Below are 144179 nucleotides of genomic sequence, written 5' to 3'. Positions count from 1 at the left end.
TGAAAAAAAAAAAAAAAATTTGAAAAAAAAAAAAACGCTCAAAAACGCTAACGCGGAAAAACGCTCAAAAACGCTCAAAAACGCTAAAAACGCTATTGCAAAAACGCTGAAAAACGCTGAAAAAAGTTAAAAAAAATCACTGCAAAGATACTGGCGTTTTCATAACGTTTTTTTAACAGCCTGTGTGCATGAGGGCTAAGCATTATGCAGATGTAGATCACTATTTCTGATATCCTCTACTTTCTGGTTATCCTTTATTGTTAACCTCCCCCTTCCCAATATTAATTTTTTACTTAAAGTTGTATAGGCCGATTCATAGTTTAATGTGATGACCTCCCAGACCTACAGCTTGAACCCATTAGGGGTAGGCTGGGCTAGGCCATCAAGGCTTGAACAAATTCTATTATATATGCCTTCTAAGTTGTATTGTATCACCAATGATGTGTACCATATGCAGCAATTTTAATTGTTATGTTTTTATTTGATAAAATAAAAAAAAAATTATGGTTAAAAAAAATAAAATGTCCTTTCTCTATCTGATTGCTGTCTGCAAATATGCTCTTCAAAATTTATTCTGAATGGTCTGTAAACCATATGACCTCACATTTCTGCTACTGCATTACTGCACAGCTTTTTCCTAACTTGAGTATGCAAGACACTGAAAATTATAAAAATGTAATTGTAATCAATATCTGAGTTGCCATCACTGAAGCAAATATATGCAACAGCAGTAGCGGTGTGTCCATAAGGGCGCACGGGTGCCGCCCCCTCTCTCCAGCCACCCCCTCTATGACCAATGGATAGATTCATGCATAGCTGTGGAGGAGTGCAGGGTGTAGCAAGATGGGGGCGACAGAACGTCATTTCCGTTACAAATTTTGACGGTTCGCGGCTTGCCTAATCTGATGAACTGCCTGCATCAGGGAGCAGAAATGAAGGGCACACGCAGTCATGCACCAGCATTTACTTGATCGTGTCATCTTTGAGCTGGCATCCCAGTCCAGGAAGTAGATGCTGACTCATAATGCCTGAAAAAAGATGATGCCGACCTTCAGGAGAAAATAAAAAGCAGATGAAGGCATTGGCAGAGGGAGTGCTGCAATTTATATGAGCTGTACATGTATTAGTCCCCATTCACACATGCAAATGGGACAGTTTCTGATTAGATATGGGAGACACAGCAAGGGGCCCCAGCTGCAGGTGGGAAGCCCTATTGAAAACAATAGGAGGCAGACAGCCCCCGCAGCTATTCATGACCGTTTACAAATAATTACTCATGGAGCAATTACCTGCGAATGATCAGCCCTGGAGGCGACTGTCTAAAGAGTAACTCCAATTTTGTTGAAGAAAAAAAAACATTCCCCTCTGGGTGATCAATATACAGTACATTGCAAGGATTGTAACTCTTTGTTAGTTAGTATGTTAGTTCATGGCTTGTGCAGGACTTATTCTGAATGGGAGTGACAATTAGCTGATGCACCTTCTGTGTTCTGATGAGAAAAGTTGCAGTGTCAGCATCACTTTAAAAGTGAGTAACCCTTAAAGCAACATTAAAGTGGTTGTAAAGGCAGAAGGTTTTTTTTATCTTAATGCATTCTATGCATTAAGATAAAAAGCCTTCTGTCTGCAGCAGCCCCCCTAATACTTACCTGAGCCACATCTCTATCCAGCGATCTTGCACAAGTGCCTCAGCCATCCGGGACTCTCCCCCCTGATTGGCTGAGACACAGCAGTGGCACAATTGGCTCCCACTGCTGTCAAACAAACTCAGTCAGCCAATCAGGGCAGAGAGGTGGGGGGCCAAACCGCAGCTAAGTTTCTGAATGAACACACAGAGCTGCGGCTTGGCTCGGGTGCCCCCCATAGCAAGCTGCTTGCTGTGGGGGCGCTCGACAGGAGGGAGGGGCCAGGATCACTGAAGAGGGACCCGAGAGGAGAAGGATCTGGGCTGCTCTGTGCTAAACCACTACACAGAGCAGGTAAGTATAACATTTTTGTTATTTTAAAGGAAATAATAGGAAAAAGCAAAAAATATGAGACTTTAGTATCACTTTAAAGCTCCACTTTCTTTTTTTTATTAAAAATAACAAACATGTTATACTTACCTGCTCTGTGCAGTGGTTTTGCACAAAGCAGGCCCGATCCTCTTCTTCTGGGCCCCCTGCTGGCACCCCGGGCTCTCCTCCTCTTTGGCAAGTGCCCCCATGGAAAGCCGCTTTCCATGGGGGTACCTGTGCATGCTTGTGTCTGAGTCGCCCTGTCTGCATCTATTGATACAGAGCAGGCGGCTCGGCCCTGCCCCATGCTTGGCACAGCATTTGATTGACAGCAGCGGAAGCCAATGGTTCCCACCAGCAGGGCTGGACTTACCATTGGGCTTGACTGGGCTCAAGCCCATGGGCCCCGGCCAATAGGGGGCCCCGCACGTTTCGAAAGCCACTGAGAGCTGCCGAGAGAGGGCGAAAGCCACCGAGATACACAGGACATCCGGCTCTGTATCTCGGCGGCGCCATTTTTAAACTGAAAGGCTGCAATGACAAGGCAGCAATGACACTGGAGCAAGGCTACAGTGACAAGGCTGCAGATGGACACTGATAAGGCTACATTGATGGGCATTTAAATGTAAGTTTTTTTCCTTAAACTTCCCTCCTAAAAGTTTTTTCCTTAAAATTCCCCCCTAAACTTGGGGTGCGTGTTATACGCTGATAAATACGGTAATTATCATTCTATCCATTTTTATTGCTTTTATTAATCGTGGACCCAGGACAAATACCAGTAAAGTATCCCCCACTTATACGCTTATATATCTATCTACTTTTGTGAGTAGCCATTTGGCTGTTTTGCCTTGTCCAATTAAGCAGAAGTTCTTTAATACTGCACTGAGTCTGGTGCACCTTATCCTTTTCTATTTCTGTTTTATAGAGCTGTGCATATGTATAGAAGGGTAGGGCCCGAAAGTGACTCAAGCCCAGGGGCCCCCACCACCCTAAGTCCTGCCATGCCCACCAGTACTTTTTTTCAGAAAATAGGTACAGGAACTCAACCACCCAAACACCCCCCCCCCCCCCCCACACACACACACACTACCCTCTAAACCGCATCAAATAGTAGGTGTGGTCAAATTTCACCACTAACAGTGGGAGGGTCTTAAAAGGGAATCAAATACCAGGAGTGCATTACGTACAGTGCAAGAGTGCAGAGTTCCAGGGGGCGGGGGGTTCCCACAGAGTGCAGAGTTCAGGAGTGCACTACTTGCAGAGTTTGGGGGTGCTTTACGTACAAAGTGCTGAGTTCAGGGGTGCACTTCATATAGAGTGCCGAGTTCAGAGGTGCACTACACAGAGTGCAAAGTTCAGCCTTCTTTCACAACTGCTCACCTCTGCATCTCCCATCCACATCTCACTTCCACCCCTCTTTAGCTCTAACCTCTGCATGCAACCTTCCCTCCTTCTTAAAAGCTCCACCATCTTCCACATGTCTTATTTTTGTTGCTGTATTAAAGTGAAGCACCCAGCTGGCTCTAGTACCTAGCTTGCAGATCATCTAGAGGGGATGTCAGCATCCACAATGAACCCCGGGTACTTGCATCTCCCTTGATCCCATCCTGCACTCTGCAGATCTGTTGGAGACAAGCTATCACTGGTAAACACAGAAGCCGAACTTCTGTGTTTACCAGTGATAGTGGTGAGCAGGGAGCAGAGAACCTGAGCCAAAGGTAGTGGAACTGAGTTCCACCAAGTTCCAGCTGAAAAAAAGCCCTGGCTCCCGCTGCTATCAATCTGCCCAGGGAGGAGGGAGATCGTGGCGAGAGCTGCTGCTCTTGCGCACATAGCTGGATTGGATCAGGCTCAAGTAAATATAAGGTGGAGCTGGGGGGGTAATTTGCAGCACAGAAGGTTTTTAACCTTAATGGCTTTGGAACCACTCTAAGGTCCATACCACGGCAGTTAAAAATGCAGCAGATGCCTGTTCTGCACGCATCTGTCTGTTCTGCACGCATCTGTATGCAACACCATACAAAGTAATATGGCCATTCAGACCTGTGCATTTATTCCCACTGCACTTGGATATAAAAAAAATGGAGCTTGTGTCCATGCCTGTGAAAATCCTGCATTTTTAATGAGCTTACATGTAAATGCATCTAAACTTGTCTGACAGCATGTAAGGTCCATCAGGTCCAGCTAGACACATACGAATACAATATAAATGTAAACACATTTGGACTTGTGTCTAAATGCGTCAAAATGCATCCAGGTACCTGCATCAAGGAATAAATGCCCGTGTGAACTAAGCTATAGGGCATATCATACCAAATTTTTTTTTTTGCAGAGGATGCCTAAAACCTGACTTGTATCTTAGCGGAGAGTACTTCACACAAACAGGAAATGACATTACTAGAGGCATTTTGTACTCCAACTATACAGAATGCCTCCAGGCTGCCATATTCATTTGAATTTTACAGAAAATCACAGCAGCTATTGATTGAAAAGGCAAAGATGTTTTTAATAACATTAAATTAAATATGACTTCTGTAGTAATTGTATATGCTATGTATATTTTTACCATTTAAGATTCTATCTATAGCTGAAAAAAAAACAATTTTGCATGTCCAGACACTCTAACCAAGCAAGGGATGTATAACCAAGTAGAATAACAATATGTAACCAAGTTTCTTAAAGTGATACTAAAGACTAACTTTTTTAACAATTTGATTCAATGAAGTCCACAGAGCTGTGTGTGTTCATTGACACACACAGCACCCTGCAAGCCACACCCCTCCTAACAGATAGCTGCAGGAGCCAATTGCTTGCCTGCCCTCACCTCTACCTTTGGCTACCAAGAAGTATTGGGAGCAGTGCAGCTCATGGATGACCTGGAGACTGGGAGATACAAGGTAAGTGTTTGGGGACATGGGGGTGTAGCACTAGTCCTGGGGCATTTTTTACCTTAACACTGTGAATAAAATAAAGTGACACTAAACTCTAATTTAAAAAGTAGAAAATAGTTTTCATGTATATATATTCTTAAAGTGGAGTTCCACCCACTTTTACAACTCTTCAGCATCCCTCACTAAACTGTGCACTGTAAACGAATTGGATATTTTTAAAATTTTTTTCTCAGCACTTACTGTATATCTGCTGTATTCATTTTTCACTTCCTCCTCCCTGGCCGCGGCCAATTGCATCATTTCCTGTTTGCAATGCCTTCTGGGAAGGGCGGCAACTTCCTCTGAAACTGCCGTTGCTATGGAAACCTGACCTGAAACCTATTACACTGCTTGTGCTGCACTGAGCATGTGCAAGATCTGCAAGGATGAGATCCAGGAAGAAATACAGTCTGGCTTCAGATGCCCACACTTAAGATGGCCACGGCCTGCTGTAAGTTTATAAAATAACAAACTACTGCTATAAACTAACAAAACAGACCTTAATTTACAGACTAACTTTACTAGAATACATTAAGCTTGTGTATTATAGGGGTATTTTTATTTAAAAAGTATAATTTCGGCCGGAACACCACTTTAGCTCAGGCATTGCTCTCAGCCTCCTCCAAATCCCCCCTTTTTTTAGAGGCTGTGATCCAACTTCCTGCTGGAGGGTGGCTATTTTCAATCTTGTAGGAACGTGGCCACCTTCTCCTCCTTGCTCGTTAGATGGACTATGTACTATGCGATTTCTGGTGTGCAATGTGCATAGAACTGTGCACATGACTGCAGCTAATGCACACTGCTTGTTCCAAACAATCGAAAATGAGGGGGGGGGGGGGGAGAGAGGTTCAGGTGCTATTACAGGGAGGCAGAAAAACGCAGTAAGAAAAGATTTAATGAAAAATAGAGTACAGGACTATTAACTAGTGGAAGTGTTCTGTGAACTATTTTTGGAAAAATATTTAAAAAAATAGTTTATTTTCACTTTAACCACTTCAGCCCCGGAAGATTTGGCTGCTCAATGACCAGGCCATTTTTTGCGATTCGGCACTGCATCGTTTTAACTGACAATTGCGTGGTCATTCGACGCTGCACCCAAACAAAATTGAGGTCCTTTTTTCCCCACAAATAGAGCTTTCTTTTGGTGGTATTTAATCGCCTCTGTGTTTTTTTATTTTTTGCGATATAAACAAAAAAAAGCGTAAATTTTGAAAAAAACGCAATATTTTGTACTTTTTGCTATAATAAATATCCCCATTTTTTTAAAAAAAAGCTAATTTTTTCTCAGTTTAGGCCGATATGTATTCTTCTAAATATTTTTGGTAAAAAAAAATCGCAATAAGCGTATATTGATTGGTTTGCGCAAAAGTTATAGCGGCTACAAAATAGGAGATAGATTTATAGCACTTTTATTATTATTTTTTTTACTAGAAATGGCGGTGATCTGCGATTTTTATCGGGACTGCGACATTATGGCGGACACTTTTGACACATTTTTGGGACCATTGGCATTTATGCAGCGATCAGTGCTATAAAAATGCACTGATTACTATAAAAATGTCACTGGCAAGGAAGGGGTTAACACTAGGGGGCAATCAAGGGGTTAACTGTGTTCCCTGCTACCTGTTTCTAACTGAAGGGGGAGGGGACTGACTAGAAGAAGTGACGGATCGTGGTTCCTAGCTAATAGGAACACACGATCTGTCACTCCTCTCAGAACAGGGATTTGTGTGTTTGCACACACTCCAGGGTTGCTCCTGTTTCTTCTTGCAGGAGGCCACCCGTTTGAATCCCAGAGCAGTCGATTCCTTATTGAGAACGCCCCCACTCTCCTTAGCCTCGGTTCACACTGGGACGACTTGTCAGGCGACCTAGCTGCCTGACAAGTAGCGTCCCATTCTGTACAATGGAACCGTTGCATCGCTCCGACTTAGAAAAAGGTTCCTGTACGACTTTGGGGGCAACTTGCATTGACTTCTATACAGAAGTTGTTTTGCAAGTCGCCGCTGAGTCGTGTCCTGGGTCGCCTGAGGCAGTCGCACTGCAAGTCGTGCTGCCTCAGTGTGAACCGACCCTAAGTCTCAAAAACTATATGTCACTTTCTGTAATTGAAATGTATACATTTCCAGCCTTGATTGAATGTCTTGGTTCAGCTAGAGGAAAGGCTACAGAAGCTTTACAGTGCTCAGTGTCATAGTGCTCCTGCTGCTGAGGGAGAAAGAAGAGATTAGCCGGGATAAGAGAAGAAATTACCCTTGTAAGTTTATGTCTTTTGTGTCTCCCTGTCACCTTGTCCTGTCACCGCTCCTGCTTTTCTTTTCTCTCTCCCTAATGTGTTCCCCTCCCCGCACAGTATGTGCCATTCCTGTTGCTTCCTCCTCCCCGCTCAGTAGCAGTAAATTTTTAGGCTATCAGCAGATCAACCTGTAATGACTCAATGATTATCGGCAAAAATGCTGAGAATAAGAGCAACTGAGGCTGTGCAGAGCCAGGTGAGACAGCATAGCTGTACATGAAAAAGGGGCCAGTATAAAGTGATCTACCAGGATTGAATTTTCTGAATAAAAGGTCCACTTTAAGTTACAAAATGTTTAGCCTTCAGTACTACTTTACAACAATTTCTACTGCTATTTTGAATGCAAAGTGTTAAAGAGGAAGCACATAGAAAAAGCAGGTTATTTCACAGTTTTGTTGTGGCTGTGACCAACCTCCAGTTACACTGCAAAGAGATATTAATAACGACTAGACAAGCACTTCCTCCTTAATAATAATATGTTGAGAAACAGCAAACCCTGTGCAGCCACAGTATGAGGCTGAGCATTGGTCCAGGTTGCTCAGTTTCCTTGACAACAAAGTTCAGGGTTATGATTACTGGTCTTCAGCATCATTGGTGTGTTTCCATGGTGACACATTTTAGCAGTATTAAAGGAACATTAGATGCTTGATGTGACACTGGAAAGTATTTGTCACTCTTAGAATACTTAAGAACAATTAAAGAACACATTAGCAATCTTTCTAGATATTGAAAAAAAACAAACAAAAAAAATCCTTTACCTTCAAAGTTGGTAATAATCACAAAGAAATGTATGTTATAACTTCTTAATAATAAAGCCTTGGTGTAGTACATTTAAATGATAACATGTTATTGCAGTAGTGTATATATATATATATATATATATATATATATATATATATATATATATATATATATATACATATATATATATATATATACACATATATGTATACACTGTATAAAATGGACATGCATGCTATGGTATATATATATATATATATATATATATATATATATGCATTTTACAATAGAACATGACTGACCTCTTGTTCAAGGACACTGTAGCCCAATGACCAGCTGAAACAGTTTGCCCCTAAATAACAGTTGTTATCTAGCTCATCTGGCTGACCTGTAATATGCCTTATTATTACACATTAGTACAAATGCAGGTGGCTGCCATGTTATGTGAGTATTAATCAAATAAAAGCAGGCAGGCATATTCCTGCAGGGTCATCAAGGTGGCAAGTTATCCGACCAGGACATCAAGTAGCAGGCTTCATGACAATCAGCGTAACCTCTGAAACTGAACTGCTTTGATAATCTTTTGGTGGCTGGTAAGGTAAACTTGCATAAAAATTGAGACTTTCCAATTTCACTAGAAGTCATTAAAAAAACACAAGTGGAGAACCTCTTTAATCTCTTCCCATCCTGCGTATAGTCAAATGACGGCCGCAAGGTGGCTCTTGCATCCTGGGCGGCCGCTGTGTTGCTCGGGAGCCGATGTGTGTGCCTGGCGGCCACGATGTCCACCAGGCACCCGCAATTGCCGGTCACAGAGCAGGGACGTGGATCTGTGTGTGTAAACACACAGATCCACGTCCTGTCAGGGGAGAGGAGACCGATCATGTGTTCCCAGTACAGAGGGACACAGATCGGTCACCTCCCCCAGTCAGTCCCCTCCCCCCCACAGTTAGAATCACTTCCTAGGTAACACATTTAACCCCTTGATCACCCCCTAGTGTTAACCCCTTCCCTGCCATTTTTATAGCACTGTTCGCTGTATAAATGTGAATGGTCCCAAAATAGTGTCAAAACTGTCCGATCTGTCCGCCGCAATATCACAGTCCTGACAAAAATTGCAGATTGCCACCATTACTAGTAAAAAAAATTAAAAATAAAAATGTCAAAAATCTATCCCCTGCTTTGTAGGTCCTATAACTTTTGCCCGAACCAATCAATATACGCTTATTGCGATTTTTTTTTACCAACAATATGTAGAAGAATACATATCGGTCTGGAATGTTTATTATAGCAAAATGTAGAAATATTGTGTTTTTTCAAAATTGTCAGTCTTTTTTTGTTTATAGCGCAAAAAATAAAAAACGCAGTGTTGATCAAATACCACCAAAAGAAAGCTCTATTTGTGGGGAAAAAAATTATCAAAATGTCATATGGGTACAGTGTTGTATGACCGCGCAATTGTCATTCAAAGCGTGACAGTGCTGAAAGCTGAAAACTAGCCTGGGCAGGAAGGGGGTGAAAATGTCCGGTATTGAAGTGGTTAAAAAAGTAAACCTAAGGTAGAAACAAATAAGTAAACATTTTATATGTACCATACTGTATGTGTAAAGTTTTCACATCGCTTTAGAATTTGATACTCCACACCTATTTTCTATAAAGTTAAGTGCAACATGGCTAGTTTGTAGCATAAACAAACATCCTAGTTAGTTATTTCTGCCTTAGAACCTCTTACAAACATATCTCTTTACACATGATTCTCTAGCCCCAAAGATTCAATTTCTCCTCATAGGTAGATCTTTAATGAGGGAAGGACTGAAGATCATTTCCACATGTGCAACCATACTAAAGAAATCAGTAAAAAATTACCAAATCGTATAACAAAAGTTAGTTTCTGGATCTTGCGGAATACTTGTTATATAGACTCATTGCAACATGGTTTGTGCAGTAATATGTTACACAATGCATAAGGGCTCGTTCACATGTGCAGTGTGCCCTGAAAAGGGCATTTAACTGGCAGTGAGGAGGCGTTATATTACCTTCTTGCTACCGGATTTAACCTTGTAAATTCCACGCTATTGCACCAAAAACGCATGCATTGCACATGGTTGCAAGGTGGCCCCACAGACTTGCAGGGATTGTATTTGGGGTTGCCGCCTTTTCTTCAAAAAACACTTTAGAGGCACACAGAAATTTTTTTCAAAGGGGAACACTGAGGACCTTCCAGCATTCCCCCTTAAATCAGGGTTTCTAAAGCTCCCCTTACATGAGAGTCCACAGAGCATCCCTTTCATCTGACTCCCCCTTACCTTTGTGTACTCATTCGCTCGGAGGTGGGAGGGAAAGAGAGGAGACTTCATGAGACTGGATGTGAGCTCACTCGCCCATAGATGGAGGCTCAGGCATTGGCACCTCTTATCCACAATGTATCTGCCGGGTTCTAGGCTTCAAATTTCCCACACACACATCCCTTTTTTGAGGCACATCATGCCAGGGATTGGTGTGTGAGTGGGCAGACAGAGGGGTAGGGGCGGGAGGGGGGAACTGTGCTGACTCTGGGCAATGTGAGAGCGAGTGTCACAGACACTTGGCTTAGACAACTGCAGGCAGCCTACTAACGGTTGGCAACCCTGGTGATTAGGTTGTGTGTTCAGGCACACCCGGCCAGTGCGCATGCCTGTGCACTCAGCAGTTTTGGTACTCGGTTACTTGGGGAACGTAGGTGTGCGCAGCCTATTAAATTAGGGTGTATATACAGTGGAACCTCGGATTGCGAGTAATGCGGTTAATAAGCGTTTTGCAATATGAGCTATTATTTTTTTTTAATCCTGACTCGGTTTGCAAGTGTCTCGCAAAACAAGCAGGATTCAAGCCTCTGCGGTGTGCAGTACCGCATTTGGGCGCCAGTGATGCTCGGAAATACTCAGAAACACTCGGAAATACTCAGTTCCCGAGTGTTTCCGAGCCTTCCCAAGGGTTTCTGAGTGCATCCGAGTGGTCTCCGAGTATTTCCGAGTCTCTCCGGTCCCCCCCACCCAATGTGGGACAAGTCAATGTGGAACAAATTGTCCTAATTTCCATTGACTTCTATGGGGAAACTCACTTTGGATTACAAGCATTCTCCTGGAACGGATTATGCTCATAATCCATGGTTCCACTGTATCTATATCTATATACACTCATCGGCCACTTTTTTAGGTATACCTTGCTAGTACCGAGTTGGACCCCCTTTTTCCTTTAGAACTGCCTTAATTCTTTGTGGCATAGATTCAACAAGGTGTTGTAAACATTCCTCTGAGATTTTGGTCCATTTTGACATGATAGAATCACTTTCAGTCAGTAGAGCAGTGTATGGTGTCCTTAGAGCAGAGGTTGGTGTTAGTAGGACAATGGATGGTGTCAGTCAGTAAAGCAGTGTATGGTGTCACTAGAGTAGTGGAAGATGTCAGTAGGGCAGAGATTGGTGCAAGTAGTTTTTTATTTTTATAATTATTTTTTAATTTTTTACTATTTTTTTAGGATCCCTGTTGGGAGGCTTTGGTGATATATCAGGGGTCTAAACAGACCCCTGATGTCTCACTTTTGAGACAGAAAAAGGGACTGAGGACAGAGATTTCCCAGTCCCTTTCTCTGCAGCCTCAGCTGCACTGGACAGTGAATGAATGGGAGGTGCTCTGTGCTGAGCGGCTTTTTGTTCATTCACAAACTGAAGCATAGTAAACACACTATACTATACTTCAGTTATGATTAACACAGTGAGTGATCGGTACCGAATCAGGGGGAATCTAAGCAGGGGGAATCTGATCCACACAGGGTGATTAAGGTGTGCATTCCATGTCGGTGAGCCACAGACCAGTTTGAATAATGTGTCTAGGTTTCAGGAGGTCAGAAGCCTGGACACATGAATCAAAAAACCCAGACTGTCCAGGTGAATTCCAGACAGTTGGCACCCAACTTGGGAGACTCTCAAAATGATAGAGTTAGGACTGCAGTACACAGGGGTGCCATGACGTGGCCACTGCAGCTTACACATTTGCAAATGAAACCCCTTGTTTTTAATATTAGCTGTTAGGGTCAATTCAGTGTGTTGCAGGCTGGCAAGTAAGCTGGGAATCTTTGTTTGTTTTTTGACGTGCGTCACCCTTCCATGTGCTCCTTGCTGCAAAGGCTAGTTATAGGTTGGGGTGGTTGCCATTTGTTTGTACTGTGGCTGTAATGCCTGCCAAATGTGACATGCTGTCTAATTTTGCAGCTGCACGTCAGTGCTCAAGTAGCGGTCAAACTGTGGCTCAACCTCCTGGTTTTACCGCTCCCTGGCCACTCATGGGAAGAAACCTACGTGTGAATGGCCCCGAAGGGAATAAAATGTGCAATCGTAATGTAACCCAAAGAATCAGAATTCAGTTCATTGTAGTTGCACTAGTTAAAAAGAAAAGTAAAAGTCCTCCCTTGCAGTGGGGCATTTAACCCTTGCAATACGGACACAGCCTCACTGCATAGGAGAACCTTTGAGCTTTAAGATGTGATATCTGACTGGTTGCTATAGATTATTTCACTTGGCACAGAGTTGTCAAAATTTCTTCTTATAGAGAAAGTATTGTGCATTTTCAGTTAGTGTAGCATAAGCCATGTTTTTTGTTAATAAAACAGTTTTGCCCTTGTTCACTCTTTATTTTACCCCAGTGTTGTTGATCTACTGCAGCGTGACATGGTGACCATGTAATAGCACAATTAGGAGACTGGGACAGTAAGGCCCATGTGTATGGCAGCCAGCACTCTCAGCCAATGGCGGGGTGTTCTGACAGGGGCGCACCATAGAACAGCAGACGAGATCGATGTACTAACATCGGATTGTTAGTACAGTGGCTATGACCTGCACTGGGTTGAACAAAGAAAAAACTAGTGGTGTGTACGAGGTTTAAGTGCACAAGGACCTACACGTCAATATCACCAGGTATTATTTTCAAGTTAAAGGTTTAAAAAGAATGAAAATGGCTGTTGAAATGTCATTACATTGTAAGCTTATATGATATGTTATGTTACTGATCGGGTTTACATACACCTTAACCTAACACTAAGTTACCCACTTCAAATCCTCAAGCAAAGCTATTGGGTCACCCTGCAATTGGCTCTCGAAGGTCCATGTCCTTGCTTCAGAAAAAAGCAGTGCCAAGGTGTCAGTTCCAAATGTGAATCATTAGGCTGGGTTCACACTGCTACGAAAAATGCTCCGACATTGGGAGCACAAGTTGCATGACGTGTATAAATGAATAGTTCCCTATGAGACCCATCTTAACTGGTCTGACATAAGTCGGTCCGACTTTGAAAAAAGGTTCCTGCACTACTTTGGTCTGACTTTGATCCTACTTCAGCCCATTGAATCTTATTGAAGTCGGATCAGTCGGATTAAAGTCAGATCATCGTCTTATCTGATCCGACTTTGGCATGTGACTTGTGCTCTGATGATCTTGTAGGAGAACCACACGCCAAAAATTTTAAAAAAGTAGCATAGAGTCCTTCGGTCTGGTATGGATTTCAAGCGGAACCCCCACGCAAAAAAAACGGCTTGGGGTCCCCCCCAAAATCCATATCAGACCCTTATCCGAGCATACAGCCCGGCAGGTCAGGAAAGGGGGTGGGGACGAGCGAGCGCTCCCCCCCCCCCCGAACCATACCAGGCCACATGCCCTCAACATGGGGGATGGGTGCTTCGGGGCAGGGGTGGACCTGCGCCCCCCCACCTTAAAGCACCAGGTCCCCATGTTGATTGGGACAAGGGTCTCTTCCCGACAACCCTGGCCGGTGGTTGTTGGGGTCTGTAGGAATCTGGAACAAGGGGGCCCCCAGATCCCAGCCCCCATCCTATGTGACTGAGTAGGGGGTACAATATACCCCTACTCATTCACCTAAAGAAAGTGTCAACAATAAAAACAGTATACAGTTTTTGATAGAGAAATTTATCGAAGCAGCTCAGGCGTTTCTTCCGATTTCTTCCCCCTCTGGAGATGTCTTCATCCTCTGATTCTTCTCCCTCCGCTGATGTCTTCTTCCACTGCCAGTTCTCCTCTCTCCGCTGTCTTCCGCTGGCAGTTCTCCCCTTTCTGCTGTCTTCTCTCTCTGCCGGTTCTCCTCTCTCCGCTGTCTTCTTCCTCTGTTATCTCTCTGATCGTCACCCGACGCTCGCTCCTGCTGTAATGCTGGGGCCGCCATGTGCCATTACTTATATAGTCATGGGGCGTGGCCACAAGGTGACGTCATCTGGAGACCCCGCCCCCTTGCAAGGTCATCACCACATCATGACCCGGCCGATGACGTCGCAAAGGGGCAGGCCTCCGGATGACGTCGCCGGGTGGCCATGCCCCATGGCTAAATAAGTAATGGCACACGGTGGCCCCAGCATTACAGCAGGAGCATGCGTCAAGTGAAGATCGGAGGGAGAACAGAAGGAGAAGACAACGGAGAGAGGAGTACCAGCAGCGGAAGAAGACAGTGGAGAGAGGAGAACCGGCAGAGGGAGAAGACAGCAGAGAGAGGAGAACGGACAGAGGGAAAAGACAGCGGAAAGAGGAGAACTGGCAGCGGAAGAAGACATTAGCGGAGGGAGAAGAACTGAACCAGAGGAAGTCATCAGCGGAGGCAGAAGAACCGGAGGATGGAGGCATCGCCGGAGGGAGAAGAAATCAGAAGAGATGACAGCTGCTGTAATAAATTACTTTGTCAAAAACCTGTGTACTGTTTTTATTTTTGACACTTTTTTTGGGTGAATGGGTAGTGGTACAATGTACCCCCTACTCATTCACATAGAGTGGGGGGCACGGGATCTGGGCCCCCTTGTTAAAGGGGACTTCCAGATTCTCATAAGCCCCCCACCTGCAGACCCCAACAACCACCGGCAAGGGTTGTCAGGAAGAGGCCTATGTCCCCATCAACATGATGTCCCCATCAACACAAGGTGCTTTGGGGTGGGGGGGCACAGGGCCCCCCCCTACCCTAAAGCACCCACCCCCCATGTTGAGGGCATGTGGCCTGGTATTGTCCGGGGGGGGGGGTGCTCGCTCGTCCCCAACCCTTTCTTGACCTGCCGGGCTGTGTGCTCGGATAAGGGTCTGGCATGGATTTTGGAAGGACCCCACGCTGTTTTTTTTTGGCGTGGGGGTTCCACTTAAAATTTATACCAGACTGAAGGGCCTGGTATGGTCTTGGAGGGGGAACTCTATGCCAGTTTTTTTTTTTAATTTTGGAGTGGAGTTTCTCTTCAAGATTCATACCAGACACAAAGGGACTGGTATTGTTTCAAGTTGGATCCCATTCATTGAAGTCGGATGGAAGTCAGACTTCAAGTTGCAGGGCAAAGTCGGATCCGCAGTCATATGACTGTCGCGTCGTACCAGTGTGAACCCTTCATAGCTCTCCCTTTTAATGCACCTCATCTATGAAACCTGAATTCAAATGTCCAGTCCAGGCCGCTAAAGTTGTTGCTGACACACAGAACAAGGTGATCCCAAAAAGAACTGTTGGGTCTCTGAACTTTGAACAAAGGCAGTAGACAAGAATATGTAGCCCACTCCACTGAAAGCCACAGTAATTAAGCGCAGTATGGAGCAACTAGTTCTCCCTGCATAGACTGCCAGCTCTTTCCAAAATACTCTTAACACACACTGACAAATAGCTGTTGGGAACCCTTTTATAGTGAGGGAACTAGCACATAACAAAGCTTCAATTACTATCCCTTCTAAGCCAGTTGCCCTAAGTTCAAAGGCCAGGCAGTACATTATAGTTACAAAGAATTCTGACAGGTGAAAGTCACCTTAAATTCACCAAGTACCTTGCTGCACCATATAACTGTATCCAAGCTAATTATCTGACATACGGGTGAATAATGAAAGGAAAGCGTAATGAAATACTAAATGTTGTATGTGTAGATAATTAAAATACATGGTGGATTCCCATGAATCCAATTCAATTTCTGTCAATACTCACTTATCCCTAAGGTTTATCCTACCAGACATCAAGTGTTATGAAACTCAAAATGCAATTAATTCTCACAAGATGCACATTTGGAAGCGGTGTCAGTTTCCATGGCAACCAAAAGGCTTAGCTCCAGAAACGTCAAATTTGTGACACTAGATTTGCGTATAAATAGCAGTCATTTCATATTTTTATATCTTTCTGTATTTATTAAAGTCAGAGACCATCTAAAAATGCTATTTCAGATTTGGATAGGTATAGATAGTTCATTCCATTACAGGCGAAACCAGTGGCAAGATTTTTTTACCTAAGTATGTGCCTCACAACAATGGGAACTGCCATTTTTGTTCTCCTTTTCTTCCTGCCAACTGCATGACTGTGATGCTGATTCATCAGTTTTGGAGCAAGAATGCAGCTACTAAGGAAAGACTGAAGTCGTAACACCCAGTCTGCATACTTGTTATGGGTCAGTAACTCAAAAATAATGCCAGTGGATCAGCATGTTAGCCAGGCACCTAGCACTTTCACAAGGAGCAGGACTATGAAAGTCTACAGATTCATTTTCCATACAAATACCAGGCAACCAGTACACAGGTTTAGACCTGATTTTTCTCTGCAGCAGTTAAAGCCTAACTTCAGGAATTTTCACCCCCCCCTCCACACTGCAAGAGTGAAGTGTTCATTATGTCCAGGGGTGCACAGAAAGGGTGTTAATACATACCCTACACCTGGCTCCATCAGGATCCCTCCAGTGATTCGTCCAGTCCCTCACAGCCTGCCCTGTCAGTTGTGATTGGCTCCGGTCACACGCCAGTCTCCTTAGTATACCCTTCAGAGTTAAGCCTAGTATACACAGGCCGAATATCAGCCTGTTTTCAGCAAAAACTGGTCAACATTTGGCCCATGTGTACAGCAGCCGGTCCGTCGGAGGCCGGCTGTTCACTGTCAAAGGGGCATGATCGACAAAGGTCTGTCAATCGCAGTGTCAGCTGGTGCTCAACATATTTTGCGGGGGGTGCAAACAAACTAAAAAATACTGAAGAAAAACAAATTGCAGTCTTACTGTGCCCATCAAACGCAGCCACTGTGCCATCAAACGCAGCCACTGTGCCCATCAAATGCAGCCACTGTGCCCATCAAACGCAGCCACTGTGCCCCATCAAATGCAGCCACTGTGCCCCATCAAACGCAGCCATGGTGCCCCATCAAATGCTGCCACTGCGCCCCTCAAATGCTGCCACTGTGCCCATCAAATGCTCCCAATGTGCCCATCAAATGCTGCCACTGTGCCCATCAAACGCAGCCACTGTGCCCATCAAATGCTGCCACTGTGCCCATCAAATAGTGCCACTGCGCCTCATCAAATGCTGCCACTGTGCCCATCAAATGGTGCCACTGTGCCCCATCAAATGCCGCCACCGTGCCCCATCAAATGCTGCCACTGTGCCCATCAAATAGTGCCACTGTTCCCCCCCAGCTGCTTGCCGTCTGCCCGGCACTTACCCTGTCTCGGTGGTGGGTCAGGAATGTGGGTGACAGCGGCGAGCGGTGGGACCTTGCAGCGGGTCAGACAGCGGCTACTGTGTCCTCTGTGCGTCTCCTCCCCTCCTCCTAATAGGCGTCCAATCGTAGCACCTGTGCTTTTAGCCAATTAGGTGATGGGTAACAGACCCGAGCACCTGATTGGCAGAAAGGCGGTTCAGTGTTAGGAAAGCGAATATTCATTCCCTTTACTTTGCGCTTGCAGTTCACCTTTTTTGAAGCCTATTAGAACCTATGGTTCTAATCACAGGTGCTTCAAAAATACCCCCCACCACTGGAATACAGGAGCCCGGCGTCTGAAAAAGGACCAGACACCTGCATAGGAGGTGGCGGCGGCGGCCATGGATAGATTCATGCAATGCATGAATCTATCCATTATACACAGAGGGGTGTCTGGAGAGAGGGGACGGCGCCCGTGCACCCTTAATAGACACACTGCCACTGGTCAATCGGTTCCCGATCAGCGCTCTCAGTCAATGGCTGAGAGTGCTGACTGGAGTGTTCTGGCGGGGGGGGGGGGGGGGCTGTCCCCCTGTCAGAACACAATAGCTCAGCAGGGGAGATCGCTGTACTAACATTTGATTGTTAGTACAGCAGCTCCTGCAGAGCTCTTCAGTTTTTTTCATTCAGCCCGCTGAGTTAAGCGAAAGAAAAAAAAAACTACTAGTGTGTACCAGGCTTTAATTTACCTACAATGTTTGTGATGACACTTATGCTCCATACACACGATCCGACTTTCCGTCAATAAAACCGTGGATTTTTGTTAGAAGGATGTTGGCTCCAACTTGTCTTGCATACACAACAACAATTACGAACGTGGGAACGTGGTGACGTACAAGACATATGACGAGCCAAGAAAAAGGAAATTCAATAGCCAGTGCGGCTCCTTCTGCTTGATTCCGAGCATGCGTGAACTTTTGTGCGTCGGACTTGTGTACACACGATTGGAAATTCCGACAACCAAATTTTGTTGGCGGAAAATTTGAGAACCTGCTAGCCAACATTTGTTGGCGGAAAGTCCGACAACAAATGTTCAATGGAGCATACACACGGTTGGACTTTCAGCCAACAAGCTCACATCCAACATTTCTTGTTGTAAAATCCGATCGTGTGTACGGGGCATAAGCCTGCTCCCACGGAGTGGATCTTCAGACAGAGGAGGAGGGCACCAGAGACAGTCAAAGCAGGGTATAAGGTAGGTGATAGGCCTGCACTGTGTCCCCCTAGACCAGTGGTTCTCAACTCCTGTCCTCAGGAACCACTAACCGGCCAGGTTTGCATGCTAACTGAAATATATCACAGGTGATATAATTTGCTGCTCAGTGATTGCAGTATTCTAGTCTGTGTCTCCCCAAGGTAATACTTAAAATCTGGCCTGTTAGTGGGTCCTGAGGACAGGAGTTGAGAACCACTGCCCTAGACATAAAGAACATTTAACCCTTGTTTTAAATGGGGTGCCACTGTAAGGGTACATTTATTTTTTTATACCTAGAGTTGGGCAAACTGAATTTCCTGGCCATACCCCATGTCAGCACCTCCCGTAATAATTACTCTGCAAGCCCACTTTTGTTCCCCTGCCCCCTCCGCTACCATCCTCCTTTTCTTTTGGACAGTGCATGCCCAGTTATCTAGGGCTAGCATTGCTGCCATAAATGCGCTCTGGTAGTATATAGTTCCTGCACTTGGTAGATTATACGTTACTATTGCTCACTGCTGCACTTGGAAGTGGCCTTGCTACTGTTTATGCTGATCTGGATGCCAAATGTCATCTTATGCCTAGTCTTAACTGTTATCACTTTGCATGCTAAATTGTGTTATTACCATTCTTAATCCATTTTTCACGTGCCTAGTTACCAACCATATTGGGTGACAATATTATGGAAAATTGTCATCAAATACTTACCGTAATTTTCCATTCCTGACCTATCCTCACATCAGCACGCAATGGGTTAACACTTCCTCTGCAGCCCACAGGACCACCTGTTAGGATTGAGTTCACCTGCTGGTGGCACTGTGCTGCTTTAGGCTGTTTGCTGTAGCTCCAGTGTCCACTAGTAGGGGTCTCCCAAGAGCCAGCAGGCTGTAGCAATCAGTTACACCAGTGTTCAGCTGCCAGTGGCTATTTAACCGATTGCCGACCACCTCACGCAGATATACTGCGACAGAAGGGCTCGTACAGGCAAAACACGTACCTTTACGTTCCCCTTTAAGAGGCGGCCAGCGGGCGCGCGCACCAGCGGCAAGCTCCGTGATTGCCCCCTTGCTGTCAGATCCTTGTGCTTATGTGTCCTGTTATCCTGATCCATCCTGCACCCATCTGCCTTGCTCTTGCTCCCTGCCCCAGTACCCTCCCCACTCTTCCTTGCATCCCTGCATTGCCTGTTAACCTTGTCACTATATTGTATATATTTGCATATAGTCAGTAGGTAGGTTTATTAGTTATTTTTGTCATTGGGGTTTGTTCTTGTTTGCTGGAGTTTCCTGTGTTAATTGTTTGCTGTGTATGCTTGTTTGTGTGTTTCACTGTAAATAAATCTCACTTTAAGGATGTCTATATTGTTTGGTCTGTTTCAATGTGTAGCTACATATATCTGGTCACCCTAGCTGCTGAATCCTGATACCACCTCTTCCTAGCTAATTAAGACAGTCCCTCCCCCACTGAAGTGTTCTTTTTTTTGGTCATCCTCCAGGCCACCTGTGGATTGCAGTTGGTAAGTACTTTGGTTGCTGCAAGTATATCCCCCCTGCCGAACCTACCCCCCCATGTTCAGCCTCTCATAGTATTGGGAGACCCTGAATGTTTTATGGTAAACCCTCCTGAAACTGGGTGCCCTTTGTGCTGGGCCATGGGCAAATGATGCTTGGATAGCACGAATATTCTACAGGTGTGGTATTACTAAGCTCTGCAATGTCACCATTGGCCTCTCCCTTGGGGTTTTTCCTGTCTAGTATAGGTAGCATGCCGCACTGCTCTCCTGGCTTTGTCCTCAGTCTGACAGCGGCAATAGATGATGCCACAGAGGGCAGGCCGATGGGATGGCAAGAGGTAGTGACCGCCAGTCACCAAGCAGCAGCTTAAACAGTCTTAGAGCCAGCAGAGGAACTTGATTCTCTCCCTCTCTCTGCAGTCCTGCCAGTTTTCTTTTGTGAGGTAAAGACTTGTTGCTGTTTGCTCGCCTGCTGTGCAGTTTTCCTGGGGTTTAGACAGTCTGACTGTTTTTTTTTCTCAGATTTTGTGTTACTGTTTTTCTTGGTGAGAGAATTATGTTTTTTTTTTTCCACACCTATCAATGTCACAGAAGACTAGCAAAAGGTAGGAGGAGACGGCGTGGGACGTGTTTTTACAAGAGTGCGTTCAAGGTATGTTCATGTCTAAAAAAAGGAGGCCCATCTTAAGGTCGAGTATTCCCCCACAGCAGCCTAAGCCTTGTCTCAGGGCATTGATGAAAACGTCACAGAAGTAAAGGTACCCCATGTGAAGTAAAATGATCCACTGACTTATCAAACCAGAAAATACTGGAAATTAGTCTTTTCTCTAGCCAAACTCCCCTGGAACACCTCACCCTGCATGGGTGAGAACCCCTGAGTACAGCAATGTCTCTACAACTGCCCCCCTTAAAAGGGACCGCAACCCAAATATCGGGGAAATGTACCTGCCACTTAGGACACATTCCCACTGTCCTGTACAATTTCTTACCATTACCATGACCTACCACCAAAGAACTGTCCAAAACAACTTCTACTCCTGGTGGTCACAGCGATACCACATTAACAGTATGTATGTTATTAAATGTTTGTCAAGAAAGAACACTAAGCTGGTGCTCCCGTGTAAAAAAAAAAACAGCAAACTGTTGTATCTATAGCTGGACTCAAAGCATATGCACACAGTCTTGGGCTAAAGGAAGTTCCACAAAAAACAATAGTGTCCAAGAATGATGCCAAGTTTATTTAAGTTCTCAAATAAATCTTACATGGTGCTGAGCACTAACACCAGGCAGTGATGGAAAGTAATAAGCTCTAAGCAGCTGTAGTGTGCCGATATCCAGTCAAAAATTCAGCAAGGGAGATAGATGGCTGTCAGCCACAGTGGGGAAGCTCCAAGGGACTCTAACCAGGAAGTGATGTCACCAGAACCCAGAAGTCCTTAGCTGCTGAGCTGGAAAAAACTGAAGGGACACCAATGAACAGTACACTAGGCCGGTTACCAAGATTACATGTTTCGGTGCATTCCATTTGTTCCACTACCCTAGTGTGCACTTTCAAGGCTGCCCAAAGCTACCCATGCACCTGGCTTTGCATCTGGCTGCGGTTACAATTTACATGCTTGTGTTCGGGTTCAGCACCCAGCCTTCTTTGTAGTTATTACTCATTGGTTGTACCCATAGTAGACCATGAATCAATAGTGTGCATTTTGCGTTTTTATCGCTATCGCTAAAGCACACTGACACTGATACCAAGTAAGAGAATGGGGTGAGTGGCAGTGCTTTGGGGGGGGGGGATCAGTGGCAGTGTTGGGGGGAGTTCTGATCCGCCAACTTAGGTGCAACTTAGGCGCTCTTGATCAAGGTCATCTGAGAACTGTAGTAGGGACTTTTAATGGCAACTATAATCACAGGCAGTGTTACTCACTGTGTCTCTGGCTCTGTGGTGTTTTGCAGCAGTGACACCTATGCCAAAATTGGGAGATAGGGTCCATCCCCTCCCACTTCAAGTTCCTCACCAGTCAACTGTCTCTAGTCTCCACCCTCCCCAGCCATGCCGTGAACCGAATGGGTGGCCGCAGGCTCCAGGAACAATCCAGCTGGGTGGCCAGAGGCTCCAGGCACAGCCCTGCTGGGTGGCCGTGAAAAGGCTGGGAGATTGGCACGGACTCCAGGAACAGCCCAGGATTCGGTGACCCCTGGCAAATCGGCATTGGACCCGAAGGAGTCGCGACCCACAGGTTGAGAACTGCTGCCTTAGAGACTATGTTGATGGCTTTGATGGGCAATTTGCAATGTGCATTTGACATCAGTTTAGATCATTCAGAATTTATTGACAGGTGCAGTTGACCAACATTTGACCTGCTTCAGCTGCTTTTGCACTTCCATAGATTTGTAAAAGGAGACATTGGTTCTTAAACTATTTGGGTATTTAACTAACTAGTCTCCTTCAGTATACTATCATAATGTCTTATATCACGGCATCCCTTCCAGACGGCCGTCCATTGTGAACTTCCTGATTTACCTCCTATCTACTTTGACAAGGTATCTATATACTATTTACTTCTGGCTATATTTTCCTTATCAGGATTCTTTTATAACCTACCAATGACAACCCTTTCTCTTAAATGTTATGGAACTGATCCCTGCAAATCTCATGGTGTTACCTCTCTAACAAATATACATCAAGCTTTCTATTTCTGGTGGTTCACTAATGATACAACCTCCCTCTACTCAGATACTACTATAAGGTGAGATTACCTATCTAATACCATGTATTAACCCTATAGATAGTCTGTATACAATGAGGCTTTTTCTTACTATCCTTATCCATATATATTTTTCAGGTGGCGGTGTGTACCGCCATTTTCAGTTCCAGTCCTTAAGCACAAAGCTTACGGATACATAACATCTATATAGGCTGTTGCCAACTATATATTTGTTACCAAGGTTGGTTGGTTAGGACTACCTTCCCATTCAGTCTTATATATATATGTTTTTTTTTCATATATATATTTTCTCTATGGTATAACTCTTTTTTATCTATGTATTCTATTCAAACTACTATGGGTCTTTCTGCCTTTCCTTACATTAGGCTTTGGACACCTTCCCCACATGTGTTCCGCTGTACCTCATGCATGCCCTGGTTGGAGCCTCCTTTTGAATGTCCTTGGTATTCTTTGCAAATCTTCGAGACTTTATACCTCAAAAAATGTATAAATGTTATTGATTGCATATTTCTCTCCCCTATAGATTAATTAACAAGCTCCTGAAGAAGCGATCATTCGCGAAACATGTAGAGCTTTCTTGTATACCATAAATCAATATAGGGATACACGTCTGTATTGATGTGATTCTGATCCATATTGGAGAGTTGTAGCCATTTTCTTGCATTTTTATATGCAATATTTTAATATGTTTTCTGTATTATATGTCTAATAAAGTTTATATATATCTTTCTATAATTGGTGCCTGCAAAGTCCATTTTTCCATTTTTTCTTCTATCTATTAGCTTTATTATGGCAGTAAAGCCATTTCATGAAAATCAGAGAAGCTATTTCTCCTCAACTGCAGTCCTGGAAATGCAGTCTGTCCTTTATATCAAATTGCATACAGTATGTCAGCTGCGTTTGCCTATAAACGTTTGAGAAACTCTTACTCTGACCACTTTACATTAATAAGGGAAGGAGGGGTCCTGAATACCCATGTCCTCCTGTAAGCAGGCAATACTCACGGAATTTTGGGTATGCCAGCTTACAGGAGGACATGGGTATTCAGGACCCCTCCTTCCCTTGTGATGAGGTGTTGGGGGGACAGAGTCCCTTTAAAGACAGAGTTGTTTGTGCTTTGTTGTATTGCTATATTCCTAAAATTGTACTCCTTTTATGCTGAATCTGTATTTCTGGTTGTATTCATCCCCTGTTATTTGTGTAATAGTCTTTGTCTTTCATGTAGTCGATAAAAATTGATTTTTTTAGATGAAAGTCTAGCCAAAAAAATCCACAGAAATTACGTTTCTGTGTCTTTCTTATTTTTATATACAGTTGTGCTCATAAGTTTACATACCCTGGCAGAATTTATGATTTCTTGGCCATTTTTCAGAGCATATGAATGATAACCCAAAATCTTTCTTTCACTCATGGTTAGTGTTTGGCTGAAGCCATTTATTATCAATCAACTGTGTTTACTCTTATTAAATCATAATCACAACAGTAACTACCCAAATGACCCTGATCAAAAGTTTACATTTTGGCCTGATAACATACACACAAGTTTACACAAAATGGTTTGAATGGCTATTAAAGGTAACCATCCTCACCTGTGATCTTTTTGCTTGTAATTAGTGTGTGTGTATAAAAGGTCAATGAGTTTCTGGACTCCTGACAGACCCTTGCATCTTTCATCCAGTGCTGCACTGACGTTTCTGGATTCTGAGTCATGGGGAAAGCAAAAGAATTGTCAAAGGATCTGCAGGAAAAGGTAATTGAACTGTATAAAACAGGAAAGGGATATAAAAAGATATCCAAGGAATTGAGAATGCCATTTAGCAATGTTCAAACTTTAATCAAGAAGTGGAAAATGAGGGTTTCTGTTGAAACCAAACCACGGTCAGCAAGATCAACTAAAATTTCAGCCACAACTGCCAGGAAAATTGTTCAGGATGCAAAGAAAAACCCACAAATAACTTCAAATGAAATACAGGACTCTCTATAAAACATGTGGTGTGGCTGTTTCAAGGTGCACAATAAGGAGGCACTTGAAGAAAGATGGGCTGCATGGTTGAGTCGCCAGAAGAAAGCCATTACTACGCAAATGTGATGTAAATTATTCCTGTGCTACCATGTACACAACAGAGGGGGAAAGAAACAAGTAGAACAGCTGCATGCACTGAATGGGGTCAAACAAAACCCATAACACAAATGGTAAAGGATGGGGGTTGGTGCTGCGCTATTAAGGTGAGGTGAGAAGATGCTGCTACAGGTAGCAGTACAAGATAGATGATACTGCCAAAAAAACGATAAAAGTTGCCAACAGCAGGGTATGTGTACACTGCGGTAAAGTATGTAACATTAAATAACTAATAATAAAGTGCCAAAGATCACAGACTAGTGTGCAATACGTGCAGCCCTGCACGGACAGTGCAAGCAAATCAATGTGCAAAACTCAGCAATAAATAAACCTTCCTGTGCAGGAGATCACAAAATAATACTGTACAATGTGTACAGCCCTGGATGGACAGTGCAAATAAATAGATGTGCGCAACTCAGCAATAAATAGAACGTCCTGTGCAAAAGTGCAAGATAGCATAAAAAGTGCAATGAGGTGTGTGGCATACACACTCCAATCACAACGCAATCAGATTGTGCCAAAATAGAAGGAGTCTGTTAAATCAATCTGAAAAATCCAGGGTGTGCACAAGTGCAATAATGTGCAAAAAAAAAAATATTTCTTCTTTGAGTGAATAAACATTCCAATGTGCAAATAGCGAAGTGAGGTGCTTGAGGAAAGAAGGTGTGTCTCCTCTTTGTGCACAAATCACACAAAAGTAAGCAATGGACCCTTACCTTGCGGTAATGGGGTAACCGCAAAAGAGTAAATGCTGGTAGAGGGTTTAGAAACAAATATATACCTCAACGTGGGATTTTTAAGGCAATGTAGTAAAGAGAAAATTATATTTGGATAAAAGAATAATTTATTGATACATAGAAAATATATAACATACAAAAATACTTTTGGTGATCATGTGATTAAAAAATCGTCAAATGACATGAAATAAGCAGGGAGCTGAAGCTCCTACATCGTGATACATCCTGCTACAAGATACAATCACCACCTAAAACGATGCGATGGCGTCAAGTAGCGAATTGTATGTTATATATTTTCTATGTATCAATAAATTATTCTTTTATCCAAATATAATTTTCTCTTTACTACATTGCCTTAAAAATCCCACGTTGAGGTATATATTTGTTTCTAAATCTCCAAAGGGATGATGGCAATGACACACCCAACCCTCTGAGTCACCTATTTTAATGCTGGTAGAGGGTGCCTCTCCTTAGGATTCCTGGACCAGAGTGGGTACTTTCTCTGTCTTGGTCCCTCAATACATGTGGAAGGGGTAATGCAAAAAACAAAGGGGTACCGGATAGTGTAGTATTTCAAACAGAAGTGAATTTTATTAAAACGATTAAGGATGTACTCACATAATACAGCAAAACACAACATATATCTCCTACAAGCGGCGAGCTCATTAGCCTCAGTCAGTGTAGAGTGCCTATCCCATCCCTACGCGTGACATCACCAATCACGTGACTTCATCAGGGGATAAAGGGAAGACACCATGATGTCTTCAAATAGTCAAACATTATTTCTAATGGGCGGCCATTTTCTTGTAGCTCGAAGTAATACTAGTGTAGTGGCCGTTTTCCAAAGGGCCATGTGCGCGGCCATTTTCCTGGTTAGCAAAACCCATATATCACAGACGTGAATGGGAATAGATGTAGATGAGTGCTAACTGCGCATGGCCACAACTGAGTTAATGCCTAATAGGGGCGAGGCCTTGGCGCAGAGAAGTTGAAGACTGTCAGCAAAACCCATGCTACAGAGTGGGTGCTCAATGTAAAGCTGGCAAAAAGGCTAAAAATAAAATGACGTAGAATGAGACATAAAACAGGGATGATCATGAGGTAAAGTGCTCATGAAAATAATCTAATATTAAAAATATTAAAAAACCACTGTCAGTACCGACCGGACGGAATAAACCTCGGCACTGACATATGCATGGAGAACCGACAAATGTCCCATGCGGACCATAGATCCAACAATGATAGTAAATAATGCATATAATAATAGGAACAGTACCATATGTTAGACATAAAAACAAATAGAAAATAACATCAGTAGGTCAATAAAATGTGCATACACCCCACACCTGCAGTAACGTGTGGATGCATGTGTATAATAAAGGTTAAAATCAAACAATATTTTATTTTAAAAATTTTTTTTAAATGGTATAAGGCACTAAAGCCTCAATAACAAACTATTGTAAACTAGCGATAAGCATGGGTAATGAACATAAAATCCCTACAATGTAGTCATGTGCATTTTGCAAAAGAAAATTAAAATCCATAAAATGAGAGGAATGAGACAGTGAGGACCGGTAGTGGAAAGAAAATGAGAGGCGGAACATATGTAAAAATAGACATATAATAGAGGTTAAAAATCACTAAGAAAACAGTTGCGGCCAAATTCGATGTTCAGGCCTCTGGGCGAGAAAGTATCTAGTGTGAATATCCATTTGGATTCCAACTGGCTGAGGGTCCTAACTTTATAAATTTACAAGTTATGCGCTGCGCTTGGGTGAAAAACAAAATTAATAATAATCAACTCTGTGCTTACTAATGCGATAACATTAAATACAAATAATATGAATGTTGAATAAATAAACAAGGTGTGAAAAAACAAGTGCTTGATACACCATAAATTAGTGCTTAATTAGTGCTTGTTACACCATACATAGTGTCTTAATCAACATAAAAAGTGCTTAGTGCTCAATATAAAGTATCCTGCTTGTCTAAATGAATAAATTAATAAATAATAAATAAAAAAGTTCTCTTTAGCACTCTAAATGCGTGCAAAATAATGTCCAACAGTGATAATAAAACAATGCGTGCAGGTGGTGTTCAGCTAACCCTAAGTCCAAATACGCTTTGGAGCCACCAATTTATCCTATGCACGTTATATGAAGCGTGATTAGCGCATGCAGCTGGAGGTAGCACAAGCAAGGCATAAGATTATTGTGGCTCACAGAATTTTTCCAATTTGAGGGTCCTAACTTTATGACCCCCCAGCAAGTGTCTAATGTACGGTTCTATTCCCCAAAATTTCAGATGAGTGGGATCCCTATTGTGACACAACAAAAAGTGTTTGGACACACTGTGTTTATCGTACCCATTCATGATGTTTTGCACGTGCTCTTTAATCCGCACTTTAAGAGGTCTTTTAGTGCGGCCTGTATACTGTAGGCCTCAGCTACACTCAAGGGCATAAACAGCTCCTTCAGTGTTACAGCAAATTAAGTCTTTGACCTCATACGTATCTCCCGTACTTGTTTTCAATTATTTTATTTATTCCATCATAAGACAAGTTCCAATACATATACATATACAGTAGATCAGGCAGATATCACATCCATTATCACATTAAAGTCATATAGTAAATTAATTTGCTACCCAGACACTACTTATCAGCAAAATATTCTTAACCAAGAATCCCCTGTCCAACCATCCTGTAGTCTCGAACTTGTCTTAATCTATTTTATACAAAGGAAAATATTTTATCCCAAAACAACACAAAAAAAAAAAAAAAAGTGGGGGGGGGGGGGAGGGGAAGGGGAAAAATCAAGCTCCTCCATGGAAATGTACCTCAATTGTGCTCATGTGTCAAAAGGAAAATTAAGTTAAGAACCTAAAAATAAGTGCTCCCTCTAGCTACCCAGATTAATGTCAAGGAGGGTGTTTCCCTCCCCCGAAGCCATAAACACATTCCAAAGTGACCAAGTCTTAAAGTAACGCTCCTGCTGGTGTCGCGCAGAAAGGACTAGGTCTTCTAGTTTGTTAATCTCTTTTACTTTACGCAACCACATTCCTATTGTCGGGGGCGTCGATGTTTTCCAGGTCAGGGGTATGCATGCTTTAGCAGCGTCTAAAAGATGACGAATAATCGATTTCTTGTAGGTCTTCTCTGAAATATGAGACACATGGAGAAGAAAGAAAGCAGGGTCTACTGGTGTTTCACTATCCATAAACATTTGAACGATACGTCTAATTTCTGTCCAAAACTCCTCTAGTTTAGGACACTTCCAAAAAATATGTAACATCGTACCCCTGTCTCTCTGACACCTCCAACACAAGTCAGAGGAGTCAGGAAAGATTCTCTTCAATTTCACTGGCGTTCTGTACCACCGAGCAAAAATTTTGAAATTAGTCTCTTGAACTTTCGCACAGATCGATGATTCATGCGTAAATTTAAGAATACGTTGTAGTTGTGTTAGGCTAAAAGGTTTTCCCAGCTCCTGTTCCCATTCCTGGACACACTTTAAAAGATTACTTCCTCTAAGTGTAATTAGTAGTTCATAATTAACCGATAGAGTATGAGATATTGCTCCAGTCTCTGCGCACATTTTTTCAAAAGTGGTAAGGGGCCTGGCAAACCGTCCCGGGGCCGGAAGAGTGCTAAGAAAGTGGGTGATCTGGAGAGCATTCCAGAATCTCAATCTGAACGTACCCGCCTGTTCCATCAACTCCGAGACTGTCTGCCACGCCCCAGCTTTTATATAGCAAGACACCTGTACATGGCCCATATTCCATAAATGCTTAAATGCCACATCTTCCATCCCCGGAGGGAAACGGGGGTTTCCCAGTATCGGATATAAGGGGGATTCCTCGGCTGTTATGCCCATACTAGGTAACAGGGCTGAACAGAGCCTAATAGTAGTACCTATTAAAGGATGTTTGGTGAGCACTCCAGGAAGATGGGCAGAGCACCATAAAGCTCTGTCCAATGGGACAGGCGACTGAGCATATTCCAACTGTACCCAAAATTTAAGATCTTTGTGCCTGTTCCAGTCAATTATTCTGCTCAGATGTATAGCTTGATAATATTTTCGTATATCTGGGACTGCTAGTCCCCCACATCTTTTTGGAAGTGTTAATTGGTTGCGTTGCAACCGAGGTTGTTTATGTGCCCAAATAAAGTCAAAAATTAACCTCTGGGTTTGTTTAAAATATGTAGATGGTATACGTATCGGCAATGCCTGTAGGAGGAAAAGAAATTTGGGGAGGATGCTCATTTTAATAATGTTACAGCGTCCAAGCCACGAGTGAAAGCTTGTTTTCCAATTATCCAGTAAACTTTTAACCTTTTTAAGCAATGGAGGGAAATTTGACTCAAAGATCTTACCTATATTGGGTGGAATCAACGTGCCCAAATATGTTAGCGCTTTATCTGTCCATTTAAACTTAAAATTTTGCTTATATTGCTCGATTGATATTTGAGAACAATTAACCCCCATTGCTTCCGACTTGGAAAAATTAATACGGAGATTGGAGATTAGACTATATTTCTCAAATTCTTTCATTAAATTTGGAATTGTGATCAAAGGGTTCGTGAGAGAGAATAACATATCGTCTGCATACGCTGAAATTTTACATTGGGCCTCCCCTATTTGTATTCCTGTAATATCTTGATTCAGACGTATTGTGCAAAGAAATGGTTCCAGTGACAGGGCGAACAGGAGTGGTGACAGGGGGCAACCCTGGCGTGTCCCATTAAAGATTGAAAAAGTTTCTGATAGAACCCCGTTAGCCCGAACTCGAGCCGCCGGGCAAGAATAAATGGAGGTGATCCACTGCAACATTTTATTCCCGAAACCTCCATATCGTAAAACTGCCAGCATATACCTCCAGCTCACCCTATCAAAGGCCTTTTCCGCATCTGTATTTAAAAACACACATTGTGTCTGTGTTTTATTCACTACCTGTAAAAGATTGAGGACCTTCGTAGTATTATCTCTTGCCTCACGTGTGGGAACGAATCCCACTTGATCCAGATGTATCAAGTTTGGAACATACTGTTGGATCCTATTTGCTAAAATTTTGGTAAAGATTTTGAGATCTAAATTAAGCAAAGAAATCGGTCTATAGCTTCCACAAGAAGCTGGGTCTTTCCCCTCCTTCGGTATCACCGAGATATGAGCTAGCAAGGTATCTTGTGTTAATGTAGCTGACGAACCAAGAGCGTTAAATAATTTAGTCATATAGTGGGCTAGAGAGGGGAGCAGAATCTTATAGTATTGTGCCGTCAAGCCGTCAGGGCCTGGTGCTTTACCTGTTTTAGTGGTCTTTACAGCTTCTTGAAGTTCTTCCATGGTTATGGGACTTTCAAGGTTATTTCTATCCTCATCGGACAGTTGGGACATTAATGACCGCGAGAGATACCGATCTATCTGGGCTTGAGTGGGGGGTTGCGTCTGCAAATTATATAAGGAACTATAGAATTTTTGAAATTCTTGCGCTATATCATATGGTTTCGTAACCTTAAACTTATTAGATGTAACCAAGTGTGGGATATAGTTCCTTAATTTCTGCTCACGTAAAGACCAAGCTAAAAATTTTCCACACTTGTCCCCAGACTCGTATGAGACCTTCCTACAAATTTGTAGTGCTGCCTTCGCTTTATATTGAAGAAGGTCCGAAATTTGTGCCCGTTTAGCTAGAAGGTCTGTCTCTAATGACGCAGATTGAGCTTGTTTGTGCCGCTGTTCTAAAGAAGTCAACTCCTCCAATAGTAATTTAAGCTGTTCTGCCCGTTTCCGTTTAATCCTAGCTCCATGTTTAATCAGCACCCCTCTAATAACCGCCTTATGTGCTGCCCAGACAATTCCAGGATCACAGTCTGGGGTATCATTGGCGCTAAAGTAAAATTCTAACTCTTTGATTACGTCTTCTCGAACATCTTTGTCCTGTAGGAGACTCTCATTCAATCTCCATTGAGTCGATCTATTCGTCCGGGATTTGTCTAGGTCATATGTCAGAAATATAGGTGCATGGTCTGACCAAGTAATAGAGCCGATTGTAGCGGTTCGTACTGAATGAAGTTGGGCATGTGGAACAAAGAAAATATCTATACGGGAGTAGGATTTATGCGGAAGGGAGTAAAAAGTATAATCTTTTTCTGTGGGATGGAGTATACGCCATATATCAATCAATTGGTTCCTGTACAGGATTTGAGCAATACCCTTCCGTGTACTAAAAGAGGTAGATGACAGTCCAGTGGAAGTATCTTCCATTGGGTTTAATGTCATGTTCCAGTCCCCTCCTAAGATCAACTGACCTTCTGAGAATTCAGTTAACCGTTTAAGCGTTCTATCCAAAAAAGTCCCTTGATGTACATTGGGGGCATACACTGTCGCAAATGTAACCCCCACATCGCCCACCTTGCCCTTAACAAACAGGAAGCGCCCTCCAGGATCTCTAACTGCGTCTACGAAAAACCATGGTACTCTACTCGAAAGGATAATAGACACTCCCCTTGACTTCGCCATTTGATTTGTAGAATGATAAACTATTGGATATGGCCGGCTTTTTAAAATAGGTACTTTATCTTCTCTAAAATGTGTCTCCTGTATAAATGCAACCTCTATCTTGAGACGCTGCAAATCATGCAGGAGCATCCTCCTTTTTTCTGGTGTGTTTAGGCCCTTAACATTCCACGAGAGCACATTGAGGGTTTCCATTATGAGGAGAGAAGAAAAAAAAAAAAAAAAAAAAAAAAAAAAAAAAAAAGGGGAGGGGGAGAAGGGGGGGAGGGGAAAAAATAATAAGGAGTAAAAACACTTAAATACCTAACCAAAAAAAAAAAAAAGGCAGTATACTGCTAAAACGCTCACCGGTCCAACCCGGTATTGAGCGTTAACCTATATGGGGTTGTGGACAAAAATGGTCGGAGGTGGGGCTCCGGTTCCCCCCATACCCCCCGACCATCTAAAAAAAACTATGTATATAAAAGAAAAAAAAAAGGTAGCCGACCTTCTAGGCTATATCGATTAACAAATAACAATCTTTATATTATTACACGGTATCTACTTACATGAGGGTATTATCTTATACCGTTTATGATCAAAAACATATAATAATGTCCCATCAAAGTCTGAAGGTTTCCTCCTTCTGAGGTCCCCTCTCTTCTTAATAAACCTTATACATCAAAAATATAAATTATATGTATATTTCCATATGGCCCACTTCTATACTTCCAAGTAAGTGAGATACTAATCTTCTTTACCAAGCCCCCTTCCCCATCTCCTTCTACTGACAGGGATCTCCTACTTACATTAGGTGCGACCTAGGCATATAACCTATCCCCTATTCTAAGAGGCACAAAGCAGGGTACAAGGTATCCATACCCACCTATTTATCTATATATGACTAAATCGCACCTACATACACTTACACATATATATATCCAAAAAAAAAAAAAAAAAAACCCACCCAATATTCATTTAAGTCATTAAGCCCAGTTTAACCATCTTTATATTTGGGCAGAAAGAAAAAAAAAAAAAAAAAAAAGAAGGAGGGGATACCTGTTGCTATTGTGTTGACCCACCAATAAGTGCAAAAAAAAAAAAATATAAGGATACCTGTTGCTATTATGTTGACCCACCAATAAGTGCAAAAAAAAAAAAAAAAAAAAAAAAAAAAAAAATAATATAAGGATACCTGTTGCTATTGTGTTGACCCACCAATAAGTGCAAAAAAAAAAAAAAAAAAAAAATATAAGGATACCTGTTGCTATTGTGTTGGTCCAACAATAAGTGCAAAAAATAAAAAAAAAAAAATAAAAAAAAAAAAATAATATATAACAAAATAAAAAAAATATAAAATAAAATAAAGGAGGGGGGGGGGGAGTGCCTATTGCTTCCGTGAGTTAAAACACTAATAAGTGAGAAAAAAAAAAAAAAAGAAAAAAAAAAAAAAAAAAAGAAAAGGAAATGAGAAGGGGAATATTCTTCCAATTATGATAGCTAAGTATCAGTTTATCGAGTGCTCTAGGGCAACAGGCATAGCTAAGAAAAAAAAAAAAAAAAAAAAAAAAAAAAAAAAAAAATTAAATAAAAGTGGGTGACCCCAATATTACATCAGCATGGATCTATACACCCATGTTTCCGCTGATTCTTCTATTCTGAACCAAAAAAAAAGAAAAGAAAAAAAAAAAAATAAATAAAATAAAAGGGGGGGGTGGGAAGGAAAATATCCTTCCGATTGTGATAGTTAAGTATCTATTTATCAAGTGCTCCAGGGCAGCAGATAATGCTTAAAAAAAAAAAAAAAAAAAAACAGACCATAGAAGGGGGAGACCCCAGTATCACACCAGAATGAACCTATACATCCATGTTTCTACTGATTCTTCTACTTCCAAACCTAGTTTAACCATCTTTACATTTGGACAAAAAAAAAAAAAAAAAAGAGGGGCCTTACAAAACATATCATATATATATTGGGAGGCCACCGCTAGACCCCAAATAATATTGCTATCAATAGACACCTGAACAAAACAAAAAAACCACAGATTCAAAAAGAAAAACCAGTATCATAAATACTTTAGAAGGAGGAAGGATACACCAGCTGCCTTAATTAAAACCTAAATAAGTGTTTTTAAAAAAAAAAAAAAAAAAAATTATTATCAAGTACAAATTCCAAAGTCTACGACTCAAAAAAGAAAAAACCCGTGCTATCCAAGTGTTATGAAAAAAGAAAAGGGGGGGTGGGGGCCCTGTGAAAAAGAAAATAATTAAACCTCAAAAACACAAAAACAAACTATAACCTTCTAAATTGACAACTCTCCACAGCAATCTCATGTTCTAGACAAACCCTTAACCACTAATTGACTTGTGATACAAAGAAAAGAGAGAGGGAAAGGGGTCAAAGGCTTATACATCATACTGAATGCAAATAATTATCTTCTTAATGCATCCTAAATAAAGGGCTAACCATTTCTTGATTCAATAAATCACTACATTAATGTCCTTTCCTAGGATATCTATAGCGACCATTCAGAAGTTCCGGGGAAAAAAAAAAAAAAAAAAAAAAAAAAAAGGGGGGTCCCTGGTGATCTTTCTGTCGCCTTTTTCCCCTCAATTGGACAAAAGGTCTGAATCCTGGTTCTTTGCTCTATGTTCTGCTAAAATTTGGGGGTCCGCATCAAAGTTGCTGTATCACTTAAGAATTATTTCCACGACCTTGCTTGCTCTGGGGGCTCGATCTACCCCCCATATGTGGAATATAAAAGAGCCAGTTGGGGGTCTGAATAGGTGGCACATCCATAAAAGCAAATAATCCCGGGAGATCTGTCGGTGTCCGAAGTATATACGAAGATGATGCCTTACGAAATGTCACTGTCAGTGGATATCCCCATCTATATGTGTACCCCTGTTTTTTAGCCAGTTCTAAAATAGGTCGCAAACATGCTCTTCTCTGGAGGGTAGCACGAGATAGATCCGCCAGAATTTTAACAGGGTTCCCCTCAAAGTCAATATTCCCTACTTCCCACGCAGCTCTAAGTATTTGCTCCTTCTGTGAATATTTATATAATCGACATATGACATCCCTGGGTCTTTCTGGGTCTCTTGGTTTAGGGCCCGGGGCTCTGTGGACCCTATCTAACTCAACCTCCAACTGAGGGGATTCTAAAGCCGTCTGACATATAGTGTTCACTATTTTTTGGAGATCTTCTACCTCCATCACTTCAGGGATACCCCGGAACCGTAAATTGTTGCGACGGCTTCTATCTTCCAAAACCTCCATATGGAGCTGTAGTTCCACCGCTGTATCAGCCTGAAAAGTCTGTGTTTTTTCAATAGCTTTTACCCGCTGTTCAAGTGAGGACACATTTCCCTCTCCTATGTTCACCCTCTCCACAAGTGTCTCAAAATCTGCTCTTACCGCCTGTATGTCCCGGTGGTGTGATTCCTCTACCCGGCGGATCAGGTCTTCAATATCCCGGCGTGTGGGGAGCTCTCTCAGTAGCGCTCGGATGTCTCCTTCCATGTTGCCTGTATCCTCAGCTTGTAGAGGATCGCCGGCTTCCGCCTGTGCAGGTTGTGAGTACACCGTAGCTTCCAGCTTAGAGTCCGGCATATGGGGTAGAGCAGATCGGCTTGGTTTGGTGCTCACAGCCTGGCTAGAGCTGTGTAAAGTAGCCACTGTAACGTCTGGAGACACTTGTAAGGACGGGACAAAGTATTGCTGGATGTCTCCCTGTATCGTGCGGGGAGCAGGAGACTGGGCTCTCCTTGTTGTAGATCGTGTTTCTCGGGCTGTCTTCATACCGCAGTAACGCCTATTGGTCGGCTATTGTTTGGTCGGGGAGAGCATGGTGTTCCCGGAGCTCCACTCTAGCGTGTCTTCACACCACCATGTTCAGGCCACGCCCCCTCAGGGATACGGGCATCTCCCGTACTTGTTGATGTAAAATGAAATTTCTTTTCATTCATGTCTAGTTCTCAGACATGCAAAACATCTCTTTCAGGGGTAGAAGCCTTTTCCAGTGAAGAAGGAAAATGTTCTCTTAGGTGGATCTATTATATTCTTCACTACTTTGTCCCGCATGGTTAGTGCTCTTCTGTAGATGAATCTAGGGTTAGTAGGTAGGGTATCTTGTAGTTGTTTGTCTGCCAGAAGTATGTGCCAGTGGCTTTTAATAATTTTTTCTATTTTCTTATGCTGTGCATTATAGCCCAAAATTATGGGTGCTAGCGCTAATAATGGCTCCTTTTTGGCCTTGTCTTTAATTAATTCGTTACGATTCGTTTCTGTCACCTCTATTATTATTATTATTATACAGGTTTTATATAGCGCCGACAGTTTGCGCAGCGCTTTACAACATTAGGGCAGACAATACAAGTACAATACAATTCAATACAGGAGGAATCAGAGGGCCCTGCTCGTTAGAGCTTACAATCTAGGAGGGAGGGTCAAGTTATACAAAAGGGTAATAGCTGTGGGGGATGAGCTAATGGAGAAAATAGTGCAGTTGTTAGATGGAGGCAGGATAGTCTGACAGATTGGGGTAGCGAATTCCAGAGGATGGGCGAGGCTCGGGAGAAGTCCTGGAGGCAGATATGGGAGGAGGTGATGAGGGAGCTAGAGAGCAGAAGGTCTTGGGAGGAACTGAGGTGGCGATTAGGTTGGTATTTTGAGACTAGGCTAGTGATGTAGCTGGGGGCAGAGTTAGTATTTTGAATTTAATTCGTTGGGTGAGTGGTAGCCAGTGGAGGGATTGGCAGAGAGGGGTAGCAGACACTGAGCAGTTTGTAAGGTGGATGAGTCTGGCAGCAGCATTCATGATGGACTGAAGGGGGGGATAGTCTATTTAAAGGTAAGCAAATGAGGAGGGAGTTGCAGTAGTCGAGGCGAGAGATAACCAGGAGCTTTGTGGTTTCATTGGTTAGAAAGGGACATAGTATAGAGATGTTGCGGAGTTTGAGGTGGCAAGCTTTGGAAAGTGATTGGATGTGGGGCCAAAAGGAGAGTTCAAAGTCCAGGATAACACCTAGCACCCTGACATGTGGGGACGAGTGGATGGTTTTGCCATTGCTCTTGACAGAGAAGTCAGGGGAAGAGGCATGTGGGGAGGAAATATTATAAGGTCGGTTTTAGACAAGTTGAGTTAGAGAAAGTGGTGTGACATCCATACAGATATGTCGGTTAGTAAGTTAGTGATGAGTGAGGAGACTGATGGAGTGAGTTGAGGGGTGGAGAGATAGATTTGTGTGTCGTCAGCATACAAATGATATTGAAAGCCATGAGAGGCTATCAGCTGACCCAGGGAAGAGGTGTAGATTGAAAATAAAAGAGGTCCAAGAACAGAACCTTGGGGGACCCCAACAGAGAAGGGAAGAGGAGTGGAGGAAGTAGAATTGTAAGTGACACTGAATGTGCGTTGGATTGGTAGGATGAGAGCCACTGAAGAGCACAGTCACAGAGACCGAGGGAGTAAAGTTTTTTGAGGAGGAGGGGTGGTCAACCGTGTCAAAGGCAGCTGAAAGATCCAGAAGTAGGAGTACAGAATAGTGTCCATTGGTTTTTGCAGTTAGTAGGTCATTTGTGAGTTTTAAACAGAGCAGTTTCTGTGGAGTGTTGAGGGCGAAATCTAGATTGAAGGTGATCAAGAAGGTTGTTTTTAATGAGGTGGTCACTCAGTTGGTTGTAAACCAGGCGCTCAAATAGTTTAGAGGAAAAGGGGAGCAAGGAGATAGGGCATAGGTTGTTAAGATTGGTAGGGTCCAAGGATGGCTTTTTAAGTATGGGAGTGACCAGTGCATGTTTTAGAGCATTGGAGAAGATGCCAGAGGTGAGGGAGAGAGTGAAGATGTGGGTTAGAGAGTGTAGGATGGGGTCAGAGGGCGACCGTAGCATTTGAGAGGGAATAGGGTCCAGGGGACAGGTGGTTAGGTGGGCGATAGAAAGGAGTTTAGCAACTTCGTCTGTAGTAGCAGATTTGAATAGGGGGAGTGTCAGTTGTACCTGTTGACATGGGGTCTTGGCTAGGGGAGATACCTGTAGAGTGGAGATTTCACCACGGATTGTATCAATCTTGTTTTTGAAGTGATTAGCGATCTCCTGGGCAGTGAGTAAGACAGTGGGTGGAGGCGGTGGAGGACAAAGTAGAGAGTTGAAGGTAGAGAAGAGTTTACGGGGACTGGATGAAAAGGTGTTAATAAGAGTTGTAAAATAGGTTTGCTTGGCAGTGTGGAGGAAAGAATAGTATTTTTGGAGGGCAGATTTGTATTGGTTGAAGTCTTTGAGAGACTTAGTCTTGTGCCACAGACGCTCAAGAGCGCGACTATGTTTTTTGAGAATTTTAGTGTCATCTGTTTGCCAGGGTTGTAGGGGTCGAGGCCTGATTCTGCGTGTAGTGAGGGGAGCGAGCTTGTCCAGGGTGGAGGACAGGGATTTGTTGTAGATGGACGTGGCTTGGTTGGGGCAGGACAGGGGAAAGATTTTGTCATAGAGGTGGTCAGCAGCAGAATAGAGGAGAGAGGAGTTGAAGTTGCGAAAGTTTCTATGGGTGATGGTTAGGCGGTTGGAGGGAAAGGTGGTGGAAGACAGAGGGAGAGAGAAACTAATAAGGTGATGGTCGAAGAGAGAAAAAGGATTGTTTGAGAAGTTGCATGGAGTGCATAGGTAGGAGAATACAAGGTCAAGGGTGTTGCCATCAGAGTGAGTAGAAGCTTGTACCCATTGCTTCAGGTCAAATGAAGAGGCTAGACTAAGAAGTTTAGAAGTAGCAGGAGTGTTTGTATTAGCAGGGATGTTGAAATCACTGAGAAGGATTGTGGGAATTTCCAAAGAGAGAAAGTAGGGTAGCCAGGCAGAGAACTCATCAAGGAAAGTCGAAAATGGTCCAGGGGGCCGGTAGATCACAACAATTCTTAGGGAAGTAGGAGAGAATAGACGTATACAGTGGGCTTCGAATGAAGATTGAGAAAAAGAGGGAGGAGTGTGAATAACCTGGAAGGTGCTCTGGGGGGATTGGAGGAATCCCACTCCACCTCCTTTGCGTCCATTAGGCCTAGGGGAGTGAGTCCAGTGAAGGCCACCCTGGGATAGGGAAGCGGGAGAAGGGGTGTCAGATTCGTGGAGCCAGGTTTCGTTGAGAGCAAGTAGATTAAAGGAATTAGTGACAAAGAGGTCATGAACAGCAGTGAGTTTGTTGCAGACAGAGCGGGCGTTCCAGAGGGCGCAGGAGAGAGGGAGGCTGGTGTTGGGAAGAAGAGGAATGGAGACTAGATTGCGTCTACTGTCAGATGGTGTAGGGTGATGGTGATGGGTGTGTTGGGTACAGTTAAATAAGGGAGGCCCAGGGTTTGGGGAAATATCTTCAGCGATTAGGAGAAGCAGAAGAGTAAGGGAGGTAGTATGAGAATGTGATTTGTATGAGGGGACATGCTTCAGTGTCCTGGAGGGGTTGTTAGCAAGTGGGCTTAGAGTTAGAAAGAGGTGATGAGTGCAGTAATAGGGGGAGGGGAGAAGTGAGGGTGATACATACAGATTGTGGGGTGGAGCAGAGGGGCGAAGAAAAGAGAGTTTGGGGAGAGAGGCAGCAAATGTGAAAAGGAGGATAGGTAAAGAGTGCATGTTTCAGAGAGGAAGGAGAGATAATTGGAAACTGGAGTCACCTGCAGTCTTTTGTAGTTTGTTTTGTGCAAATCGCTGAAGTGCAAGAGCAGAAGTGCCACTTATTTAAAGAACCCCACTTCTTTGGAAGAACCCCTGTATGTGCAGCCCCCTGTATGTGCTTCCCCGTTAAGAAAGCCTAGTTATATACTGTGTTGGGTGTGGATGGAATCTGGCAATTAATCAATTAGGAGGTGATATAAAGGCACACAGCTATTAGAGCAAAGCTTTCACATCACAATCAAATTGCAGGATGACCAAGAGGCCAAAATTGTAAAGATAAGGGAGCCCATAATTTAGGTAAGACTTACTAGCTAAATAAACATTGAAATAATGTGAACATGGCTACAGATGGAGTTGAAACAGTGGTGACAAACAGATTTACCAAGTATATATGTAAGCAGTCAGTCAATTACTATTTTCTCTTTAATGAACAGCTGGTCGTAGACCTTCATGGTGAGTCTGTGTCCTATTTTTTATGCCTGGTCTAGAAAGGTGTTAAGGTAGGTGCAATTGCGTCTTAACCGCATAAGTTGTCCTTTGGGGACATTGAAGAGCCAATTTCTATGGTGACAGCTCTCTATTGGAAGATAGCTATTCCTGTCAACGTTTTTAAAGTGCGTTTGTGACCAAAGTTTGGAGTCTTCTTGTATAATCTCCAGATCTAAAAATGTTATGTTTTTCTCACTGATGTCCCAAGACGATTTAATAGGAAATTAAGGTATCAAGGTAAGGGGCCATTGCTTACTTTTGTGTGATTTGTGCACAAAGAGGAGACACACCTTCTTTCCTCAAGCACCTCACTTCGCTATTTGCACATTGGAATGTTTATTTACTCAAAGAAGAAATATTTTCACTAGACTTTTGATATGTATTTATTTATTTAGTTATTTAGTTTTGCACATTATTGCATTTGTGCACACCCTGGATTTTTCAGATTGATTTAACAGACTCCTTCTATTTTGGCACAATCTGATTGTGTTGTGATTGGAGTGTGTATGCCACACACCGCATTGCAATTTTTATGCTATCTTGCACTTTTGCACAGGAAGTTCTATTTATTGCTGAGTTTTGCACATCTATTTATTTGCACTGTCTGTCCAGGGCTGCGCACATTGTACAGTATTATTTTGTGATCTCCTGCACAGGAATTATAATTTATTGCTGAGTTTTGCACATTGATTTGCTTGCACTGTCCGTGCAGGGCTTCACATATTGCACACTAGTCTGTGATCTTTTGCACTTTATTATTAGTTATTTATTGTTACATACTTTACCGCAGTGTACACATACCCTGCTGTTGGTAGCTTTTATCGTTCTTTTGGCAGTATCATCTATCTTGTACTGCTACCTGTAGCAGCATCTTCTCACCTCACCTGAATAGCGCAACACCAACCCCTATCCTTTACCATTACTAAGCAAATGCCACAAAGTATCCCGCTTACAATACGCCAATCAGCACAGAGACAAGCCTCAAACCTTCTGGCACAAAGTCATTTGGAGTGATGAGACCAAAATTGTTTTTTTTGGCCACAACTATAAACGCTTCATTTGGAGAGGATTCAACAAGGCCTATGATGAAAGATACACCATTCCTACTGTGAAACACGAAGGTGATGTTTTGGGGATGTGTGAGCTACAAAGGCACAGCAAATTGGGTAGCAAGCAAAATTGATGGCAAGATGAATGCAGTATACGATCAATAAATACTGGAGGAACATTTGCATTCTTCATACAGAAAGCTGCACATGGGACGTACTTGGACATTCCAACATGACAATGATCCAAAACTCAAGGCCAAGTCGACCTGTCATTGGATACAGCAGAATAAAGTGAAGGTTCTGGAGTGGCCATCTCAGTCTCCTGACCTCAATATCATTGAGCCACTCTGGGGAGATCTCAGAGGTGCAGTTCATGCAAGACAGCCCAAGAATTGACAGGAACTGGAGGCTTTTTGCCAAGAGGAATGGGCAGCTTGACAATCTGAGAAGATAAAGAGCCTTATCCACAAATACCACAAAAGACATTAAGCTGTCATTGATGTTAAAGGGGGCAATACACGGTATTAAGAACTGGGGTATGTAAGTTTTTGATCAGGGTCATTTGGGTAGTTTCTGTTGTCATTATGATTTAAAAAGAGTAAACAGTTGATTGATAATAAATGGCTTCAGCCAAACACTAACCATGAGTGAAAGAAAAGTTTTTGTGTTATCATTCATATTGTCTGAAAAATGGCCAAGAAATCATAAATTCTGCCAGGGTATGTAAACTTATGAGCCCAACTGTATGTATCATAAATAGGAAGTGTCCCTTTCAAGGGATTTATTTCTATCCGCAGACATTATCCTCTTTAGTTTTCTTGGTGACCATTGTCACAACACAGATAATGATTCTAAAATGTTCTGGGACATAACGTGAAGGGTAATCTTTCAATGAGGGTAGTTATTCTAGAGACAACTATCTAAGTGAGCATATATATGTGTACATACCGTATATATGGAATGTTTGCATACTTAATGGAATGCATGGTATGTTAAGTGTACCTACACTATACTTAAACAAGAAAGGCTTTACATTAGGCATTTTTTTATAATCTATTTATTTGCGTCTTATATGTGTTTTCTGAGCATGTTTCAATAAGAAAGAATTATACCTCCTGGGTAGTCGAAAACAAAACAAAGCAAGAATTATACTGCCTATGAAGTCAATTCTTTTGAAGACAAGTGAAATAATTTCATACCTAGATGCAAAGGATGCATTTTCAATATAACCGCTTTGGTTACAGGAAAGATTAATTAGCTTTACAGTGTTTACAACTGTATTGGACCCCAAAACAAAAATGTATTAAATTGTAGCTTACCAGTTCTTACATATGGTGGCTGCATTAGTTTTTCTTTTTTAGGCTTTTTTTTTTTTTTACCTGGTGATCCAGCCAGTAAGTTTTTTTTTTTTCAACTTTCTTTAACGGACCAAGTTGTCCAGCAAAAGTGGCAGTTAGAGGGTTGGGACAAACCATAACACTGACACGGATGCTTACAATGGTCAGCTTTTAATAATTTATGTAAAGCCTTTATCCCAAAAGGATAAAACTTTTTGCTGTAACTGCTTATAAAGTGTTAGCTGGAGTTCAGGTTCAATTTGTTTGTCCATGTAAATCTGCTAGTCTAACGTTACTCCCTCCCCAGACTGACAATGTTGCTGCCTGCATGGCCGTGCTCTTTTCAAAAAGCGACAGTGGGTACAGGGAACTTCTCCCCATACTGCTGTCACAGGGAGGCAGCAGATCGCCGAGCGGCTAAAGGAGCGGGAACATGTTACATGTTCCATCCTAAAAATGGGTGGAACATGTACATGTTCCAGAAAGTTAATTTATCCTTTTAACCACTTGACGACCGCCTCACGCCGATGTACGTCGGCAAAGTGGCACGGACAGGCAAAATCACGTACATGTACGTGATTTGCCTTCCGCGGGTGGGGGGTCCGATCGGACCCCCCCCCGGTGCCCGAGGCGGTCGTCTTTTGTCCAGCGGCGATCCGTGATGAGGGGGAGACCATCCGTTCGTGGCCCCCCCCTCGCGATCGCCGCCGGCCAATGAGAACACTCCTTTGCTGCTGTATGCTAAACAGCAGCAAAGGAAGTGATGTCATCTCCCCTCGGGTCGGTATTTTCCGTTCCGGCCCGAGGAGAGAAGACATCTATGTGAGTGCACAACACACACACAGTAGAACATGCCAGGCACACAAAACACCCCGATCCCCCCCCCGATCGCCCCCCGATCCCCCCCCAATCACCCCCCCCCTGTCACAAACTGACACCAGCAGTTTTTTTTTTTTTTCTGATTACTGCATAGTGTCAGTTTGTGACAGTTACAGTGTTGGGACAGTGAGTATTACCCCCCCTGTAGGTCTAGGGTACCCCCCTAACCCCCCCTAATAAAGTTTTAACCCCTTGATCACCCCCTGTCACCAGTGTCACTAAGCGATCATTTTTCTGATCGCTGTATTAGTGTCGCTGGTGACGCTAGTTAGTGAGGTAAATATTTAGGTTCGCCGTCAGCGTTTTATAGCGTCAGGGACCCCCATATACTACCTAATAAATGTTTTAACCCCTTGATTGCCCCCTAGTTAACCCTTTCACCACTGATCACCGTATAACCGTTACGGATGACGCTGGTTAGTTCGTTTATTTTTTATAGTGTCAGGGCACCCGCCGTTTATTACCGAATAAAGGTTTAGCCCCCTGATCGCCCGGCGGTGATATGCGTCGCCCCAGGCAGCGTCAGATTAGCGCCAGTACCGCTAACACCCACGCATGCAGCATACGCCTCCCTTAGTGGTATAGTATCTGATCGGATCAATATCTGATCCGATCAGATCTATACTAGCGTCCCCAGCAGTTTAGGGTTCCCAAAAACGCAGTGTTAGCGGGATCAGCCCAGATACCTGCTAGCACCTGCGTTTTGTGCCTCCGCCCAGCCCACCCAAGTGCAGTATCGATCGATCACTGTCACTTACAAAACACTAAACGCATAACTGCAGCGTTCGCAGAGTCAGGCCTGATCCCTGCGATCGCTAACAGTTTTTTTGGTAGCATTTTGGTGAACTGGCAAGCACCAGCCCCAGGCGTCAGGTTAGCGCCAGTACCGCTAACACCCACGCACGCAGCATACGCCTCCCTTAGTGGTATAGTATCTGAACGGATCAATATCTGATCCGATCAGATCTATACTAGCGTCCCCAGCAGTTTAGGGTTCCCAAAAACGCAGTGTTAGCGGAATCAGCCCAGATACCTGCTAGCACCTGCGTTTTGCCCCTCCGCCCGGCCCAGCCCAGCCCACCCAAGTGCAGTATCGATCGATCACTGACACTTACAAAACACTAAACGCATAACTGCAGCGTTCACAGAGTCAGGCCTGATCCCTGCGATCGCTAACAGTTTTTTTTGTAGCGTTTTGGTGAACTGGCAAGCACCAGCCCCAGGCAGCGTCAGATTAGCGCCAGTACCGCTAACACCCACGCACGCACCGTACACCTCCCTTAGTGGTATAGTATCTGATCGCATCAATATCTGATCCGATCAGATCTATACTAGCGTCACCAGCAGTTTAGGGTTCCCAAAAACGCAGTGTTAGCGGGATCAGCCCAGATACCTGCTAGCACCTGCGTTTTGCCCCTCCGCCCGGCCCGGCACAGCCCACCCAAGTGCAGTATCGATCGATCACTGACACTTACAAAACACTAAACGCATAACTGCAGCGTTCGCAGAGTCAGGCCTGATCCCTGCGATTGCTAACGTTTTTTGGTAGCGTTTTGGTGAACTGGCAAGCGCCAGCGGCCTAGTACACCCCGGTCGTAGTCAAACCAGCACTGCAGTAACACGTGGTGACGTGGCGAGTCCCATAAGTGCAGTTGAAGCTGGTGAGGTGGCAAGCACAAGTAGTGTCCCGCTGCCACCAAAAAGACAAACACAGGCCCATCGTGCCCATAGTGCCCTTCCTGCTGCATTCGCCAATCCTAATTGGGAACCCACCGCTTCTGCAGCGCCCGTACTTCCCCCATTCACATCCCCAACCAAATGCAGTCGGCTGCATGAGAGGCATTTTTATGTCCTCCCGAGTACCCCTACCCAACGAACCCCCAAAAAAGATGTTGTGTCTGCAGTAAGAGCGCGGATATAGGCGTGACACCCGCTATTATTGTCCCTCCTGTCCTGACAATCCTGGTCTTGCATTGGTGAATGTTTTGAACGCTACCATTCACTAGTTGAGTATTAGCGTAGGGTACAGCATTGCACAGACTAGGCACACTTTCACAGGGTCTCCCAAGATGCCATCGCATTTTGAGAGACCCGAACCTGGAACTGGTTACCGTTATAAAAGTTAGTTACAAAAAAAGTGTAAAAAAAAAAAAAAATATGAAATAAAAAAAAATAGTTGTTGTTTTATTGTTCTCTCTCTCTCTATTCTCTCTCTCTATTGTTCTGCTCTTTTTTACTGTATTCTATTCTGCAATGTTTTATTGTTATTGTTATTGTTATTATGTTTTATCATGTTTGTTTTTCAGGTGTGTAATTATTTACACTTTACTGTGCTTTATTGTTAACCATTGTTAACCATTTTTTTGTCTTCAGGTACGCCATTCACGACTTTGAGTGGTTATACCAGAATGATGCCTGCAGGTTTAGGTATCATCTTGGTATCATTCTTTTCAGCCAGCGGTCGGCTTTCATGTAAAAGCAATCCTAGCAGCTAATTAGCCTCTAGACTGCTTTTACAAGCCGTGGGAGGGAATGCCCCCCCCCCCCACCGTCTTCCGTGTTTTTCTCTGGCTCTCCTGTCTCAACAGGGAACCTGAGAATGCAGCCGGTGATTCAGCCAGCTGACCATAGAGCTGATCAGAGACCAGAGTGGCTCCAAACATCTCTATGGCCTAAGAAACCGGAAGCTACGAGTATTTCATGACTTAGATTTCGCCGGATGTAAATAGCGCCATTGGGAAATTGGGGAAGCATTTTATCACACCGATCTTGGTGTGGTCAGATGCTTTGAGGGCAGCGGAGAGATCTAGGGTCTAATAGACCACAATTTTTTCAAAAAAGAGTACCTGTCACTACCTATTGCTATCATAGGGGATATTTACATTCCCCGAGATAACAATAAAAATGATTAAAAAAAAAAATATGAAAGGAACAGTTTAAAAGTAAGATTAAAAAAGCAAAAAAATAATAAAGAAAAAAAAAAAAAAAAAAAAAATACCCCTGTCGCCCCCTGCTCTCGCGCTAAGGCGAACGCAAGCGGCGGTCTGTCGTCAAACATAAACAGCAATTGCACCATGCATGTGAGGTATCACCGCGAAGGCCAGATCGAGTGCAGTAATTTTTCCAGTAGACCTCCTCTGTAAATCTAAAGTGGTAACCTGTAAAGGCTTTTGAAGGCTTTTAAACATGTATTTATTTTGTTGCCACTGCACGTTTGTGCGCAATTTTAAAGCATGTCATGTTTGGTATCCATGTACTCGGCCTAAGATCATCTTTTTTATTTCATCAAACATTTGGGCAATATAGCGTGTTTTAGTGCATTAAAATTAAAAAAAGTGTGTTTTTTCCCCAAAAAATGCGTTTGAAAAATCGCTGCGCAATTACTGTGTGAAAAAAAAAAATGAAACACCCACCATTTTAATCTGTAGGGCATTTGCTTTAAAAAAATATATAATGTTTGGGGGTTCAAAGTAATTTTTTTGCAAAAAAAAAAAACTTTTTCATGTAAACAATAAGTGTCAGAAAGGGCTTTGTCTTCAAGTGGTTAGAAGAGTGGGTGATGTGTGACATAAGCTTCTAAATGTTGTGCATAAAATGCCAGGACAGTTCAAAACCCCCCCAAATGACCCCATTTTGGAAAGTAGACACCCCAAGCTATTTGCTGAGAGGCATGTCGAGTCCATGGAATATTTTATATTGCGACACAAGTTGCGGGAAAGAGACAAATTTTTTTTTTTTTTTTTGCACAAAGTTGTCACTAAATGATATATTGCTCAAACATGCCATGGGAATATGTGAAATTACACCCCAAAATACATTCTGCTGCTTCTCCTGAGTACGGGGATACCACATGTGTGAGACTTTTTGGGAGCCTAGCCGCGTACGGGACCCCGAAAACCAAGCACCGCCTTCAGGCTTTCTAAGGGCGTGAATTTTTGATTTCACTCTTCACTGCCTATCACAGTTTCGGAGGCCATGGAATGCCCAGGTGGCACAAAACCCCCCCAAATGACCCCATTTTGGAAAGTAGACACCCCAAGCTATTTGCTGAGAGGTATAGTGAGTATTTTGCAGACCTCACTTTTTGTCACAAAGTTTTGAAAATTGAAAAAAGAAGAAAAAAAATGTTTTTTCTTGTCTTTCTTCATTTTCAAAAACAAATGAGAGCTGCAAAATACTCACCATGCCTTTCAGCAAATAGCTTGGGGTGTCTACTTTCCAAAATGGGGTCATTTGGGGGGGTTTTGTGCCACCTGGGCATTCCATGGCCTCCGAAACTGTGATAGGCAGTAAAGAGTGAAATCAAAAATTTTCACCCTTAGAAATCCTGAAGGCAGTGATTGGTTTTCGGGGTCCAGTACGCGGCTAGGCTCCCAAAAAGTCCCACACATGTGGTATCCCCATACTCAGGAGAAGCAGCTAAATGTATTTTGGGGTGCAATTCCACATATGCCCATGGCCTGTGTGAGCAATATATCATTTAGTGACAACTTTATGAAAAAAAAAAAAAAAAAAAAAAAAAAGTGTCACTTTCCCGCAACTTGTGTCAAAATATAAAATATTCTATGGACTCAATATGCCTCTCAGCAAATAGCTTGGGGTGTCTACTTTCCAAAATGGGGTCATTTTGGGGGGTTTTGTGCCACCTGGGCATTCCATGGCCTCCGAAACTGTGATAGGCAGTGAAGAGTGAAAGCAAAAATTTACACCCTTAGAAATCCTGAAGGCGGTGATTGGTTTTCGGGGCCCCGTACGCGGCTAGGCTCCCAAAAAGTCCCACACATGTGGTATCCCCATACTCAGGAGAAGCAGCTAAATGTATTTTGGGGTGCAATTCCACATGGCCTGTGTGAGCAATATATCATTTGGTGACGACTTTTTGTAAATATTTTTTTTTTTTGTCATTTTTCAATCACTTGGGACAAAAAAAATAAATATTCAATGGGTTCAACATGCCTCTCAGCAATTTCCTTGGGGTGTCTACTTTCCAAAATGGGGTCATTTGGGGGGGTTTTGTACTGCCCTGCCATTTTAGCACCTCAAGAAATGACATAGGCAGTCATAAACTAAAAGCTGTGTAAATTCCAGAAAATGTACCCTAGTTTGTAGACGCTATAACTTTTGCGCAAACCAATAAATATACGCTTATTGACATTTTTTTTACCAAAGACATGTGGCCGAATACATTTTGGCCTAAATGTATGACTAAAATTGAGTTTATTGGATTTTTTTTATAACAAAAAGTAGAAAATATCATTTTTTTTCAAAATTTTCGGTCTTTTTCCGTTTATAGCGCAAAAAATAAAAACCGCAGAGGTGATCAAATACCATCAAAAGAAAGCTCTATTTGTGGGAAGAAAAGGACGCAAATTTCGTTTGGGTACAGCATTGCATGACCGCGCAATTAGCAGTTAAAGCGACGCAGTGCCAAATTGGAAAAAGACCTCTGGTCCTTAGGCAGCATAATGGTCCGGGGCTCAAGTGGTTAATACTGCTTTAAAGTTGAACTTCACTCTGCCAATTAACATGGATTATTTTTAATCCTCATGCTGCTAGCATTTGTAAATTGATAGGAAAGTATATCATATTTACTTGTTTTTAACAGTTTTTTCTCTAATCATCTTCCAGGAAGGCACACCTGAGAGATAACTGGTCCACCTGGCAGGAAAAACAATTAGCACATAAGGTTAAAAGGCCCTTCCCTTCCCCCTGCACCTCAGTTCTTGATTGTATTTCCCGGCAGTGAAAGGTTTGTTATTTTTATTTTTTTCCTGAAGTTGGTAGCGGATGGTCCCCTCCTTGGGTGCAGGATGCCAAAGCCAGGGAAGGCTGCGGGTCCAGCTTGGTTTCATTCCCACCATTACCGGGGGGTCTCCCCCAATGTGGAGTTTCCTGGGCACAGAGGAATGTTTCAGGCGCTCCTGTGGGAACATACCTCCCCCTTACCTTCCACCTAGGCCAGGTGCTGTGGAGATTGAAGGAACTGGTAAGTCAACTGGCATACAGGTTGGTCAGGAAGGGGCGGATGGCAGCCTCACCCACCGGTGCGGGTTCCAGGGAAAAAAGGCGTCCAGAAGCCATCAGGCTGTAAAACCCCCCAGGGCAAGAGAGTGTTCTGGCCGCCTTTCTGGGCAGCATCATTTCCGGCGTCCGGGCTATGGTAAGATGGCGGATTCCGCGGCATCGGTGCCTCTCCCATCTACCCCGCCCGACCTTAGACCTCACACTAGAGGCCAAATTCATTCCGGCAGCAGGAATCCAGCAAAATGGCGCCAGTCAATTCGGCGAGACATATAAAGGTCCAGAGTAGCGGGCGGAGGTCCCACAAGCCCCTCTCCCTTTACAAACCACCTACAGCAGAGGTTGTGACCGGAGAGAGAGGAAGATAGGAAGATACAGTGGTGGCTGCAGCCCAGGAGGAGGCCACGGGTAGTGAATCTACCTCTTTTTTTGGCAAGTGATTGGTTAAGGGTGGCCTTACCCACACCCCTTGGGGGGGTAGGAGATAGATGCACAGTCTGCTGTAATTTTGAGCACTGTCTTATCTCTGTTCGCCTTAGAGCCCAGTGGATTTGCTCAATGGGCTCACAGGTCTAAGCTCAAAAAACCCCCTCCCCATAGAGCAAAAAGGTGTGAGTACTGTAATGAAAAGCTCCTACAGGATCATGTGAAATCTTTTTGCTATAGATGCATCCACAAACTGCCAGGCAAGGAAACCTCATCAGTGATTAGAGACTTCCTCTCAGTACAGTCAGAGATGCTTGCTATGCTCCAATCTCTGAAAACAGTGATAGCATCAAGAGAAGGGCCTAACACTAGTGGCAGAAAGGCCCCGTCTTCTAGGGAGGGTATCTTCTCTCAGGGGGGCACATTCGCCAGTAGCCCGAGAACCCGGCAGAGGCCTCCTCCCTCTCTCATGTTTGGGGTAGAAGAGTTTGAGGAGCCGGGGGAGTCAGATCAAAGCACCTTGTTAGAAGGAGAAAATTCTGAGTCAGAGAGCCAGGACAGTGAGGGTTCCAGGCACAATAGACACCTCTTTCCCGTGGAAGACATGGAGGGGTTGCTTAGGGCAATTTACACCTCTGAGGACATCCTCCAACTCAGACGTCAGCCCGGGATAAGATGTACAGGGGACTGGGGAAACCTCAGGCAAAAGACTTTCCAGTCCACCAGACCCTCAAAGAGGTTATTTTAAGAGAAAGGAAGGACCCAGAGAGGAAAGTTCTTAAACTCAAGACATGGAAAAGGAGGTTTCCATTTGGGGGAAGAGGAGGAGGAGAAATTCTTCAAGACCCCCCAAATTGGATGCAGTCCTTTCACAGGTTTTGATGAAATCTGATCTGTCCTTCTAGGACTCAGGTAACATAAAGGACCAAATGGACTGAAGGTCCGAAATGCTACTGCAAAGAGCATGGGATGCCAATGTGGCAGCCCTGGTCCCTGCCTTGGCGTCAGCCTGCGTTGCAAGGAAAGTGGATGCTTGGCTACACAGACTCTCCAGTCATGTCACTAGGGGGTATAATTTAAAGAAGTCAGACTCTCTAGAGATTGTGAGTAAAGCTGTGGCATATCTAGCGGACGCGGCAGTGGAGACGGTTAGGACCATGGCCAATTCAGCGGCCCTCCTCAATTCAACAAGGAGGGCCATTTGGGTCAAATCATGGGAAAGAGACCATATGTCCATGTTACGGCTCTGTGGGTTGCCCTTTGAGGATTCCCTGCTCTTTGGGCCTGACCTGGATCAGGTCCTTTCGCTATCCACGGAAAAGTGAAAAACTTTCCCGATGAAAACATAGAGGGAGAAGGGTAGGAAGTTTTTTCGTGGCCTCCCCTAACCAGGGCCAATTCAAGGCCAAGAAAGACTCGAATAGAAGATGGGGGAATGGAAAGAGTAGACAGAAGGGTGGTTTGCTCTTTTCCAGACTCGCAGACACCAGCAAACAGTCCAAGTGACGCCAGCTTTAAAGTAGAGGGGAGACTTTCTCACTTTGTCCCGCAGTGGAAGAAGATCACCAAGAGCCCCTATATCTTGCAGATTCTAATAGGAGGCTATCGGTTGGAACTTCTCTCCCCTTCCCCACACAATTTTATACTGACCCATCCACCCAAGGATTCTTTAAGGGCAGCAGGGTTGCTAGACAATAGGGATGAGCTTCGTGTTCGAGTCGAACCCATGTTCGACTCGAACATCGTGTGTTCGGTCGTTCCCCGAATTACGAACGATATGGGCCGTTTGGGCCAAATTCGAGTGGCGCGTCATGGCCCATAATTCACTGCGGCATCGCAGTGCATTGCTGGCTGATGATTGGCCAAGCATGCACTATTACCCGCATGCTTGGCCAATCACAGCGCTGTGTGTACAGAGAGCCATAATTGGCCAAAGCCAAGGAGGCTTTGGCCAATTATGGCTCAGGGGGTTTAGTACACGCCCCACACTATATAAGGCCGCCTGCACGTCGGCCCTGTGTAGTGTGTTCCGGCTTGAGAGAGAGATAGACAGAGAGGCAGACAGTGTCATTTGAATTAAGTTAGATAGAGTAGGCAGGTTGAGTCAGTTAGCTGCACTTACAGTGTATTGTGTATATATATGCATCCCAGGTGTTGTGTGTGTGTGTGTGTGTATATATATATATATATATATATATATATATATATATATATATATATATATACTGTATTCAGTTTAGCTAGATCCTGTTCTTCTCTTCCTAATATACTGACAGGCAGGCAGGTGTTTTTACAGTATTTCCAGTTACTGTACTGTGTACCCTGCACAGTTTCACCTACAGTATAGCTACCTGCAGCCAGGTGCTTGTGTAGGCTCTTTGAAATATTTCAAGTTACTGTACTGTGTACCCTCACAGTTGCACCTACAGTATAGCTACCTGCAGCCAGGTGCTTGTGTAGGCCCTTTGAAATATTTCCAGTTACTGTACTGTGTACCCTGCACAGCTGCACATACAGTATAGCTATCTGAAGCCAGGTGCTTGTGTAGGATCTTGAGTATTTCCAGTTACTGTACTGTGTACCCTGCACAGTTGCACCTACAGTATAGCTACCTGCAGCCAGGTACTTGTGTGGGCTCTTGAAGCATTTCCAGCTACTGTACTGTGTACCCTGCACAGTTGCACCTACAGTATAGCTACCTGCAGCCAGGTGCTTGTGTAGGCTCTTTGAAGTATTTCCAGTTACTGTATTGTGTACCCCGCACAGTTGCACCTACAGTATAGCTACCTGCAGCCAGGTGCTTATGTAGGCTCCTGAAGTATTTCCAGTTACTGTACTGTGTACCCCGCACAGTTGCACCTACAGTATAGCTACATGCAGCCAGGTGCTTGTGTAGGCTCTTTGAAGTATTTCCAGTTACTGTACTGTGTACCCCGCACAGTTGCACCTACAGTATAGCTACCTGCAGCCAGGTGCTTGTGTAGGCTCTTGAAGTATTTCCAGTTACTGTACTGTGTACCCCGCACAGTTGCACCTACAGTATAGTTACCTGCAGCCAGGTGCTTGTGTAGGCTCTTTGAAGTATTTCCAGTTACTGTACTGTGTACCCTGCACAGTTGCACCTAACAGTATAGCTACCTGCAGCCAGGTGCTTGTGTAGGCTCTTGAAGTATTTCCAGTTACTGTACTGTGTACCCCGCAAAGTTGCACCTACAGTATAGCTACCTGCAGCCAGGTGCTTGTGTAGGCTCTTTGAAGTATTTCCAGTTACTGTACTGTGTACCCCGCACAGTTGCACCTACAGTATAGCTACCTGCAGCCAGGTGCTTGTGTAGGCTCTATGAAGTGTATCCAGTTACTGTACTGTGTACCCCGCACAGTTGCACCTACAGTATAGCTACCTGCAGCCAGGTGCTTGTGTAGGCTCTTTGAAGTATTTCCAGTTACTGTACTGTGTACCCCACACAGTTGCACCTACAGTATAGCTACCTGCAGCCAGGTGCTTGTGTAGGCTCTTTGAAGTATTTCCAGTTACTGTACTGTGTACCCTGCACAGTTGCACCTACAGTATAGCTACCTGCAGCCAGGTGCTTGTGTAGGCTCTTGAAGTATTTCCAGTTACTGTACTGTGTACCCCGCAAAGTTGCACCTACAGTATAGCTACCTGCAGCCAAGTGCTTGTGTAGGCTCTTTGAAGTATTTCCAGTTACTGTACTGTGTACCCCGCACAGTTGCACCTACAGTATAGCTACCTGCAGCCAGGTGCTTGTGTAGGCTCTTTGAAGTGTATCCAGTTACTGTACTGTGTACCCTGCACAGTTGTACCTACAGTATAGCTACCTGCAGCCAGGTGCTTGTGTAGGCTCTTGAAGTATTTCCAGTTACTGTACTGTGTACCACGTACAATTGCAACTACAGTATAGCTACCTGCAGCCGGGTGCTTGTGTAGGCTCTTTGAAGTATTTCCAGTTACTGTACTGTGTACACTGTACAATTGCACCTACAGTATAGCTACCTGCAGCCAGGTGCTTGTGTAGGCTCTTTGAAGTATTTCCAGTTACTGTACTGTGTACCCCGCACAGTTGCACCTACAGTATAGCTACCTGCAGCCAGGTGCTTGTGTAGGCTCTTGAAGTATTTCCAGTTACTGTACTGTGTACCCCACACAGTTGCACCTACAGTATAGCTACCTGCAGCCAGGTGCTTGTGTAGGCTCTTGAAGTATTTACAGTTACTGTACTGTGTACCCCACACAGTTGCACCTACAGTATAGCTACCTGCAGCCAGGTGCTTGTGTAGGCTCTTTGAAGTGTATCCAGTTACTGTACTGTGTACCCTGCACAGTTGTACCTACAGTATAGCTACCTGCAGCCAGGTGCTTGTGTAGGCTCTTGAAGTATTTCCAGTTACTGTACTGTGTACCCCGTACAATTGCAACTACAGTATAGCTACCTGCAGCCGGGTGCTTGTGTAGGCTCTTTGAAGTATTTCCAGTTACTGTACTGTGTACACCGTACAATTGCACCTACAGTATAGCTACCTGCAGCCAGGTGCTTGTGTAGGCTCTTTGAAGTATTTCCAGTTACTGTACTGTGTACCCTGCACAGTTGTACCTACAGTATAGCTACCTGCAGCCAGGTGCTTGTGTAGGCTCTTTGAAGTATTTCCAGTTACTGTATTGTGTACCCCGCACAGTTGCACCTACAGTATAGCTACCTGCAGCCAGGTGCTTATGTAGGCTCCTGAAGTATTTCCAGTTACTGTACTGTGTACCCCGCACAGTTGCACCTACAGTATAGCTACATGCAGCCAGGTGCTTGTGTAGGCTCTTTGAAGTATTTCCAGTTACTGTACTGTGTACCCCGCACAGTTGCACCTACAGTATAGCTACCTGCAGCCAGGTGCTTGTGTAGGCTCTTTGAAGTATTTCCAGTTACTGTACTGTGTACCCTGCACAGTTGCACCTACAGTATAGCTACCTGCAGCCAGGTGCTTGTGTAGGCTCTTGAAGTATTTCCAGTTACTGTACTGTGTACCCCGCAAAGTTGCACCTACAGTATAGCTACCTGCAGCCAAGTGCTTGTGTAGGCTCTTTGAAGTATTTCCAGTTACTGTACTGTGTACCCCGCACAGTTGCACCTACAGTATAGCTACCTGCAGCCAGGTGCTTATGTAGGCTCTTTGAAGTGTATCCAGTTACTGTACTGTGTACCCTGCACAGTTGTACCTACAGTATAGCTACCTGCAGCCAGGTGCTTGTGTAGGCTCTTGAAGTATTTCCAGTTACTGTACTGTGTACCCCGTACAATTGCAACTACAGTATAGCTACCTGCAGCCGGGTGCTTGTGTAGGCTCTTTGAAGTATTTCCAGTTACTGTACTGTGTACACCGTACAATTGCACCTACAGTATAGCTACCTGCATCCAGGTGCTTGTGTAGGCTCTTTGAAGTATTTCCAGTTACTGTACTGTGTACCCCGCACAGTTGCACCTACAGTATAGCTACCTGCAGCCAGGTGCTTGTGTAGGCTCTTGAAGTATTTCCAGTTACTGTACTGTGTACCCCACACAGTTGCACCTACAGTATAGCTACCTGCAGCCAGGTGCTTGTGTAGGCTCTTGAAGTATTTACAGTTACTGTACTGTGTACCCCACACAGTTGCACCTACAGTATAGCTACCTGCAGCCAGGTGCTTGTGTAGGCTCTTTGAAGTGTATCCAGTTACTGTACTGTGTACCCTGCACAGTTGTACCTACAGTATAGCTACCTGCAGCCAGGTGCTTGTGTAGGCTCTTGAAGTATTTCCAGTTACTGTACTGTGTACCCCGTACAATTGCAACTACAGTATAGCTACCTGCAGCCGGGTGCTTGTGTAGGCTCTTTGAAGTATTTCCAGTTACTGTACTGTGTACACCGTACAATTGCACCTACAGTATAGCTACCTGCAGCCAGGTGCTTGTGTAGGCTCTTTGAAGTATTTCCAGTTACTGTACTGTGTACCCCGCACAGTTGCACCTACAGTATAGCTACCTGCAGCCAGGTGCTTGTGTAGGCTCTTGAAGTATTTCCAGTTACTGTACTGTGTACCCCACACAGTTGCACCTACAGTATAGCTACCTGCAGCCAGGTGCTTGTGTAGGCTCTTGAAGTATTTACAGTTACTGTACTGTGTACCCCACACAGTTGCACCTACAGTATAGCTACCTGCAGCCAGGTGCTTGTGTAGGCTCTTTGAAGTGTTTCCAGTTACTGTACTCTGTACCCCGCACAGCTGCACCTACAGTATAGCTACCTGCAGCCAGGTGATTGTGTAGGCTCTTGAAGTATTTCCAGTTACTGTGCTGTGTACCCTGCACAGTTGCACCTACAGTATAGCTACCTGAAGACAAGTGCAGGTGTTATCATACTAATAATACTACAGGCAGGCAGTTGATTCTGCTAGCTGCAGTATAATCGGTATATATATATATATATATATATATATATATATATATATATATATATATATATATATATATATATATATATATTCATCCCAGTTTTGTGCAACTCACTGCAGGCCAATAGTATGTCTGGAAGGCCAACAAGGAGAGGCAGACATTCACAAGCCAATAAAAGAGGGCAAGCAGGCTCTGTGTCTAGAGGCAACAGTGCTGGTCATGGACATGGTGCATCCTCATCAGCTCGTGGCCGTGGGACACGCTTGGCCTTTTTTTCGGCAGTTGGCCCTGTTGAGCCGCAACATGCGGAAGACTTAGTCGAGTGGATGACCAAGCCGTCCTCATCCTCTCTCACCCAGACTCAGGGTACTTTGTCTGACGCGGCCTCTTCTCTCGGCTTAATGGCATCAGTGACTCCTTCCCTAGCCCCACCATATCCTCCTGAGTAGTCCCTCGAACTGTTTGACCACAGTGTTGGGTACATGCTCCAGGAGGATGCCCAGCATTTTGAAGGCTCCAATGATGGTACTCAGCTAGAGAAAGGCAGTTCAGTGAGCCCAGACAGAGGGGGTGCCCAAGAAAGACAGCAATCTGGCAGTCATGTTCCCCCTGCTGCAGCATACTGCCAGGTTTGCTCCAGTGATGAGGAGGGAGGGGATGATGAGGTCACTGACTCCACGTGGGTGCCTGATAGGTGAGAGGAGGAGGCACATCACCAATGAGGTAGGATGCCCTCCAGGGGCCAGCCTAAGGGCAGCACACTGACTGCATCACACCGCAGAGCTCCGCATGTGCAGGGCACTGCTGTCTCTGCGCGTTATTCCAAAAGTTCTTTGGTGTGGGCTTTTTTTTAGATGAGTGCATCAGATCCCACCGCTGCTATTTGCAACATATGTCTCAAGTGTATCTCGTGTGGCCAAAACATCTCCCGCTTGGGCACCACATGCTTGACCAGACATATGTTGACCTGCCATGCAGTTCGTTGGCTAACGTACCTAAAAGACCCACACCAAAGAACAAAGAGGACCTCTCCTTGTTCCTCATCAGCTGGGATCTCCAACCCCACTATACCTTCAGTCCTCTCTGAGACCTGCACTGAGAGGAATGAAGGTGTAGAATTAGGTGTATCACAGCCAAGTACTTGCAGGCAATCTACTATCGGTAGGTACACCGATGTTAGATTGTACCAAGCAAATTTCCCTGCCCCAGCTGCTGCACCACAGAAAGAAGTTCGCTTCCAGCCATCCACATGCCCAGCGGTTGAATGCTAGCTTGGCAAAATTGCTAGCACTTCAACTGCTACCTTTTCAGTTGGTAAACTCTGCCCCCTTCTGTGAGTTTGTGGAATGTGCGGTTCCTCAGTGGCAGGTTCCGAAACGCTACTTTTTCTCACAGAAGGCGATTACGGCTCTCTACCGGCATGTGGAAGGCAATGTCTTGGCCTCGCTGGACAGGGCAGTCAGCGGTAAGGTGCATATTACCGCTGACTCATGGTCCAGCAGGCATGGACAGGGACGTTACCTAAGTTTCACGGCGCATTGGGTGACTCTGCCGGAAGCTGGGAAGGATGCAGGACAAGGTGCAGTAGTGTTGGAGGTTGTTCCACCACCACGCCTCCAAAATGCCAGTACTGGTGATTCTGACACACCTCTCTCCTCCACCCCCTCCTCTTCTTCTTTCTCCATGGCCTCTTCCTGTGCTTTGTCCTCGGAACCAGCGGTGCTCCGTAGGCGTTCAAGGGGCTACGCAAGTACGCAGGCCAAAAGATGCCATGCGGTGCTTGAGCTGGTGGTGTTTGGGGGGACAGGAGCTACACTGGGGCAGAGATTCTGTCAGCACTGCGAGGGGGGCAGGTTCAGAGGTGGTTGACGCCACGCCAAATTAAGGCAGGAATGGTGGTTTGCGACAATGGCACCAACCTCCTCTCCGCCCTCCGACATGGACAACTGACCCATGTGCTATGTTTGGCTCACGTCCTTAACTTGGTGGTGCAGCGGTTCTTGGGCAGGTACCCGGGCTTACAGGATGTCCTGAGGCAGGCCAGGAAAGTCTGTGTGCATTTCCGCAGATCATATAATGCCAGTGTGACATGCCCACCAGGTAGAACTCAACATTGGCCATGCTGCAGAGGCTGCACACGCAGCAGAGGGCCATTAATGAGTACCTGTGCGACTATGGCACCAGGACAGGGTCAGCGGAACTTGTTTTTTTCCCCACGCCAGTGGGCCATGATCAGGGATGCATGCACTGTCCTGTCACCATTTGAGGAGGCCACGAGGATGGTGAGCAGTGACAGTGCATGCATCAGTGACACTGTCCCCCTTGTCCACCTGTTGGAGCACACGCTGCGTGGAATAATGGACAGGGCACTTGAGGCAGAACAGAGGCAGGAAGAGGAGGACTTCCTTAGCTCTCAAGACCCCCTTTATCCAGACAGTGTTCCTGCGTGCACGCCGATCACACAGGAAGAGGAGGAGGATTGTGTCAGCATGGAGGTGGAGCCTGGCACTCAGCATCAGCAGCAGTCTTTAAGGGATCATTTACAGCCCCAAGAAACCCATGGACTTGTACGTGGCTGGGAGGAGGTGGCTGCGGATCATGTCGTCCTTAGTGACCCAGAGGACTCCGGACCGAGTGCCTCAGCAAACCTACGCTGCATGGCCTCCCTGATCCTGCAAAGCCTGCAGAAGGATCCTCGTATTCGTGGTATCAAGGAGAGGTATCAATACTGGCTGGCAACCCTCCTTGATCCACGTTACAAGGGTAAGGTTGCGGACCTTATTTTGCCGTCGCAGAGGGAGCAGAGGATTCATAATCTTCGGGAGGCCTCGCAGAAAGGTCTGTGCAATGCGTTCCCAGAGACTGGGAGGTTACAAACTCCTGTTCACTGGCCAGAGCTTGCACAGTATGCAATTGAGCTACTGGCCTGTCCTGCATCTGTCCTGCATCTTTCGGAATGCACATTCAGTGCTGCTGGGGGCTTTGTAACCGATCACAGGGTGCGTCTGTCCACCGACTCGGTCTATCGACTGACCTTCATAAAATGAATCAGTCTTGGATCACCACCAGCTACCAAGTACCTGATGCTGTTGTAACCGAATAATTTTTTTTGAAATGTCAGATCCCTTCAAGACTGCCTATGCTGATGCTGAGTGACTATCCTGTTATGCTGAGTGATTATCCTTTTCCTCCTTAATGATCATGCTGATAGCTTGTAAGAACATTTTTGGTTCTGGGCGTACAGTGGCTAAGGCCCAATTTTTCAGCCCCTGTTTAACAGGGGCATGTAATTACAGTTTTTGATGCAATATTTTGAAGGAGGGTTCGTTGCTGCGCTCAACTAGAGTATCTGTGAGGGGTTGCAGTGTTGTGGCACCAGCACCACCACCACCACCAAAGGCCCAATTTTTCTGCCCCTGTTCAACAGGTGCATGTAATTACAATTCTTGATCTAAAATTTCACAGCAAGGCCCGTTCCAGGGCCCACCAAGCGTAACTGTGAGGACTTACAGTGTTGTGGCACCAGCACCACCACCACCAAAGGCCCAATTTTTCTGCCCCTGTTCGACAGGTGCATGTAATTACAATTCTTGATCCAATATTTCACAGCAGCCCGTTTCTGCACCCACCAAGAGTAACTGTGAGGACTTACAGTGTTGTGGCACCAGCAGCACCACCACCACCACCAAAGGCCCAATTTTTCTGCCCCTGTTCAACAGGTGCATGTAATTACAATTCTTGATCTAATATTTTTCTAATATCTAATATGTTGTGGCAACACCAACATCTAAGGCCCACATTTCTGCAGAGTATATAGGGCAGGCCCCTACTTTCAAACATCCAACTTACAAACCACTCCTACTTGCAAACGGAAGGAGACAACAGGAAGTGAGATGAAATCTACCCCTAGGTAGGGAAATTCTCTCCTGTAAGAGTTAATATGGGAAAAACGTTTCTCCTTTCCACTGATGCACAATCCTTGTTTCACTAAAAAACAAATTTTCTAAAATCATTTGTCATTGGGACAGAAAGTGAGGTGAAATCTTCTGAAGAGGAGCACAGACAGCAAAAGAAATGTCACAGGGGTGATAACCCTTCCCTATGTTTTCCAAAAAGCTTAAAATAGATTTTTTGGCTGGAGCTAAACACGTTAAAAATGTACCAGTTCAAAATTACAAACAGATTCTACTTAACAACAAACCTACAGTTCCTGTCTTGTTTGCACCGCCTGTATGCTGCTGTTCAGAGTATATAGGGCCTGGGGGCCCCACACCTTTCCCTTTTTTAATTTGGGTGCGGGGTTCCCCTTAATATCCATACAAGACCCAAAGGGCCTGGTAATGGACTGGGGGGTACCCATGCCGTTTGTCTCACTGATTTTCATCCATATTGCCAGGACCCGGCATTACTTTAAAGCCGCAAGCAGTTTTAAATGACTTTTATTCCTTTAAAAATGTCATTTTGTGCAGGGACTGTTCTAAGCACGGGAAACATGCGCCACTTTACAGGCATACTATAGACACCCCCCAGGTACGATATTTAAAGGAATATTTCACTTTTTTTTTTTTACTTTAAGCATCATTAAAATCACTGCTCCCGAAAAAACGTCTGTTTTTAAAACTTTTATTTGCATTGATACATGTCCCCTGAGGCAGGACCCAGGTCCCCAAACCCTTTTTAGGACAATAACATGCAAATTAGCCTTTAAAATGAACACTTTTGATTTTGAACGTTCAAGTCCCATAGACGTCAATGGGGTTCTAACGTTCGTGCAAATTTTCGGTCCGTTCGCAGGTTCTGGTGCGAACCGAACCGGGGGGTGTTTGGCTCATCCCTACTAGACAACTTACAGGATCTGGCGGACCAGGAGGTAATCGTACTCATACCACAGGAACAGTTCTATCAGGGATTTTACTCCCATGTTTTTGTTGTCCAGGAGTCCTCAGGGAAATTTTGCCTGATAATAAACCTCAGGAAACTAAACAATTTTCTGCGACAAAAGAGCTTCCGGATAGAGAGCATATACAATGTTTGCAAACATCTGTTGAATGATGCCTTCATGGCTACAATAGATTTAGGGGACGCTTACCTCCATGTCCCGATCGTCCTGGAACATCAGCCTCTAGTAAGCTTTGCAATCCTTACGAGCAAGGAGATACAGCATTGGCAGTTCCGAGCTCTCCCCTTCGGTTTAACAGCAAGCCCAAGAGTATTCACAAAGGTCCTGGCAGAGCCAGTGGCTTACCTGGCTCTTCAAGGGATCTCCCTGATACGCTATCTAGACAACCTCTTGATTTACGGTCCATCTTTACAGCAAGTGAGAACAGATTTAGACAAAGTGATTCTCACCTTGGAGACCCTAGGTTGGATAGTGAACCAGGAGAAGTCTTCCTTAAAACCGTCCCAGGTAAAGACCTTCCTGGGATACCTTGTGGATACAAGGGCTCAAAAGCTTTTTCTCCCAGAAGTAAATAGGGTAAAGGTAGTAGCGGCAGTTTCCTCACTAATGGAACCCAGAGACTGCTCTCGCAGATAGGTCATGAAAGTCCTAAGAAAAATGACCTCCTGCATTCCAGCAGTGCCCTGGGCACAGCTCCATTCAAGGGAACTGCAGTTCTTCCTGCTGTCCTGAAAGAAGGCCAAGACAGGCTCATGACGGGTCGTCCCTGAGCCCTGTGGAACCCAGTGAAGATTACTATCGACACGAGTGCCTGCGGTTGGGGTGCTCCAAGCCCAGGGATCTTGGACCCTACACAAGCAGAGACCTCTAGCTTTAGGGGTTCTAGGCTGGGTCGAAGGAACCCTTCAGTCCATTTCGGCAGCCTACATAAAGGGGGCCACCAATGTGGTGGCAGACTTCCTAAGCCAAATGCTCATCCACCAGGGGGAATGGGAGTTAAACCAAGACGTGTTCCTTCAGATAAGTCAGCAGTTTGGAGTGCCGGAGATAGACCTTTTTGCCTACAGAGGAACAGGAAGGTGGAGCAATTGTTCTCTCTCACCAGAGAGGGGGGGTCGGAGCTGTTGGATGCTCCAGCAGAAGACTGGGATTTCTACCTAGTGTACTCTATCCCCCCATTAGCATTAATTCCTTGGGTCCTACAGAAGCTGGTCCACTCAGAGTGCAAGCTGATCCTAGTAGCCCCATGGTGGCCAAAAAGGACATGGTTTTCTACTCTGAGGAAATGGTCTGTCCTCCTCCCCATGTCTCCCGACCAGGCAGGATCTCCTTCTGCAAGGGCCGGTCCTTCACCATGGGGTTCTTCAACTTGACAGCCTGGCTATTGAGAGGAAAATACTCAGAGACAAGGGATGCTCTGAAAGAGTGATTGAGACCCTCCTAAGAAGCCGGAAGCCGATCACTAGAAAGATCTACGCAAAAATCTGGAAGGTCTTTTCACACTGGTGTCAGGATATAAAAATCTCTAGGCCTTTGGTACCAGTAGTACATGAATTTTTGCAGGCTGGGGTGGACCAGGGGATTGCCCTGAACACCCTAAAAGTGCAAATAGCAGCCCTGTCTGTGTTTTTGGATCAGAGGCTTGCACTGGAGCCTCTGATTAAAAGATTTCTGTTAGTGAGGGAGAGAATGACCCCCCCATAAGAATTAAGAGATTCCCACCTTGGAATCTGATGCTGGTCCTGGAGGCACTGACAAAAGCGCCTTTCAAACCAGCACTAAAAATTTCAGTTACATTTTTGATGCTTAAATTAGCCTTTTTACTTGCATAAGAAAATGTGACCTGACACACCAATAATGGCAAGCCTCCATCCCTAAGTAATAAATACAAAAAAAGAGGAAGGAAAAGTAGGACTTTGAATGAGGCTTGGCATAGGCAAATGATACATAGACTATGATAAACAAAATTCATAAGATTTATTTTCACAATCATGTTAGACATATCATATTTATAAAAGAACAATTGAATCAATCAACAATAAATTAGTGACTTGCACATACAGTCAAGTCCATAAATATTGGGACATCGACACAATCTAATATTTTTGGCTTTAAACACCAACACAATGGATTTGAAATGAAACAAACAAGATGTGCTTTAACTGCAGACTTTCAGCTTTAATTTGAGGGTATTTACATCCAAATCAGGTGAACGGTTTAGGGATTTCAACAGTTTGTATATGTGCCTCCCACTTTTTAAGGGACCAAAAGTAATTGGACAGATTAACAATCATCCATCAAACTTTCACTTTTTAATACTTGGTTGCAAATCCTTTGCAGTCAATTACAGCCTAAAGTCTGGAATGCATAGACATCACCAGATGCTGGGTTTCATCCCTGGTGATGCTCTCTTGATTGTTGACTTTGACACACATACACCTACCTCCTGGAGAGTGTTCTTGATCTGGCCAACTGTTGTGAAGGGTGTTTTCTTAACCAGGGAAAGAATTCTTCGGTCATCCACCACAGTTGTTTTCCATGGTCTTCTGGGTCTTTTGGTGTTGCTGAGCTCACCGGTGCGTTCTTTCTTTTTAAGGATGTTCCAAACAGTTGATTTGGCCACACCTAAAGTTTTTGCTATCTCTCTGATAGGTTTGTTTTGTTTTTTCAGCCTAATGATGGCTTGCTTCACTGATAGTGACAGCTCTTTGGGTCTCATATTGAGAGTTGACAGCAACAGATTCCAAATGCAAATAGCACACTTGAAATTAACTCTGGACCTTTCATCTGCTCCTTGTAAATGGGATAACGAGGGAATAACACACACCTGGCCATGGAACAGCTGAGCAGCCAATTGTCCCATTACTTTTGGTCCCTTAAAAAGTGGGAGGCACATATACAAACTGTTGTAATTCCTACACCGTTCACCTGATTTGGATGTAAATACCCTCAAATTAAACCTAAAAGTCTGCAGTTAAAGCACATCTTGTTCATTTAATTTCAAATCCATTGTGGTGGTGTTTAGAGCCAAAAATATTAGAATTGTGTAGATGTCCCAATATTTATGGACCTGACTGTAAAATATATAGGCTCATAACATATAGTACAACTATTCAATAAACATGGTAAAATCGATTAAAAACACTTGTTGAAAATCACCGTATAAGCAAAATTGATAGGAAAAATACTAATGAATAACTCATACGTCTAAAATAAACAATACATTAAAAAAATGCTTGCTTTGAACCAGGCTTGTCTTGACATTTTTGGATCATAACTCGACGTGTTTCGTAGCTTTTCGCTACTCATCAGGAGTTTTATGGCAGGTTTGTACTAAAAAATGGAATTAACAATTAGTACCCTCTAAGGGAAAAAAACAATGGATTGCAACATTGCTATAACATAGTAAAGCATAGAAACATGGATGCATGCAGGAGTTTTTTTTTTTTTTTTTAATTAAAAATTAATTAAATAGTGCTTTTGGTTTGTGGTGCTCAGATGCAGTGAAGATCTGCTTTAACCGCTTGCCGACCAGTGCACGACGATATACATCGGCACCATGGCACGGCTGCGCAAATGGGCATACAGGTACGTCCCCTTTAAGATGTGGCATTGTGGGCGCGCACCCCCCGCATGCTCCGTGACCGTGCCCGTGGGGCCTGCGGATTCGATGTCCGCCTATGTCCCGCGATCATGTCACGGTGCGGCAGAACGGGGAGATGTAAAAAAGGCATTTTCCCGTTCTGCCTAGTGACATGACAGAGATCTACTGCTCTCCGTCATAGGTAGCCCATCCCCCCACAGTTAGAATCACTCCCCAGGACACACTTAACCCCTTGATCGCCCCCTAGTATTTAACCCCTTCCCTGCCAGTGTCATTTATACAGTAATTAGTGCATTTTTATAGCACTGATCGCTGTACAAATGACAATGGTCCCAAAATAGTGTCAAAAGTGTCCAATGTGTCCGCCATAATGATTACTAATACAAAATTTTAAAAAATGCCATAAATCTATTCCCTATTTTGTAGACACTATAACTTTTGCGCAAACCAAACAATTTACACGTATTGCTATTTTTTTTTTTACCAAAAATATGTAGAAAAATACATATCGGCCTAAACTGAGGAAAAAATGTGTTTTTTTATATATATTTTTTTGGGATATTTATTATAGCAAAAATTTAAAAATATTGCTTTTTTTTCCAAAATTGTCGCTCTTTTTTTGTTTATAGCGCAAAAGATAAAAACCGCAGAGGTGATCAAATACCACAAAAAGAAATCTCTATTTGTGGGGAAAAAAGGACATCAATTTTCTTTGGGTGCAACATCGCACGACTGTGCAATTGTCAGTTAAATTGACGCAGTGCCGTATCTCAAAAAGTGCTCTGGTCAAGAAGGGAGTAAATTCTTCCGGGGCTGAAGTGGTTAAGGAAACACAGTTCAGGTAAGACTCATCCTGTCTGAAAAGTCAGTTCAGTCTTATATCACATGATTGATGTGACAGTCACATTTTTATAGTCTATAATTATGCAGTTCTACCCTGCAATTGTAGAAATTCCTTTTTTTTATTTTCTTTCGTGAATAACCCACACTATACAGCACACAGGTAATACTGCTGTGAAATGTTCTGCTGTGTGCACAGAATACAAGGACATGCTTTGTGAATTAATACTGTTCATCAGGCTATAGACTTTGGAGTCTCAAGTGCAGGTTTAAATATAACAACAGTCATTAAATCTAAGTGGCTGGTTCCTTTGCCTTTCATTGACTTTTACTGGTGAAACTGTTAATGTCTAAGAATCAGTTACTGATTGCATTTTTCTTCTTGACATCTGTGGAAAATAGTGCAGAAATTAAAGTAAAATTGCTGTACGAATGTGAAAAACATTCGCACAGCCGGACAGACTCCATGGCAGCCTATGTGTGGTTTTACCCCGCCTCCTCTCCAGTGCTATAGGACCCCATTCCCATAAGTTTGAGCTCACTGCCAGAGACTGCGTTCCTTTTTTGTTCACCTCTTTGGACCAATACAGCGTGCACTTACTTGATGTCCAGTCCGGATGAATAAGCCCCCTGCAGGCCGGAGTCGGGCATACTAATGAAGCAGTATAAAAGAGCCCAGGGCTCAAAATAAATCTCAGAATAAACTGAAAAATAGTATACATATACATAAAGTGCACATAAATGATCTAAGAAAAAACTCAAAAAAATATATATATATATATGCAAACAGTGTGTAAATAAACACTGAAATATTTGTGTATAGTAAAACAAAAATGAAATTGATATATTATGTGACAATCAAAATATAAGTGACTGATTTCCAATAATGTGAAGGAAAAAAAATTTAAAAATAAATTTTAGTCATTAGTGTTTGGACAGGTGAACCAAACAATAAATTGTAGATATCCAAAATGTGGTTCAAAATAACTGACATAACTGGATAACGATGTGACACAGGAAACGTGCCCAAACGTGATGATAAGTGATCCACCACCAGAGAGTCAAAAGGCTTACCGAAGCGATTGAACCCAAGTGGGTATACACCCAATGAGTCAATCAAGCTTGTAGGGCTACACACCCAAGGGGAACTGTCACAGAGGACATGACTTCCAACCAGAAGACCAATTCCAACCTATCCTGAATGGGATAGGTAATAAACAGAGAACCGCATGGATAGTTGCTCCAATAGGACAAATTTATGAAAAGGAAGAAGAAGTAGGCACATAGTGTAATCCCATTTAAATGAGAAGTAAATTATTCAGTAAAAAAGGAGGGAATACACTCACATTTTAGTGGATAAAAACGCTCTTTGGAATAAAACAGTGACTTCAGCAGAGCGTCCCGATGTGTTTCATCTTACAAGACATCATCTGGGGTGCTCTTCTGCTGTAGGCACTGTACTTATATAGTAAAAAGGTACCTGGGTAATGAGTCACAGCCTCATGGTGTCAATTGTGTGGATTAACATCCACTTCCTGAAATGGACAAAATGGCGCCACGGCTTGTGCTCCAAGCCTCATTCTGAAAGGGCCGGAACCGGAAGTGACATCACTTCCGGGAACGCACAAGATAGCATCACCGCATGCGTTCCAAGCCTCGTTTTAAAAAGGCCAGAACAGGAAATGACATCACCTCCAGAACAAGCAAACCAGCGCTGCCAGATGCTCTCCAAACCTCGCTGTGAAGAGGTTGGGAACAGAGAAAGTGTCACTAAATAAAAAGAAACCATATATTAAACAGAGAACATGAACCACAAATCGGAAATTACCTCATTAAAAAGATCAAAACCAAGTGCGAAGCAAGCCTCACTTGTAAAAAACCTGAGATGACATTGGCACAAAATGACATCAATGACGACTACAGGATAATATATGAACAAAGAAGGTAAATAAAGTGGAGGGATAATCTGACTAAACCCAAAAAAATTTAAATAAAAAGTAAAATAAAATAAAAACTCCGCCGTCTCAGGACAAACAAAAATCCTTAGAATGGGGATAAGTGGAATAAGTATTAAATTGTGCATAGAGTGACACCATGAGGCAGGAACCATGTCACGGGATCACCCAAAAATACAATATTCCCTATAAAACACATGAATGTACCCTAAAATTACATCGTAATCAAAACAAAAAACAAACACATTATAAAATGTATTTAAAGAGAACTGAACATCCATTGCTCCCAGAATTAAAAATAAAAAATTAAACACATTAACCTTTATTGATGAAGCCGTTAATGTCCCACTCAATGTTCAAACCATGAAAAAAAGATTCAATATAATGATATAATTCATATATCCAATACATTTCCAGACGTGAAACGCCTCTAGTCATGGTACCCCCTCTCCATGGGGGGAATATATTTGTCAATGATAATAAACTCAGAACCCTGTGGGTCCACCTGCCCTCACTTAACCATCAGAATGCATGTGCCTCCACTGTGGGAACACCCAAATTTTTAGTGTTAGGACCACAGATTACAGGGTGCCGTGACGTGGCTCTGTGGCTTACGCATGCGTTTGTAAATGCGTGCGGACTGAACCCCTGTTTTTAACGAGTACTGTTAGACAGATTAATTGGTTGTCTGCAAGCTGGTGGTAAGTAGGCTTGGAGTTTTTTCCTGGGCATTCCCCAGGTTTTGTTGTTATCTGTTTGTGGCCTTCCAATGCCTCTTACTGCGATAGCCAGCTATAAGTTAGGGTGGTGGCAATGTTTTTGTAATCACGTTGGGGTGTGTATTGGTCCAGCAATGCACCAGCACCTTTGCAGCCATTGTGCTATTTGCTGGGTGTCTGGTGTGTCCTGTACCTTTAAGAAGGGGTGGGCTCCCTTCAGTCCACCTGCCCTCACTTAACCATCAGAATGCATGTGCCTCCACTGTGGGGACACCCAAATTTTTAGTGTTAGGACCACAGATTATAGGGTGCCGTGACGTGGCTCTGTGGCTTACGAATGCGTTTGTTAATGCGTGCGGACTGAACCCCTGTTTTTAACGCGTACTGTTAGACAGGTTAATTGGTTGTCTGCGAGCTGGTGGTAAGTAAGCTTGGAGTTATTTTCCTGGGCATTCCCCAGGTTTTGTTGTTATCTGCCTGTGGGTTACAGTTGTGGTGTTTTCTATAATGTCTCAGTACATTATGCTTAGTATCACCACTTTTGATCTTAGCAATATGTTCTCCGACCCTAGTGGCAAATGTGCGTATAGTCCTACCCACATATTTCATGGATATTTGAACATTGTTCACATGTTTTCATTTTTTGCAATTGATCTATTGCTGTGCTAGCTGCTTTCTTACATTGGTTGCAGACAGCGCGGTACATTTGCTTTATATTTTCCTAAAAGAGCCCAGGGCCTGTGTATGCCCAGAATGAGACGTCCAGCGTGGTGCAGCTGACTGGCAGGGTTCGAAGATAAGTGCCTAGTTCAACAGTAAATTCTCCATGGCAGCGATTATGATATCTTTTGTTCCCTTAACTTTTTTCCCCCGCTTTTTTTCTTTTACCTTCTCCCCTTGCTCTAATGTCCATATGGCCCCTTCATGGTGGCTGGAATAATTCTGAGTTCCAAGCTTGCAGGAGGCGGAGCCTAGCAGAGCAGACATGCATCGTTAGAGCTCCACACCGCTGAGGAGAGAAGAGAAGGACAAAGCGGAGCCTGCAGGCTCAAAAGGTATCCATTTGAACCTTTTTGCCCCAGGGAACAAACTGTGAAAGTTTGGGCAGGAAATATGGTACTGGGAGGAAACCGTTACAGAAATAAAAATCACCTCACAAAGAGCTCACAGGCACTCACTGCAGCTGAAGCAGCTCCAGTCACCTCACAATATACAGCATCAGGGCGCTCTCACAGACAGAAAATGTCACAGCAAGACTCTCCATTTGAGTCAGATACAGAACAAATCCTCTCACAAACTTCTCCACAAGCCTCCTCAGTATCCCCAGTAATATTATTACAATTTGAAAAGATGCTTCATAAGGCTTTAAAACAAACCTCAGACCAAATAACAAACAGCCTAACCAAAGAAATAAGAGAGCTGGGAAACCGCACCGCAGCCTTAGAAATAAAAATGGATGAAATTGAAATTACAACCCAAGAAAATATAACAGAATTGGAACAATTAAAAAAAGAGAATTTAATACTTCAAACTAAGCTCGAAGATTACGAAAATAGAGCCAGACGTTCAAACTTGCGCATAAGGGGAATACCTGAAACTGTGACAGACCTGCAATCTACTATTACTGCTCTATTACAAGAACTAAAGCCAGATATCCCTATTGAACGTTTAGAACTGGACAGAGTACACAGAGCCCTCACAGCCAAAAAGAAAGATGGACCCCCACGTGATATAATCACAAAATTTCATTATTACAGAACGAAAGAACAAATACTAATTGCTGCAAGAGAAAAAAAGGAACTTAATTTTCAAGGACACAATTATCAAATTTTTGCTGACCTATCCCAACTTACTATTACTAAAAGACGATCCATGAAACCCAACTAATGGAACTGCAACGCCACAACATTATGTATCAATGGGGCTTCCCCTTTTCAGTCAGATTTAACTACCAAGGTACAATTTACAGAAGCAGATCAGCAGATGAACTACAACAAACCCTTTTAAAATTAAATCTGACAGAACCCACAAGCAGCAACACTCCCACACGCAGAAGAATGGCATCATCTTCACCTTCAGGCAGCACCCAGAAAATTCCAGAACAAAATGGGAATCATCATTCTCACAAAAGAGGTCGTTATGCCACATCATTCATGGACCAAGAAGATTCAATTGACTGACATCCTAATTCCTGATATCTCTTAATTTATTATACTAAGAGATGGTTCTCTATAAAAAACCTATATTTATAACTGAATGTAACTGCATTCTGATAGTCACACACTGTGTGGGATCATGTTACATTCCAGTTATATTTCTTATTACTTCTGATTCATATAGCCTTAGAATATATAAGTGAAATAAGGAAATTCTTGTTCAGTTATATATTATCAGGTAATAACAATAGATTTATTACTTTTTAGGACAAATATGTTCAATAATCCAGAAGTAATGGAAGCTTTTTCTTTCTTTTCTTAAAACAAATATATTATTACCTAACTAGTTCCTAGAATTATGTTTTTGTTTATTCTAATCTGAAGCAATACAACCTCAATTTTATGAGTTAACATATCTAAACAGTTACATATGAATAAAATATGTAATTGTTTACTCTAAAAGGGTTAAAATCCCAAAATAATTCAAACTATCTTCATCAATACCAAAGTTATTAACAGTACCTTTCTAACTGAATTATTTAGCCTAGGGCAAGACTAACCATATACAACCACCCTGGAATAAATCATTTCAACAAAAACTATATTCTGCACTCCAATTAACCACTTAAGGACCGCCTCACGCCGATTTACGTCGGCAAGGCGGCACGGGCAGGCAAAAATCACGTACATGTACGTGATTTGCCTCCCGCGGGTGGGGGGTCCGATCGGACCCCCCCCGGTGCCCGAGGCGGTCCCGTTTTGTCCCCCGGCGATCGGAGGTGAGGGGGAGGCCATCCGTTCGTGGCCCCCCCCCGCGATCGCCGCCGGCCAATCAGATTACTTCCTTTGCTGCTGTATGCTAAACAGCAGCAAAGGAAATGATGTCATCTCTCCTCGGCTCGGTATTCTGTTGCAGCGCCGAGGAGAGAAGACTGGTATGTGAGTGCACCAACACTACACAACACAGTAGAACATGCCAGGCACACAAAACACCCCGATCCCCCCCCCGATCGCCCCCCGATCACCCCCCAATCACCCCCCCCCTCCCTGTCACAAACTGACACCAGCAGTTTTTTTTTTTTTTTTTTTTCTGATTACTGCATTGGTGTCAGTTTGTGACAGTTACAGTGTTGGGACAGTGAGTATTACCCCCCTGTAGGTCTAGGATACCCCCCTAACCCCCCCCTAATAAAGTTTTAACCCCTTGATCACCCCCTGTCACCAGTGTCGCTAAGCGATCATTTTTCTGATCGCTGTATTAGTGTCGCTGGTGACGCTAGTTAGTGAGGTAAATATTTAGGTTCGCCGTCAGCGTTTTATAGCGACAGGGACCCCCATATACTACCTAATAAATGTTTTAACCCCTTGATTGCCCCCTAGTTAACCCTTTCACCACTGATCACCGTATAACTGTTACGGGTGACGCTGATTAGTTTGTTTATTTTTTATAGTGTCAGGGCACCCGCCGTTTATTACCGAATAAAGGTTTAGCCCCCCGGTCGCCCGGCGGTGATATGCGTCGCCCCAGGCAGATTAGCGCCAGTACCGCTAACACCCACGCACGCAGCATACGCCTCCCTTAGTGGTATAGTATCTGTACGGATCAATATCTGATCCGATCAGATCTATACTAGTGTCCCCAGCAGTTTAGGGTTCCCAAAAACGCAGTGTTAGCGGGATCAGCCCAGATACCTGCTAGCACCTGCGTTTTGTCCCTCCGCCCGGCCAACCCAAGTGCAGTATCGATTGATCACTGTCACTTACAAAACACTAAACGCATAACTGCAGCGTTCGCAGAGTCAGGCCTGATCCCTGCGATCGCTAACAGTTTTTTTGGTAGCATTTTGGTGAGCTGGCAAGCACCAGCCCCAGGCAGCGTCAGGTTAGCGTCAGTACCACTGACACCCACGCACGTACCATACACCTCCCTTAGTGGTATAGTATCTGAACGGATCAATATCTGGTCCGATCAGATCTATACTAGCGTCCCCAGCCGTTTAGGGTTCCCAAAAACGCAGTGTTAGCGAGATCAGCCCAGATACCTGCTAGCACCTGCGTTGTGCCCCTCCGCCTGGCCCAGCCCAGCCCACCCAAGTGCAGTATCGATCGATCACTGTCACTTACAAGGCACTAAACGCATAACTGCAGCGTTCGCAGAGTCAGGCCTGATCCCTGCGATCGCTAACAGTTTTTTTGGTAGCATTTTGGTGAACTAGCAAGCACCGGCACCAGGCAGCGTCAGGTTAGCGCCAGTACCACTGACACCCATGCACGTACCATACACCTCCCTTAGTGGTATAGTATCTGAACGGATCAATATCTGGTCCGATCAGATCTATACTAGCGTCCCCAGCAGTTTAGGGTTCCCAAAAACGCAGTGTTAGCGGGATCAGCCCAGATACCTGCTAGCACCTGCGTTTTGCCCCTCCGCCCGGCCCAGCCCAGCCCACCCAAGTGAAGTATCGATCGATCACTGTCACTTACAAAACACTAAACGTATAACTGCAGCGTTCGCAGAGTCAGGCCTGATCCCTGCGATCGCTAACAGTTTTTTTGGAAGCTTTTTATTGAACTGGCAAGCACCAGCGGCCTAGTATACCCCGGTCGTAGTCAAACCAGCGCTGCAGTAACACTTGGTGACGTGGCGAGTCCCATAAGTGCAGTTCAAGCTGGTGAGGTGGCAAGCACAAGTAGTGTCCCGCTGCCACCAAAAAGACGAACACAGGCCGTCGTGCCCATAGTGCCCTTCCTGCTGCATTCGCCAATCCTAATTGGGAACACACCGCTTCTGCAGCGCCCGTACTTCCCCCATTCACATCCCCAACCAAATGCAGTCGGCTGCATGAGAGGCATTTTTATGTCCTCCCGAGTACCCCTACCCAACGAACCCCCCCAAAAAGATGTCGTGTCTGCAGCAAGCGCGGATATAGGCGTGACACCCGCTATTATTGTCCCTCCTGTCCTGACAATCCTGGTCTTTGCATTGGTGAATGTTTTGAACGCTACCATGCACTAGTTGAGTATTAGCGTAGGGTACAGCATTCCACAGACTAGGCACACTTTCACAGGGTCTCCCAAGATGCCATCGCATTTTGAGAGACCCGAACCTGGAACCGTTTACAGTTATAAAAGTTACAGTTACAAAAAAAGTGTAAAAATAAAAATATATATATAAAATAAAAAAAAATAGTTGTCGTTTTATTGTTCTCTCTCTCTATTCTCTCTCTCTATTGTTCTGCTCTTTTTTTACTGTATTCTATTCTGCAATGTTTTATTGTTATTGTTATTGTTATTATGTTTTATCATGTTTGTTTTTCAGGTATGTAATTATTTATACTTTACTGTTTACTGTGCTTTATTGTTAACCATTGTTAACCATTTTTTTGTCTTCAGGTACGCCATTCACAACTTTGAGTGGTTATACCAGAATGATGCCTGCAGGTTTAGGTATCATCTTGGTATCATTCTTTTCAGCCAGCGGTCGGCTTTCATGTAAAAGCAATCCTAGCGGCTAATTAGCCTCTAGACTGCCTTTACAAGCCGTGGGAGGGAATGCCCCCCCCCCACCGTCTTCCGTATTTTTCTCTGGCTCTCCTGTCTCAACAGGGAACCTGAGAATGCAGCCGGTGATTCAGCCAGCTGACCATAGAGCTGATCAGAGACCAGAGTGGCTCCAAACATCTCTATGGCCTAAGAAACCGGAAGCTACGAGCATTTTATGACTTAGATTTCGCCGGATGTAAATAGCGCCATTGGGAAATTGGGGAAACATTTTATCACACCGATCTTGGTGTCGTCAGATGCTTTGAGGGCAGAGGAGAGATCTAGGGTCTAATAGACCCCAATTTTTTCAAAAAAGAGTACCTGTCACTACCTATTGCTATCATAGGGGATATTTACATTCCCCGAGATAACAATAAAAATGATTTAAAAAAAAGAAAATGAAAGGAACAGTTTAAAAATAAGATAAAAAAGCAAAAAATTTATAAAGAAAAAAAAAAAAAAAAAAAAAAAGCACCCCTGTTGCCCCCTGCTCTTGCGCTAAGGCGAACGCAAGCGGCGGTCTGTCGTCAAACGTAAACAGCAATTGCACCATGCATGTGAGGTATCACCGCGAAGGTCAGATCGAGGGCAGTAATTTTAGCAGTAGACCTCCTCTGCAAATCTAAAGTGGTAACCTGTAAAGGCTTTTAAAGGCTTTTAAAAATGTATTTATTTTGTTGCCACTGCACGTTTGTGCGCAATTGTAAAGCATGTCATGTTTGGTATCCATGTACTCGGCCTAAGATCATCTTTTTTATTTCATCAAACATTTGGGCAATATAGTGTGTTTTAGTGCATTAAAATTTAAAAAAGTGTGTTTTTTCCCCAAAAAATGCGTTTGAAAAATCGCTGCGCAAATACTGTGTGAAAAAAAAAAATGAAACACCCACCATTTTAATCTGTAGGGCATTTGCTTTAAAAAAATATATAATGTTTGGGGGTTCAAAGTAATTTTCTTGCAAAAAAAAAAAAACTTTTTCATGTAAACAATAAGTGTCAGAAAGGGCTTTGTCTTCAAGTGGTTAGAAGAGTGGGTAATGTGTGACATAAGCTTCTAAATGTTGTGCATAAAATGCCAGGACAGTTCAAAACCCCCCCAAATGACCCCATTTTGGAAAGTAGACACCCCAAGCTATTTGCAGAGAGGCATGTCGAGTCCATGGAATATTTTATATTGCGACACAAGTTGCGGGAAAGAGACAAATTTTTTTTTTTTTTTTTTTTTTTTTGCACAAAGTTGTCACTAAATGATATATTGCTCAAACATGCCATGGGAATATGTGAAATTACACCCCAAAATACATTCTTCTGCTTCTCCTGAGTACGGGAATACCACATGTGTGAGACTTTTTGGGAGCCTAGCCGCGTACGGGACCCCGAAAACCAAGCACCGCCTTCAGGCTTTCTAAGGGCGTGAATTTTTGATTTCACTCTTCACTGCCTATCACAGTTTCGGAGGCCATGGAATGCCCAGGTGGCACAAAACCCCCCCCAAATGACCCCATTTTGGAAAGTAGACACCCCAAGCTATTTGCTGAGAGGTATAGTGAGTATTTTGCAGACCTCACTTTTTGTCACAAAGTTTTGAAATTTGAAAAAAGAAAAAAAAAAAAAGTTTTTTCTTGTCTTTCTTCATTTTCAAAAACAAATGAGAGCTGCAAAATACTCACCATGCCTCTCAGCAAATAGCTTGGGGTGTCTACTTTCCAAAATGGGGTCATTTGGGGGGGGTTTGTGCCACCTGGGCATTCCATGGCCTCTGAAACGGTGATAGGCAGTGAAGAGTAAAATCAAAAATTCACGCCCTTAAAAACGCTGAAGGCGGTGATTGGTTTTCGGGGCCCCGTACGCGGCTAGGCTCCCAAAAAGTCCCACACATGTGGTATCCCCATACTCAGGAGAAGCAGCTAAATGTATTTTGGGGTGCAATTCCACATAGGCCCATGGCCTGTGTGAGCAATATATCAGTTAGTGACAACTTTGTGCAAAAAAAAAAAAAAAAAAAGTGTCACTTTCCCGCAACTTGTGTCAAAATATAAAATATTCCATGAACTCAATATGCCTCTCAGCAAATAGCTTGGGGTGTCTACTTTCCAAAATGGGGTCATTTGGGGGGGGGGTTGTGCCACCTGGGCATTCCATGGCCTCCGAAACTGTGATAGGCAGTGAACAGTGAAATCAAAAATTTACACCCTTAGAAATCCTGAAGGCGGTGATTGGTTTTCGGGGTCCCGTACGCGGCTAGGCTCCCAAAAAGTCCCACACATGTGGTATCCCCGTACTCAGGAGAAGTAGCTGAATGTATTTTGGGGTGCAATTCCACATAGGCCCATGGCCTGTGTGAGCAATATATCATTTAGTGACAACTTTTTGTAAATATTTTTTTTTTTTTGTCATTATTCAATCACTTGGGACAAAAAAATAAATATTCAATGGGTTCAACATGCCTATCAGCAATTTCCTTGGGGTGTCTACTTTCCAAAATGGGGTCATTTGGGGGGGTTTTGTACTGCCCTGCCATTTTAGCACCTCAAGAAATGACATAGGCAGTCATAAACTAAAAGCTGTGTAAATTCCAGAAAATGTACCCTAGTTTGTAGACGCTATAACTTTTGCGCAAACCAATAAATATACGCTTATTGACATTTTTTTTACCAAAGACATGTGGCCGAATACATTTTGGCCTAAATGTATGACTAAAATTGAGTTGGATTTTTGATATTGGATTTTTTTTATAACAAAAAGTAGAAAATATCATTTTTTTTTCAAAATTTTTGGTCTTTTTCCGTTTATAGCGCAAAAAATAAAAACTGCAGAGGTGATCAAATACCATCAAAAGAAAGCTCTATTTGTGGGAAGAAAAGGACGCAAATTTCGTTTGGGTACAGCATTGCATAACCGCGCAATTAGCAGTTAAAGCGACGCAGTGCCAAATTGGAAAAAGACCTCTGGTCCTTAGGCAGCATAATGGTCCGGGGCTCAAGTGGTTAATAAAACATCATTTTGATGTCTTTTGACATAGCACTTCTCTCCTGTAAGCGGAAGATCCGTGTACCCCCATTAGCCCTCCTCATTCTCCCAACCATATTATGTGGGAGTGTGACGAAGGCACTTATTCCCCTGAGAGAGATATTTATTCTCTTTCACGTGTAAATTGTGATTACTTGCAAAAAATAATTTATACAATGTATCATCTAATCTTGTATGTTTTTTGTATACTCTTTACTCCAGAATTCACTGGTTTCTTTTCTATCTATTCATCTCTTCAGTCCACACAGGTTGATCTGCGCAGTCAGCTCTGCATAACAAAAAGTAAGTCAAAACTATTTGATCTATTGCCATGGCACCACTGAATATACTTTCCCTGAATGTTCAGGGAATAAATGTCCCTCAAAAAAGGACCAAAGCCTTCCGTACTTTCCATAACAAGAAGGCTCACATAGTATGCCTCCAAGAAACACACTTCACCAAAGATTCTACTCCAAAATATATTTCTCCTTTTTATCAACAAATTTACACGGCTTCTGCCTGTACCAAGCAAAGGGGAACTCTAATTGCATTTCACCGATCCACACCATTCACCTTATCATCAGAAATTAAAGACCCAGAAGGTAGATACCTGATACTCATGGGTTATATAATGGATACAGCAATCACGGTGATTTCCTACTACGCTCCTAACAAACAACCTACACCATTCCTCTCACATATATTACAAGTGATTAATACACACAAAATAGGAACAGTGATAATGTGTGGGGATTCGAACCAGGTCCTCCTCCCATTTCTAGATAAATCACCTTTTACACCATCCAAAATAACCTCTAGATTACCTTTTTCTCAACTTCTTTCCAAATACAATCTGGTAGATTCATGGAGAGAAAGTAACCCAATGAAAAAGAAATTCACTTATTTCTCGCACCCTCATCAAACCTTCACCAGAATAGATCATATTTTTCTAACAATAGGAATGATACCAGAAATTATTGCATCAGATTTAATTCCGATTCCGTGGTCTGACCATAATGCAGTATACACTACTATAGCCTCAGCCATACCAAAAGCGCATGACCCAACGTGGTACTTACCGGACATAATGCTCAAACACCCACTACATCAGATGGCCATTGAACAAGCTTTAAAGGAATACATATCAATTAATAATACAACAGACATCTCCCCAATAATACTGTGGGAAGCTCATAAGCCTGTCTTGCGTGGTACAATACAAAGACAAATGGCACTATTTAAACGGGAACGCAAAAATCTAGCAAAAAAACTCAATTTTAATGCAGCCTACATATCATTTCAAGATAATCCATCTCAGAGTACAAAATCTCATCTGGAAAAATCTAGATTGGAATACGATCTATTTCTCACTGAGTCAGTTGATAAATCCCTCAAACGCTCCAAACACAATTTCTACATGAATACAAACAAACCAGGTACATATTTGGCTCGGGCATTAAATTCAACTAACAAATCTTTCAAACTAATACGTTTGAAATTATCAAAAAATGTTTACACTTGTAATCCAGTTAAAATAGTCCATAAATTTCACTCACATCTCGCAACTTTATACAAGACAAACAATGAATTTAATCCTACAGAGGCTGAATCCTTCTTCTCAAAAATAACCTTACCTGAGTTATCTCAAAATCAAAAAAGCAGTTTGGATGAGCCTATAACTATAGATGAAGTTGCTAACGCCATAATAAGACCTAAAACTTAACAAAAGACCAGGCCCAGACGGCTACTCGGCTTTATACTATAAAACATTATCAGAAATACTCTCTCCCATTCTCACTGAAACTTTTAACAAACTTCTAGATGGACATTCTTTTCGGCAAGAAACACTAATGGCAATTGTTTGTATGATCCCAAAACCCCTTTCTGATGATACTTCCTGTGTAAATTATCGGCCTATCTCTCTGTTAAACCTCGATATTAAATTATTAGCAAAAATAATAGCAAAACGCCTCAATAGCATTATAGGAAAATTAATACATAGAGATCAAGTAGGCTTCATGCCAAATAGACAGGCAGGCGATAATATACGCAGGGCAGTGTTATTGGCACATATTGCTAAAAAACGGAAAATCCCTTTATGTTTTCTATCTCTCGATATTAAGAGGGCATTTGACACAGTATCCTGGCAATATATGCAATATTCATTACAAAAATGGGGTTTTGGACCCCACTTTTTAACATGGGTCAAAGCATTATATAATAAACCCAAAGCCTATATAAAATATGCTGGATACAAATCTGAAGCCTTTAATATCGAAAGACGTACCCGACAGGGTTGCCCATTATCTCCCTTATTATTTGCCCTTATACTCGAACCCATGGCCCAATACATCAGAACAAACCAAACTATAACTGGCATTGAAGTAGGGGGTATTACACACAAATTATGTATATTTGCAGACAATATATTACTTTTTCTATCATCACCACAGGTCTCTGGTCCGAACTTAATACCAGCTCTTGATGGGTTTGCAGCCCTATCCGGCCTTATGATTAGTCCTAAGAAATGCCTAGTGCTTAATATTTCACTCACAAACATGGAATTGATCCCGGCTAGGGCTGCACTCCCATTCACATGGGCAGAAAAATCAATCCCATATCTTGGAATTCATTTAACAGCATCTCATTCTGACTTATTCTCAACCAATTATCCTCCTGTATTAAGACAGATCACAAATCTAATAAAACAATGGTCGCAACTTCCTTTATCCTGGATAGGGAAGATTAATGCAATCAAAATGACTATTCTACCCAAATTGCTTTATCTATTCAGAGTCCTCCCTATTCCAATTCCTTCCTATTTTTTGAGAATAGTACAAAAAAGAGCAACTTCGTTTATATGGGGCTCTTCTAAACCACGTATACCTATACACACACTACATCTTCCCAAAAATAAAGGAGGCCTGGGATACCCTAATTTTACTAACTATTACAGAGCAGCACATTTGGCCAGTCTGTCCAAATACCATGCAAAACAGGAAATCCCATTATGGGTATTTATAGAGGCTTCAGAAAATGACCCTCTATTAATATCAAATTTATTATGGCTTGATCCTAAAGACCGCTTTAAAATTCATAATCCCATAACTAAACACTTCTTATCTCTCTGGGATAAACTAAAAACCAAATATCAGTTACAATCTCCACACAATCCTCTCCTTTCTTTTATCAGAAATCCGGCCTTTTATCCGGCATGGATCTACCCAAATTCTTTTAAAGCTTGGACAACATCAGGCATTCAGACACTAAATGACTTCATAGCATCTAAATCATTCCTTTCATTCCCATCGCTTAGAGAAAAATATGATCTACCAAACTCTGAGATATTTAGATATCTCCAAATCAAAAATTTCTATACACCATTCCTAAAGGGGGATACACCATTATCCCAATTATCCATTTTTGAATCAATCTGTACAAAAGATCCATTTGCTAAAGGAACAATTTCATCACTTTATAATCACTTATATGGAGTAGCAAATCTTAATAGACCCTCTTACGTTCAGAGGTGGGAGGAGGACCTGGGACGAACTTTAGAAGACACGGACTGGTCTAACATATGGCTCACATCTAAGTCATCTTCACCCAACATCTTAGCACTGGAGACAAATTATAAAGTCCTAACTCGCTGGTACCTTGTACCCGCTAGAGTGGCAAAATATTCACCTAACACCTCAGCTCTTTGTTTTCGAGGATGCCCAGAAATAGGCACATATTTACACATATGGTGGACGTGCCCAGTAATCCAAACCTTCTGGAAGGAAGTCTTCATGATTGCATCTAAAATATTTAAAAAAATAATACAACCAGATCCATATTTAACTTTACTTAATCTAAAACCGGAATGGTTAACACTCTCTCAATTCAAACTTATGATCCAACTAATAACGGCTGCAAAACAAACAGTGGCCAAGGCATGGAAATCTCCTACATTGGTACTAGCAGAAACAATTCACAGAATGAATAATACAATGTCCCATGCTAAGATGGTAGCCATCGATCAAAATCAAATTCCAAAATTTGAAAAACTTTGGCATCCTTGGATAAAACAACAGTTCCTGTCAAACTTCAATGACTCTGTCCTGTTGCCATGGTAACAGATTAAATGACTTACAGAGACACCCATTCTAAGGCTTCAAAGAGAACTAAAAAGAATAATAAACTGACGAGCGGGACAACCTTGTGGACCATACCTCTACCTTTCAACCCTTTTTCTTCTTTCTCTTTCCTTTTCTCCACCTTACGATTAAAGCTCATTATCAGAATTTATTTGACCTATATACACTCTACTTGTAAACAATATGTATAGTAGGTATAAATCATTTAAATACCTACAAAAGTAACTAAGGAAATTATATATATCTTTAATTTAGGTTTACGTGAACCCAATGTTTAATATTTGAAATGTCATGATATTTACCTATATAAACCCTACTGTAAAACAATGAGCTTACTTTATAGATCCTTGTAAACTTACTTTATGTATCTTTATAACATTGTATACTCAATAAACTTCTTTTGACAAGGAATAATTCTGAGTTCCAGGACACCGTAGTTCTTGCTGGCCACGGCTGCGAGAGGCTACCGTGCTTGTGCAAGGCCGTGGCTGAAACCGCCCGACGGTCAGAGCTCTCGGCGCAGGCGCTGAGGGGGCGCAGCATGACGTCACAGGGGGGGTTTAAAAAGGTGCTCAGCCCTGCCTCTGTGGAAAAATCCTGTGGGCAGTGAGCGCCAGCTTCCCCAAGCCCTGGGCGTTTGTGGAGTGGTGAGCATTATTTCACACCCCTATTGTATGGGGGGGAGCAGTCCTTAAAGGAGAAGTGAACTTTTTTTTGTGTAACCCTTTATCGGCTCCCTGTCTTAGGACTATTGCTCCCTGCAAGAGCGCTTTACTTTGGGTGCCATGGACAGGTCACCGCCTCCTCCAGCCCTCAGGCACTAGGTAGGTGTGGGCAAAGGGAGAGGGCCAGAACACTTATGGGCTTCCTATAAGCTCGGGTGCTAACGGTTTGTTTATTCCCTTCTCCCTTATTTGTCAGCCCTATCAGGTCAGATCGCCAGGTCATTCCTCGGGACAACAGAGACCCTGACATGACTCCCCGTCTAGGTCCCATCATCAAGGGAGATGTTCTCATTCCTCCTCTAGACACCGCACCCACCGCCATGACAGCCGCTCTGATCGCAGAGCCTGCTGGGGGTGTGGGACACAAGTCCGGGAGGGCAAGTCATTATGTGAGCCATGCTATCCCTGGGTGGTCGGAGAAAGAGAGACTGAAAACCAACAGATGGAGTCTCTAGTAAAACGTGTGGTGCAGCAGTTTCTAAAGGAATGGAGCACATCCCGCGTGCAGAGCCAGACAGCTACTGTCTCAGGCTCTTTGGCTGATGAAGCCCAGGTGAATCCGGGTCTATCCCAGCTATATGATGCATCTCCCACGTCTCTGACAGCGGGGTAGAGGGCGATGAGTTCCTCGGTGGCTTTGATTTTGCCCTAGTCTCACCACTGATCAAAGCGATCAAGGAGGCCCTGCAAAGGGAGGAGCCTACCACACCCCCAGCTAAACAAAGAAAATTCTTCAAGCACCTGGGGAAGGAACATTCGAATTTTCCACTCCTGTCAGAGTTGAAAGACGTCATCATGGAAGAGTGGGGCAAAGTAGATAGGAAGACGTCTCTGTCAAGCAAAACCTCAAGGCTTTACCCCTTTAAATCCAAGGATGTGAAACACTTGGAAAATGCCCCCCTAGTGGACGCAGCACTAATGCAAGGCAATGGAAGCGTGGACAGAGAATGTGGATTCGGGGCTCAGGAGCGTCTGAGAAGAAGTGGCTAGGGGCTCGGCCATGCAGGAGCTGAAGCTGGCATCAGCCTTCCTGGGGGGAAGCTTCTATTGACATTAACCGCCTGTTGGCCCAGGCTATGCTTTCCTTGGTCACGGCTAAGTGGGCCTTGTGGTTGCGTTCTTGGCTCACCGAAAACAGGCCTGGTGTAGGATTCTCTTTGAGGGGCCTTAATTATTTGGCAATAAGCTGGATAGCGCCATAGCCCGGGCCAGGGGTGGGAAGTCAGGGTTCTTGCCCCAGGACAAGTGCCTCTTTGGTCAGAAGAGACCCCAACAGTGGAGATGCAGCACAGAGCATTCCAGGGAAGTGCGCTCCTACAGGCTGGGCTGAGACTTTAGAAGGAACTGGAGGAGAGGACAGTCATCCTTCCAAAAATCCACTAAGATACAGATGTCCAGTGGACACGAACCTTCTAAGTCATTTTGAGATTGGGCCCGCCCAGGCGGGTCGGGCGGGGGCACGCTTGCTTCTCTTCCGGCACGTCTAGGCGGCTTCAATCTCGGACTACTGGACCATCAGGACAGTCTCCTCAGGTCACACGTGGTCCTTCACCAACACTCCTCCCCTCAGGTTTATCCCTACAGTATTACCTCGGGCAGAAGAAAAGAAGCAGGTGCTGATGTCCTGGTGCAAGGAGCCGTGGTACCCGTCCCAAAAGACGAAGAGTTTCATGGGGTGTACTCCCCCCTTTTTCTGGTAATGAAGAAAAGTGGCTCATGGCGCCCGGTAATAGATTTAACATATCTGAACAAGCTCATAAAGTATGAAAGATTCAAAATGGAGACCCTGTCTACCATCCAACAAGCCGTGCAGCCAGGCAACTGGCTAGTTTCAATTGACTTAAAGGATGCCTATTTCCATGTGCCCGTAGCAGAGGAATTTTGCAAATATCTCCGGTTTGCGGTCGGACAAGAACATCTACAGTTCACCTGCCTCCTTTTCGTACTGACAACCTCCCCTCGGGTCTTCTCGAAAGCTCTTCTGGCCGTGGTGGCCCTCATCAGAACAAAAGGAATACGGCTATACCACTATCTCGACGACCTCCTGTTACTATGCATGGACAAGGAGCCGCTGCTGATCCACAGAGCTCAAGTCATAGCAACACTGCTCATGTTCAGATGGTCATTAAAAATAGAAAAAAGCCATTTAGAACTGGTAAAATGCCTGATGTACCTAAGAGCTTTGTTCGGCACAATCGATAATACCATCTCTCTGCCGGCAGAGAAGATCCCGGTCAAATGGGAGAGGGTGAGCTCGCCCTAACTTCCTCACATCTGAGGGCCTCACAATGCCTCAAAATTATTGGCACAATGGTCTCTACGGCCCCTATGGTGCATAACCTCAGGCATGAGGAACAGCCTCTTTTGGTGGTTACAGCGCAAGAACCTGCTCACATGCCACTCCATCGCCCCCATCTGGGTCATGGTCACGACCGACTTTGATGCGTTTGAGATCGTTAAGGATCTGCAGCTGTTTGCTCGCAAGCTGATACTGCAGACCCTTTATGCCAAACACACTCAGCCCAGCTCACAAACAACACAGGAGAAGGAAACCCTAGACAATTTAATCTCTCTTTTAGAAGAACAAGAAATGGGAAATCTGATAGATCAGATTAATCTTGAGGCACTATTAAATGAACAAGACCTCCCAATTACAACAATAAACAGAAAGGAAAACTCAACCTTAAAGAAGAAATCTAACAAGTTCCCCTCCCCAAATCTTAATCCCAATCTGGGAGCGTTTTTGACTATGACTACATGCGAGATTTGCAGACTTATGCCGCGTACACACGGTCGGACTTTCCGACGTAAAATGTGCGATCAGAGCTGACCGTGTGTAGGCTCCATCGGACCGTTTCAGAACTAGTTTTCAAATTTTCTGACAACAAAATCCGTTCGCGTAAATTTCGATCCTGTGTACACAATTCTGACGCACAAAGTGGCACGCATGCTCAGAATCAAGCAGAAGAGCCGCACTGGCTATTGAACTTCTTTTTTTCGGCTCGTCGTAAGTGTTGTATGTCACCGCGTTCTTAACGTTCGGATTTTCCGACAAGATTTGTGTGACCATGTGTATGCAAGACAAGTTTGAGCCAACATCCGTCGGAAAAAATCCATGGATTTTGTTGTCTGAATGTCCAATCAATGTCCGATCGTGTTTACGGGGCATTAAACATGTTTCTCTCCAAGGTAATCTAACCGACTTGGAAAGACAAGCATTAACATCTTTGACCAATCAACATCAACATCAACTCACCATAAAGCCCTCGGACAAGGGAGGGAACAGTGTTGTAATTAACAACAACCAGTACAGAACAATGTGCATGAAGATTCTTTCTAACAAAGATTGGTACAAACCAATCCCAAGACCACTCATAGAGAAATTCTATAAAAAATCATATTCCTTGGTGGATAGCGCCTATCTGAACAACATAATAAACAAACAAACATGGGACTCTATACGCACCAGTCATCCCCGTATCCCCATGTTTTACAGTTTACCAAAGATGCACAAGGATGTAAAAAAAAACCCGGGCAGACCCATAGTGTCTGGCCGGGGTGGAATAACCGAAAATCATAGACAAGCAGTTGCAACCATTGGTAACCAATCTTCCCTTCTATGTCTGAAACACATTACATCTGTTGCAAAATCTCAAGGGTCTTTCTATACCACCCGACGCCCTGTTAAAGCGCTATATAGCTCCATCCCCCACCAACAGGGCGTAGCAGTTATTAAACATTTCCTATCAGACACATAGGGACGACAAGAAATTGAATTAATTTATTTCACTAGTCATTGAATTCATACTGACCCACAATGTCTTTTCTTTTGACGGTTCCCACTTCCTCCAGGTACAGGGCGTAGCAATGGGGACTTGTTGTGCCCCATCCTACGCCAATCTGTACCTGGGGGAGTGGGAAAGATAATTCTTGGCCAATGACAGTGTCGTTGATCTTACCGATAACATCTTAACATGGTACAGAATTATCAATGACATCTTCATCATCTGGAGTGGAACAACTGGGTCTTTGAACAGATGTATCATGGACATGAACCAAAATGATTTCAACTTGAAATTTATGGTACAATCAGATCCAGATAGGATTGCATTTTTGGACGTAACTATTTTGAAGGGCACTGATGGTAGACTGACAAGTACATTATACCAGAAGGTAACAGGGGGGAATACAATCCTGTGTGCCGATAGTTTCCACCTGAGACCTCAACATTTCAGCTGGAAGCAAACAACTTAAAACTATGACTTTTACAGAGAGGCTACTCTACATTCAAACGCGCAAAAAATCAGACTAGGCAAGACCTCCTTTTTGGTATTAAGAAGATAGGTAGAGATAGACAGGGTGGGGAAAAAAATCAAATTAGGATCATTACGAGGAACACAAAACACAATAAGATCAGAAAGATCCTAACCAAATATTGGCACATTCTAAAGATAGACCGTTATAGGGCACTTTTGTACAAGAAACACCTCAAATCACATACAAGAGAACAAGATCACTCAAAGATCATCTAGTGAAGAGTCAGTATATGGGAGAGTTTAGGAGAGATCTGTGCAAATGGAAGGGAACTTTCAAATGCGGGGGGTGCAGGTACTGCCAGTATATGCATACGGGCCCTAACATATGTTTACCAAATGGACAGAAATATAAACCTTCACATTATGCCAGCTGCAGGACAGCTGGAGTGGTATACCTACTCAGCTGTCCATGCGGTTGATTTTACGTGGGAAAGACCATATTGGAATTCCACAAAAGGGCCTATAGGCATATCCACAGCATGCAGACCTGCAACCCAGATCTACCCCTGGGGCGACATGTACGGGATGTCCACCAGGGAAATTTCCCAGATATTAAATTTCTGATACTTACTGAGTCATTCAAGCTTGTAGGGCTACACACCCAAGGGGAACTGTCACAGAGGACATGACTTCCAACCAGAAGACCAATTCCAACCTATCCTGAATGGGATAGGTAATAAACAGAGAACCGCATGGATAGTTGCTCCAATAGGACAAATTTATGAAAAGGAAGAAGAAGTAGGCACATAGTGTAATCCCATTTAAATGAGAAGTAAAGTATTCAGTAAAAAAGGAGGGAATACACTCAGATTTTAGTGGATAAAAACGCTCTTTGGAATAAAACATTGACTTCAGCAGAGCGTCCCGATGTGTTTCATCTTACAAGACATCATCTGGGGTGCTCTTCTGCTGTAGGCACTGTACTTATATAGTAAAAAGGTACCTGGGTAATGAGTCACAGCCTCATGGTGTCAATTGTGTGGATTAACATCCACTTCCAGAAATGGACAAAATGGCGCCATGGCTTGTGCTCCAAGCCTCATTCTGAAAGGGCCGGAACCGGAAGTGACATCACTTCCGGGAACGCACAAGATAGCGTCACCGCATGCGTTCCAAGCCTCGTTTTAAAAAGGCCAGAACAGGAAATGACATCACCTCCAGAACAAGCAAACCAGCGCTGCCAGATGCTCTCCAAACCTCACTGTGAAGAGGTTGGGAACAGAGAAAGTGTCACTAAATAAAAAGAAACCATATATTAAACGGAGAACATGAACCACAAATCGGAAATTACCTCATTAAAAAGATCAAAACCAAGTGCGAAGCAAGCCTCACTTGTAAAAAACCTGAGATGACATTGGCACAAAATGACATCAATGACGACTACAGGATAATATATGAACAAAGAAGGTAAATAAAGTGAAGGGATAATCTGACTAAACCCAAAAAAATTAAAATAAAAAGTAAAATAAAATAAAAACTCCGCCGTCTCAGGACAAACAAAAATCCTTAGAATGGGGATAAGTGGAATAAGTATTAAATTGTGCATAGAGTGACACCATGAGGCAGGAACCATGTCACGGGATCACCCAAAAATACAATATTCCCTATAAAACACATGAATGTACCCTAAAATTACATCGTAATCAAAACAAAAAACAAACACATTATAAAATGTATTTAAAGAGAACTGAACATCCATTGCTCTCAGAATTAAAAATAAAAAATTAAACACATTAACCTTTATTGATGAAGCCGTTAATGTCCCACTCAATGTTCAAACCATGAAAAAAAGTTTGTAATTCATATATCCAATACATTTCCAGACGTGAAACGCCTCTAGTCATGGTACCCCCTCTCCATGGGGGGAATATATTTGTCAATGATAATAAACTCAGAACCCTGTGGGTCCACCTGCCCTCACTTAACCATCAGAATGCATGTGCCTCCACTGTGGGAACACCCAAATTTTTAGTGTTAGGACCACAGATTACAGGGTGCCGTGACGTGGCTCTGTGGCTTACGCATGCGTTTGTAAATGCGTGCGGACTGAACCCCTGTTTTTAACGAGTACTGTTAGACAGATTAATTGGTTGTCTGCGAGCTGGTGGTAAGTAGGCTTGGAGTGTTTTCCTGGGCATTCCCCAGGTTTTGTTGTTATCTGTTTGTGGCCTTCCAATGCCTCTTACTGCGATAGCCAGCTATAAGTGAGGGTGGTGGCAATGTTTTTGTAATCACGTTGGGGTGTGTATTGGTCCAGCAATGCACCAGCACCTTTGCAGCCATTGTGCTATTTGCTGGGTGTCTGGTGTGTCCTGTACCTTTAAGAAGGGGTGGGATCCCTTCAGTCCACCTGCCCTCACTTAACCATCAGAATGCATGTGCCTCCACTGTGGGGACACCCAAATTTTTAGTGTTAGGACCACAGATTATAGGGTGACGTGGCTCTGTGGCTTACGCATGCGTTTGTAAATGCGTGCGGACTGAACCCCTGTTTTTAACGTATACTGTTAGACAGGTTAATTGGTTGTCTGTGAGCTGGTGGTAAGTAAGCTTGGAGTTATTTTCCTGGGCATTCCCCAGGTTTTGTTGTTATCTGCCTGTGGGTTACAGTTGTGGTGTTTTCTATAATGTCTCAGCACATTATGCTTAGTATCACCACTTTTGATCTTAGCAATATGTTCTCCGACCCTAGTGGCAAATGTGCGTATAGTCCTACCCACATATTTCATGGACATGTGAACATTGTTCACATGTTTTCATTTTTTGCAATTGATCTATTGCTGTGCTAGCTGCTTTCTTACATTGGTTGCAGACAGCGCGGTACATTTGCTTTATATTTTCCTAAAAGAGCCCAGGGCCTGTGTATGCCCAGAATGGGATGTCCAGCGTGGTGCAGCTGACTGGCAGGGTCCGAAGATAAGTGCCTAGTTCAACAGTAAATTCTCCATGGCAGTGATTATGATATCTTTTGTTCCCTTAACTTTTTTCCCCCGCTTTTTTTCTTTTACCTTCTCCCCTTGCTCTAATGTCCATATGGCCCCTTCATGGTGGCTGGAATAATTCTGAGTTCCAGGACACCGTAGTTCTTCCTGGCCACGGCTGTGAGAGGCCTCTGTGCTTGCGCAAGGCCGTGGCTGAAACCGCCCGACGGTCAGAGCTCTCGGCGCAGGCGCTGAGGGGGCGCAGCATGACGTCACAGGGGGGGTTTAAAAAAGGTGCTCAGCCCCTGCCTCTGTGGAAAAATCCTGCGGGCAGTGAGCGCCAGCTTCCTCAAGCCCTGGGCGTTTGTGGAGTGGTGAGCACTATTTCACACCCCTATTGTATGGGGGGGAGCAGTCCTTAAAAGGAGAAGTGAACTTTTTTTTGTGTAACCCTTTATCGGCTCCCTGTCTTAGGACTATTGCTCCCTGCAAGAGTGCTTTACTTTGGGTGCCATGGACAGGTCACCGCCTCCTCCAACCCTCACGCACTAGGTAGGTGTGGGCAAAGGGAGAGGGCCAGAACACCTATGGGCTTCCTATAAGCTCGGGTGCTAACGGTTTGTTTATTCCCTTCTCCCTTGTTTGTCAGCCCTATCAGGTCAGATCGCCAGGTCATTCCTCGGGACAACAGAGACCCTGCCAGGCCGCAACGTCAGCACTCTTTATCCGGGTCCAGACGACATGACTCCCCGTCTAGGTCCCATCATCAAGGGAGATGTTCTCATTCCTCCTCTAGACACCGCACCCATCGCCATGACAGCCACTCTGATCGCAGAGCCTGCTGGGGGTGTGGGACACAAGTCCGGGAGGGCAAGTCATTATGTGAGCCATGCTATCCCTGGGTGGTCGGAGAAAGAGAGACCGAAAACCAACAGATGGAGTCTCTAGTAAAACGTGTGGTGCAGCAGTCTCTAAAGGAATGGAGCACATCCCGCGTGCAGAGCCAGACCGCTACTGTCTCAGGCTCTTTGGCTGATAAAGCCCAGGTGAATCCGGGTCTATCCCAGCCATATGATGCATCTCCCACGTCTTCAGACAGCGGGGTAGAGGGCGATGAGTTCCTCGGTGGCTTTGATTTCGCCCTAGTCTCACCACTAAAATTCTTCAAGCACCTGGGGAAGGAACATTCGAATTTTCCACTCCTGTCAGAGTTGAAAGACGTCATCATGGAAGAGTGGGGCAAAGTAGATAGGAAGACGTCTCTGTCAAGCAAAACCTCAAGGCTTTACCCCTTTAAATCCAAGGATGTGAAACACTTGGAAAATGCCCCCCTAGTGGACGCAGCACTAATGCAAGGCAATGGAAGCGTGGACAGAGAATGTGGATTCGGGGCTCAGGAGCGTCTGAGAAGAAGTGGCTAGGGGCTCGGCCATGCAGGAGCTGAAGCTGGCATCAGCCTTCCTGGGGGAAGCTTCTATTGACATTAACCGCCTGTTGGCCCAGGCTATGCTTTCCTTGGTCACGGCTAAGTGGGCCTTGTGGTTGCGTTCTTGGCTCACCGAAAACAGGCCTGGTGTAGGATTCTCTTTGAGGGGCCTTAATTATTTGGCAATAAGCTGGATAGCGCCATAGCCCGGGCCAGGGGTGGGAAGTCAGGGTTCTTGCCCCAGGACAAGTGCCTCTTTGGTCAGAAGAGACCCCAACAGTGGAGATGCAGCACAGAGCATTCCAGGGAAGTGCGCTCCTACAGGCTGGGCTGAGACTTTAGAAGGAACTGGAGGAGAGGACAGTCATCCTTCCAAAAATCCACTAAGATACAGATGTCCAGTGGACACGAACCGTCTAAGTCATTTTGAGATTGGGCCCGCCCAGGCGGGTCGGGCGGGGGCACGCTTGCTTCTCTTCCGGCACGTCTAGGCGGCTTCAATCTCGGACTACTGGACCATCAGGACAGTCTCCTCAGGTCACACGTGGTCCTTCACCAACACTCCTCCCCTCAGGTTTATCCCTACAGTATTACCTCGGGCAGAAGAAAAGAAGCAGGTGCTGATGTCCTGGTGCAAGGAGCCGTGGTACCCGTCCCAAAAGACGAAGAGTTTCATGGGGTGTACTCCCCCCTTTTTCTGGTAATGAAGAAAAGTGGCTCATGGCGCCCGGTAATAGATCTAACATATCTGAACAAGCTCATAAAGTATGAAAGATTCAAAATGGAGACCCTGTCTACCATCCAACAAGCCGTGCAGCCAGGCAACTGGCTAGTTTCAATTGACTTAAAGGATGCCTATTTCCATGTGCCCGTAGCAGAGGAATTCTGCAAACATCTCCGGTTTGCGGTCGGACAAGAACATCTACAGTTCACCTGCCTCCTTTTCGTGCTGACAACCTCCCCTCGGGTCTTCTCGAAAGCTCTTCTGGCCATGGTGGCCCTCATCAGAACAAAAGGAATACGGCTATACCACTATCTCGACGACCTCCTGTTACTATGCATGGACAAGGAGCCGCTGCTGATCCACAGAGCTCAAGTCATAGCAACACTGCTCATGTTCAGATGGTCATTAAAAATAGAAAAAAGCCATTTAGAACTGGTAAAATGCCTGATGTACCTAAGAGCTTAGTTCGGCACAATCGATAATACCATCTCTCTGCCGGCAGAGAAGATCCCGGTCAAATGGGAGAGGGTGAGCTCGCCCTAACTTCCTCACGTCTGAGGGCCTCACAATGCCTCAAAATTATTGGCACAATGGTCTCTACAGCCCCTATGGTGCATAACCTCAGGCATGAGGAACAGCCTCTTTTGGTGGTTACAGCGCAAGAACCTGCTCACATGCCACTCCATCGCCCCCATCTGGGTCATGGTCACGACCGACTTTGATGCGTTTGAGATCGTTAAGGATCTGCAGCTGTTTGCTCGCAAGCTGATACTGCAGACCCTTTATGCCAAACACACTCAGCCCAGCTCACAAACAACACAGGAGAAGGAAACCCTAGACAATTTAATCTCTCTTTTAGAAGAACAAGAAACGGAAATCTGATAGATCAGATTAATCTTGAGGCACTATTAAATGAACAAGACCTCCCAATTACAACAATAAACAGAAAGGAAAACTCAACCTTAAAGAAGAAATCTAACAAGTTCCCCTCCCCAAATCTTAATCCCAATCTGGGAGAGTTTTTGACTATGACTACATGCGAGATTTGCAGACTTATGCCGCGTACACACGGTCGGACTTTCCGACATAAAATGTGCGATCAGAGCTGACCGTGTGTAGGCTCCATCGGACCGTTTCAGAACTAGTTCTCAAATTTTCTGACAACAAAATCCGTTCGCGTAAATTTCGATCCTGTGTACACAATTCTGACGCACAAAGTGGCACGCATGCTCAGAATCAAGCAGAAGAGCCGCACTGGCTATTGAACTTCTTTTTTTCAGCTCGTCGTAAGTGTAGTATGTCACCGCGTTCTTAACGTTCGGATTTTCCGACAAGATTTGTGTGACCATGTGTATGCAAGACAAGTTTGAGCCAACATCCGTCGGAAAAAATCCATGGATTTTGTTGTCTGAATGTCCAATCAATGTCCAATCGTGTTTACGGGGCATTAAACATGTTTCTCTCCAAGGTAATCTAACTGACTTTGAAAGACAAGCATTAACATCTTTGACCAATCAACATCAACATCAACTCACCATAAAGCCCTCGGACAAGGGAGGGAACAGTGTTGTAATTAACAACAACCAGTACAGAACAATGTGCATGAAGATTCTTTCTAACAAAGATTGGTACAAACCAATCCCAAGACCACTCATAGAGAAATTCTATAAAAAATCATATTCCTTGGTGGATAGCGCCTATCTGAACAACATAATAAACAAACAAACAAACATGGGACTCTATACGCACCAGTCATCCCCGTATCCCCATGTTTTACAGTTTACCAAAGATGCACAAGGATGTAAAAAAAAACCCGGGCAGACCCATAGTGTCTGGCCGGGGTGGAATAACCGAAAATCATAGACAAGCAGTTGCAACCACTGGTAACCAATCTTCCCTTCTATGTCTGAAATACATTACATCTGTTGCAAAATCTCAAGGGTCTTTCTATACCACCCGACGCCCTGTTAAAGCGCTATATAGCTCCATCCCCCACCAACAGGGCGTAGCAGTTATTAAACATTTCCTATCAGACACATAGGGACGACAAGAAATTGAATTAATTTATTTCACTAGTCATTGAATTCATACTGACCCACAATGTCTTTTCTTTTGACGGTTCCCACTTCCTCCAGGTACAGGGCGTAGCAATGGGGACTTGTTGTGCCCCATCCTACGCCAATCTGTACCTGGGGGAGTGGGAAAGATAATTCTTGGCCAATGACAGTGTCGTTGATCTTACCGATAACATCTTAACATGGTACAGAATTATCAATGACATCTTCATCATCTGGAGTGGAACAACTGGGTCTTTGAACAGATGTATCATGGACATGAACCAAAATGATTTCAACTTGAAATTTACGATACAATCAGATCCAGATAGGATTGCATTTTTGGACGTAACTATTTTGAAGGGCACTGATGGTAGACTGACAAGTACATTATACCAGAAGGTAACAGGGGGGAATACAATCCTGTGTGCCGATAGTTTCCACCTGAGACCTCAACATTTCAGCTGGAAGCAAACAACTTAAAACTATGACTTTTACAGAGAGGCTACTCTACATTCAAACGCGCAAAAAATCAGACTAGGCAAGACCTCCTTTTTGGTATTAAGAAGATAGGTAGAGATAGACAGGGTGGGGAAAAAAATCAAATTAGGATCATTACGAGGAACACAAAACACAATAAGATCAGAAAGATCCTAACCAAATATTGGCACATTCTAAAGATAGACCGTTATAGGGCACTTTTGTACAAGAAACACCTCAAATCACATACAAGAGAACAAGATCACTCAAAGATCATCTAGTGAAGAGTCAGTATATGGGAGGGTTTAGGAGAGATCTGTGCAAACGGAAGGGAACTTTCAAATGCGGGGGGTGCAGGTACTGCCAGTATATGCATACGGGCCCTAACATATGTTTACCAAATGGACAGAAATATAAACCTTCACATTATGCCAGCTGCAGGTCAGCTGGAGTGGTATACCTACTCAGCTGTCCATGCGGTTGATTTTACGTGGGAAAGACCATATTGGAATTCCACAAAAGGGCCTTTAGGCATATCCACAGCATGCAGACCTGCAACCCAGATCTACCCCTGGGGCGACATGTACGGGATGTCCACCAGGGAAATTTCCCAGATATTAAATTTCTGATACTTGATCGGATCCACCCCAGTGCGAGGGGTGGGGACTGGGACAAGATCTTTCTTCAAAAGGAGACCAGGTGGATAGTGTCTTTACGTGCCACTAATCCACCGGGTCTCAGTGGATGGCTCTCATACACGCCATCCACTGATAACGCCATTTTTTACTCTTGCTGCAATATTTTTGTTTTGATTATGGTGCCATTCACCTCGTTTAGGTAGGTTGTCTTCTCTTTTCCCTCTGGGCCCACCTCCCTCCCCTCTCCTTCCTCTCTACCCCTGCCCTTCCCTTGCCTCTGTTGAATTTAGCTGCACTATGCTCATTATGCCTGTTTAAATTGTGGTCTTGCACCATAAACTATATTGTACTTTTATGTTTATCAGAATATAAATCCTCCTATATAATTACCCCTGATGAAAGGATTTTGGACCTGAAACGCAATGGCTACCGCTAGGACTTATCCTGGATGTTGGACACCGGAAAGTACTATTGGACATGGGAGTGAAACTACTTTTTATATGTACCGTCATATTTCATTTGCAAGATATAATTTTATGTGTAATTGTGCTATCGTCAGTGTTTGTTTTATTAATTATCATGTAATGATGATTTTTTTTAGCATAGTCTTTTTGTCTTTTTTGTTTAATAAATCTATATTTTTAAACCAATTTATTAGTGTCTTTGCCAAAGTCTAAAGTCCCACTTTTTTCTGGGGGGTACAAACTGCCTTTTCATCAGGGGTCTCAAACTGGTGGCCCTCCAGCTGTTGCGGAACTACAAGTCCCATCATGCCTCTGCCTGTGGGAGTCATGCTTGTAACTGTCAGCCTTGCAATGCCTCATGGGACTTGTAGTTTCTCAACAGCTGGAGGGCCGCCAGTTTGAGACCCCTGCTTTTCATGGTCACAACCGATGCGCTGTATTGGTCCAAAGAAGAGAACAAAAAAGGAACACAGTCTCTGGTAGTGAGCTCAAATTTATGGGAATGGGGTACTATAGCATTGGAGAGGAGACGGGGTAAACCCACACGTAAGCTGCCATGGGGTCCATCAGGAAAGGAAAATTATGGTAAGTATTTGATAGGAAATTTTCCGTTATTTTTTCTAATATGATCAGCACCATCTAGTGGCCATAATGTGGTATTTCCCTGGTTGAGATATTTCAGGAAAATACTGCATTATAGCCACTAGAGGGCACTTACAATCATAGGAAATAATTATATTAGACCAAATTTTTTGCTTGTCACATTCGTACAGAAATTAGTTTTTTACTAAATATACCCCTTAATAAAGGCGGCAAAGTGACTAACATGGTTAAATTAATAATACATTTGTTTTGGGCAAACTTCAGCTGGTTAGATATCCTGGGGCTGTATTACATGCAATTACATTTACTACTGTCAGGCTGCACCAACTGTGCAAACCTTTTGTTTTAAAATTCATTTTTTTTTATAAATATGGCATGTATCAATAACAGTTGTAAAACTGTAGAAACCTGGCAAGTTGGCTAAGATGTCGACATCCTCTGAAAATGGGGAAATGAGCAGAAATATCGAAAGGAAAAAAAAAAGGTCATAATGACAAAAAACCCACCAAAAAGGTTGCTTTCAATATTTGTGAGTTATATTGTATCAGCTACAACAAGGTAAGGACATGCCGCAGTGTGATATAATTATTTAAAAAGTATTGAGAAAGACCCATGTCTTCCATTCTACGGATATGTCTGCGCTTAGGCGTTTTTTAACCCATCACTACCCAATCTGCACATCTTTCGTCACAACATAATGTCCATGTTATAGTGCTCAAATGAACTGTGATCTCATTGGCACATCAGCTGTACACTTTGAAGAGTTTTATGACCCCGGGAATGAAGATAAATGTTTGGAAAAGCTTCAGAGGATACTAGTGTTTTGATGAGATGTCATTTATTTTATGATAATTGTTCTTCATGATGACTATAGTCGTAATGATGAACTTATTTATGTCATCGGTTCTATGCAGGGCAAAGGAGTAAAATGCATTAGGCTGAAGGTCTTTAAAAGAACATACCAGCTTTTTATACAGCTTGGCAAATGTCAGGAGGATTTAGGGAGCCTGAAGAAACATTATTTAGGAATGCATCTGAGAGACACATCGATTTGAAACAGTTCATCTGCGGAGCTCATCAATCAGCATCCATTTTACTAAAAGGAATATCTGCATTCATATTATAATGCTTACTGTCAATAAAAATAAAAAAAAATTTAAATGTTTTGTCTACCCATTATATTTATCCAGGTCTACCATTTGAACAGCTCTACCAATACAGTACAATCCCAGCTGTCAGGGAAAGGGGTCTGATTTTTTTCTGCTGCTGTTTTGATACATTTACAGGTCTCCTCACCTCTACCTTGTGACTGGATGGTCAGTTAGGCCTGGTTCACACATGGTTTCCTATGGATGTAGTTCACATCAGTAAGGCCCGGAGCGAGAGGAATAAAATGGAAAGGATAGTGAAGGGCAGGCATGACAGGGTGATAAGGGTCAGCAACTAAGACAAGGGTAGAGCTTGTATTGGCCAGGATCAACAGGATGGGGAGGGGCATGGTAGTTGATTTAAGGGGGAGGTGGGGTCTCCCAGACATTAGTGGAGGGACAGGGGACAAGGCAGGCAGTTTCACGCTGCTGCTTGTCACATCCACAGAGTATTTTGCGGACTTTGAAAGGATCCTGACCCAGCTACGGGCGGCTGCTGCATCTAAGGGGCCTGAGAGGCTGCAAAGCCAGGTAGCAGCCCTGTTGGAGGACCAGATATCCGGATCGGCTGCAAGGGGGTGGGACATCCCACACGCACGTCAGTCTAGGTCACCAGAGAGTTTTTCGCCCGGATCTTCCCCCGAACTTTGCGCCATGGTAGGAGGCCCATACGGGACCCGTCAGGCCCACTGGCGAAGCACCCACTGGCTTCCGTAGCTCACCCGGCGGCACTGTCCAGAACATGCGGACTCCTCCCCCTCTGACGTGTCTCACAGGGGGGGTCTCAGCGAGGGAGAGGCAATGTCATGGCTGCTGGGCCATAACCTGACGCGGCCGGCGGCTCCGGTGAGACCGAGAGGACCCGAGAAGTGGGGCGGTCATAACATCAGTTCGGTGGGCGGATCCGGTGCTGGGAGGCGAAGTCAAGTACGGCATGGATCCACGGCGGCCAGGCCCCCATCGTCCGGGCTGCTTCAGGATGAAGAGCTGCAACTGCCAGACGTCCGATCGAAGGGTAAGCTGTCTTGCTCAGAGATTGAGGAATCACAGAGTCAGCCTGCACCAAGGGATTTTGGAGCTGCGGCTGTCGGGACCACCCCAGGTTAGCCCGGTAAGTCTGCTAACTTATTTGCTAATGCTGGAAATGTTTTGGGGAGCTTGTTGGGGGTTGCGGATGGGAACTCGACAATAGCTGGGGGGAGCCCTGCCACGTCCGGTACGGAAGTGCAACTAAGGGATTTGTTGGGGGAACTGTGGTACCTAGTGCAGTGCTTTACCAAGGGTAATGTGGGGAAAACCCCGCAAGTGTCACCATGGGTCCAGTCAGGTAGCGGAGCAAATGTGGGCATTGCAGGTACGGGGCCCAGTGTGGTACCCCCCTCCTGTTGGTTATGGTGGTTTCCCCTTCTACAACGGGGTCAGTAGTATCCCCATCAGCGGAAGGGGCTGCAGTTGTGGAGTCAGGGGCCAAGGCCAGCTTGTCGCAGAAAGCCCTGGGAAAGATGGATATGGTGCGGATAGCCGACACTGCAAAATGTGAGGTCTATGTGTGTTTTGAAGGGCCGTTAGGGGCCCATTTGAAACAGGATGTTCGGGATAAGATTTGCAAAGGTGAGTATGTAGAGATCTTATCCCTGCTGCCACTTGAAAAATTTAACCTGGATGGGGTTAAGCTCGATAAATCTAAGAAGGAAGATGAGGAAAGGCGGTGGTACAGGTTGATCCCTCAGACTTTCGCGAATTGACTGCAGGCGTTTGCCATTATGGCAAGCGTCATAGGGGAGAAGAACCCTGAACGCTGTTCAGCACTTTTTTGTTATATGGATGCGCTGGGTGAGGCTCTTAGAGTCTATGGTGGATCCGCTTGGCTGCGATACGATGAACAGTTTCGTCAGTGCAGAGCGGTACGTCCGTCCCTGCGGTGGGACCACAAGGACATAAGCCTCTGGATGCGGCTCATGTCCTTGGTGCGGGCCCCAAACCAGTTTCTTCCAGCAGAGGTCAGTGGTTCAGCTTCCCCGGGACAACCGGCCGCTAAGAAGTGGGGTCTCTGTTGGCAGTACTACGAGGGATCTTGTAAGTTTGGGGGTTCCTGCCGTTTTAAGCACAAGTGCTCCGGGTGTGGAGGTGCCCATCCAGGGTCCCGTTGTTTTAAAAAAGGTAAGGGCCGATCTGGAGAGTCTGCAAATAAAAGGGAGGGCACCAGTGAGGGGGAAAGGATGCGACCTTTCCTAAATAGATATCCAGACAGAGAGGCTGTGCGGCTACTGAGGGAGGGTTTTTTGGAGGGCTTTAGGATCCCATGTTCATTGAGTACGGTTCTATGGCGCAGAATTTGCATTACGCGTTACAGCATCCGGGGGAAGTGACTGAGAAACTGGCTAAGGAAGTGGCGTTCCTGGCTAAGGAAGTGGCGAAGGAAGTGGCGAAGTAAGCCACTGCCGGATTTGGTGATTTCACCGCTGGGGGTGGTGCCACACAAATTTTGCCTCATGCACCACCTGACTTTCCCAAGGGGAGGTCCGGTCAACACCGCCATAGAGCGGTTTCGTACACTTCTTTTGACGCGGCTGTTGGCTGGGTTCTATAGTACGGAAAAGGGACTCTGATGGCAAAAGTGGATATTGAATCCGCTTTTCGTTTACTCCCTGTTCACAGTTTCCCACTTCTGGGGTGCTGTTGGCAAGACAGTTTCTACGTAGATCGCTGCTTGCCCATGGGATGCTCCATTTCCTGCACTTTGTTCGTGAAGTTCAGTTCTTTTGTGAAATGGGTTGTCCGTGATATATCGGAGGTAAATTCCATCATCCATTATTTGGATGATTTCCTTTGCATGGGGCCATCTTTGTCGAAGGTGTGTGCGATCCTTTTGTCCACGCTGCAGCACGTTGCAGGCAGGTTCGGTATTCCAATGGCTGCAGACAAGAGGGAGGGCCCGACTACCATGCTAAGTTTCTTGGGAATAGTCCTCGACTCGGACGCCATGGAGTATTGTTTACCGAGGGAAAAATTGGTGGCCTTCAAGACGGAGATACGTGGGATATTGGGACTACGCAAGATTATAGATCTGTGCCCGGTTGTGGAGGGTCTGTTCCTAATACATGGTGATGGGGCTCTATTGTCCAAGTTTCAGTTCATAGCTGTCTTCAGGAAGGGGCTTAGGGCAGCGGGTTTGGAGGAAAGACAGTATGCTTCGCACTCCTTTCCGCATTGGGCGGCCATGGAGACCACTTGGTGCTGCCTGGACAAGGCGGCTGTTAGGTGGATTGGCAGATGGGACTCCAAGAAATTCCGTTCCTACATATGCCCACATTTGTTGGTGAATTGATCATTGTTTAATCAAAAGGGGGTGTACTATGGACAGCTGGGGTATAGTGTGGTGCTTTTCATGTTGGGTGAGTATTCCTGGGGAGATTGATTTTATCCATTGGTTTTGTTCTTTTCTTTCAGATGTAGTGCAGCCACTCCTTGTCTGGATCTTGGGCCACTCCTATGTTTTTTGGGGGGCCAGGCGAGCGGATGTTAGACCAGATGTGAGGCAACTGGGGATTTCTAGGAGGGAGGCGTGTGTTCGCTGGTTAGGGGTACCAGGGATGACGTGGAGCAGGGTTGGGCCTGAGGTGCATCAATTTGCGCGCCTGGACAGGCCACCTGACATATTAGTGCTTCATGTTGGTGGGAACGATCTGGGTGTTTGTTCCAGTAGGAAGCTTATTATGGACATCAAAATCGATTTCCTTCAGCTCCGTACGGCCTTCCCCAATATGATGGTCTTGTGGTCCGACATGGTGGCTCGGACAACTTGGCGCATGACGAGGTCGGTTGCGAGAATCAACAAAACTCGCATAAAGGTTAATAAAGTGGTGGGGCGATTTTTTTATTCGGAATGGTGGCATGGTTATCTGCCATTTGGAATTGGAGTCTGATACCGGGCTGTACCTGAGAGGGGATGGAATACATTTATCTGCGGTGGGAATAGATTTATGGTCCCTGGGGTTGCAGGACGAAATTCAAAGGGCACTGCGGGTGTGGAGGCCCTGCAAGGGTAAGGTTTCCCACTTTCAGCGGTGGCGGTGGTTGGTCTTTTGACGGTGTAAGAAAAGACTTTAGAGATTGAAGTGCGGGGGACTCATCAGTGGTATGTGCCCCTCTGTTGTATTCCAGTTAAATAGGTTAACTGGAATATGGTAATGGTTGCACTGCGGGTAGTGACGGTTGTCTCCGAGCTGGTGTTCACAGCTGGAGGCCTATTATGGTAAAAGGGCCCGCAGTGCAGAAGTGGAATAGAATTGGATTTCTGGGTGCCATCAAAAGACCAACAGGCTAAAAATTGTTATGTTGTTTCAGATGTTGATGTGAAAATAATGTTAATTTTAATAAGTTTTTTGTTAATAAAGAAGGCTATTGTACTCCATTTTCAGGTGTGGTCTCATTAATTGGAAATTATATTAAGGGGTAAGCTGAGTACTATGGTCGGGCAGACATAAGAAGGTTGGGAACATCTGATCTACACTGGTCAAGTAAGGCCCGGAGCGAGAAGAATAAAATGGAAAGGATAGTGAAGGGCCGGCATGACAGGGTTAGCAACTATAGGGTTAAGGAAGTGTAAGGGGAGAGCTTGTATTGGCCAGGATCAACAGGTTGGGGAGGGGCATGGTAATTGATTTAAGGGGGAGGTGGGGTCTCCCAGGCATCAGTGGAGGGACAGGTGACAAGGCAGGCAGTTTACCACCCACCCTCCCTGTGTTGTTTGTCTGTTTTTCTTTCGTTGCAGGTGCAAGATGCGCGGGGGAAGTCATGGCAGCTGATCGGGTGGCGGTGTATGGTCTTTTTATGGTGTAAGAAAAGACTTTAGAGATGGAAGTGAGGGGGCCTTATCGGTGGTATATGCCCCTCTGGGGTATTCCAGTTAAATAGGTGAAAGGGGTCACATGGGTGACGATCCAAATCTTTAACCAATTAGTGGAGCAGGATGGAGTGGTAGTCATGCTTGGCCCAGTCGTATCCTTGGTACCCATAGTGCTGGGCAGTGGCGGTGCGTCCATAAAGGGCGCAGGAGCGCCGCCCCCTCTCTCCTGGCACCGCTCTTTGATGGGGCACAGTAGCGGCAACTGATGGGCACACTGGCAGCATTTGATGGGGCACAGTAGCGGCAATTGATGGGCACACTGGTAGCAATTGATGGGCACACTGGCAGAAATTGATGGGCACAGTGGCTCCGTTTGATGGGCACAGTGGCAGCATTTGATGGGCACAGTGGCAGCATTTGATGGGCACAGTGGCTGCGTTTGATGGTACAGTCGCAGCATTTGATGGGCACAGTGGCTGCGTTTGATGGGCACAGTGGCTGCGCTTGATGGGCACAGTGGCTGCAATTGATGTTTTTTTTTTCAGTTTGTTTGCGCCCCCCAAAAAATTTTGAGCACCAGCCGCCACTGGTGCTGGGCATAAAGTATCTAAGGAATCTGAACATGCCTCGCCCACTGGCAGAAGCAGAGAGACATAACGAACCAAAACAAATCCATGGCTTAAGGACAGTGTGGCTCAATGTGGTACAGATCTACAAAGTCCAACACTAGGTGGCACAACGACAGCCGTTACGGGAAGGGGTGACCCGCACGCCCCCAAAGCAAAAGCTGCTTTTGCCCCCCCTCCCTCCAGCAAGTTTTGTGGTCCCTACCGATTGGGTCCCAAAATAATTTACTGTATGTAGGAAGTTGTCCCTGAAGTTTGCTAAGTCAAGTGGGCATCCCATAACCTCCCATCCCCATTGAAGTTGTTAACCCCCTACGGCCTCATGTACACTGCTGCTGGTAAACGAACGTTCAGAGGCAGTTGGATGTTTTTTTCAGCTGCCCCTGAACTCATCCAATGTTATCTTATGTGTACATGTACACAGGTACGTTTAATGTCGTTTTTAGGCAGTTGCGTTTAGAGGCTATTCTTTGAAGGCAAAAAATTAGGTCAGACGCCGAAGTTTCTGATGTTTCAGACGCTAAACATGGCTAAACGTGATACCGTGTTTAGCCGCGTTTTCATTTAGAAGTGTTTTTAAAGGTGCCCTATTTTTTTACATTACAAAACTTAAAAATGATAGCAAATGATGAAAAAACACTAAAAAAAATATTTTAAAAACTTGTAATTGCTTGCAATGCTTCATAGACCATTTATATACCCCTAATGAGCCCATGATCCAATCCAGTACACCACTAGCATTGCTGTTAGCCAAAGTAGAATTGGAATTTGACCCATATGTTGTTAGATTTGAACCAGATGACCCCACCATTGTGCTTGACCCCTGACTTGATCAAATCATTGATCATTGATCATTGCATTATTGATCATTGCATGAAATTTATTATCTGGCTTTTTTAATTCCATTTTGAGCTCATGGTAAGTTTTCTAGGTAGCTTTGACAATGATTCACGGGACTGTCTCTTCCCCTCACCCAAACCTGGACACCCACCTTTCATCCAAGTTTTAAATTATCTAAGAAGTGTCTTCACCCAGTCTGATATTTTCTAAGTTCCAACATCAGCAGGCATTTCATACCAATGTTTACAGAGCCCCCCCCCCCCCCCCCCCCACATCATGACTCTCAGTTTACCTAGGAAAAGACCCCACCCTTGAGCAAACTGCACTATTTGTCCCCCCACCCACCCCACTCCCCCAGCCTTTGCTTACCTATGTAATGCTGGATATACACTATACGAAAAATCGTCCGAATCCATTTTCGAAAAATGGACATTCGGCCGTGAGAGCAAACGATAGTGCCCTCATGTAATGACCGAAAAAACGTTCAGTGGACGTAAATGAATCCATTTTTTGTTCGTTTTTTTACATATACCTAATGCAAACAGTTTGGATGGGAAACACATTAACCTTTCAATTTATCATTCGTTCGGCAGAAAATTTCCAAATTTGTCTTTCGCTTTTCGGGTCAAAAACGTCCCAACGATTATCGATTTTGTGGCCATTAACTGGCCGAAAAACGAACAAACTGTCTAAATGACCGCAAAATGAAAAAAGGGGGGAAAAGGGGTTGAAAAAACCCCGGGACTTTTAAGGTGCTTGTATATTGGTAATAGATAGGGTGAATAGACATGTATGATTTATTCATAAAAAAGATTTTATTACAATTGATATAATTTACACAACATAGTTTAAAAAAATATATGTATCAATATCCACATCTCAAAAAAGGCAAGCAATCAGAAAAATACCACTCAACGGAATACCACTCTACGTGTTTCGCTCATTGGAAGCTTCTTCAGGAGTTTGGTATACATTAAGGAGTACTGAAAATAATAAGAGAACATGGATGAGATATCATAAAGAAGTTATTACACAACATGAAAATGAGTTTACATGGATACTATATCATACATGAGCTTATAACAAAATCGATCAAGAAAATCAGAAAAATCAATCAAACATCACATCACTTGATCAAGTTTTATAATCTTACCAGGCTGCCAAAGGTTGAATGTGAATTGTATTGAATAAAAATATTGCAGATGAAAAACATCAGAAATACACAGGCATCATGTAGGTCTCTCAAATAAAAGCATCCGTCCAAAATGGCCACAGAAGAACAGAGAATAAGGTATATCCTTAATAGAAAGGACAAGAAAATATATGTAAGGAACGGCAGAGATAATTAATACACAGAGGGGGACATAAAGTCTAACACCCTGTTTGCATAGAGATTACCTTCAATAGAATCAAGAGGCTTTTTGCTAAGGGTGAAAAATCCTCATTGCAAAAATACAAATAATGTTGAATCAATGTGCCAAACGGAATCCATAATCAGCAATCAGGTGACCATAGATGGCAAGGCTGAAATCCGAAGATGTGTATATATAAAGATATGGCTGACGGACAAAACACAACAAGAGTCCCCTGTCAGATAAATCAATGTAAGTAGCCCATCAGGGAGTCATATAGAGCCATAAATGAGACACTTACCAGCAAAGTAAATTCAAACAGGCATGTAGTGGGAGGGAGATAAACTCTCCCTAGGACAGACAGCCTACGACAGAGGGAATGGCGGCATCATGCCGCATTCTTATAGTGCTTCCATCCCGGCGGCGTCTGACGTCGTCGCCGGGATACGGACGTACAATAAGGAAGCCCTGAAGGGCGTTTGGACAAACAGAGAGCCAGAGGCAATCGCAGAATGACGCTCACTGCGTCACAGTCTACAATGCGCATGCACCGAAGATTAAATCAAGCAGGGCACATCCTTAAGACAAAAACCAAACAAGAAAAAAACGATTTCCAAAATGGGGCCACCGGTACCGGCCTGTAAAAGTGAAAAGAGAAGTAAATTAATGATGTTAATAAATGTAGAGATGGTGCATCGCATGATGTTATAGATGTATTCATGTTGTCCACAAAATAGCCATATCAGGGACTGACACCAAAAGGGCCCCCTGAAACAGGGCGATTGATTATTCACCCCCTTCTCCAGGTGCCCCTGGCGTCCGTCTGTGTGAGCCAATAATAAAAAGACGGGAAAGCAAATAAATGAGGGTCCACGGAATGCCTGATTGGTAATGTTGTTTAACAAAAAATAATTATTTGAATCCATTTGGAAAAATAATTGAACCAAATTGAAGAATAGCCTGTAAGAAAATAATGCCCAATACAGTGGGAAGAGCATATAACATATAAATATACAAAGACATTTTTATTTACAATACATAAAACAAATATATTTGAAAGAAAAGAGAAAAGAAAAAAATGATAAAATAAATACAAAACAAAAGTGAAAAATCCATTTTAATGAATTATTAAATGTTAAAGAAAAGGTTTAAAGCTGAATGCATCATTAAGGCCAGGATATTTTAACATTGGGATTACCTTGTAATGTCGGAAAATTACGAGATTTGGGTTTATAATCTTTGGGTTTGACAAAATTAAAGGGGAAGGAAGAGGAAGACAAGATGAAGGTGGGGGAAGAGAGGTGTCCAGACCCGACCCAAGATCCTCAGCCTCCAGAAGATCGGTCTCATCCAGGCCCCTGTCCTCCCACAGCTTCATCAGATCCTCCATAGCTTTAATATACCATTCCACAGGGGATTGTCTAAGGTGTAATTTTGTTTGATTGTCTGATTTCTCATATAAGATTTTGAACATAAGTTTTCTAAAGAACAAATTAAGATCTTTGATCAGTTCGAATTGGTCCACCCTTTGCGTAGGGCAAAAGGTCAGACCAAGACGCAACACAGAGATCTGTTCTACTGAGAGGGGATAAGATGATAAATTGATCACCTCGAATTGACCTTTGGTGATTTGGGATTCACCGGATCTATGTTCCCTGTTTTTTTGGGCTCCAGCTCTGGTTGGGAGAAATAGGGTGCTGGACGAAAATCCAGCGGAGGAAATAAGGTTGACATTGCTTACTTGGGTGCTGGAGACTGGTGTTTGTGCAGTGAAAGTAGAACAAGTGTTTGGAGTTGATTCTAAATGACCGGATTTCGGCAGATTTTTGTATAGTGTATGGCCAGCATTAGTTTATAAACTTATGAGCCCAACCATCCCTATAGAGCAAGCCGTTTCAATGTTACTAATTATTACTGCTGCGCTCTCAGCTGCTGCTACTCACTCTGGTCTCACAGAATGGCTGAAATAGTTAAATAATACTGTCTTTTTGTGCTTTGGGAGGGTCTTATGATGTTATCTTAAAAAAATGCTCCTAGACACGAACGCGGCAAAACTCCGCTAAACACGACTAAACGCAGCATGCTAACGCGGCTAAATGGGCGTTTTTTAAATGCCGGTTTCAAGCTGTCAAAAAAATTATTCAGAAGAGGTTGCCTCAGCTTCCTGTGTACATTAGGCCTAATAAACAACAAAAACAAAGCTATGGACTGTTCCCAGACAATGTGTGACTGGAAATTCGGTGTTCCTGGATGTCCAGGAGTGGGGGAATCCCTATTCATCTGTAGCTCCTACATGAGGTTGGCACATTATTTTTATTATTATTTTGCTCCATTGCTTGCTTTGCACTACTGTATTGCTCCATCTCTCTTCATCTGTCTTTCAGTGATGAGTGAAAGTTTATAAGGATTTTAAGGATTATATTATCATAAATCATTTAGAATTACCATTTATGAAGAAGCACACATTTTCTAGTCACATTTAAGAACATGTATTTAAACTGTAACAAACAACTGCTCATGTTTCAGATGATCACACTTGCACTGGTATTTCATGTGCTAATGCTGCACTGACTCAGCTTCCCCAGAAATAGCTATGTAACATGTTTCCATAAGGTGAAGTTTGACGTAAGTCATATCTAATATCAGCACCTTATTCCTGCATAGTGGAAATGTTTTTCCTTCTGTCTTACAAGTACCAGCAACCAGGCTTTTAATGTAAGCTACTGGAGTAAACATTCATGTACTGGCTTATTAGGCATAATTTATTAACTTGAATGATATATCTGACATAATCTACATAGTTAGTCAGGTTGAAAAAAAACACAAGTACATCTAGCTCAACCAAAAAAAAAAAAAAATAAAATACAATCCCCTATACACAATTCTTCACCCATCGTTGATCCAGAGGAAGGCAAAAAATCCCAGCAGAGCATGCTCCAATTTGCTGCAGTAGGGGAAAAAATTCCTTCCTGATCCCCCGAGAGGCAATCGGATTTTCCCTGGATCTAACGACTGGCTTTTTTAAGGGGACATGCTGGAAAACCAGCATCTTATCAGCGTGTTATGTAGGTTTGCCACCTGTACGGGTTTGACCTGAACAGCAGTGCCATCTTAAGAGTATTATAGGCCCCCGGGCAATACAGTGCACTGGGGCCCTGCCTACACAATCACGCACGAGAATAAAAATGCAAATTATCAATAAGGCTAATGGTGTGTGAGAGAGAGGGGCTACAATGGTGTGAGAGAGGGGCTGCAATGGTGTGTGAGAGAGAGAGAGGCTGCAATGGTGTGTGAGAGAGAAAGAGGCTGCAATGGTGTGTGTGAGAGAGAGAGAGAGGGGGGGCTGCAATGATGTGAGAGAGAGAGAGAGGGGGGGCTGCAATGATGTGAGAGAGAGAGGGGCTGCAATCGTGTGTGAGAGAGAGAGGGTCTGCAATGGTGAGAGAGAGGGGGGGCTCCAATGGCGTGTGAGAGAGAGAGGGGCTGCAATGGTGTGTGTGAGAGAGGGGCTGCAATGGTGTGTGAGAGAGAGGGTCTGCAATGGTGAGAGAGAGGGGGGGCTCCAATGGCGTGTGAGAGAGAGAGGGGCTGCAATGGTGTGTGTGAGAGAGGGGCTGCAATGGTGTGTGAGAGAGAGAGGGTCTGCAATGGTGAGAGAGAGGGGGGGCTCCAATGGCGTGTGAGAGAGAGAGGGGCTGCAATGGTGTGTGAGAGAGAGAGGGTCTGCAATGGTGAGAGAGAGGGGGGGCTCCAATGGCGTGTGAGAGAGGGGCTGCAATGGTGTGTGTGAGAGAGGGGCTGCAATGGTGTGTGAGAGAGATGGGTTGCAATGGTGAGAGAGGGGCTGCAGTGGTGTGTGTGAGAGAGGGGCTGCAATGGTGTGTGAGAGAGAGATGGGCTGCAATGGTGTGAGAGAGAGAGAGAGAGAGAGAGAGAGGGGGGCTGGGATGGTGAGAGAGAGAGGGGGGCTGCGATGGTGTGTGTGAGAGAGAGATGGGCTGCAATGGTGAGAGAGAGAGAGAGGGGCTGCAATGGTGAGAGAGAGAGAGAGAGAGGGGGGCTGCGATGGTGAGAGAGAGGGGGGCTGCGATGGTGTGTGTGAGAGAGAGAGGGGCTGCGATGGTGTGAGAGAGAGAGAGAGAGAGAGGGGCTGCGATGGTGTGTGTGAGAGAGAGAGAGAGAGAGGGGCTGCGATGGTGTGAGAGAGAGAGAGGGGCTGCGATGGTGTGTGAGAGAGAGAGGGGCTGCGATGGTGTGTGAGAGAGAGAGAGGGGCTGCGATGGTGTGTGTGAGAGAGAGAGAGGGGCTGTGATGGTGTGAGAGAGAGAGAGGGGCTGCGATGGTGTGTGAGAGAGAGAGAGGGGCTGCGATGGTGTGTGTGAGAGAGAGAGGGGCTGCAATGGTGTGAGAGAGAGAGGGGGGCTGTGATGGTGAGAGAGAGAGAGAGAGGGGGGCTGCGATGGTGTGTGAGAGAGAAAGAGGGGCTGCGATGGTGTGTGTGAGAGAGAGAGAGGGGCTGCGATGGTGTGAGAGAGAGAGAGGGGCTGCGATGGTGTGTGAGAGAGAGAGAGGGGCTGCGATGGTGTGTGTGAGAGAGAGAGAGAGGGGCTGCAATGGTGTGAGAGAGAGAGTGCAATGCTCTGCAGGCCATTTATTTTTACTTGTAAAAAAAATTAGTTTGCTTTGAGAGAGAGAGACAGGCACAGGGAGAGATAGAGAGGCAGAGAGAGAGAGAGAGGGAGATGCACCGTGAAATGATGAGAGAGAGAGATTATACAGATTGCAGCACCTTAATTCTTCCACTCCATGGCCATTCACTTCTCCTATTCTCCTGCAGTCCTGTAGCCCTCACTCGTGACTCTGCATGCAGACTAGTGGGTGGAGATGGAAGGAGGAGAAATCAAGCAGCACCACGGCGTTCTCCTGCTCCCCTCAGGCATATCACTCAGTTCAGTGGCCTCAGAAGAGGAGGCATTGCGGCAGCCGCCGCTGCTCTTCATTTTACTGACAGGCAACTGGGAAAGCTCCCTGCCAAAAGTGACCCCAGGGCACTGAGTGCAGGCGGCCTTGGCTGAGCAGGTGGGGCTCCCCAAGCAAGTGGGGCCCCCGGGCAACTGTTCAGTGTGCCCATGCGAAAAGACGGCCCTGCTGGACAGTCCAGGTTTTGCAACTTGTGCCCGGGTTTCTGTCCACCTGAAACCTGGGCACAACATACCTTCAATCCAGTCAGGTAAATCTGTCCCAGCGCAGTGAGGGAACTCTCTGGAGTATCCTCAGGAATTCCTGTTGGCTGCACCTTGCTGTTCTGTGTGCTCTCTGATCTGCTGCTGCACCCCTCCCCCCACCCCGCCAAACTGAATGATCTGCTTTGCAGCCATTGGTTGCTCAGACCGCTTTTGTCCTAGGAACAGATGACGCTTTTGCACAGCACACATGGGATTTTCCACTCCACCTTCCAGCTCCGCCCCCTAACTCTGGCCGGCTCCCACACACTCGCTTGCAGTTGCAGGGGCTGCAGAGTCCCTTTCGCCGGTAAAGCGTTAGACAATCTTATAGAAGGGTGCTGTTATAAGGGGGTGGTCTCTCTCTAATGGAGGTCTCTAAAGAAGGGAGGGGCACTGATATAAGGGCACTGTGAGCTAATGGGGGTCTTTAATGCGAGATGCCAACTGCTGATCTAATGCTGAACAACCATTAGATCAGCAGTCAGCACCCCCCATTAGAGACCCCCTTTATATCAGGATCACCTTATATTAGCACCCCCCCTTACAGACTCCTATTAAAGTCCCTTTATATAAGTACCCCCTCCCTTAAAGACCTCCAGCTTTAGATCAGAGTCCCCTTATATTAGCAACCCCCCTTAGAGACCAACAGTTGGTCTCTAAGAGGTTAACAAAAAAAACTGCGCTAGTAGTGAGAAAAATATATATATATATACACAGTGTGGTGAGCAGGCAATAAACAGTCAAATGAACACATAGGAAAGTGATTAGAGCATAACCTGCAAGAAAAACCAATACAAATGGATGTAGTCCAGAGGAAACACACACATATCACTTCTTGAATAAGCAAAAAATAATCCAATATAGCAAATAGATAGATGATATAAAAATAATCAGTGAAAAAAATATAACATGTGAGATTTAAATAAAAAATAATCATTGAATGCATATAAAGTCTCTTCCATGAAGCTTCCCAACAGGGAGTAAAGGTTAAGAACACCTTGTGAGGAATCTTCTATACTTAAGGACACTGTGAATCCACCACCACATAGATTGAAGGCTTACCAGCTGGACAAGCTGTGGAATCTTGTGGCCTTATTTACACAGGTTTTGAGGCTGATTTAATGCAGATAAGGCACCAAGTGAGTTTAACTACCACCTTAATCAGCCACAGAACCTGTGTAATTAATGTGTGTCCTGGATTAAAGGGATGATGTGGCAACCCTATGGCCAATACACGGCCTGGGCCTTTAAGTCCTCCCGGCACCTCCAGTGGCTGATCAAGCCAAGTGTTCCTGCAGGCTTATTGGAAATCAGCACTCAAACGAGCAGCCACGGGTGTAACATCAATGGGTAGGTTTAAGCCCATAGAAAGAAACAAAAAAGTTCACCATAGGTAAAACCAGTTGGTTTTTATTGGTAAAAAAAATCTAAGAGGGTATTTGCTGATATAATTGGACTCCACTAAAGTGTTCGAGTTTGTGTTATTACAGCAGTCTGTCAGTTGTTTTTTCATTCAGCCACCTGGGTTCAACAACAACAACAAAAAAAAACTTGTGTACCTTGCTTAAGCGTTTCTTCCACAGATTCTAAGGGCCTGTTCACATCATTGTGTTATGGTATACAGCAATGCAATACATTGCATGTGCATTGTGCTGTGTTGCCATTCATTTCGAATGTCACCCCAACACATTACCACAATGTATCTGTGTTGCAATGTTCCGCAATGCATGGTAACATACTACTATGCATTGCAGTGCACTGTTACAAAAAATGCAGCAGGTACAACTATAGATCCATTGTGGTGCATTTAGCAGTCCATTCGAATGAAATGTGTTCCCGTTTTCCCAAATCTTGCTCAGGCAAGAATGACATGTGCATGGACACACACCCTGGCCACACCCCCTGGCCACAGCCTCCTGGGATATATCACACATCTCAAGAGGTTGCAGGACCAGTCTGACAGCACAGGGTGAACTCAGGCATGCGCAGTGGGAAGCCTTCTGTGATTCCGAAGTCACAGCCAGCTCCCATATTCAAGATGGTAGCATCAGGGACCTGCAGCATTACGGAGATTAAGCATCATCTGCAAAAAGGACTAACTCATATTCGTGGCCCGCATATGGGATTCCAGTTGATTTCTGGTCCTGACGAAGTGCGAGAGCAAGGGGTTCGAGGGCTAGGATGAAAGGAGCCAGGGAGAGAGGGTAGCCCTGTCTAGTACTCCTATGAATCGAGAAAGGGGCAGAAAAGTAACCTGCGTATTTGACCGAGGCCGACAGGACTGAATACAGGGCCTTGATCGATGTCACAAAAGCTTCTCCAAACCCCCAGCAGCCCAACAATCGCAAGCAGTCCCATGACAGGGAGTCGAACACCTTGAAGATGTCTAGAGAAAGGAGAAACCCAGGGATTAGGCGGTGGTTGAGAAGATCAATAAGATAGGCCACTTTCTAAACGTTGTCGCCCGTGGTAATAACCTGAATTTTAAAAGTCAGCAGCTACAGTATTTGTAGCCGATGACTTTTAATTTTTTAAAAAGACTAAAGTTCCTCTTTAACTTAAATTGACCGTACTAAAAGAGTAGAACTCTTTCAAAGGAAATTTTGCACATTAAGATTTTCACTTGCAAAAACACACACAGGAGGGCGCAAACGCCTAGAGCATTACCGCCGTACAACTTTATTAAATGCCAAAAGTCATTCTTTGCAATTGTTTAAAGGAGAGCTTTTGGTTTTTTCAAGCACATCACCATAACCTGCTAACATGTTATATTGCTTCCATGACACCATAGTTACCATACACTACACTAATAATTGCCAAAAACCCAGGAACACCTGTATGCAACTTGTCCTAAAAGGCTCTACCAATATTGTTGTCTAGTTAGGGAGATTTTTTTGTACTAGGGACCACACAGGAAGCATGGAGAATTCTCCCTAATGGGGTCACCAACAGCTATAAAAATGTTAGTGAGCTTAAAATCCTTCTCCACTCTAGGCTTATGGGATAAAAACATGTACTGTTCTGCTTTAACCACTTTAGCTCTCACGCCTATGAACTAGAGCAATTTTTGCAGTTCTGCTACGGCCCTGTTGTTTTTTCTGCAATATTTTTGTAATTACCTAAGATAACAAAATAATTACATATACTGTATATATATTCTTTTGTTGATATTGATATGCAAAAATTAATATATTTTTATGCAAACACACTTTTTGAAACGTTACGATTGAACTGTTAATCAAAAGCTGTATGGCCACTGATCACTTTCACAAAGCAGGTGCTCCCCCCCCCCTCCTCCGCCTCTGGGGGCCCTCCCACCCCCCATGGTTCCCAGGCTTTCTCACTCTTACCAAGATCCCGGGACCACAACTACTGGCTTCAGGATGGAGAATGTTGTGAGAGCAAGGCATATCGATTCCTCAATCTCTCATATAAACAAAGAAACTGGAAGCAAAGATGGTGACTTCTGGCTTCAGATCCACCATTTTCTGTCCGATACAGCCAGGGGACACATTTGGGTTGGCAGGGGAGACATTTGGGTCTATAGGACCCCTAATGTCTACAAAAAGAGTATCTGTCACCTGCCCAATGCTATAACATGGGGGTTTATTAACCCTTTTGATAGCAATCAAGTAAAAACAAATAATTAAATACAAGAAAAAAAGTAAAAGAAAATTATAATTAAATGTTTCAAAATTTTTTTTTTAAATTGCTGTAATCCCTGTTGCCCCGCACATATGTGCAAACACAACTGCAGCCCAGGGAGCACACGTGTAAGAAAACTGTGGTCGAACCATATGTGTGACATATCACTGCGAACGTCAGAATGATTCTAGCACAAGAGCTCCTGGTTAACTCTAAACTGATGATCTGTAAAGCTTGTATAAATTTCACCTATAGAGATCTTTGGGTACTGTAGTTTTTTTTTTGCCATATCACAGGCACACACAATTTTAAGACTTGGCATATTTGGTATCTATTTACTTGAGACAACCTCAATTTTTCATATTTTTACAAAAATGGGTATTCTGTTGTGTGTGTTTGCACTAAAATTCATCGCAAAAATATCTTGTGACATAAAAATTTGCAGCTATCATTTTTTTTAATCTACAGGGCCTCTGCTTTCAGAAAATATGTTGGGGGGGGGGGGGTTAAGTCATTTTATTGTAAAATAATTAAGGTTTTTACATGTGTCCAAAAAGTGAACGAAAATTTGCTCTAGTGCTGAACTGGTTAAAAAAATAGTGTTACTTTAAATAAAAAGTACACATTCTATTCTATAATGTTTCAAATGAAGCTGAAGTTATGGTTCTGGAACAAAGCATTGCATAGTTATTTACAACAGAAATAAAGGCCTTTTTAGAAAATGTTGTATTTTTTTATTGTGCTTCTATAAAAAGTGTGGAAACAAACAAAACAGCTACAAAAATAAAGGTTGAAAAAAAAACAGAAGAAAAATAACTAGGAAGAAAAAAAAAAGGAGTTAATTAGGTCTGATCTGAGGAAAATTAAAAGATATCGGTTAAATAGGAACACATTTCATTTAAAATAAAACCCTTCACATCAGAGTTGTTGTTGTGCTTTGCTTTGCCCACAACCACAACGCAATATCAAGTGAAATAACTTTGGCGGCAATTGGTGTTCATGCATGCATCATTTTTGTGCAACTCAACGCTATACAGCACATTCCTTATGTGATTGTACAGGTTAAAAAAAAAAAGTGTTTCCCCTTGCTGTTAGCATCTTGTTTTTCTACACTACACTCAACCAGAAACCTTGAAGGGAATGATGTCACAGGAAAAAAGCACAAGATAACTCAGCTCAACAAAAAACAATTCAAACTGCAAGTAACTGCATCGCAAATGCTTCAGAAACGCACATCAATGCGCAGATGCTGTAACGCTTGTGCTGGGGTGTGAATTGGTTCTAACCTGAAGCTGCACTGATTTTCTACATAGCTATGAATACCTGGGAAACATTTCCAAGTGCAGCCTATTACCCCAAAAAATACTTTCTGCTTATAGTTAACTGACATGGTCATAGCAAACTAACTCAATACAAATAATAGTATATATATATATATATATATATATATATATATATATATATATATATATATATAAACTGTATGTGACAAAACAAAGAAAATATTTATACATCACATACATTTGTACAATTGTATTAAACATGGTTGCCATTTACATCACAAAATGGGCCTTGAAAAAGAGTACAACTCCAGCATTAGCAGTGACGGTACTGACACCATGTGGTGAAAAACAAAACTGATTATAAACTGACAGCACATAGGTTTACTGGCTGCAAAGCCTTTACAACTCATGTGCAACTAAGATAATATTAAAAAAAATATATACTGAACATGTTAACCACTTCAGCCCCGGACCATTTGGCTGCCAAATGACCAGGCCACTTTTTGCGATTTGGCACTGCGTCGCTTTAACTGACAATTGCGCGGTCGTGCGACGTGGCTCCCAAACAAAACTGACATTCTTTTTCCCCACAAATAGAGCTTTCTTTTGGTGGTATTTGATCACCTCTGCGGTTTTTATTTTTTGTCCTATGAACAAAAATAGAGCGACAATTTTTTAAAAAAAAAAGCAATATTTTTTACTTTTTGCTATAATAAATATCCCCAAAAAATATATAAAAAAAACATTTTTTTCCTAAGTTTAGGCCGATGCGTATTCTTCTACATATTTTTGGTAAAAAAAATAGCAATAAGTGTTTATTGATTGGTTTACGCAAAAGTTATAGCATCTACAAAACAGAGGATAGTTTTATGGCATTTTTATTAATATTTTTTTTTTTACTAGCAATGGCTGCGATCAGCAATTTTTATCATGACTGCGACATTATGGCGGACACATCAGACAATTTTGACACATTTTTGGGACCATTGGCATTAATACAGCGATCAATGCTATAAAATTGTATTGATTACTGTAAAAATGTCACTGGCAGTGAAGGGATTAACCACTAGGGGCGGGGAAGGGGTTAAGTGTGTCCTAGGGAGTGATTCTAACTGTCTGGGGGATGGGCTAGCAGTGACCCGACACTGATCGCTGATCCCGATGAGAGGGAGCAGACGATCAGTGTCCTGTCACTAGGCAGAACAGGGAGATGCTGTGTTTAAACTGGCATCTCCCTGTTCTTCAGCTCCGTGACACGATCGCAGGCACCCGGCAGACATCGAGTTCAGGGGTCTCGTGGGCACGGTCACAGAGCTCGCGCACGCACGACGGGAAATTCAAAGTAACATACAGGTACGTTACTTTGTCCAACCGTGCCATTCTGCCCACGTATATCAGCGTGAGCAGGTCTTTAAGTGGTTAAAATGAAAACTGCAAACTTTTTAATTTTATTCTGGATAGAATGGTGAAGCATTGGAACCTCTGTTTTTTGTTTCTCAGAGATTTCTCAAATATTGTCCTAGTGACACCTGTCAGTAAAGTGGTTGAAAAGTCTGATTTTTAAATAAAATAAAAAAGAGGGTATTCTTACCTGCTGTGTGCAATGGTATTGCATGGAGCAACCTCTTACCTCCTCTTCTAGGCCACACCCTCTGTTCCCTCCTTACAGGATTTGACTGACAGTAGCCAGAGTCATTATGAGAACAGGAGCGATTGCTTGCAGGCACCAGCGACCTGCCATTATAGCAAACAGGGCTTGCAGCTGCCACTCACAGCTGCAGCAGGAAGATTCCTGCTGCTGCAATTCGCACCGGTCTAAATCACCAGTTTGAAAGTAGCCTAAAGGAGTGTCAAAACACTGATCATAGTAAGTACACCTTGTACCAGAAAGAAGGATAAAGGGTACACAGAAACACCTTGTAGAGCCTGAAGTTAGTTATGTAGGTGTCATGGATTATCACTTTCAGCATGTTGGCACTGTCACTTTACAGAAAAAAAAAAACAAACAAACTGCTGACAGGTGTGAATAGCAAGCACCTAGAGTTGCCTCCATAACCCTGCGATAACTATCAGCGCTGGCACTCTGCCTGAACACCAGGCATTGCTGATTGGTCAAAGTTCTGACACTTCCTGGTAGTGCTGGAGCTTTCCCTCTCTCTTTCACCAAATATTCCTATTATACTGTAGAAAAATGTGAGAGAAAACACTGTGATAACTAGAATAGAGGGATGAGCAGCTACATACAGTGTGACCAAAACAGTGCATAAATAAATGTAGCGCATAGTGAACAAACTAGAGTAACCTAAAAATAAAAGCAATCAATTCAATATATCACAAGTCCTGCAACAAAGTGTAATAGACTTGATAAGTGACAACCAAAAGTTAAGATGGCCAATGCCAAAAAGATAAGTGATGTAGTGTCCAATTGTGTAGATACACAGACGCAACAACTCGGGGTGCTGGATTTCCAGGTGTTGGCAAAAAATATGTTGATTGGTGCATGAAAACAACATCAAAGGAAAACGGCATCAATGGATGAGTGATAAGTGCATGCTCTTACCGGATCTGGTGGACTCCACTGTCAGCGACATGGAGTCTTGAAAGCAGTGTGCCACACCGGGTATGACAAAAACTGATGATATGTGGAGAAAAAAATTGTGCTTCCACATAGTGCATATGGACTTTAATACCATCCTCTATGTTGCCCTTGATTTTATTGTGATCACGTTTTTATACTATTGTTTTTTTAGAAATAAAAATACCCCCTTTTTTGTCTGCACTGGAAGCACAATTTTTTTCTCCACATATCATCCTGATGGGAGTGAATGTCCAGTTTTTGTCATACCCGGTACATCTGACTTCTGAGACTCCAATCCAGAGTTCCAATACTGACGATTGACGTTGGTGATCCCTGGAGTTCCTACTGAGTCCGTCTTCGAGGTTCCCATTGCCTGGATATCTTTCCATCTGCCCTGTGTGGCACACTGCTTTCAAGACTCCATGTCGCTGACAGTGGAGTCCACCAGATCCGGTAAGAGCATGCACTTATCACTCATCCACTGATGCCATTTTCCTTTGATGTTGTTTTCATGCACCAATCAACATATTTTTTGCCAACACCTGGAAATCCAGCACCCCGAGTTGTTGCATCTATGTATCTACACAATTGGACACTACATCACTTACCTTTTTGCATTGGCCATCTTAACTTTTGGTTGTCACTTATCAAGTCTATTACACTTTGTTGCAGGACTTGTGATATATTGAATTGATTGCTTTTATTTTTAGGTTATTCTATTTTGTTCATTATGCGCTACATTTTTCTATTTATTATACTGCAGGCAGTTGCGGTCTGCTGTCTCCTCTGCAGGTGGTGCTCAACCAAAGCAGCAATGCAGAGGGAGAGGAAGTCATGGGGACCAGGGTTCCTCTGTGGTTTCCAGAGTCACTGGGGCAGCAATCTGATTGGATGCTGGCCGCCCATGTGACTCTGGCAGCCATCTTAGGTGTGGCAGAGTCTATTTGTCGTGTTTGATGTGAGTGGGTAGAGTAAGGAAGGGTACCTTGTCTGTTAGGGACAGTACTAGCGATAGGAAAAGGTTCCTGATGAGGAGGGAATGTGTAGGGTTGCATCTCTCTGCAAACCTTCCTGGTTGGGCACAAGATAGCCAGGTGGCAATCTGTCTCCACTCAACAGACACTCCATTTCGGATGGAACTTACTTCTTCATGTTATTTGTAAACGTGAGTGTGTCTGTCTGAGTAGCTGTCCTACCAGGTTATTGTGTAATGTTGTTGCCTTATCTTAAAATAAGTTTTCTATTGCAACTGGCTGTGTGGATTATTGCCGCCACACCACACTCAGGGCCGGTACTACCAACTAGGCAGCCGCCTAGGGCTCACTGCTGCCTAGGGCACAGCCACGGCCAGGGGGACTGTGGGAACCCTAATGTAAGGGGGGACTTTGAGATTATAATGTAAGGGAAGACTTTGGGTATCCTAATGAAAGCGGGGTCTCTGTTGTAAGGGTGAACTCTGGGAACACTGATGTAAGGGGGGGGGACTCTGAGGACCCTGATTTAAGGAAAGGGCACTCTTGGGAGCCTGATGTAAGGGGGGAAACTTTGTGGACCCTAATGAAAGGGGTAAACTCTAATGTAAAGTGGTCAGGCCCGAGGGGCCCAAGCCTAAAGCTGTGTAAGGGGCCCCAAAATAGCTGGTCTTGCCTAGGGTCCAAAATAGTCTAGCACTGGCCCTGACCGCACTGCATCCCACCTGTAAGCCTAAAAGTATTATGGGCTGCCTGACTGTCTCATATGAATATGCAGAAGTGGGCAAGCAACATTACTAGAAGTGTCAAAGTTTTACCTGATCAGAATGACCCAGCATTGGGGTAGAGCAGGACTCTGAAAACTGCTGCAGGTATGTTTGCCCTTTATATCTGTCTTCAGTTTTGTTTCGGCTGTTTAGGTAACTGAGTCAATTTAGTGAAGTGACTGGCTGGATAAAAAGCTGGACATACACTTCAATTAATGTTTTAGTAATAAGATAAACACATAGGCTACTATTACTGATCACTTATTCTGTAGAGGCCAATGCTATCCAACAAGGTATGTAATGAAAAAAGGAAGGGTTTTTATTTAAAAATACACAAAAAATAAACAAAAGATGGTGCCAGTCACAAAAACATACAAAAATGTGTATTTATATATTTCCACAATACATAAAAACATGATAATCTACTAAAACCAATATAAAATCATGCAGATATGGTTGGTCCTATTTCTTGATAATCTGATACTTTAATTTACGTCAACAAGAATGATCGGTGTAGACATCTCAACATGTTTTGCCTTGTAAATGGCTTCATCAGCAGAACAAGCACTACAACACATAAGCTGTAACAAAAACATAGATGAAAAATAATAACTACATGCGATAAATCTTGCAAAGACAACATTGTTATAAGTTTGATGAAAGGCATCTCACTGATAAGTATTGTATACACAGCCCATAACTGATAAAACTGCAGGGATACAAAAATACCCCCTTTAAATCAAATGTTCCATGAGTCCAGGGTGGTATTATTAGGCTACAGGAGGGATACAGGGATATACAATTTCCAATACATTGGTCCCGGGACTTTAAATGAGGCATATCACATAAAAAATATGGTGCTGTAGGTAAACATGACTACAAATGTTACTATTCAATAAATAAACACAATAAAATCCAACTAAAAAGGATGATGATGAGCTGATTCATGGTATGTAATACATAAACATTGTGACAATATAAATTCATTGCTGGTAATAATATTCATATTCATAGTATTATTTTACAAATATTAATGCATGATTATATAACATTGAACATTGCAATCATGAATTTGTTACATCCCAGAACTCAACATGTTTCATTGTCCACTTCCTCAGGAGTAGATGTAAGGTACTTATCTGTAAAATATGAATAGGGCTAAATATTAATTATACTAATTATATCTCCCGAGAGAATAAATAGAGCCTCTTTTGGCTGGAGATTGATGTCTCAGCCGCAGACTTGCTCAGCAACATCAAGCAAGTAAGTGACATCAAATAAGTCAGATACAACATCTGCAACAATAATTACCCCTACAAAGAAAGCAAAGACAGCAAAAGCAAGAATGACTGCTTCTTCTCAACCACCTAGTGATGCATCAGCCTCCTCCTTGGAGGACTCCTCTTCAGCCACAGTTATTTTTGGTAGCTATTATGGAGTGTAAAGAGACTCTTAAGGGGAAAATGGAGCTTATAGCTTTAGATGTTTCTCAGATCTGCCAGGACTTAGACAGGTTTTAAAACCAGGGTCTCTGAGGTGGAAAATAGGGTCTCTACATTGGAAGACTCTACTCAATCAGATTCTAAAGAAATGCAGGCTTTAAAGTTACAGGTCAGACAGTTGCAGGAAAAGACTATAGATACTGAAAACCTCCTTAGACGGAATAATATTCACATCTTGGGTCTACCTGAAAGGGCTGAGGAGACTAAGTCGACTGAATTTGCTGAGCAATTACTTACCTCTGTTTTGGGCCTAGGTAGTGTGCCATCGACTTTTGAGATGGAGCGGGCACATAGGGTTCCACCAATACCACCTAAACCTGAGGCCCCCCAGGCCTTTTCTGTTACGATTATTAAATTCTCGAGACAGGGATAGGGTTATGGCAGCTGCCAGAGATAAACAAGATTTACCTTTTGAAAATATCAACTTATTATTTTTTCCGGATTATTCTCAAGAAGTTTAGCAACGTCGTAAATCCTATACGGATATCCGTAAGAGATTACGAGAAAAGAGTATACAGTTCAGCCTTCTTTTCCCTAGCAGATTGCGCATTACAGATGGCGGACAGACATTTTTCTTTGACACCCCGGCTGCTGCTTCCATCTGGCTAGATGGACGATAAGTGAATTATAATCCTTCATCAGGAATCCAACCAGCGCTTCTTGGACCTCTCCTAGACACCCCCACTATCAACTACAGCTACCCCCTCCTGCCTCAGAGTGTAGATCTGGGGAGGTGGGAGTAAACTATTTTGGGGGGGCACCACTTCTTGCCTTTCCCCTCCCCTCTCCAACCCCCCCTTTTTTTTTGTCTGTGGGTTTTTTCTTCTTTTTTTCCCCTCTTATAGGACAAGTAGATTATAGTTGCCTATTTTTGATAGATTTTGGGGTAAGGCCTTCTCCATGCCTTCTTGTTTTTTGGGGATGACGCTGGAGGAAGGTAGGAAGGGCATATTAACGCCCGTGGGGTGTGTTTTTGTTAAATGTTTATACACATTGTTTCTTTTTTATTTATTTTTTTTTTAAATTGGTTCATTAAGATGTTTGTTGTTTCTAAGGTCCATCACTTTGCAATGCATTCTGCAATGTAATTTATTAGTTATATTTATTGCCTTTTAGATGACATCCCTTGACCAAGAGGTCTTTTCTATTCTGTCATGAAATGTTCGTGGCCTTAATTCAAAATTTAAGAGAGCATTGTTATTTAAGAATTTGAAAAGTTACTTTCCACATATAGTGTTACTTCAAGCAACTTACCATACGGGGAGCAAGCTTTTGGCCCTTAAGAAGCCTTGGGTACAAAAAGCTTACCATGCTACATATTCCATGTTTTCTAGAGGGGTTTCGATATTGATTAGTAGATCCTTACCCTGCCCGGTGGAAGATGTACTCTCTGACCCCCAAGGTAAATATGTTTTGGTTATGTTCATTCTGTGAGGACAGAGATATATAATTGTCAGTGTGTATATACCACCTCCTTTTGTGGGGACCCTCCTATATAGTCTTGTGGAAAAAAATAATTTGTACAGTCCAGCTAAGCTATTGATAATGGACGACTTTAATGCTATACCTGATCCTGTTTTGGATAGACCAATTCCTCCTAAAAACTTCTCTGTAGAGCTCTCTAATTGGTCCCAGATGGTAGACCTGGTAGAAGCTTGGCGATGGAAAAATCCATTAATTAGATCATATTCTTGTTTTTTTGTTTTTCAACTTCTTATAATGGCCTCCTGCATAGATTTAGCTTTTGTTAATTCGGCAACACTAGTGGATATTTAGACGTTAAATACTTATCTGACCATGCTCCGCTTATGCTTACACTTTGCATCACTTTTTCGTGATGCAGCACAGTGGAGATTGGGCACTCATTGGATTTCACATCCAGATATAGTTAAAAAAAAATCCCGCCCTTCTAGTAGAGTATTGGGAGTTTAATACAGGGTCATCTACTTTAGCAATACTATGGGATGCTTTTAAGGCCTATGCAAGAGGACAATATATATCTGCTATTAAAGTGGTCAATAAGTCTCAACGAGTAAAGAATGACGATTTGAAGTTTATAGTAGATGAAAAAACAGCCCATTATGCTGCGGATCCTTCAGAATCTAATTTTAATGCATTTGCATATGGCTGAGGCCACGAGGATGGACTTATATAAAAATAAACAAAAATCTTTTGGTGTGGCCGAGCGATGGCAGAGTGAGGACGTACACCTCGGAGCTCTGTGTGGGGAAGCCCTGAGAACGGACAGTAATCTTGTTCAGTGAGAGCCAGAATTCATGCCAGGGGACCACAAATGCCCGATGGACTTGGGGGTACAGAAGGGTTCGGAAATAACCCATTATTTCCTAAGGCAACATGCTGCCTCTTCCCCCCGCCGCCTCGGCCAAGATGGCGCCGCCTCGAGTGCCTCCGATGAGCGCTGCCGCCTCAGCTAAGAAAAGCACTCAGCCGGGAACGAATGCAGGAGGAGACCGTCCAGCTCCATATGACAGGTCAGCATCTCCTATTTTATCCCCTGTGATCCCAATCACTGACACCCAACCTAGCTGCGGCCATACAAGGGAGACAGGCAGTAACATGGAGGGATCTCTCAGAGACATTGTGTCCGGTCTGCCCACAAGACAGGATCTGCAGGAAATGGCGGCATCCATAGTTAATGCACTCTCCAGGGAACTACATGACTTGCGCCAGCAGGTAGATACAGTGGATGAAAGGGTCACTGTGCTAGAGTCCTCTGCATCCACCTCTGATGCCCGTATTGCGCCATGGAGCAGGAGCAGCGTGGCTTTCACCGCCATCTTGTGGATATACAACTAAAGCTGGATGACGGCGAGAACAAGAGTAGACGCAATAACTTGCGCCTCCGCGGCATTCCTGAAGCTACCATGGGTTCAGATCTCCGCGCAACGGTGGTGGCTATCCTGAACCAGGTTCTTGGGAAACCACCGGCTGCGGAGCTAGAGCTGGACAGGGTCCACCGTATCCCAGGACCCAGGACTCCACCCGCAGCATCCCAGGATCCTGATGTCACAGACCTCCCACGAGATGTTTTGTGTAGAGTACACTTTTTTACCATAAAGGAGGAAATCATGCGGTTGGCCTGGGAGCACGGCCCCATAGACTTTGATGGCGCATTGATCCGGATTTACCCGGATATCTCCAGGCAAACAAGAGCAATGCGAGGCCTTCTGAGACCACTGTTGGAGGTCATTCGGGCGGCAGAGGCGACGTATCGCTGGGGTCACCTCTTCCATCTAATTGTGCGGAGGCAGGGAGCAGAATTCTACTTACGCTCTCCAGACCAACTTCCAGACCTATTCAGCTTCCTAGCCAAACCTCCTGTGAGTGTCCCCAACTGGTTTGACTACCTGTTGTTCCTGGAGGCCCTGGGCCCACCTCTGCCCAGGCCGCAACTTGTCCGTAGACCGCGCTCACGAGCCACTAGTCGAGAGACTGTTAGACCTCACCCGAGGTCCTCCGAAGCGTAACTTCCCATCTTCTCCCAAGACCTGGTAAGACTTGACGAACGCTTATGTTACATTACCTCACTGGGCATTCCAAGAACATTAGATCTTACTTTCCAAGAGGCCTGTGAAACTGGGTTACTGGGTGACCTCCTGGGCCTGTTTTGACTGCCTCACCTTGTGCATCCTAAGGAATAATGACCCCGGGATGTACATACAATCCCCACCCTGGAATTACGGGATGTCAGCTATCACCCACCAGCTAAATCAATGAGGGGCCGGACTGTTCCGGATTCGTAATAAGCCTTGACCTGCACGTCGCTTCCCTCGCATGGGCTCACTATTGGTGGCTGATGGGGGAGACAGATGCAATAGGGAAACCAGTGACTTGGCTCTAAGCCCCGACACCTCAAGATGGTTATGCAGAACTTTATCACCTGCTGGAAAAGTTGGCCCTTCAATCCCGGATAAGTGTCCTGGGGGCCCGGTCTGTTTATCTGTTTTCCCTCTATTTGCCCTTTTGTTTTGTTTTGTCCCCCCTATTTGCTGGGTACCTTACTAGTCACACGGGGCACCTCCAAGACCCTTCACTCCCCTTAGCTTCTTTCTGATGGATGTGCAAGTTGTCATGCATTAGGAAGGGGAGGGAGGCGTAGGGCCATAGCGGGTAACAATCCCAGGGACGTGGCAATAGTTGGTGACATGCTTTATATGTTATGTTTTGTTGTGCTATTTCATACCATTTTACTACATTATTTTATTACTTTATTGTTTTATATTTGCACTGTTGGTATTGACCTCGCCCTTCATGATTCGCCCTGGTACTCCCTGGTGAGAAGGTGAAAGACCCTTGGTGCTGGTGTTGTGGGCCTTGCCGTGTGGCGTCAGCATGGATCCCGCTGGTAATATCTATTGTTTGCATTGGCAATGGGGATCGTTCTGACGTCCATGAGCCTCCTGGGGACACCTCCACCTAATGGTCATCACAGAGGGTGTTTGTCAGCTATGATGCAGGTACCAATCATCAAAGGTTATTTTCAGCTGTTTTGGTTCTCATATTAGAAACTCCATAATTCTCAGAGGCGTTACTCCCCCACATCTCCACATATTTTGTCTACTCAAATCACTGCCTAAACTCTACTTACCTTAGAGTAGATTTCAACGCACTTTCCACCCCCACGTTAGGGCGGACTCCTGTGTGAACACTTTAAGTGTGCATCAGGGGCCCATAGTTAGTCTACGACAGAAACCGTTCACTCCCCTTACCCCATCCTTCCTCGCCTCCTCTCTTTCCCTCTCACCATTCTTTCCCCTCTGGTCTATTTTTTCATATCCTTGACCTCTGCCTGTAGGGGTTTCTGCTTTTGGGATCTTCCCACACGCATATCGACTTCCATTTCCCTGCCAGAAGGCATAATGGGTCACCTAAAGATCACCTCTCTAAACGTGCGTGGCCTTAATGTACCGGAGAAGCGCTCGCAGCTTTTGGCTGACCTGCGCAGGGGCAAAACACATGTCGCTTTTCTGCAGGAAACGCACTTCTGTGCAGACTCTATACCTAGGCTGACTAATGGGGCCTTTCCTGTGGCATACCATAGTGTCTCTCCGATCTCCAAATCGAAGGGGGTCAGCATTATTCTGGCCGGGTCGGTTCCATGGGTGTTTGAGGCACAGCGAGCAGACGAGCAGGGTCGCTTTCTTCTCCTAAAGGGAAGGGTGTCCGATGTGCGGGTTACCTTTGCAAATGTTTACTTCCCCAATGTGAATCACCCCCAGTTCTTACGTAAGCTTCTTTCTGAGCTCCTGGAGTTCTCGGAGGGGATGCTTATTTTTGGCGGAGACCTTAACTTCGCCATGGATCCAACCGTGGACGTCTCACGGGGAGCCTCACATCTGTCCTACTCTCGCCTGGGGCGTCTTAAGGCAGACCTACATACCCTACACCTAGTTGACCCCTGGCGGTTGCTCCACAATCAAGACAGAGATTATACGTTTTACTCTCAGGTGCACCACACCTACTCGCAGTTAGACTACCTACTGCTGTCACATAAAGATCTAGACAAGGTAGTCTCTACGTCCATTGATGTCATATCTTTCTCCGACCATGCACCGATCCACCTGACCCTCCAGTTGGGGCCAATGACTCGGTCTCCTCCATCTTGGCGACTGAATGAAGCATTGCTTCAATCGGAGGAAACTCGTGCAGAGCTGCTTTCCGTCAACGAGGGATCAGTTCCCAACCCCCTTGTGATTTGGGAAGCCCACAAGACGGTTGTGAGAGGGATATTGATCAAAATAGGGGCCCGACTCAAACGGGACAGATTGAAATGCACGGAGGAACTCCTTGCACTGATCCGTAAGCTAGAGAGTGTACATAAGGCTAGCCTTGCCCGTACAACCTTTCGGGATCTACAGAAGGCCCGTGAGGAACTTTGCACTCTCCTTTTCCATAGGACCAAACAGAAACTAGCATGGGCACGTCGTACTATGTTTGAGTTCTCAAACAAACCAGGATCACTCCTGGCCAGAGCCCTGCAGGGCCCTCGTACGAAAACATATATCCCACACATACAATCATCTACGGGACAGAAACTAAATACCTCCTCGGACATGGCGGAGGAGTTCCGCTCCTTCTATACAGGCCTCTATAATCTAGACAGATCACAATCCACGGGCTCCCCTATGGAGGGCAGGCATACCCCTCAATCCTACGTAGCTGCCTCAGGCATGCCATCACTACCTGACGATGTAAGGGAAGAATTAGACGAACCCTTGACTGTTGAAGAACTGGGAGCGGCTCTGGCCTCTTCAAAACCAAAAAAGGCCCCTGGCCCTGACGGTCTAACCCCAGTGTACTACAAAACCTTTTTTGACTTACTGGCGAAGCCCTTAGTCTCTGCCCTCAACACCCTTACGGAGGGGAACTTATTCCCCATAGACACCCTTAGGGCCCATATTTCTCTCATCCCGAAAGAGGGTAAAGACTCACAACTTTGTGGGAGCTATCGCCCAATTGCTCTTCTGAATTCGGATCTCAAGCTTTTTGCAAAAATTTTAACCAATAGACTGCTCCCTCATGTACCGTGTAAACGGGCCCTCCTCCTGCTGTCAACCGACGCGGAGAAGGCCTTTGATCGCGTCGACTGGTCCTTCATTTGGGCAACTCTAGAGCACATAGGCCTTCGTTCCTCCATGCTACAGTGGATACTTTCCCTGTATACGTACCCCACCGCTTCGGTTAGGGTAAACGAGACGAGATCGGACTTTTTTGACATCCGAAATGGCACGCGTCAGGGATGCCCCCTCTCCCCTCTGATCTTTATCCTGTCCCTAGAACCTCTTTTGTGCACGATAAGGGCGAATTCAGACATTCTGGGTTACCCGAAGCCCTCGGGATCCCACAAGGTGGCTGCTTTTGCAGATGACCTTATCTTCTTTCTAACAGAACCACTTACCTCTCTCCCTAACCTGCTACGATCCCTTCAAGAATATGGCAATCTCGCATCGTTCCAGATCAATCTAACAAAATCCTCTTAACATAACGGTAGATAAGGGAAATGTCGAACGTTTACGCTCGTCCTTTCCATTGAGGTGGGCAACCAAGCATATACGTTATCTAGGAGTCGACATTACCTCAGATCCTGCTGAATTGTACTCGGCTAATTTTGCCTCATTACTCCTACGCCTTAAAACTGACCTCTTACACTGGCACTCTTTGACGCTGACGTGGTTCGGCAGATGTAGTGCCCTCAAGATGACTCTGCTACCTAGGGTGTTATACCTGCTACAGGCGCTTCCCATCCGATTACCTCCAGCGTTCTTTAAACAAATCGACTCCATGTTCCGGGCTTTTGTCTGGTCCCACCGCAAACCACGAGTTAGACTCCAACTCCTTTACCTAGCAAAAAGTAGGGGTGGGGTTGGCCTGCCGGACATTAAGGCCTATTACAGAGCAGTCCACCTAACTAGGTTGGTGGACTGGCACTGTCACGCAGAGGCGAAGCACTGGGTCACCATGGAGGAAGAGGACTCCGGGGGTTCGGCCAAGAGTTGGCCTTGGATTACTACGCCACTGCCGAAGGACCTTATAGAACACCCTACCCTGGGCAACACCCTAACAGTGGTTAGAGATGCTTTCCGGTGCTCCTCAGTGTCCCCGCAGCCATCCCCCATGGTTCCGATTTTAGGCAATCCGGAATTCCCACCTGGAGTTCAGAGCCCACAACTTAAGCGACTGGCAATGGGCACTAAATATCGCCTACACGATTTTCTGGGATCCAATGGTCAACTTTCCTTAGAAGCTGGAGCATTGCTGACAGACCCCCCCCCCTAGATTTCTGGAGTGGCTTGCAGCTGCGAAACTTCTTACGCAGCTGTCTGAGGAAATCAGGCATTACCCGTAATCTTACTGAACTGGAACTCATTTGCCATCGTGGGGAACCGATTCGACATTGTCTCTCACTGATGTATTCATCCTGAACCCAACCAGAGGAAAGGTACGTTCCCTTGTTCCTCTCCAAATGGGAAGCGGAACTTGGAGACCAATTCACTGAGGTACAGAGACAAAAAATTCACTACTTTGCTCAGAAATCCTCAATTGCCACTAGGGTTCAGGAAACCTATTACAAAATTATGACACGTTGGTACAGAGTCCCTGCCATCCTACATCGTTTCTTTCCTCAGGTGCCCGGCCTCTGCTGGCGCTGTGGCTCTGAGGAGGGGACGATGTTACACATCTTCTGGTCTTGTTCCAAGCTTGCCCCATTTTGGCTTGGGGTTGCACGCACGGTCAGACATCTTACCGGTGTTTCCCTGGAAGGGAATCCTGCAGCCTGCCTGCTCCATCTATCAGAACGACTCATTAAGAAATATAAGACCTCTCTCACCATCCAACTTCTGAATGCCGCAAAGGCTTGCATTCCTCTTTGCTGGAGATCGGAGAGACCACCGGCGATGTCCCTGTGGTTTGCTAAAGTAAACGAATTAAGGGATATGGAGGATCTCACTGCTACCCTGCACAATAGAGAGGAGACCTTTCGAGAGACCTGGAGACCCTGGCAGCACTTTATATACACGGAAGCCTATCTTCAGGAAATGGCACAATCTAGCTAACTTAACGGGCTAGCACCATACCTCAGGCAGAGGACATCACACCTTACCTTGTCATATTGAATTTTTGCATTCTTTCTTTACCTTTCCTCTATACTACTTCACCCCTACCGCTTCTGCTTCTCCTCCTGCTCCCCCTTTCTTCTTTACCTCTCCGCCCCTCCTATCCCGGTCATATCCCTCTCCTACCCCCAGGGACACTAGTCTTTATATCACGCATCCTCATACTTGGGTTTCTTCATGGTCCAGATATAAAGAAAATCTTATAATCCATTACCTGTTTTATTGGTCCCATGTATGGGCTTTATAGTTTTTCGGATCCCCACTTTACCAATCATATGGAAAACACTTCATTTCACTGAGTGACAATGTCTAACAGACAAGGAAGTCAGTAGTAAGCCAAACAACTCAGATCCCAGAGCACCTCCCAGGTCTCATACAATGGCAGTATTGATATTTCGGGGATCCATCCCCGCAAACCCTGATTATGGTGCTTGTTTAAATAACCAGAACTGTCGACCTTGTTGTTTTTTGACATTACTGTTTGCAACTATTCATCTGTATCCCACTTGCTTGTCTCTTACATTGTTTTACAACAAAATATGTAACTGTTTGCACTTGCTTAGTGTCAAAATAAAGGAATTAAAAAAAAAAAAAAAAATCTTTTGAGCAGGGAGACCGTAATGGTAATTTTTTGGCCATGATGGCTAAACATGAACAATCTAGTATTCCGATTTCGGAAATACGCACCTCCTCTGAAGATATGGCCTGTACACAGCCTAAAATTTTGGAGACTTTTCGGCAATTTTATCAGACATTATATACATCTCAGTTGCCTTCTGATTTCCTGCTGACTGAATTGGTGGGTTGGCTGGATTCATTCGCACTGGCCTGGTTAACAGATAATGAGAGAGAGATGCTAGTACGTCCTATAATATCGGAGGAAGTCCTTTCTGTCATCGGCTCCTTTACATTGGGGAAGTCACTGGGGTCAGATGGCCTTCCTATTGAATTCTATAGCGCTCATGGAGAGCTCTTAGCTGCTGTATTGGCTTTTCTTTACACTGATTGTTTGAAGGAGGGAGCCTTGCTGGACTCAATGAGTCATGCTCCTATAGTTTTAATCTACAATCATCCAAAAGATCCATCCTCTTGTGCTTCATATAGGCCTATTCCTCTTCTGAATGTAGATTTTAAGATTTTGACTAAGTTAATCTCCCGACGACTACAACCTTTGATGTCGAATATTATCGACTCAGATCAGACGGAGTTTATGCCTGGCAGGGCTACTGATGTGAATTTGAGGATATTATATACTAATATTTAAGCTTCACATCTTAATATAGGATCTGGGGTCATTGCTTCCCTGGATATCGAAAATGCTTTTGGTACCTTGGAGTTGCCCTTCTTGTGGGAAGTAATCCGCAGAATGGGTTTTCCAATGGTATTTATAAAATGGTTACAGGTCTTATATAGGAATCCCACAGCTGCAGTAAAAACGGGAGAAGGGTTGTCATCTCCCTTTTCATTATTTAGGGGAACTCGGCATGGTTGCCCTCTCTCTCCAACCCTTTTTGCGATAGCTATGGAGCCGGTGGCGGAGGCTTTACGCACTTCCCCCAATATTAAGGGATTGCGGATCGGTTGGTTGGAGGAGAGGGTAGCTTTGTATGCAGATGATCTTCTATTATTTTTAAACGATGCTGGCCCCTCACTTCAAGGGGCATTAGAGCTACTGGATTCATTTTCAATGGTTAAGGGGCTGAAGATAAATTGTTGTTTCCAATAGATATGGAGGCCCGTAGCATGGCTTTGAAGGATATTCCACTGCAGTGGGTAGATAATTTAAAGTATTTAGGAGTTGTAATTTCCTGTCAATCTTCTGAATTTATGCATTTGAATCTGACTGGGAGACGTTGGGTCAAAATTTAAAGCATGGAAATCTCTACCATTGTCCTCATTGGGACTCATTAATCTTTTAAAAATGAAAATGTTACCAAAATGTATGTATTTATTTAGGCATTCTCCACAATGACTCCCTGTATCCTTTTTTACAAGACTAAATCAGCTGTTTTCATCTTTTTTTATGGGGATCGAAAAACCCCAGTTATAAATTAAACACCCTGATGTGCCCATGGGAACAAGGAGGATTAGCTTTTTCAGATTTATACCACATTTTTTGGCCACTCAGCTGGTTACGGCCATATGGTGGCTAAGCCCAGATTTAAAAAACTCCTCCACTTGGCTGGAAGCAGCAGTGGTAGGTTCCACACTGGAACCTACCATTTTTATTTAGGGGCCGTAGGGCACCTTACCAGGAGACTATTCTTATGTTTAATACTATTCAAGCCTGGGAGGCTGATCTTAGATGCGAGTGTTATCCAAAGGGTGCGATTTCTCCAAATGCCTCTTTATGGTTTAACCCCACTCTTCCCCTTTTTTTTAAAACACCAGAGCCTATTGCATGCACTAAATATAATATTAAATTAATTTCTCAAGTGGTTACTGATCAGAAACTACTTTTTCTACACTTACCTCAACTCTTAATTTACCAAGTTCCCCTCCTATTCGCATACTTCCAGCTTCTTCACATTGGCTATTGGTGATAGAAGGAACTAATGATTGCTTCCTCCTTTTTTTGTAGTATATGGGGTGAGGCCTGACATTTGAATGGATACATGGAATGGCCTAGATAAAATATCCTCTTTGGTAATTATTATATTCCCATTTTTTCTTTTTTTGCTATGCAATGTAATGGGATTTTGATATTCTACTAATATATTTCAGACCCAATGTGTATGATGTGTTGTTGTGTTTTGTTTGTTTGTTTAACCACTTGCCTACAGGGCACTTACACCCCCTTCCTGCCCAGGCCATTTTTCAGCTTTCAGCACTGTTGCACTTTGAATGACAATTGCGCGGTCATGCTAGACTGTACCCAAAAACATTTTTTATCATTTTCTTCACACAAATAGAGCTTTCTTTTGGGGGTATTTAATCACTGCTGGGTTTTTTATTTTTTACAAAAAAAAAAATTTAGACATTTTTTTTGTTTTACATAGTTTCTGTAAGTAAATTTTGTAACTAAGTAATTTTTCTCCTTCACTGATGTGCGCTGATGAGGCGGCACTGATGGGCACTGATAGACTGAACTGGTGGGCATTGATGAGGTGGCACTTATGGGCACTAATGAGGCGGCACTTATGGGCACTGATTAGGTGGCACGGATGAGAAGGCACTAATATGCTGCACTTATGGGCACTGATAGGTGGCACTGATGAGCACTGATAGGCGGCACTGGTGGGCACAGTTAGGTGGCACTGATGGACACTAATAGGCAGCACTGGTGGGCACTGATAGGCGGCACTGGTGGGCACTGATAGGCGGCACAGATAGGTGGTACTGATGGCACTGATGGGCATTGATGGGTGGCACTGATGGGTGGCACTGATGGGCATTGATTGACAGCAGTGATGGGCATTGATGGGTAATTTTTATAAACAAAAAAAAGCCAACAATTAAAAAATAAATAAATAAATAAATATATATATAGAGAGAGAGAGAGAGAGAGAGAGAGAGAGAGAGAGAGAAAGAGAGAGAGAGAGAGAGAGAGAGAGAGAGAGAGAGATCTATATATATATATATATATATATATATATATATATATATAGATAGATCTAGATCTATCTATATATATATAGAGATCTAGATCTCTCTATATATATATATATATATATATAGATCTAGATCTATATATATATATATATATTTTACTGTCTGCTATAATATTTTTGGTAAAAAAAAATTTGCAATTTACATATATTGATTGGTTTGCGCAAAAGTTATTGCATCTACAAACTACGGCATAGATTTAGGGACTTTTATTTATTTTTTATTGTTTTTACTGATAATGGCAGCGATCTGAGATTTTTATTGGGACTGCGATATTGCGGCGGAAAAATCTGACCCCAAATTACACTTTTTGGGGACCAGTGACATTATTACATTGATCAGTGCTTTAAAAATGCACTGATCAATGTAAGAATGACACTGGCAGGGACGGGATTAACACTAGGGGAGATCAAGGGGTTAAGTGTGTTCCCTGGGTGTGTTTTACCTGTAGGGGGATGGGCTCGCTGGGACATGACAGCGATCACTGAACCCAGCCTGAAAGAAAATCCCAATTTTTAGTGGCCGTCACAACAGGAAATGTATGGAAATACTTCATGTGTGACACTAGTTCTGGTGACCATGGTAACTACCATGGATTTCCCTCAGTTTGAAAGGATTTCCTCTCAATCTTGTTGTAGCCATGGAACAAAAAAGGAACTGAAATCTCCCCAATGGGACACAATGGCAAAAAAAACAAACTTGACGGGTCATAACCCCCCCCCCCCCCCCCCCCCATATTCTATCCACAATTTAAAATGTTTTCAGTTCTACATCTCTCTATGAAGATTTTTCAGATTCCCTTCCACATCTCACCTATCCTACTCCTTATTTTTAAGTTTTTAATTTTAATGCCAGGCCACGTGTGAAGACATTGCTAGTGCCTGTCTGTACCATGTCCATATCTTGTTATGTCTCTTCGCTTCTTAAAGCGATGTCAGCAATGTGAACGAGATAACAAAAACATGTTCTCAGTTTGTACTAATTGTGATTTATTTGACTTTATAAATGGTTCACATATTTTATTTTGTGTGTGTATTCTAGCAAAAAAAAAAGTGAATAAAAGAAGTAATGAACATATTATCTTCCAACAATCTAATGAAGCCATGTAAAAAAAAAAAAAAACAGGCTAAAAGGACCTGATGCAATGTATCTCAGTCGTATTTTTTTTTTTTGAAGAATTTATTTTTTATCGCTATAATGACAGATATTACAAAATGCAGAAACATAAAAGAAAATATTTGGTATAAGTATTGTTGTCGCCTCGCAGGGAAATCATGAAATGTGCCAATAATGCAGGATGAATTCATGTCTCGTTTTCCTTGCTTTGCACAACAAACTTGTGAAGCTGATGTAAAGTGAATGTCAGGATTTTCTGTCTAATTAATTACCAGGGTAAAGAGGGATAGATTAAAGGTCTGAGTTCTATTTAAACATCTGTTTATCACTAATCCATTCTAACAGAAACAATCATTTATGATTTCAGAAATCATTTAAAAAAACTAATTTCCTAAGGAATTTGCCACAAACTACAAATAAGTTGCCACAAACTATTATGTAACAATCTAAAGAAATACGCATTTCACCAACACCTTGTCTGCTGCTTTCTCAATCTAGCCACCGGTTGGTGCTAACTGCTAAGTGACTTCTAAATCTGTCAAGGTTTTGTTATTATAAAAATAACTTTTCTCCAGTTTTTTTATCTATCCTTAGATTTACTTTAACTTTCTATGCTCTGTACAGAGGACATTGACACTCAGCAGTATCTTACCCTGCAATCCGACCTGGCCAATTATGGCGCTTTAAACTTTTTACACCAAATGCCCTCTTGCTATATTTTGACTATCTCTTAACAATTTGGCCTAAGCACTGGCCATAGCTGCTGCTTTTTGTTCCTGCAGTGGCATGCACCCGGCTACCCAGAAAGAAGTCTAGAGAATCTATGATCACATTACTTACTTGCTGGTCTGTCTGACATTCTGTTAACAAAATGTGCAGTTTTATTATCCCGGGAAAATTTTAGAGGAGCACTGTGCAATTAGACATTTTTTAAACATTTCTATTTTATTTAGCACAAGGAATTGTAGAACTTAAAATGTATTTTTTTGGTTTTTAGGCCAATGTGTTGAAAATGATACACTGTCACTTTTCTAAATGTCCAAATCAAAGGCATCACTGCACATCTCTTCTGTCTTCACAAGCTCTGCTAGTTCAAAAGTCTTCAGCATCAGATAATTCCCGGAGTATCAAATGCCTGGTCCCCCTCTGCTTGCTGTGATTCTTTCCTTTGACCCCTTGTCACTGCAGGACTCAGAAGTGTGCTGAATGATGAAGAGATTTCAGCCAGCAGAGAATGGAGGAACATGAAGAACAAGCATTAACCTTTTTCTTTGCAGGGATGCCTTTGATTCAGATATTTGTTAAAATGACAGTCACTTTCAAGTGAACTTGTGAGCGATGTGTCCATAGTGATTCACCTAAATGCTGGCCCTGCACATACTTACCCGCCTTTCATACCATTGCAACTTTATTTGCCCATATGCCAAACCTAAGCCTGTTAGATATCTTTTAATTAGGTACTAGGGCGATGGGAAACATCTATGTTTCCTTCTATCCAGGACTGATTATCAGTTACAATAGGTTGCTATATATTTTTTCTACCAATATCCACTCAAGGTATGGGATAAACCCAACACTGGCGGTAGAGAGGCAATCAGGCATTCAAAGATGAGTACAAAATGTAGTTTAATCCACCTAAAACACAAAAATGTCTTGTGACTTGATTCAACTGTATATGGGTTTTATTATGCATTGGACAACCTTGTTGAGATCATTGTGACTGTTCTCATCACGTTTTTTTTTTTAAAGGCAACATTTACTTGCCAGTTTCTTCATGGCCTGATTACTGATATAGATTATCAGCCTGAATGTAGTCTTATTTTGCCAGGTTACCATACAGAGTTTCTATCTATATAGCAACAAAATAACTAATGTTACTTGTTACATTTTTTGAAGGAAGCATGTATAGGGAAAGGATATCTTTTCCTTTTGAAAAAGAAAAAATTCCAGAACCAATGTTGAAAACTTTTCTGCATGTTGCATGTTAAAGTCGAGGCGGCACAGTGGTGTAGTGGATAGCACTCTCGCCTAGCAGTAAGAAGGGTTGCTGGTTTGAATCCCAACCACAACACTACCTGCCTGGAGTTTGCATGTTCTCCCTGTGCCTGCATGAGTTTCCTCCGGGTACTCCGGTTTCCTCCCACACTCCAAAGACATGCTGGTAGGTTAATTGGATCCTGTCTAAATTGTCCCTAGTATTTATGAATGTGAGTTAGGGACCTTAGAGTGTAAGCTCCTTGAGGGTAGGGACTGATGTGAATGTACAATGTATATGTAAAGCGCTGCATAAATTGACAGCACTATATAAGTACCTGAAATAAAATAAAATAAAAAATAAAGTAAACCTCTCAAAAATATAATGGTGGTGAACAAGGTACAGTGCTCCAGTGCATCTAACAGTGCTCAAACAACCTTTTAGATGGCTTCTTGAGTGCCTTGGTCACCTCCTGCCTTACATTCCTATTGGCCCCTCACTATGGGGAGTGGCTTTACTGATCAGCAGAAAGGTGCCAAAAGTCGAAGGGGGTGACCATCTCTTATTATTACAAGGGAAAGTTAACATTTGCATTATAGAAGTCTTTGTGGGTTCAAGGCCACCAGGGCACCCTAAAAGACATCTCAAAGTACATGTAAGGACAATTAGATGACTGCACATTTGTGCTACACCCTCTAGTAGCATGCTACTGAGAAGTTTACTGTAATAAACAACTCCAAGCAAATATAGAAAAACATTATGTACTGTACACCCTCAAAAGTGTCAGTGGCAATCCTTATATCAACTTCAAACATATGTGGCAGATAAATAGTTTTTATTTGTGCAGCTGTGTTATTTGGTTGGAGTTGATGTTGAACGCCTACACTGCATGATTCATTGCATAAAATCGAAATTAGGTTGATGTGTCGATGACACATATGGGTTTATTTACTAAAACTGGAGAGTGCAAAATCTGGTGCAGCTGTGCATAGCAGCCAATCAGCTTCTCACTGTAGCTTAATTCAGCTTGTTTGATTAAGCTTTGACAAAAAAAAAAAAAAAAACCTGGAAGCTGATTTTTTTCTATGCGGAGCTGCACCAGATTTTGCACTCTCCAGTTTTAGTAAATCAACCCCATAGCAATAACAGCCTAAAAAGCCACTATCTGTATCTCTGTGGTGAAACCAGTAGGCACCCCTAGTGAAAGATTTCTATTCAAGCCATCTCAACTTTCCCATAGAGTTCTGTGAGATATACGAATTATTATTATTATACAGGATTTATATAGCACCAACAGTTTACGCAGTGCTTTACAACTTAAGGGTAGACAGTACAAATACAATACACTTTAATACAGTAGGAATTAGAGGGCCCTGCTCCTTAGAGCTTAGAATCTAAGAGGGAGGGTCAAGAGATACAAGAGGTAATAACTGTGGGGGATGTGCTAATGGAGACAATAAATGTACAGTTGTTAGGAGGGGGGCAGATAGGCTTCTCTGAAGAGATGAGTTTTCAGGGATCATCTGAAAGTGGACAAAGTCGGAGAAAGTCGGACAGATTGGGGTAGAGCATTCCAGAGGATGGGAGAGGCTCTGGAGAAGTCCTGAAGGTGAGCATGGGATGAGGTGACAAGGGAGTTAGAGAGCAGGAGGTCTTGGGAGGAGCGAAGAGAATGATTAGGTTTTTATTTTGAGACTAGGTTAGTGATGTAGCTGGGGGCCAGGTTGTAGATGGCTTTGTAAGTTATTGTTAGTATCTTGAATTGAATTAGTTGGTTGAGTGGCAGCCAATGGAGGGATTGGCAGAAGGGTATAGCAGATGCTGAACAGTTTGTGAGGTGGATGAGCCTGTCAGCAGCGTTCATGTGGACTGAAGTGGGGATAACCTATTTAGAGGTAAGCCAATGAGGAGGGAGTTGCAGTAGTTGAGACAAGATATGACCAGGGAGTGGATTAGAAGCTTTGTGGTGACATTGGTTAGGAAGGGGCGTATCTTGGAGATGTTGCGTAGGTTGAGGCGGCAAATTTTGGATAGTGATAGGATGTGGGGCCGAAAGCTTAGTTCGGAGTCCAGGATTACACCTAGGACCTTGGCGTGGGGGGACAAGTTGATAGCTGAGCTGTTGATATTGACAGAGAAATCAGGGGAAGTGGCACCTGTGGGAGGAAATATCATGAGCTCGGTTTTGGATAGATTGAGTTTGAGGAAGTGATGTGACATCCAGGTTGATATGTCTGTAAGTTGGTGATGCGTGAGGAGACAGATGGAGAGAGCTGGGGGATGCAGAGATAGATTTGGGTGTCATCACGTAGAGATGATATTGAAAATCATGGGATGCAATTAACTGACCCAGGGAGGTGGTGTAGATTGAGAAAAGGAGAGGTCCAAGATCAGAACCTTGGGGGACCCTGACAGACAGTCCCCCATTATAGTTAACATACAGTATCTCACAAAAGTGAGTACACCCCTCACATTTTTGTAAATATTTTATTATATCTTTTCATGTGACAACACTGAAGAAATTACACTTTGCTTCATTTTAAAGTAGTGAGTGTACAGCTTGTATAACAGTGTAAATTTGCTGTCCCAACAAAAACTCAACACATAGCCATTAATGTCTAAACCGCTGGCAACAAAAGTGAGTACACCCCTAAGTGAAAAAAGGAAAAGAAAGGCGCCTCTAAGTGCAGTATGCAACATTTAATAAAGTGCACAAAGGGTTAAAAGCACTTACAAGATTGTTGAGTGTTAAAAGACATGATAAAATCAGGAGTCCTCATGTGTGGCATGTGTCCATCCTCAGCATGGGGGTAGAGAGCAGTGTAGAGCCGTCCAGCAGCTGTAAAGCGTTCTCATACGTGTTGGAAAGAGGAGGCAGCAGGGAAGCCTGTATTCACTGCGGGACACACAAGGCTGATGGTGTCAGTGTAGAGAAGGGGTTGGTAACGCGTTTCGGAGCATGTGCGGCTCCTTTGTCAGACCTACGCCCACACTCCTCAAGCTGGCTAATGAATGGTGAGGGGGAGGAGTAAGGGGAGGAGTGTGGGCAGATGTTGAATACACAATGATAAGGGAAGTGACAGATGTATTACGAGGACGGCCAAGACGACCGCGCACCTGCAAATTGGATCATTAACGTCAGTGCTATATACAATGAAGTCCTGAAGGAATTTGACACAGGGGTACAGGGCACAGATGGCAGTGGTGAAATTAACAATAATAAATAAATATACAAATGTAAGGTTGACATTGAATCAGTATACAGGTGTGTGACATGGTCGGCCGGGTGTTTGCACACATGTAAATCTAATGTTGAGTTGGCAATGAATAAATATACAGCTGTGTTACAAGGGCGGCTAGGCGTTTCTACACATGTGTTACAGGGGCGGCCAGGCATCTGTACACGTGCAAATGAAGTAATAAATCTGTTGAAAGGGGATTTAAAAAAAAAAAAAAAAAGGAATAAGCGATAATATATAGTGGATGTTGTGTTAATTGTACTGATTATGTCTGTAACAATGATAAAACAATGCTGAATATTACTTTACTATGAATAAGTGTATAGGTGTGTTACAAGGGCGGCCGGGCGTCTATACACTAAAGACGGGTAGAGGAAAATAGTGGATGCTTATACAAGTTGTACGAATTGTGCAGATTATGCCTGTAGCAATAATTTCACAGTGAGAGGTATTACTCAACTGTGTACTAGTATATAGAAGTGTTACAGGGGCGGCTGGGCGTCTATAAAATACAGAAGGGTAATAGGAGGTGTTGTTTTCTGCTGTATGGGCTTGGGTTTAAGTTTTCCTCCTTGTCCCCTACAGCCTCTTGTTTTCTTTTTGACGGTCTGTGGGGAAGAGGCTGGGCCTTAAAAAAGAGACCGCAGATAGTACTGCGTCTGAAGTAAGTTGAGCACCAGTTACAGTGGAATAGTCTATGGCGCCCCTGGAGCTGGGAGTGGATGGAATAGTGGTGTCTATTTGTTATCCACTACTAGTATACTATCCACCTTTAACGTCCTAACTTTATCTTGTGTAAGTTATATATCTACTATAGTAAGTTATATGATCTACTACATTTAGTTGTTTATTTATCATTCATCCCTCCTTATTATCATATCCATACGTCATGGTGTTTGCCTATTATACATGTACATATCTGCCATCTGTCACAATCAAATATGATCTATTATCGACAACTATAGGCACAATCTGTACTATTTGTAGAGCATCCATTACCTTATTATCTTATTACCTATTCCTATAAGTTAATTCCTTATAGTAGATTTGTGACCTTATTTGTGGGTGTGTAAATGCCTGGCCGCCCCTGTAACACACTCGCATACTTATTTACAGTCTATTATTATCTATTATTATCTATTATTATCTATTATCGTCAGAGTATTACTACAGGCATAATCTGTACTATTTGCATAAGCATCCACTACCTCCTATTACCCTTCTGTAGTTTATAGACGCCCAACCGCCCCTGTAACACTTCTATATACTAGTACACAGTTGAGTAATACCTCTCACCGTGAGATTATTGTTACAGGCATAATCTGCACAATTCATGCAACTTGTATAAGCATTCACTATTTTCCTCTACCCGTCTTTAGTGTATAGACGCCCGGCCTCCCTTGTAACACACCTATACACTTATTCATAGTAAAGTAATAATCAGCATTGTTTTATCATTGTTACAGACATAATCAGTACAATTCACACAACATCCACTATATACTATCGCTTATAACTTTTTTTTTTTTTTTTTAATCCCCTTTCAACAGATTTATTACTTAATTTGCATGTGTACAGACGCCTGGCCGCCCCTGTAACACAGGTGTATAGCTCTCCGGCTGCCCTTGTAACACAGCTACATATTTATTCATTGTTAATTCAACATTAGACTTACGACCTTATTTGCATGTGTACAAACGCCCAGCTGCCTTTGTAACACATGCACATAGACGCCTGGCCGCCCCTGTAACACATGTGTATAAACACCTGGCCGCCCTTGTAACACAGCTGTATATTTATTCATTGCCAACTCAACATTCGACTTACGACCCTATTTGCATGTGTGCAAACGCCCGGCCGCCTTTGTAACACATGCATATAGACACCCGGCCAACCATGTAACACATCTGTATACTGATACAATGTCAACCTTACCTTTGTATATTTATTTATTATTGTTAATTTAACCGCTGCCATCTGTGCCCTGTACCCCTGTGTCAAATTCCTTCAGGACTTCATTGTATATAGCACTGACGTTAATGATCCAATTTGCAGGTGCACGTTCGTCTTGGCTGTCCTCGTAATACATCTGTCACTTCCCTTATCATTGTGTATTCAACATCTGCCCACACTCCTCCCCTTACTCCTCCCCCTCACCATTCATTAGCCAGCTTGAGGAGTATGGGCGTAGGTCTGACGAAGGAGCCGCACATGCTCCGAAACGCGTTACCGCCACCTTCTCTACACTGACACCATCAGCCTTGTGTGTCCCGCAGTGAATACAGGCTTCCCTGCTGCCTCCTCTTTCCAACACGTATGAGAATGCTTTACAGCTGCTGGACGGCTCTACACTGCTCTCTACCACCATGCTGAGGATGGACACATGCCACACATGAGGACTCCTGATTTTATCATGTCTTTTAACACTCAACAATCTTGTAAGTGCTTTTAACCCTTTGTGCACTTTATTAAATGTTGCATACTGCACTTAGAAGCGCCTTTCTTTTCCTTTTTTCACTTAGGGGTGTACTCACTTTTGTTGCCAGCAGTTTAGACATTAATGGCTATGTGTTGAGTTTTTGTTGAGGGGACAGCAAATTTACACTGTAATACAAGCTGTACACTCACTACTTTAGATTGAAGCAAAGTGTCATTTCTTCAGTGTTGTCACATGAAAAGATATAATAAAATATTTACAAAAATGTGAGGGGTGTACTCACTGTTGTGAGATACTGTATGTTAACTATAATAGGGGCCTGTCTGTCAGGGTCCCCCAAGGTTCTCATCTTGGACCTCTCCTTTTCCCTATCTACACCACCTAGAGGCACCTTTCTTTTCCTTTTTTATAACTTCAGAGTTGCTTCTCCTCTAACCAAAGTGCTGCCAGAAGTGCCACCTCATCACTATCATCTCTCAGACCAGCTACCCACGTCCACCAGAGCGCGCTTATCTCCTCTCTGTTTTTTACATCCCTAAGTGAAAATGTCCAAATTGAGCCCAATTAGCCATTTTCCCTCTCTGGTGTCATGGGACTCGTGTTACAAGGTCTCAGGTGTGAATGGGGAGCAGGTGTGTTAAATTTGGTGTTATCACTCTCACTCTCTTACACTAGTCACTTGAAGTTCAACATGGCCTCTCATGGCAAAGATCTCACTGAGGATCTGAAAAAAAAAGAATTGTGGCTCTACATAAAGATGGCCTTGGCTCTTACCTAGACCCTAAGCCCTGGTTCACACAGGGGCGACTTGTCAGGTGACTTAGCCGCCTGACAAGTCGCGTCCCTTTCTGTACTACGAAACCATTCTAATAGGAGCAACGCAAGTCGCAAAAGGTTCCTGTACTATTTTAGGGGCGACTTCAGGCGACTTGCATTGACTTTTATACAGAAGTCGTTTTGCAAGTCGCCGCTGAAGTCGTGTGCAGGTCGACTCTGTGAGTCAGCCTGCAAGTCGTGTTGCCCCTGTGTGAACCGGCATTAAAATGAGCTGCAGCATGGTGGCCAAGACCATATAGCGGTTTAACAGGACAGGTTCCACTCAGAACATGCCTCGCCATGGTTGACCTAAGAAGTTGAGTGCACGTGCTTAGTGTGATATTGGGAAATAGACATATAAGTGCTGCCAGCATTGTCATCCCAGGTTGAGTGGGTGGGGGGTCAGTCTGTCAGTGCTCAGACCATACACCGCACACTGCTTCAAATTGGTTTGCATGGCTGTCGTCCCAGAAGGAAGCCTCTTCTAAAGATGATGCATAAGGAAGTCCGCAAACAGTTTGCTGAAGACAAGCAGACTAAGGACATGGATTACTGGAACCATATTCTGTGGTCTGATGGGACCAAGATAAACTTATTTGGCTCAGATGGTGTCAAGCGTGTGTGGCGGCAACCAGGTGAGGAGTACAAAGACAAGTGTCTTGCCTACAATCAAGCATTGTGGTGGGAGTGTCATGGTCTGGGGCTGCATGAGTGCTGCCGGCACTGGGGAGCTACAGTTCATTGTGGGAACCAGGAATGCCAACATGTACTGTGTCATGAAGCAGAGCATGATCCCCTCCATTTGGAGATTGGGCCGCAGGGCAGTATTCCAACATGATAACGACCCAAAACACATCTCCAAGACAACCACTGCTTTGGCTAAAGAAACTGAGAGTAAAGGTGATAGACTGGCCAAGCATGTCTCCAGACCTAAACCCTATTGAGCATCTCCGGGGCATCTTCAAACGGAATGTGGAGGAGCGCAAGGTCTCTAACATCCTCCAGCTTCATGATGTTTTAATGGAGGAGTGGAAGAGGACTCCAGTGGCAACCTGTGAAGCTCTGGTGAACTCCATGCCCAAGGGGGTTAAGGCAGTGCTGGAAAATAATGATGGCCACACAAGATATTGACAGTTTGGGCCCAATTTGGACATTTTAATTTAGGGGTGTACTCACTTTTGTTGCCAGCGGTTTAGACATTAATGGCTGTGTGTTGAGTTATTTTGAGGGGACAGAAAATTTACACTGTTATACAAGCTGTACACTCACTAATTTTACATTGTAGCAAAGTGTAATTTCTTCACTGTTGTCACATGAAATGATATAAAATATTTACAAAAATGTAAGGGGTGTACTCACTTTTGTGAGATACGATACTGTATGTAATGCTCAGCTTACTCTGGTCTACATGGAGAAAGCCTTATAAATGAAAGTAGCTACATTTTACCAGAATTGGGTCACTAAATAAAGGAAAATTAAGTCCTGCGTAGTAATTGGCTCCAGTTTCCAAGATACAGCTTCAGGTCAAAATTGCGTCAAAATAATTCAAAATTACGAGGGGGATGTGCGACTATGTTCCATAACTTTTCTGCAAAATGTGATATAGCAATGAGAATGGTGCCACACCAATCATTATAAATGTATCTTTTTATTGATACTAATAACATAACTTTCCATTCATTTGTTTTTTCATGTAACATTTTCATTCTCCCTCCACACCATTGGGACTGCGAAAGGCATGGACTTTTTCTTCTTGTTTAGTCAATGACGCAGATAAGTTGCACATGTAATGCAACAAT

The sequence above is a fragment of the Aquarana catesbeiana genome, linkage group LG08 (genome assembly GCF_042186555.1).
Source record: "Aquarana catesbeiana isolate 2022-GZ linkage group LG08, ASM4218655v1, whole genome shotgun sequence".
In the NCBI taxonomy this organism is placed as follows: Eukaryota; Metazoa; Chordata; class Amphibia; order Anura; family Ranidae; genus Aquarana; species Aquarana catesbeiana.
The sequence above is the reverse complement of the archived record's forward strand: the minus strand, read 5'-3'. Positions refer to the sequence as shown.